This window comes from Arachis hypogaea, chromosome 9 (assembly GCF_003086295.3).
Source record: "Arachis hypogaea cultivar Tifrunner chromosome 9, arahy.Tifrunner.gnm2.J5K5, whole genome shotgun sequence".
Lineage (NCBI taxonomy): Eukaryota > Viridiplantae > Streptophyta > Magnoliopsida > Fabales > Fabaceae > Arachis > Arachis hypogaea.
In genome coordinates, this window is record NC_092044.1 from 108,476,100 (window position 1) to 108,618,533 (window position 142,434).

At 34.5% G+C, this 142,434-nt stretch overlaps 12 protein-coding genes and 2 long non-coding RNA genes across 42 annotated transcripts; 7 read left to right on the forward strand and 7 right to left on the reverse strand.

Annotated features, from left to right (window-relative positions):
* Positions 1–3,979: 3,979 nt before the first annotated feature.
* Positions 3,980–14,226, reverse strand: LOC112711588 (uncharacterized). The gene is made up of 24 exons (XM_025764265.3): positions 13,998–14,226; positions 13,747–13,899; positions 13,430–13,589; positions 13,006–13,324; positions 12,689–12,826; positions 12,424–12,613; positions 12,174–12,304; positions 11,429–11,641; positions 10,850–11,016; positions 10,328–10,406; positions 9,457–9,984; positions 9,003–9,373; positions 8,805–8,828; positions 8,616–8,720; positions 8,169–8,336; positions 7,943–8,011; positions 7,617–7,844; positions 7,246–7,356; positions 6,850–6,960; positions 6,454–6,564; positions 6,058–6,168; positions 5,738–5,848; positions 5,045–5,161; positions 3,980–4,433 (listed from the first exon to the last, which is right to left on the reverse strand). Exons 1-24 carry the CDS (start codon positions 14,098–14,100, stop codon positions 4,271–4,273), a joined length of 3,981 nt encoding a protein of 1,326 aa, XP_025620050.1. The 5' UTR covers positions 14,101–14,226; the 3' UTR covers positions 3,980–4,270.
* A 4,307-nt stretch (positions 14,227–18,533) lies between these two features.
* On the forward strand, positions 18,534–19,512 carry LOC112709479 (serine/threonine-protein phosphatase 7 long form homolog). The gene is made up of 3 exons (XM_025761362.1): positions 18,534–19,120; positions 19,214–19,304; positions 19,402–19,512. Exons 1-3 carry the CDS (start codon positions 18,534–18,536, stop codon positions 19,510–19,512), a joined length of 789 nt encoding a protein of 262 aa, XP_025617147.1.
* Positions 19,513–25,712: 6,200 nt separating this feature from the next.
* LOC112711589 (uncharacterized) lies at positions 25,713–34,825 on the reverse strand. 6 transcript variants are annotated; one of them, XR_003157541.3, is made up of 17 exons: positions 34,239–34,825; positions 34,040–34,162; positions 33,795–33,936; positions 33,452–33,720; positions 33,089–33,147; positions 32,848–32,942; positions 32,429–32,531; positions 32,235–32,329; positions 32,095–32,157; positions 31,732–31,807; positions 31,554–31,662; positions 31,182–31,294; positions 31,037–31,095; positions 30,465–30,576; positions 28,595–28,740; positions 27,939–28,226; positions 25,713–27,815 (listed from the first exon to the last, which is right to left on the reverse strand). XR_003157541.3 is itself a non-coding variant. In XM_025764269.3 (16 exons), exons 1-15 carry the CDS (start codon positions 34,627–34,629, stop codon positions 28,606–28,608), a joined length of 1,944 nt encoding a protein of 647 aa, XP_025620054.1. In that variant the 5' UTR covers positions 34,630–34,825; the 3' UTR covers positions 27,845–28,226; positions 28,595–28,605. The 6 variants fall into 6 exon arrangements, 2 of the variants coding, with proteins under 2 accessions (XP_025620054.1, XP_025620053.1); XR_011866042.1 differs by lacking the exon at positions 31,554–31,662 and having other exon boundaries at positions 31,182–31,300; XM_025764269.3 differs by lacking the exon at positions 25,713–27,815 and having other exon boundaries at positions 27,845–28,226.
* A 10,759-nt stretch (positions 34,826–45,584) lies between these two features.
* Positions 45,585–46,731, forward strand: LOC112711592 (hevamine-A). The gene has a single exon (XM_025764272.3). It carries the CDS (start codon positions 45,585–45,587, stop codon positions 46,488–46,490), a length of 906 nt encoding a protein of 301 aa, XP_025620057.1. The 3' UTR covers positions 46,491–46,731.
* LOC112711591 (G-type lectin S-receptor-like serine/threonine-protein kinase At5g24080) lies at positions 46,661–50,517 on the reverse strand. The gene is made up of 5 exons (XM_025764271.3): positions 50,118–50,517; positions 48,142–49,502; positions 47,891–48,071; positions 47,322–47,775; positions 46,661–47,079 (listed from the first exon to the last, which is right to left on the reverse strand). Exons 1-5 carry the CDS (start codon positions 50,462–50,464, stop codon positions 46,741–46,743), a joined length of 2,682 nt encoding a protein of 893 aa, XP_025620056.3. The 5' UTR covers positions 50,465–50,517; the 3' UTR covers positions 46,661–46,740.
* A 1,114-nt stretch (positions 50,518–51,631) lies between these two features.
* Positions 51,632–58,251, forward strand: LOC112711593 (uncharacterized). The gene is made up of 4 exons (XM_025764273.3): positions 51,632–52,006; positions 52,265–52,414; positions 57,164–57,229; positions 57,563–58,251. The coding sequence occupies exons 1-4, from the start codon at positions 51,875–51,877 to the stop codon at positions 58,229–58,231; spliced, it is 1,017 nt and encodes a 338-aa protein (XP_025620058.1). The 5' UTR covers positions 51,632–51,874; the 3' UTR covers positions 58,232–58,251.
* A 6,351-nt stretch (positions 58,252–64,602) lies between these two features.
* On the forward strand, positions 64,603–69,664 carry LOC112711594 (uncharacterized). 2 transcript variants are annotated; one of them, XM_025764275.3, is made up of 14 exons: positions 64,603–65,268; positions 65,771–65,892; positions 65,994–66,082; positions 66,166–66,201; positions 66,323–66,440; positions 66,552–66,698; positions 66,958–67,022; positions 67,102–67,595; positions 67,678–67,753; positions 67,840–67,977; positions 68,052–68,756; positions 68,837–68,905; positions 68,991–69,119; positions 69,210–69,664. In XM_025764275.3, exons 1-14 carry the CDS (start codon positions 65,057–65,059, stop codon positions 69,321–69,323), a joined length of 2,514 nt encoding a protein of 837 aa, XP_025620060.1. In that variant the 5' UTR covers positions 64,603–65,056; the 3' UTR covers positions 69,324–69,664. The 2 variants fall into 2 exon arrangements, with proteins under 2 accessions (XP_025620060.1, XP_025620061.1); XM_025764276.3 differs by having other exon boundaries at positions 64,834–65,268; positions 66,323–66,416.
* Positions 69,665–70,084: 420 nt separating this feature from the next.
* Positions 70,085–73,910, forward strand: LOC112711595 (F-box protein At5g52880). 3 transcript variants are annotated; one of them, XR_011866043.1, is made up of 7 exons: positions 70,101–70,586; positions 71,024–71,181; positions 71,274–71,361; positions 71,566–71,750; positions 72,158–72,303; positions 72,497–72,869; positions 73,298–73,910. XR_011866043.1 is itself a non-coding variant. In XM_025764278.3 (6 exons), exons 1-6 carry the CDS (start codon positions 70,396–70,398, stop codon positions 72,605–72,607), a joined length of 879 nt encoding a protein of 292 aa, XP_025620063.1. In that variant the 5' UTR covers positions 70,085–70,395; the 3' UTR covers positions 72,608–73,085. The 3 variants fall into 3 exon arrangements, 2 of the variants coding, with proteins under 2 accessions (XP_025620063.1, XP_025620062.1); XM_025764278.3 differs by lacking the exon at positions 73,298–73,910 and having other exon boundaries at positions 70,085–70,586; positions 72,497–73,085; XM_025764277.3 differs by lacking the exon at positions 73,298–73,910 and having other exon boundaries at positions 72,143–72,303; positions 72,497–73,085.
* A 2,202-nt stretch (positions 73,911–76,112) lies between these two features.
* LOC112711597 (reticulon-like protein B1) lies at positions 76,113–77,640 on the reverse strand. Its single transcript, XM_025764280.3, has 5 exons — positions 77,335–77,640; positions 77,075–77,255; positions 76,851–76,992; positions 76,696–76,765; positions 76,113–76,608 (listed from the first exon to the last, which is right to left on the reverse strand). The coding sequence occupies exons 1-5, from the start codon at positions 77,543–77,545 to the stop codon at positions 76,448–76,450; spliced, it is 765 nt and encodes a 254-aa protein (XP_025620065.1). The 5' UTR covers positions 77,546–77,640; the 3' UTR covers positions 76,113–76,447.
* A 16,952-nt stretch (positions 77,641–94,592) lies between these two features.
* Positions 94,593–96,350, reverse strand: LOC112709480 (uncharacterized). The gene is made up of 3 exons (XR_011866046.1): positions 95,923–96,350; positions 95,288–95,829; positions 94,593–94,971 (listed from the first exon to the last, which is right to left on the reverse strand). It is a non-coding gene; the product is annotated as an uncharacterized lncRNA (long non-coding RNA).
* Positions 96,351–103,350: 7,000 nt separating this feature from the next.
* On the reverse strand, positions 103,351–108,354 carry LOC112711598 (uncharacterized). 2 transcript variants are annotated; one of them, XR_011866045.1, is made up of 3 exons: positions 107,452–108,354; positions 107,226–107,315; positions 103,351–106,700 (listed from the first exon to the last, which is right to left on the reverse strand). It is a non-coding gene; the product is annotated as an uncharacterized lncRNA (long non-coding RNA). The 2 variants fall into 2 exon arrangements; XR_011866044.1 differs by lacking the exon at positions 103,351–106,700 and having other exon boundaries at positions 107,160–107,315; positions 107,452–108,346.
* Positions 108,355–114,276: 5,922 nt separating this feature from the next.
* On the forward strand, positions 114,277–116,092 carry LOC112711600 (membrane-associated kinase regulator 5). The gene is made up of 2 exons (XM_025764284.3): positions 114,277–115,705; positions 115,793–116,092. The coding sequence occupies exons 1-2, from the start codon at positions 114,895–114,897 to the stop codon at positions 115,870–115,872; spliced, it is 891 nt and encodes a 296-aa protein (XP_025620069.1). The 5' UTR covers positions 114,277–114,894; the 3' UTR covers positions 115,873–116,092.
* A 1,082-nt stretch (positions 116,093–117,174) lies between these two features.
* On the forward strand, positions 117,175–122,633 carry LOC112711599 (protein FAR1-RELATED SEQUENCE 5-like). Of its 3 annotated transcripts, none has more exons than XM_072203425.1 (5): positions 117,244–117,577; positions 118,183–118,268; positions 119,711–119,863; positions 120,006–122,220; positions 122,317–122,633. In XM_072203425.1, the coding sequence occupies exons 3-4, from the start codon at positions 119,765–119,767 to the stop codon at positions 121,317–121,319; spliced, it is 1,413 nt and encodes a 470-aa protein (XP_072059526.1). In that variant the 5' UTR covers positions 117,244–117,577; positions 118,183–118,268; positions 119,711–119,764; the 3' UTR covers positions 121,320–122,220; positions 122,317–122,633. The 3 variants fall into 3 exon arrangements, with proteins under 3 accessions (XP_072059525.1, XP_072059526.1, XP_072059527.1); XM_072203426.1 differs by having other exon boundaries at positions 117,256–117,577; positions 118,191–118,268; XM_072203424.1 differs by lacking the exon at positions 118,183–118,268 and having other exon boundaries at positions 117,175–117,577.
* Positions 122,634–124,128: 1,495 nt separating this feature from the next.
* On the reverse strand, positions 124,129–128,622 carry LOC112711602 (uncharacterized). 18 transcript variants are annotated; one of them, XR_011866053.1, is made up of 10 exons: positions 128,436–128,574; positions 128,016–128,307; positions 127,559–127,855; positions 127,357–127,454; positions 127,178–127,266; positions 126,921–127,094; positions 126,656–126,793; positions 126,428–126,521; positions 124,726–124,800; positions 124,129–124,592 (listed from the first exon to the last, which is right to left on the reverse strand). XR_011866053.1 is itself a non-coding variant. In XM_072203427.1 (6 exons), exons 2-6 carry the CDS (start codon positions 128,178–128,180, stop codon positions 127,091–127,093), a joined length of 711 nt encoding a protein of 236 aa, XP_072059528.1. In that variant the 5' UTR covers positions 128,181–128,307; positions 128,436–128,574; the 3' UTR covers positions 126,960–127,090. The 18 variants fall into 18 exon arrangements, 1 of the variants encoding a protein (XP_072059528.1); XR_011866049.1 differs by having other exon boundaries at positions 127,959–128,307; XR_011866058.1 differs by having other exon boundaries at positions 127,357–127,462; positions 127,959–128,307.
* Between the last annotated feature and the right edge of the window lie 13,812 nt (positions 128,623–142,434).

Below are 142,434 nucleotides of genomic sequence, written 5' to 3' on the forward strand. Positions count from 1 at the left end.
CCGCATCACTTATTCGTATGAGGCCAACGAGTTAACATCAATTCTCTCCTATGCAATTAGCATTTGGCCAGTAGCCAAATGTTTCTTATTTAAGAATATTCGGGTGTACGATATATGTTTCCATTGCACCACCTCGTCGCACCAAAATGGGACCCCAAAGGAAATTGAGAATATATGTTGGATATGATTCTCCCTCTATAGTGAGGTATCTTGAGATACAAACTAGAGATGTATTTAAAGCCCGGTTTGCGGATTGTCATTTTGATGAATCAAAATTTCCAACATTAGGGGGAGAGAATAAGTTTCCTAAAAAGGAACTTAATTGGAATGCATCATCCTTGATGCATTTAGATCCTCAGTCAAGATAATGTGAACTAAAAATTCAAAAGATTATACATTTGCAAAGAATAGCAAATGAATTGCCTGATGCATTTTTCGATACAGAGAGGATAACCAAGTCATATATACTAGCAGAAAATGACCCAATTCGAATTGATGTCTCATTTGGACAAATTGCCACTGAAGCAAATACACGCCAGAAGCGTGGCAGGCCTGTCGGTTCTAAAGACAAAATCCTCAAAAGAGAAAAGAGGTAAATATTATTCCTGTTGAAAAAGACATAGTAGAGACACCTACAGTTGTCCAAAATTCTGATATAGTTTTAACGCCAGAAGACGTTCAGGTACCTGAAAATTGTGAAAATGACGAGATCTCGATAAATTATGTCTTTACAGGAGAGAAATGGGACCGAAATAAGACAATTGTCAATGAAATATTTGCATATAACATGTCACTAAATATCATGCATGGAAGTAAGGATCTTGAGCCAAGATCAATCGAAGAATGTCGACAAAGGAATGATTGGCCAAAATGGAAAAAAGTCATGAAGGCTAAGTTAGACTCACTTGCAAAATGTGAAGTCTTTGGACCTGTAGTCCGTACACCAGAAGATGTAAAACCTGTTGGATACCGATAGGTATTTGTGAGAAAACGAAATGAGAAAAATGAAGTTGTACGCTACAAAGCTCGACTTGTAGCACAAGGTTTTTCACAGATGCTTGGTATAAATTATGAAGAAACGTATTCCCCTGTAGTGGATGCGATAATATTACGTTATTTGGTCAATTTATCTGCATATCATAAACTGCATATGCATTTAATGGATGTAGTAACAACCTATTTATACGGCTCATTAGATCGGGATATTTATATGAAAGTCCCTGAAGGACTAAAGATATCCAAACCATCCAATGAATATTTGCAAGGGTTATACTCAATTAAATTGCAAAGATCTTTATATGGTCTAAAGCAATCTGGACGAATGTGGTATAATCGTCTTACTGAGTATCTGGCCAAAAATAGATTCAAGAATGATGATATCTGTCCATGTGTTTTCATAAAGAAATCTGCATCTAGGTTCATTATAATTGCTGTGTACGTTGATGATTTAAATATCATTGGGACTCCTGAAGAGATTCCAACAATTATAAAAACTCTAAAAGAGGAGTTTAAGATGAAAGATCTTGGAAGGACTAAATTTTGTCTCGACCTGCAGATCGAGCATATAAAAAATGGGATCTTTATTTATCAAACAACATACACAGAAAAGATCTTGAAAAGATTATATATGCATAAGTCACATCCCTTGAGTACCCCAATGATCATAAGATCTTTGGATGTGGAGAAGGATCAATTCCGTCCTAAAGAAGAAAATGAAGATATCCTTAGTCCAGAAGTACCATATCTTAGTGCCATTGGAGCCCTAATGTATCTTGCTAATAATACACGACCCGATATATCATTTGTTGTAAACTTACTAGCAAGCTATAGTTCCTCTCCAACCAGAAAACATTGGAGCGGAATCAAGCAAATCTTTCGATATTTTAATGGAACGGTTGATATGAGATTGTTTTATCCCTATGAATCCAAGTCACAACTAGTTGGCTATGCAGATGCTGGCTACTTGTCTGAATTATTGTTATTAAGCTAATTATATTAATACTAGAGTCTTCTATTTATACATTTTTATTTTATATTTAGTATATCTTTATTTATTTCACAACAATTAAGCTAATATGGTTCCATGTGTTCGGCACTCCAACTCCTACCTATTACATGCTTAGCCTTCAAAACTTGTTTGGGTGACTTTCTTAAAAAAGATATTTTTTAAGTTATTTTTTAAAAAAAATTATAAAAAATAAAAATAATTTTGTTTATATATTTTATATAAATTTTTTTATTTATCAATTCTATTTAAATATAATCATATAAAAAAATTATTTATTTATTACGTAAAAAATATTTTTTATTTTAAAAAAATATTTAAAAAAAGATGTAAATCATAAATTATCAAAAATATATTTTATTTTTTTAGTATTTTTATTTTTATTAATAGAAATTTATTAAACACCTTAAAAAATAAAAAAAATCATTAAAAAAAATCCTTTTTTATTAACTTAATAACGCCCAAACAAACACTTAGTTTGATAAAATTTATTTTTCGAAGATAGCTTACGAAAGTTATCTTTTAAAAATTAGCTTTTTAAAAATTGCAGGAACTGCCTTTGGTAAAAACAAATTACAAATGAATTTTGATAAACATAAACACCATAATTGTGTTTGGTAAAATAGTTTTTAAAAGTGAAAAAAGATCATAATATATATATATATATATATATATATATATATATATAATTACTTTTTTTAGTGCTAATAATTAATAAGAATAGTTTTAGACATTTATTATTAGGGTTAAGTACGATTTTAGTCCCTATGGTTTAGTCTGAAAATTTTTTTCATTCCCAACCTTTTTTTGCATACAAAATTGTCCCTAAAGTTTCAACATAATTTTAAAATCGTCCTTCGAACAATTATATCCTCACTTCAATATCATTATCTCCATCAGACCATCACAAAGAGAGAGAAGCAGAAAGTTAGAGAGAGAAGCAAAAACTCAAAGGGAGAGGAGAGAAGCGGATAGAAGGAAGCCTCGCCGTCGCCCTCGCCGTTGTCGTCACCTTGCCGCCGCCCTCGCCCTCGCAGCACTGCGACTTGCGCCATAGCCTCGCCGCGACGCGGGCCCTCGCCCAACAAGGGTTTCCAGAGGGATCAGAACCTTCAGCTCTATCGAAGGGGGTCACAAACAATTCATCTGATTCATCTGAGTTATGTTGACTGTTCTTAGTAATTAGATTTATGAAATTTTGGTTCTTGTAATTGAAGATGAATTTGGGAATTTTTGATTATTGTAATTGCATCTGAATTTTGTTCATGAAAGAGAGAGAATTTTAGTTCTGAGTTTTGTTAATAGTTCTGAGTTTTGTTAATGGTTTTGAGGTCTGGGTTCTTATTTTTCTGAGTTCTGAGTTTCAGGTTCTGAATTTTGATGATGATGATGATGATATTTTCTGAATACTGAGTGGAGTGATGTAGATGGTGATGGGATAAGAGTGGGTGGAGAGTGGTGGTGGTGGATTCTGAATTTTGATGACGATAATAATTTTGAGTTATGGGTGGAGTGATCCAGATGGTGATAAAGTAGTAGTGGGTGGGGATGGTGGTGGTGAATTCTGATTTTTTATGATGATTTTCTCAGTTCTGAGTTCTGGGTGGGGTGATTCAGATGGTGATGGAGTGGTAGTGGGTAGGGGGGAGGGGTGGTGGTGAGAAGAGAAGAGTATTTCTGTCATTTAAAAAATTAATTTGTTTAAAATGATTTTAAAATTACGTTGAACCATAGGAATGATTTTGTATAAAAAAAGAGTTAGAGATGAAAAAAATTTTCAACCTAAACCATAGAGACCAAAATCGTAAGCACAAGTCATAAGCACATGAGCTACAAACATAAGCACATGAGCTTTTAATTTACCAAACATAAAATGAGATGCTTGTTTTCTCCTCTTCAAAAAACTTTACAAAACTAAGCTTTAGTGTTTAAAATTAAAATTGTTTCTGGGTGAGTGGGAGCCAACAATACAAATTGTCAAATTGATTAGGTTGAATGTAAACTAAAGCAAAGCACATAATGGCATGCAGCAAGTCTCAGTTTCCCAATACATATTTCAGTTAAGAAAGATTGCCTGATCTACCGTATATTCTACTGTACTAATGTACTTTACCACAAATAAAACAAACTGCTTTCCTAAGAACTTCAAGATGCTTTCCCCTGCTCGAGCTAATCACGCATGTCTAAATACATATGAGCAATAAAATGGCCTTTCATTAATATTATTATATACATTAATTAACCTGCAAGAAGCAGCGATTGTCCTTAGTCGTCATCCTCATGATCAATCACCATTCTCAGCATCCTTCTGGATACAGTATTATCAGGAGGTGCACCAACAACAACTTCATCCTCCGAATCCACCAATTCAGGATCCACTTGATGATATTCTACTTTGTCCGAGTTTATTAAATCTACCCGCTCTCCACTGCCAATTCCATTCAATTCAACCACTAAATCAGTTTAACCTATAAAATTTCTCACAAACTGCATATGCATAATGTTAATTTCACATTTGCTATAGATAATGTAGAATGATTAGGATTTATCTAATTTGTGTTCTAAAGGCACAAATTAAGACTACTATTAGCATAAATTTTTAAACTTTTACTTTAATAAATAAATAATAAATGCATTGCAAATTTAAATTTTATATTTTTTTAATATAAATTTTCCTAATTGATAACCTTAACTTGTACCCTTAGTACATCTTAGCTAAACTCGATATAGAATTATGTCATCTGTGAATATAATGAATGAATATATCACATCAGCCTTTTTCATCTTCAATTCGAACTCAACCTACCTTATCCCATTACAATTAAACACAAAACCAGTAATACTAATGCTACTGTAGCAGCCAGGCAAACTGATGAATAGGAAATAAGTTTTGTTTCAGTAAAAGCGAACAAGTTGTGCTAAGTAGACAAAATATCTATGAACCTTTACTAATAAACTCATGGTCAGTCTAAATAATCAAAACTGATAACAGTATGCAATTGCTAAATTGACAAATAATATTGCACTTAGATGACATACCTTTCCGAAAGATCTTTACAGCCGCCATGAGAAGAATCGCTGTCCATTGTTCTCTCCTCAATTTGGATAGATTCAAGGTCATCGTGCTTTGATGCAAGCAGGGATCTTCTAGTTTTCCTACATCAGAAATTTAACAAATGTAAAAGAAGAAATTACAAGGAAAAACAAATCCGAAATGCAAGTTGAAATACATGGTTCTATTCACTCATGAAACCCAAATCAAATCACAAGTGATTAGAGTCATTGAATATGCATTTTTCGATCTTAGAAGGAAATCCTACCATGGATGTCAACCCAAAAAACGATCGTGTCCATTGAACACAAGTTCAGAAAGGCTTTGCCACTTTTTAAGAGATACTATTTACATCAAAGCTACAGTTTGAGATTGATATATAACAGTAAGGAATATATGTATACTATCAATTAAAGATGATGATTCAAACATGGCAGGTGCACCAATCAACCATGGTGCAACTCCAGAAAGCTAAATGTATCAGATGCATCTATCATCCATATAAACATTGAAAAAAAAGGTAAATTCTGAGCAATATTATTATGGCCCAATGAAGAAAAGAGGGAACATAGGCAGCAGCACATGATTACTTTAATTCCCTATTCCCATGTTTTTTTTGGAGAGAGAGAGAGAGAGAGAGAGAGAGAGAGAGAGAGAGAGAGAGAGAGAGAGAGAGATACTTGAGAACATTGCTGAGCATCTCATTATCAAGATCGTCTCTTGACAATGTATCTTCACTGGTATTTTCTTGAAACTCAACATTTGATTCCTGGCCAATCTTCATTTTTTTCCTAAACAAAAAGTCATTAATTCAGAACAGAATAAGCTTTAGACATGCAAGACAAGCTAATCCTATTTTCAAGTCAGAGCACATAGAGGCATGTCCCAGAAGAATGAACAGCTAAAACTAGATATATGATACAAACATGTATGCTTCTATCATTTATCAATGATCAGTAAACTCCCGTCCAAATAAAAGTTAAGCAAAAAAGACATTTACTTTCGAACAGAGCTGAGCATTTCATCATCGGAATCATCTTTTGACAAACTATCCTTGCTAGTCTGTTCATGTAGTTGCTCAATTGATACTTTGACATTCTTCATTTTTTTCCTGGAATTAAATAAATAGTTAGAAATTGAAGATAGAAGAGACTCATTCAGCAGGGCAGCACAACAAAGTTGTATTTGACAAAGTGGTGTAGTTGAGCTTAAGCATATATTTAATATTACGCACAAACAAGCCAATCCTATTTTCAAGTCAGAGCACATAGAGGCATGTCCCAGAAGAATGAACAGCTAAAACTAGATATCTGATACAAACATGTATGCTTCTATCATTTATCAATGATCAGTAAACTCCCCGTCCAAATAAAAGTTAAGCAAAAAAGACATTTACTTTCGAACAGAGCTGAGCATTTCATCATCGGAATCATCTTTTGACAAACTATCCTTGCTAGTCTGTTCATGTAGTTGTTCAATTGATACTTTGACATTCTTCATTTTTTTCCTGGAATTAAATAAATAGTTAGAAATTGAAGATAGAAGAGACTCATTCAGCAGGACAGCACAACAAAGTTGTATTTGACAAAGTGCTGTAGTTGAGCTTAAGCATATATTTAATATTACGCACAAACAAGCCAATCCTATTTTCAAGTCAGAGCACATAGAGGCATGTCCTAGAAGAATGAACAGCTAAAACTAGATATCTGATACAAACATGTATGCTTCTATCATTTATCAATGATCAGTAAACTCCCCGTCCAAATAAAAGTTAAGCAAAAAAGACATTTACTTTCGAACAGAGCTGAGCATTTCATCATCGGAATCATCTTTTGACAAACTATCCTTGCTAGTCTGTTCATGTAGTTGCTCAATTGATACTTTGACATTCTTCATTTTTTTCCTGGAATTAAATAAATAGTTAGAAATTGAAGATAGAAGAGACTCATTCAGCAGGGCAGCACAACAAAGTTGTATTTGACAAAGTTCTGTAGTTGAGCTTAAGCATATATTTAATATTACGCTCAAACAAGCCAATCCTATTTTCAAGTCAGAGCACATAGAGGCATGTCCCAGAAGAATGAACAGCTAAAACTAGATATCTGATACAAACATGTATGCTTCTATCATTTATCAATGATCAGTAAACTCCCCATCCAAATAAAAGTTAAGCAAAAAAGACATTTACTTTCGAACAGAGCTGAGCATTTCATCATCGGAATTATCTTTTGACAAACTATCCTTGCTAGTCTGTTCATGTAGTTGCTCAATTGATACTTTGACATTCTTCATTTTTTTCCTGGAATTAAATAAATAGTTAGAAATTGAAGATAGAAGAGACTCATTCAGCAGGGTAGCACAACAAAGTTGTATTTGACAAAGTGCTGTAGTTGAGCTTAAGCATATATTTAATATTACGCACAAACCTTGAGAAAATTTTGAGCTAAAACTATATATACAGAATGCTTGGATGTTTCGCATGACAGTTGGTGAATACAATATTGCAACTATATAGCATTATTATACCAACGATGTAGAGAAAGAAGATCAGCACATTACCTTGGGATCAATGATATCAATTTCTCATCATCAGATTCCTCCATTCTATCTTTTGAACCATCCACAAGATCTGCACCATTTTCAAGCATTTCTCCTCCAGAGCTCTTCTTCTGAGGAAAAGACAAGCCAAGCTGTTTAAGTTTTCGAGAGACTTGAGCAGGTGTGAATTTACCAGCCAAATCCAGTGAATTGGCTATCATGAAACTACATCTTCTGTGATCTTTAAATCTGCAACAATAAGAAAGTCCAAATCCCATGAGCAAAATCAAAAGCAGAGATAGGATAGTTCAAATGTAATCTTCCAACAAGCAACCAAGTGCACTCACTGTTCATATAAAACTCTGATTTGAGCTTCTTGATCTTCACTAAAAACATGGACCCTTTTTCTTTTCTGGCTGTAAAATATAGAGTTGAAAACAAATTCAAAAGAAAAAAAGTTGAAAATAAAAATATTTCTTGAACTAGGAATGGATGAGAAAAATATTTTTCCATATCCAGCTAACATGAATTTCAAGGGAAAAATCCAAAGCAGGAGTTAAAAAATACACTCACACATTAGGCCTGGTTGAAGAGGGTTCATCAGAATTGCGCATCTTTTTCTTAGGCCTAACTTTTAGTCCTAATTTTTTCAACTTATTGAAAATTTGAGCCGCTGAGATTTTTCCATGTTGATCTAGCGCTTCGGCAATACGACAACTGCATTGTGGATCATCTTTAAATCTAAAATATCAGTAGCAAGTTAAAGTCAGCAATGGCAATGAAGACCATCATTATAGGCAAGAGAAACAAATTTTTGAAAGCTATGAAAACAATTTATCATGCTAACTCCTTGAAGTATGTTTGAGGCAGTGGTGACATATGAAAAAGGCTAAATTGCCTATAGTCAAGGCATGATTTGAAGCACGCTTCAAAGTTTAGACAATAGAATTTGATAGGTTTAAACCTAATTCTGAAATGCTTCAAAGTTTAGACAATAGAATTTGATAGGTTTAAACCTACTTCTGAAAGAGCTCTTTGATTTGTTCTTCCAATTCACCATCAAGAATAAGTTTTTTCTTTCTCCTTGGAGCTATTTGAGATTCATCTTCCAACATTTTCCCCTCACTGTTTTGGCCCAATAAACAAAGTATTAGAAACAAGGAAATCTCATAATCACAGATCAACTATGATGATGAGTTGTAAATGCACCTATTATCATCCTTGCCATCCTTACTGCCAAGAAAAAAGAAGAAAAGGAGCAGATTATGAAATAAATAAAACAAATTGAAAATTAAAGAAACTTATCTTCAGTGAAATCTAAGTCAATAATAATTGGTACATTCTAAAATTGGTTATCTCAATCTAACTAAAGCTTGTCAAAAGCAGAGCTTGGGAATTTTATCCTACTTTTGATATCCGAACTCATGAGTGATCAGAACATCAGCTTCATCGTCACCAAGTGCATCAGCTATACTTCTACGAGTCCATACTTTTGCAGCAGATGAACCAACTTCTCCATCTCCTTGAGTACTACCCCAGTTTCTACTTTCTTTCCTCAAATGACCAAGCTCATCCAGTAAGTATTCAGCGTTGATGTAGTGGCATTCCCGTCGGGTCTTCCAAAAAAGGATTTCAACAAACAGTAGTGGTTGCTTTTTCATTTTCTTTAGCATTTTTCTCACCAAACTATTCAGGAAATCAACTATATCTGCATATTCATTGCAGGGGCATGATTTTTGTTCAACCAGGATGTCATAAAAAGTTGTGAGCAGCGACAACTGCAATAGTATATTAACAAACGTTATTCACATTCATAAACAACTAAATATCATTGAAGCTGGAATGCCTTTTGGACTTAAACCTGGTAGAACATTGCATGGAGTTCAAGGTCATCGCTAATTCTTCGCAACATGCTTATTATGTAATGATTTGTCGCAAGAGAATTGCTCTTATAAAACTTCAGCAGCCAGCATAATTTCTGAATAATATTGTGATTTGCAAAAGTAGCGACCAGTGTTGAGACCTTGAAATCGACTTCACAAATTGTATTTAATTGCTCTTCGTCAGAAGAATCAACGTTTTCATCCAACTCGTCCTCATTAGCATGCTTGGGATTCTTGTTTTCTGTTGGCTCCAGACTATCAAAGTTCCCAAACTCCTCAACAACATTTTCATGTTCACTATCATCAGGGACAACAATGCCTTCTTCACCAGGGAGATTTGCATTTGATGGGTTGTCCTTTTGCAGTGGCTGACTTTCAGCTGATTCATTACCAATACAGATGCCATCCTCCTTTTGCATGCTAGAATGCTCTTCAATTTGTTTGTCTGCTGATTCTATTACTTCAGGAAGTTTCTTCTTTCTTATTTTCTTTGATTTTTTAGACACCTTGAATTAGTAACGTACAAAATAAAGAAAAGGATTAAGAGTTGCAAAATTAGCAGATAATAAGCAAGATAAAAACACAAATGATAGTGGAGAATTTGACTTGTACGGTATTTGACTTTATGGTCCATTTTAATATCACTTTTCATTCAGTAAATTAAAGTACCCATTTTTAGAGTAATCTATATGATTGTTAAATTTTGGCCTGATTAATTATGTACACATTTCAATTTTTAAATGTTTGTAATGATTTAAATTTTTGGTTGCTAGCTTGAAAGCACACTTAAGTCAGATTTTAATCAACACTCAACAGTTCGAAACACATATATAAATAATCTCAGCTTACCCTCAATGCTCCCCGAGATTGGAGATTATCCATTAGCTTTACAACCTTGTGAATGATTTCCACCAGATCTGCAAGATCACTGACAAGAAACAACAATAGTAAGAACTGCAACAACAAAAAATGATACACAAACATAGATACAAAATATGCATTAAAATCACTATTATCATTAGTCATGACCATAGTTGGATACCTTTGGTTGTACACATAACAGATTGAAATTGAACAGTATCAATTAGTTGAGTTGACTAAAAAAGGAGAAAATGTTTGGATTATAAATAAACACCCTTCTGATTGCAATCATACTACAGGCTAGCAGCATAGAGCATTGCCCCATAACTTCTACAAATAGATATATAGAATATTAACTAGTACACATTGTAAAGGATCAAGAAATGTACTTCGGATAGATAATTATTCTACACCTGAATGCTGCCAAAGTATGAATTTAACACATAAAAAATTGCAATCCCATTTGTATGTTAGACGTGAGTTTTCCCTTTTTAGATTAAGAGGTTAAACCTTTTGGGTTGTTTGTGGTTGTCAAAAGTTTTGATCAAATTCAAGAGGAACTGAGTCATCCCTTCCTCAGTCTGATCATAAAATAACTTGTAAAGAAGGATGCGAGCTGTTTGTGGCTCCTTGGAATCTTCTGGAAATAATTTAAGTACCAAATCAAGCATGCGAATCTGCAAAATCAAGAAATGATAATTAGGCAGCCTATAGTGAGATTATGAGCAAAGGTGAAGTTCTTGCTACTATTCCCTAATTGACAGGGTTTTCCTAAATATGTATCCTTAGTATAAGAGTAAGACAATGATTATGGACTTGAGAAAAGGACAAGATTTTGACTGAAATGAGGAATGTGAAGAAAACGGAGTTGAAATGAGATGGTAATTTCCACGCAACAGTGTTCGCAAAAGTGAAGAATCTGAGGTATATTTATCATAACCTAGGCATCATAATTTAAAATAAGAGTACAGATGTAAAAGAAGGAAATGCCAAAAGTTGTCAATTTCCACATCACTGTGTAAGGGTACATACATCTTTGAAATCAAAAGCAAATAGCTTAAAATATTAGAATTTTGCAGCGAACATTACCATGTTTTTCAAAAGCGAACCAGCTGCAGATAGGAACTTGTAGTCATTTGTTTCCTTCAAACCTTCATAGGCTTGGCGCCACTTTGAGATCACTAATTGAAACATTGCCTCATTCAAGGATGCTGCAATTGGACCACATATTTGACCGTTGAAATCTGAGGAATAAACATCTTTGTCGCCCAATGTCTCAAATGTATCCCCTCCCTCCTTACTCTATTAAAGAAGAGATAACATGTATGAAAAAATATTAAAATATTTCAAAGAACCAACCCAAAATAGATATCAAAGTAATAAGGGCCTATTATTTAAACCCAAAGTTTGTGATCATATCCTTTCACAAAGGAAAGGTAGTACTATTATAAATCAAGGCAGAAGTGATCTTCATAGGCTCACACCGCATAAGCACAAATGATGTTGCAATTTACTTTATAATTGTAATGGTATTTTATTAGTTTCCAATCATTCAGCCAAAATTCTTCTGTCATAAATTTATCATTCATCAGGTGAATAAAGAGTTATTTCTATATTTAGCTAAATGAAACCAATACAGTTGCATACTTGAGTAAAAATGTCAGGAACTTATGTGTGGAGAATCTACATCAAGTTCCAAAGTTCAGATGAATCAGAAATCATTCCTGGTTAGAACCATGAATATCATGAAAATATGGATTTAACATCTCTAGCATTAATAGAGGAAGGGAGAAAATGTGCCAAGAGATATGAGATCTCAACTAACTATTCTCACCTTAGAAGCTGAATACTTGTGAAACTGAAATGAAGTGACAAATTCAGCCACTTGAAAGAAAACAACAACGTCACTTTTTTGAATTGCAGGATGCTCCTTTTCAATATCCTCACGAATAGACCGCATCAAAACTGGCACGGGTTAAACTTACAATGCGATTACTTTCTTACTTTCTGGTTTGCAATTGAAAAAACTATAGAATAATATACTTGTAACTAAAAATAAAAATAAGAAATCGTAAAAGTTATACCATTGTATCCCCCAGAAAGGAACTGACTAATAAATGCTTGAAGCAACTCCAATATCTTATCCTTTGTTGGAGGAAACCTTGGATGGTCCCATGCAATTTTTTTGGCATGTGCTCGCGTGATGTTTTTTGATTTAAGCATTACATTATGAGAAGAATTAGGATTTCCTTTAAGTACTGCCTTAGAACCATCCTACCGAAAAGAGCAAACTGGTATCATTGAAGTTTACTATAATGAAAGCTAAACAGAAGAGAAAAAATGTAATACCATGGTAAGCCTTGAAAATGTCCCACTAAATTGAGAATGCCTACTAAAATTGTTGAGACTACAGATATTTTTTTTCTTCTTTTCCTCCTCCATAATGGACTGGAGACTGTTAAGAGAAGCTTGGGAGTTTTCCTCCACCTGAGAAACAAGACAAAACATAACACTTAAAGATAAGAAACAAAACCGCTAGAGGGGTAGCAGATACCAAGATGAAATTATTACGTATCCAAAGAAACTAGTTCATTGTATTGTTGAAATACATTCTAGAAAGAATAATGTAAATTAGTAACTTGATGCGCTAAGTTGAGAGGGAAAACCTTTGCTCCATGTAAATGTGTCTTAACAATCAACACTGGATCCTGACCGAAGAATATGTAATGGAAAATTTCCAGTAGAAGCAAGTTATCCTGCTGGAGATAAACGCTGGAGCCACCGACATATTGAGATATAACCAATAGTATATCCATTACATTTTCACGGAACAACAGTTCCAGAAACTTATCTCTCACTGATAAGAACTCAGTAGCAAATCCCGCTGAACTCTGTTGCAATGGGATTTCCTGTACAGCCAGGATATTTCTAAATAATGTTAGCAGTAGCTGTACCAATTTCCAATCATCCTCAGTGAATGCATCACTGTAAAACAGAACAAATAAATAAGAGATATGCCAACACAAGCTACAGGTTCCCAATTCCTTCCCTTCTAATGATTTTCAACAATAGTTACAATATAAAGCTTACTGCTCCAAATTCTCGAGTGGTCTTTCTAGGAATGACACTACCACAGCAACTACATCACTACTCGTCAGTGCAGACTTCAATCCCCACAGATACTCAAGCTGCTGCTGAATATCCGTGGAACCTGGTTCTATTGGCATTGTAAGGAACACCAAAACCTTCACTGAAATAAATAAACAAATATATATATATATATATATATATATATATATATATATATATATATATAGAAAAGGCCATCAACAACCAAAAATCAATCAAACCCACACAACAATCAGCATCATTCATGCAAATTCAAATAAGTAAAAACAAAGCTAAACCTGCATTCAAAAGCAAATTTCGATCCTCCTGGTAGTACTCAATGATCGGAATCAAATCCTTGGAAACCTTGTTCCATTTGCACACCTGCTTGAATGCGTCACGGGTTTGTGGGTCGTCGCGCCGCAGAAACCTCAGCAAGTCTTTCAGGTTATCTGGAAAGTCGGTACCGATAATTGACCCATTAGGAACCGAGAAACCTTCACCGAATTGAATTTAGAGAACAAAAATGGCAAATGGGTGAAATTAATACCGAGGCAGTATTCTCCCTTGACGTAGCCTATACGGTTGCCTTGGTCATCCTCCTCGACGGTGCCTAGGGAGGCGCAGATTAGGGATAATCCTTCCATGTCCATGGTGTTTGCTGATGTTGCTCAGGACTAGGGTATTGTTGGAATCAGAATAAGATTCTGCGGAATTTTTAGGTTGGAGGTTGCAGAGTAGGTTATTTGGGGATCTGAGTGTGCGTGAGCTGAATTGAAGAGGCGGAAAGTTTTCCCGCGCTTTTGAGGGCGCGCACTAGAAACGACACCGTTTAACCTTTGTTGATTTGTCAAAAATAAATATATTCATAAAATAATAGGCAACCACTAAAATTTATTATTTTTAGTTAGTAGTTAATAAGTTTAAAAGTGTGAACTATAATAATTAAAAATAATAATAATAAATAATAAATTTTAATAATCCTTAAATATTTCTTTTTATAATATAATTTGAGAGTAAATTTTTTAATTAATATTTTCGAACATCTTTTAAAATATTTTTAAAAATTTAATTTTTATACTATATTAATATAAAAAAATTTTCACAAAAATTAATCATGTATTGTCAAATCATAAAAAATAATTAATTTTTAAATTTACCAGTTAAAAAATTATATAAACACATAATTCAGTCAAATCTGACTGAATGATTACGTAAAATTCTATACGTTATCAAAATTGAATTTTATTTTAAAGGTTAAGGCATACTATTTTTAAGAAAAAGGTTGATTATGTTGTAAAACAACTAAATAAATAAGAAAGATGTAAATATACGATAGGAAAATATAAATATAAAACTCTAGTGTTAATGTTCACTAATATAATTATTTTGATATAATAAAAGTAATTTATATATTACTAATACAAGTAGTCTCGTATGTAAAGAAAGAGAGAGAGAATATTGTATTGATTGTTGTTGTATTATTGCCTGAGACTTAAGCCTCTATTTATACATGAGTGAAGCTTTGAATTTTCAAACTTCATTAATGCTCAATTTAACTTGGGAGCTTCACTTTTTCATAGGAAAAATCAGCCACCCAAGTATTGAATGGCCATTCACGTTATCATGTTTATCACAACACTCTCCTTTGGATGACCATTTAGGATTATTGTCTCGTTAAAACGTTACTAAAAAAATCCAGTGGGAAAAAACCTTAGTGAAGGAAAAAGAGTACAATATCCTTTGTGATTGGGACTGCCTCATTAAAAACCTTGTCAAGAAAAACCAATGGAAAAAAACTTGACCAAGGAAAAAAGAGTACAGTCTCTCCCTCTTGTCGACATCATTTAATGTCTCGAAATTGGCGCATCTCAATCTCATGTACCAATCTTTCAAATGAGGATTTTGGGAGTGACTTTGTGAATAAATCTGCCAAATTGTCACTTGAGCGGATCTGTTGGATATCAATTGTCCCTTGATTTTGAAGATCATGAGTGAAGAAGAATTTGGGAGAAATATGCTTTGTTCTATCACCTTTGATATATCCGCCTTTAAGTTGAGCAATACATGCTGTATTATCTTCAAACAAGACAGTTGGAGCTATCTTCTGATCAATCAGTCCACATGATGACAGAATATATTGGATCAAACTTCTGAGCCAAAAACATTTGCGACTTGCTTCATGAATCGCTAGTATTTCAGCATGATTAGAAGATGTTGCCGCAATCGTCTGTTTTGTGGACCTCTATGATATAGTTGTACCACCATATGTGAATATGTATCCTGTTTGAGATCTCCCTTTATATGGATCAGACAAGTATTCAGCATCTGCATAACCAACTAATTGTGACTTGGATCCATAGGGATAAAACAACCCCAAATCAATCGTTCCATGAAGATATCGAAAGATCTGTTTGATTCCACTCCAATGTCTTCTGGTTGGAGAGGAACTATATCTTGCTAGTAAATTCACCGCGAATGATATGTCAGGTCGCGTATTATTGGCAAGATATATTAGTGCTCCAATGGCACTAAGACATGGTACTTCGGGACCAAGGATATCTTCATTCTCTTTTTTAGGATGGAATTGATCCATTTCCATATCCAAAGATCTTACGATCATTGGGGTACTCAAAGGATGTGACTTATCCATATAAAATCTTTTTAAGATCTTTTCTATGTATGTCACTTGATGAATAAAGATCTCATTTTTTGTATGCTCGATCTGCAGGCTGAGACAAAATTTAGTCCTTCCAAGATCTTTCATCTCAAACTCTTCTTTCAGAGTTTTTATAATTGTTGGAATCTCTTCAGGAGTCCCAATGATATTTAAATCATCAACGTACACAGCAATTATAATGAACCTAGATGCAGATTTCTTTAGGAAAACACATGGGCAGATATCATCATTCTTGAATCCGTTTTTGGCCAGATACTCAGTAAGACAATTATACCACATTCGTCCAGATTGCTTTAGACCATATAAAGATCTTTGCAATTTGACTGAGTATAACCCTTGCGAATATTCATTGGATGGTTTGGATATCTTTAGTCCTTCAGGGACTTTCATATAAATTGTTGTTGTATGTAAAGAAAGAGAGAAAGAATATTGTATTAATTGTTGTTGTATTATTGCCTAAGGCTTGAGTGAAGCTTTGAATTTTCAAACTTCATTAATGCTCAATTTAACTTGGGAGCTTCACTTTTTCATAGAAAAAATCAACCACCCAAGTATTAAATGGTCATCCACGTTATCATGTTTATCACAACAGATTAATTGTTCATTGTCAAAATTTAAAATTGATAGTAGAATTGAACTTTATAGAAAGAAAATTATTAGAAAAAAAACGTTACGAATATTTGTAAAATTTTTTGAAAATATTAAAGACAAGAAATAAACTTTACTCTTTTATAATTTTATGAAAAGCGATTTTATTTACACATATAGTTAAAGATGAAAAATGGATATCTAAGTGTATATTGCTAAATTAATGTTTAGAAAAATATATAATGTTATCATATTTCTTTAATGTTTTTATCATTGTTTACCCATTGCTCACATGCTAATTTTAGACGTGTTATATTATACATACGCATTTCTTTTTCTTTCGTTTGGAAAATATATAATGTTATCATATTTCTTTAATGTTTTTATCATTATTTACCCATTGCTCACATGCTAATTTTAGACGTGTTATATTATACAGAGATTTTTAATTTTGATATGGATGGGTTGATAGAGTATAGCAGCGATATGGAGGTTAATGGTATTTCACGAATTTGTGATGGTTGGGTAGAAGAAATCGGTGGCACCGAGTTGGAGGAAGGAAATCGGAGGCACCGATTTCAGGACGCGGATGGTGCACAAATCGGTGGGTCCGATTGGTGCACCCTGTTCACACGTCACGCATGCAATTGCCTCCCTTGGTTGGCCCGTGACTCCCTCATCTAAAAGACCAATGTTTTCCCCCTCTCAGCAGTATTCCTTTCACTCTCGTCTCCCTCTCTTCAACACACTCAACCCCACCATTTTTTTCCTTCATCACCATTGTTGGACCACAACAAACCTTCAACAAAATTCAAAGAAAATGTCAAGAAGACCAAAAATTAAAGAAATAAATCAATCAGAGCTTCATATTGTTAATTATCTTAGACATCTAAATTATGTAAGTTTTTATTTTTTAATAATTTGATTTAATAATAATAATAGTGATAATATTAAATTTGATTAGCAATATATATTGTAATGGCACTAAGTAGAGATTAATCATGTATGTGTGTATGATTTTATTATTAGGTGGTTAGAAATAGAAATTAAAATAGGAATTAATCATGTATGTATGTATGATATGGTATGGTAAGCTCTACGGAATAATTGAGTTTTTTTTTATAGTTAATGAATGACTGAAAGAAGAAGGAGAATGAGATGAGATCTATACATATTAGATTAAAGTAGATTAATATTGTTGTTGTTGTAATTACTAGCAGTAGTAATTGAGTTTAATAATTATTATGATTAATAATAAAAATTTAATAAATTATTTTATTTATGATCATTAATAATTGAATTTTAATTCAGTAAACTTTAGACAATAAATTAGTAATAACTAAACTTAGATTAGGAAATTATGTTGTCTTATGAACAACAGCAACAATAATAATAATAAAATTAGTATACTATTTTATGAATAATAATAACAATAATAAAATTAGTATGCTGGTTTACAAATAAATAGTTTATCAGTCGTGAAATTATTCTGGTTAGTTAATTAAGGTTAAATAATTTTTGTTATAAGGTAATGAATATGATTGAAGGATTTTTGTATAACAGATTTACTGTGTATATTTGAAATGCAATTATGCCCGAACTAGTTATAATGGACATGTAAGGATAATTGTGTTTTTGAGAATATAGTTATATTATACTGGTACTTATAGCGAAAATGTAATATTGTAGGGTTCACGGATGTTGATGTGTGATCATTTAAAGCCGCCGGATCCATACAACCAAATTGTTGAGTCACACTTACGCGAGACTGGATTTTATTATGTTTTTTAAATTGGAGTTATCCAATGTTAGTCAGCAATGATTAATGCTCTAATTGAGAGATGGCGGCCTGAGATTCACACGTTTCATTTTCCGGTTGGTGAGTGTGCCGTGACCTTAGAGGATGTGGCGATAATTCTCGGTTTGCCGACAAATGGTCTTCCAGTTACAGGACCGACCATGAGTAGTTTTGAGGCATTGGAAGCCGAGTGCTTGCACCAATTTGGAGTTGCACCGAGGAAGACGAACTGTAGAGGGAGCTTTATAAAATTAACATGGTTTAGGAGTTTGAAAGATCGTATAGTGTTGAATGATGATGTGCACATTCAGATGTATGTAAAGTGTCACATAATGTTGATATTTGGGACAATTCTGTTTGGAGATAAGTCGAGTGCAGCTGTGCATTGGAAATTTTTACCTTTACTCCGTAACTTTGGTCAGATCATACAGTTTAGTTGGGGTTCGGCATGCCTGACACATTTGTATAGATCATTGTGTAGGGCAACTCGCGTCGACTGCAAGGAGATGGACGGTCCATTGACACTGTTACTCACTTGGGCTTGGATCTGGCTGCCATTTCTAGCGCCGATTCCCGGCAATCCCCGAGTGTTTCCAATTGCAAACAGGTAAGTTTTATTAAAGTATGCATTGAAAGAAATGATAGAAATTGTATTTTGTTTTCCACAAGATAAGTTAACTAATGGATTGTCCGACGACAGGTGGTGTAACTGGGACCGTGAAAACTATGCGTACCGATATAATTCGCTTGCGCACTATAAGAGGTTGTTGGATGATCTACAAGAAGGACAGGTATGTTGTAAAATACAAGTACCGTATGTAACTTGTTAAGTGAATTAATTGTTGTGTAATCATCTGACTGGTTCGATGTGTCCAGTTTGTTTGGCAGGCTTATGGCATTGGAAACATCGACCCAAACGTGATTCCTTTAGACATACGTCATAATTCGGTTATCTGGAGTGTCACAGTGCCACTTGTATCTTTTGAATGCATCGAGTGACATGCATTTGATAGAGTCAGGAGGCAATTTGGATTAAGACAGGGTGTTCCTAATCAAGAGCGGGATTTAGGTGCATCACAAGGCGAAGTTCTAACTGGACCTAAGAATCAAGATTGGGCCAATAGCCACTCTTTTTAGGTGATGCAGTGGACCAATCAGTATAGTCACACTCTCTCTGATGACTTGGTGCATTTACATTATCCATTGAAAATTTACATGCATTGGTACCGAGAAGCATTTGGTGACCACTTGCAATTGTCGAACCTTGTATTCGAAGAGAATCTAGAAGGTCCTCCACCACCACTGGCATCGGAACCGGAACCGGCACCGATACCTCCACCACCACCGCCACAGGAACCGCCGTAACAGGGGGTTGAGTATTTTGCACCATATGTTCCTGACACCACCACAACAGTACTTCTTCTACATTTTCGTAACCTTGATCAACCAGCCACAACAATTACCATATTCTATACATTTGGCATAAAATGTCATCGGTTCCGACTTATATACCCGATAGTCTACACCTCTCCGGATGGTATAATCTTTCATTGCCTTGATTACTGCCTCCCTTAGCTTGAACTGAATTCCATCCCCACTGTGAACTCACCATCCGCCACAACAGGAAGCACTGCATACATCAAAAATAATAAATCCTTTATTGTGTACTCAGCAATAAATCATTTATTACAACTCAATTAATAAACACACTTTACCATGTAAGATCATAATAGTCTTTTTTGTCGCTATTTCTATCTACGTAAAGAACAACTAAATATAATTCATAACAAAGAACTATTAATAAATAAAAAAAATCAAATACTATGGTCACAAATGACTATCCACATATCACATATATTACTTATCTGACTTATTGATCTGCTACTTAAGAGTTTCATATATCTATCTAGCTTTATGCACCTGGATTCATATATTGCGGAAACTCCGGCGTGTGTATAGCCTCCAAATCCATTGATCGCATGAAAGAAGGCTTCTGAAACGGATGCGGGTTTGCTAGTGCATTTGCAACTTCCGCCACATCTGCGTTCATGGCGCCGCCAGCTTCATCTTCATCTTCACCTGGACCAACTATCTCATAGTTACTTTCAAATTCATACTCGCTTTCACTATTATAATCTTCCAATTCAATGTTACGGTCCGCTTCAGATTACTCAAACTCAACATACAACTCGATGCACGACATTCGGTGGCGATTTTCCATATACATTGAAAACATTTCATGCATACTAGCTTCATCCATCACGTACTTGGTCTAAAATTAAACGAACCCACCAAACACAGATAAAGGATACCTGTACAAAATACACGATACTCTCCTAGATCTTTGAGAATCTATCTTCTCACAAATCACACCTTTCAATTCCTCAAATGACAATGTGAATGGAATAACATCTAATGAATTTTCACACACAAATTGAACTCCTTCATATGTTTGCAACAAAATCTGCCCGTAATAATAAATTTTCAACACAACTCTATCATCCATATCAGTATACGTAGTTGCCTATTCTCACACTCACTAAAATTTATTCTACAAGAATGAAGGAGAAGAATGAGAGAAGAGGAAGAACATCAGCTGAGACCGGCGATGAAGAAATGAGGCTTCTGTGATTTTTTTTCATTTTATGTATGCAGTTACAGGCAAATCGGACGAACCGACCGCGTGCCACACAAATCGCTCGGTCCGATTGGTGCACTCCCGGATTAAAAAAATTTTTTGGCCACCCGAAATCGGTGGGTCCGATTACTGCACTCTTCATTTTATAAAATTGGACTCCCACAAATCGGTGGGTCCGATTTGTAGTCCTTCCTCTCTGCTTGAAATCGGACCCACCGATTTCTTCCCCCCCCCCAAATTTCTAAAAGCAACGTCATCATAACAGTGTAATTCCCCCCTAATAATCATAACGCAACATAGCTCACACCACTAAATCATATAAAAAAATCAGCCTATTATACATACGCATTTCTTTTTCTTTCATTTGGAAAATTTCAAATTTTTTTTAGCTTTTGATTTATAAAAAGTAATAATATTAATATCTGGTATAATTTTTAATATCAAATTATAGCTTTTTAAAAAGCTATTTAAGTGTTTATAGAAAAGTTAAAAAAATAAATTTTCTCATAGTAAAATTTTTTTATTATATTTATTTTAAGGGTTAAGTACTGAAATCGTCCCTAAGGTCTGGGGTGAAAATCAAAATCGTTCCCGACCTTTTTTTGTTATTAAAATCATTCTCAACATTACAAAACGTTATAAAATCATCTTTTTCCACTTCAATTTTATTTTTTTACCATATTACCCTTCATTATTAATAAAAAATCCTAACTTATAAAAAAAAAGAAAAAGCGTAAAGGGGAAAGGGGGGCAGGGAACGCGAAGGGAGAAGAGGGGGGAGGGGGTTTCGGGAAGAAGAGGGGGAGGGGGAAGGGGAAGGGTCTTCGCCGCCGCCACCGATCTTCACTGCCGCCGTCGCTCTTCGCTGCTGCCGCCGCTCTGCTCCTCGGGGAAAGGGGGAAGGGAGCGCGAAGGGAGAAGAGGGGGGAGGGGGGTTCGGGAAGAAGAGGGGGAAGGGGAAGGGTCCTCGCCGCCGCCACCGGTCTTCACTGCCGCCGTCGCTCTTCGCTACTGCCGCCACTCTGCTCCTCGGGGAAAGGAGGAAAGGAACGCGAAGGGAGAAGAGGGGGAAGGGGAAGGGTCCTCGCCGCTGCCACCGGTCTTCACTGCCGCCGTCGCTCTTCGCTGCCGCCACCACCGCTGTTCCTCGTCGTCTCCGCTGGATCTCCGCCGTTTCTGCTCCTCCTCCTCGCTCGGCCGCCGGTGTCGCTACTCACCGGTTTTTGGTTTCTAGTTTCTTATGGTTTCTTTTAGTTCCGTTGCTTCTGCATGCTTCTGATTATCAATCTGCTTTCTATGTTGTTGTTCTTCTTCAGTGATTGACTGCCTCTGCTTCTCCTTCTGCTTCTGCTTGAACTTTTTTCACTGGTGAAGAAAATGAAGATTTATTTGTTGAACTGAAATTGATGATTGTTGAACTGTTGTCAAATTTAAATTTGTTAGTGATTTATTTTGCTGAATTTGTTATTGTTCAATTTGCTGGATTTGTTGTTGTTGCTGATGAAGAAGAGAAAAAGAATTGTTGTTGTTGTAGATTTGTTGTTGTTGCCAGTGAGTGTTGCTGGTGGCGGAGGAGTAGAGGAGAGAGAGCGCGAGGGGAGGGCGGAGGAGGGTGGCGGTGTTGAAGTTGAACAAGAAGAGGAAGAAGCTGGGTTTTCTCACTGGGAAGAGACATCGGAGGTGGAGGTGGGGGTGGGGGTGGGGGAGGAGTTTTTGTTTTTCTTTTTGTTTTTATTTTTTATTTTTTTATTAATAGTTAAGGGTAATTTGGTCAAAAAATAAAATTGAGATAAAAAAATGACAATTTTATAACGTTTGTAATGTTGGGGATGATTTTAATAACAAAAAAGGTCGGGGACGATTTTGATTTTCACCCCAGACCTTAGGGATGATTTCAGTACTTAACCCTTTCTTTTAAAATAAATACTTTTAGAACTAAAAAACTAAAAACAAAATTAATTCCTATGACTCCTTTTTCTACTGCTTTCTTCTTCTTACTCTATTTAAAAATTTGCACATTTTAAAATAAGTTTTTTATATTTCTAAATTAAAATTTTTGTACTTTTTAATGAAACTCTTATTTTTTTAAGAAAAAGAGTACATACTCATTTTTGTTCTCAAAAATTTTAGACCGGACACTTTAGTCCCTAACTAAAATTAATTACTCAATTAGTCTCTAACAATTAACTCCGTCAGACACTTAGGTCTTTTGCTCCGTCAACTCTAACGGAGGACAAAATGATCCTTGATAACTCTAATAGAGGACAAAGTTATCCTTGACAACTATAATAGAGGACAAAATAATCTCTAAACCCCTCCGTTCAGAAATGACACCGTTCTACCCCAATTTCCATCATATCTCGTATAGCCTTAACATTCATACTCTCCTTCTTCACCTTCACAGTCTTTTTCTTCATTTTCTCCTTCCTCCTCTTCAACTCCAAGATCAAACTATGGTGTAACTACACGCGTGTCACACCTACATCAACATGTCATGGACCACACACTTTCTAAATATCTGGGACTAGTATACCCACATCCTCCCCACTTCGCCCACCAAAAGCATACACCTCCACATCCTCGATAACTGCATCATTTCCAACCCCGACAACATCTACCACATCCTCAAGATTAAGTTCTACAACTACCTTAAGGGTACGACTTTCTCCACTATTTGCCAAGTAATATAGGGGTGTGTTTGGCAAACACGTTGGAGATGATAAAAGTGCATTTAAGTGCTTTGAACGCTGTTCTTTGATGTTTGGCAACTTTTTTTTCTCTAAACGCAGACGTAATTTTGCATCTCAAAAGTCCGTTCACTTGAAGCAAGAAATTATAGTTTCTGCGTTCACTCAACGTACGTTTAAATTTGTTGCTAGTCATTATTGGTTTTCTCCATAATTTTTTTCTAAATAAAAGAATAAGTTATTAACAAATCGGACTTGCTGTCTAGATTCATGGGATCTATCGAAGACGATAAGTACTTGGGAGATATAGTCATTAGTTTCCTGACTATGATTTGGTTGAAAATAAGTTGAGGATTTTTCTTTTTGTGAACATTGAAGTTGCAGAATGTGCACATGTAGTTTGAAGTTGCAATGTTAGACTGTTAGGGTTATGCGAGATATGATGAAAATTGAGAGAGAACAGTGTTGTTTCTACACAGAGGTTGCCAGGAACCATTTTGTCTTCTGTTAGAAACTTAGAGTTGTCAAGCCGTCAAGGATAATTTTGTCCTCCATTAGAGTTGACGGAGCAAATGACCTAAGTGACTGATGGAGTTAATTGTTAGGGACCAATCGAGTAATTAATTTTAGTCGAAGACTAAAGTGTCTGGTCCAAAATTCTGTGAGGACCAAAATTGATATATGCTCTTAAAAATAATATAAAATTTTAACTAAATTAAGACTAAATGTTAGAGAAAAAATAATTTTTAATTTCAAATCACTATTTATAACATGATTCTATAAATGTTCATATGTCATCTTGTAAGACTCAAAATAAAATTAAAATTAAAACCAGCATTAAAGATGAACATTGTAATGTTAAATTGAAATATCAAATCAATTTTTATAATATATGATTCAACAAATACTTATATAACATTGTGTGAAATTCAAAATAAAATTAAACTAAAATTAATATTGAAAATGTTCTTTTATTGTTTAACTAAAAAAATACACACAATTCAAAACAATCTATGTGTTATTTATTTTAAAGTTATTGAATTTATGTGTTTCTCAACTAAAACTTATATCTTATTCTTGTGTCATTCAATTAAAACATCTTTCCCAATTCAAATAATTTGTGTTATGCAATCAAAATTTATGTGTTTTACTTTTACAACTAAAAGTGTGATATTTTTACTTTTACTATTCAACAAAAAATTTGCAAACTAAAAAAAAGTTACGTGTTTCTCAACAAAATTTTCTCATTGAATACTTGAACCATAGTAAATACGTTCAAGTTTCTTTAACGTTTCAATCTAAAAATTTTAACTTATGCGTTGCGTTAGCTCCTTAGACTATTAGTTGAGAAAATTTTATTTCTTTTTTATGAATTCTATCCTTTATTCTCTTTTCTTTTTTATAAGTAATACAAAATTATAATACTAAACAATATCAATTAAAAGAATAATGAGAGTACTATAAAAAAAATTACGATTTTTTTTGTTTTGCTTTGTAATATTATTGTAATTTTTATAAAATCTAGTCATTTGATCACTTCTATATGAACCCAATCAAATGACGCCATAAATTTCAAAAAACTTCCATATTCTTTTTGTTAAGATTCCATAGCATAAGGATGAAGAGATCTTGAGTTGGGCGTATAATTTTATAATTGATGTCCTTGTATATTATGTCCATTGTTGTTATTTTTTATAATATGAATTGTTGTTTTTATTAAGTAGAGCAAATTAAACAAAAAATTAACCATAAATAATAATAGTGAAGAATTATAGAATACTAGAAAAGAGTATTAAGAATATTAAAAAAATACTATATAAAAAATATACTAGAAAAAATATCAAAAAGTTTAAACATGTTTAAAAAGATAATACTATAATTTAATGTCATGTCCTTTTTAATAATTATCTATTTAAAAGTGATTTTAACTAACATTATCCAAACAATATTCATTCTATCAAAATCAATTTTGTATATAGTTATTGCTTGGTAGTTTGTTGGATCAGTGGAGGTGAGAATTAGAACCCGAACGCGAGAATTGAGGTGAGGTGTGTTGTCAGTAGTTGTCGTTGGGTCGGCGGATGGGGTCACCTGCAAAGACACTCCTATGCCAAAGTAAGCGTCCGTACGATAAGGCGCCTAGATTAGGGTTATGGTGATGTACCCGAAGAGAGGGGTAGGTCCTTCTCCTTTATCTCTATTCGTCGGATGGGCTTTCTTATTTGGGCACAGCCCCTTAGAAGCTTCTGCCAGCTGTCTAGATCCTCCCTCAGGTGGTTGTGTCACGTGATGAACATATCGTCGTACGGCCGAATTGTGGGTCCGCTTGATGGACCTCCGATACTTATTGGGTTAGGCCAGAACAGTGTCTCCAATGCGTCAAGTCGTGAGGCTCGTGACTGACACATTCAACTACCCGTGTCCTCGTGAGAGGTGGTTTTTGCCTAACATGGCTTTGTCGGCAAGAGCTTAGGCCTCTGGTGCTTTCCTCGCATGTGGGGGTTGCCACCAACCACTATTCAAGGACATCACTTCGATTATCGTGACTAGGGCATTAAATGCGTTTAAATGTGATTTGAAAGCACGTGGAAAGGTTTATTCTATCCCTGGCCTTTCGTGCTTCTTCTTCAGTTACGTTTTCCACCCTCGTTTCTTATCATCATTTTCATTCTCTCTTCTTTTTTCATAACTGCTTACCAGTACTCACCCATTTTTCCTCCCTTCTGCAACTGCCATTACCCTCCTTGCTTGTTGATTTCTTGCTACTGTCACGAGAGTCATGCAATTTCCAACTTTCAGCACCTTTCTACGTCGCAATTGTTGGTAAGTGACCATTTATCTGTGCCATTTTGCTTACTCTCCGCCATTGTTGTCTTAGTTTCCTTTTTGTTGTTGCTTTTTAGATCGAATTGGTGCTTGCTAGATAGCTTTTAGGGAGGTGCCATAGGTGTCTTTTCATGGTTTAGGCTAGAACAGTGTAGTATAGAATAACAATTGCTTGTCGTAGAGCAACTTAGTTTTGGCTTAGAAGCTGTTTCCGACCTCACGATTTAACTTAAATGGTGTTCCCACTGTAGGTATGGCGCAACGACCTCCTGTGAATCGCTACGTATGGTGCACTACCGACGTCACGAGCACATCCTCTAGGGTAACCACGGAGGAATTACAATAGCTCTGTAATTCAGGAGCATTGTGTGGTGGTGGCGCCAAGGAGGCGAATTACAAGCTCCTAGTGCCAGGCCCCCGAAAACGCGTTTGCCAACTTAATCTTAACGCTCCTCGTGTCCTGGACTAGATGTGGGTGTATAAACACATGTTCACCACCTTAGGTGTTCGGCTTCCCTTCTCATCCTTTATCATGGCCCTTTTGAACAGATGTGAGGTTGCACCTTCGCAACTCAACCCGAACAGTTGGGCCGCCATCCACTATTTTGAGATGAATTGCTCGTGGGAGCGGCCATTGTCAGAAAGGGTGGTCGGCGACTCCGAGAGGTTCCCGTGCTCATCCTACTCATGAGGCGACGCCTTTGGCGGTCCCCCGCCCCCTTTCTTCTAGCTCGTCCACTGGGCGAAAAGCCTCCATCATCAACTCGCGTCAGGTCCCCATAAACAGCGCCATTGTTCGGTAGTTCGTTGGATCGGTGGAGGTGAGGATAAAAACCCGAGCACGAGAATTGAGGTGAGGTATGTTGCCAGTAGTCGTCGGTGAGCCACTTGCAAGGACACTCCGATGTCAAAATAAGCGTTCGTACGATAAGGCGGCAAGATTGGGGTTATAGTGACGTATCAGAGGATTCTTTATCCCCATTCATCGGGTGGACCCTCTCACTTAGGCCCATCCCCTTAGAAACTTCTGCCAGTTGTCTAGATCCTCGCACAGGAGATCGTGTCATGTGATGGGCGTCTCATCATACGGTCGGGTCGTGGGTCCACTTGGTGAACCTCCGATACTTATTGGACCGGGCCAAAACAATTACCTAACAAAATCATGTTGACACAAATTTACTTTTATCCAAAATCAATTCTATAAAACTAAGTTCATTCAAACTCCATAAATACTAGCAGTTTCCTTACTTAGCTTGCAATATAAATACTAGTACCTTAAATGTACACAACAAACAATACACATTGCATATTGCAAATTGCGCTTCTTTCAGTTTTCTTTAGCTCTCTTCTTTTTCACTTTCCTTAGCCAAATCAGTCCATGTAATCAACAATCAACCACCATCGCTCAAGCAGTTACAACCAGCATCATCAATAACACCAAACCTCTTTCAATTCCTTTGTCAGAGAAGCGAGAAGGGTTCATCCAACCTTTTTTGTCCACTTCATGATTTTATCACGAAACTAAAAAGAGTTTTCAGTCCTCTAACATCTCTGTAAGATGGCTACAATAGTTTAAGAGGTATTTATACCTCTTGCATTAGGTTAAAGATAAAAATCCTAAACAGTAAACACACTAATATAAAGCTCAATTTACTAAATAAATAAAATAAAATAAAAAGATGTGAAATTAAACTGAAGATTCTAATACTTGAAAGTTAAAATATAATACATACACATGGTATAAAGTAAAAAGGATGGAGAAAAAAACAGAAGTATAAATATACACAAAAGTAAATTGCATACAAATGCCAACAAATCATCTTTAATTCATTAAATGGAAAAATATAAAATAACAGACAGATTACAACATAAGAATCCAATAATTCCAACTTAAATGTTGTCCAGAAAAAGATGAAAAAAATCGACTTACAACGTGTGACGCTATGATAAAGATGTCACTCGGACAGAGTTATCAGCTGATCCAGTCAGGAAAATGGGCGAGGTAGGATGCCAATCCACAGCAGTAATAGGAGCACCATGAGGAAGTGTTCTCCAACCATTTAAATGACCTTGAACCTGACATGAGAGGATGAGACATTAAGTGTGTGTTTGGATTACAGTTTGTAAACGGGAGTTTGCTTAAAATTAATTTTGCAAAATTGATTTTAATAAAAGTAAGTTTGTGTTAATGTAATTTATGTTTGACAATCTTTATATCAAAATTGACTATAATAAAATAAATGTTGTTTGGATTATACTACTCAAAATCACTTTTAGATGAAAAAGTATCAAAAGAGACACCAATTTAAATAATTTTTTTTATATACAAGCAAAATCATAACACTAACAAAAATAATATAAAAAATATTTATCATATAAATAAAATAAATGCAATAAAAAATAAAAATATGAAAAAGAGTACTATAAATTTTATAATATCAAACAAAAAGAAAATATTCTATAATTCTTTTAGTATTGTCAGTACTCTTTAATTTATTATTATTTTGGACTATAATCCATTCTCTTTGTTGTATCAACTATTTTTCATTATCTATGACTCTATTGTTAAAGTTTTTTATTTATTTTATCTTTTTTTTATAGGATCATAATTTATATTATAAAATTTTGATAAGAAATGTAGTATATAATAATTACAATTATAAATTTTACAAAGTCAGAATAAAAAATAAAAAAAAATTAATACAAAACAAAAATAGAGTACATTAAAGAATTAAAAAAAAATGATACCGATAAGAAATAATAAAAATTTCATAAAACCAACAACATATATCATATGAACAAAAAAAATACAATAAAAGGTAAATAACATTCATAGGAATAAAATCAAATAAAAAAAATAAAAAGATTTCATCACAACATAAATACAATGCAGTAGAGGATAAAAAAAGAATTCATATGAACAAAAAATAATAAGAATATCTTAAAAATTAATAAATATCTAAAAATCAGAGCACTATAAAAAAACAACATTTATCATATGAATAAAAAAATATAATAAAATAAATAAAAAATCATATGAACAAAGCCAAACAAAAATAGCCAATGAATTATAGCTCAAATGGCATAGTCTCTCCATACTCAATTAAGAGGTTGCGGGTTCGAGTCTCCTATCTTTGGTATAAAAAAAAAGCCAAACAAAAATAAAAAAAGATTTCATAAAAAATATACATATAAAAATAAGTATAGTAAATGATAAAAAAAATTCATATAAAACATAACATGAGAAATTAGATCGCTACACAAATAATATAAAAATATTTATCCTATAAATATAAAATACAATAAAAAAATATAAAAATTAAAATACGAAAATGAGTACTAAAAATAATAAAAAAAATTAAAATATTCACTTTGCTAGTGATTGAAACAAATTTGAACCATTTTGATGAAAAAAAAATTAGAATTAAGAACCATGAAAAAGTAGGAAGAACTACAAAAAAAACCTACTGTGAAGGTAATAGTTACTAGTATCTTTTTTATAAAAGAAAATGAAGAATAGTATTAGTAAAAAAGAAATAAATTTTTCACAAATTTTAGCGTATCCCGAACGTGTGTTCGAAGGCGGAATCACTTCTGTGTTCAGAAGGATAAAAGTTGTCAAACATAAAAGTGAAACTTTCAAGAGACTCAAACGTGTTTCTTTCCTCCTCAACGCATTTGCCAAATACACCCTAACATGTTAGATAACTAAGATAATCAGAAATATGAGGCCACAAGTAAATAGTAGTCCCTTCAAACTTAATCTCTAATCAGAGTATAAGAATTCGGGAAACATAAACCTGGTATATGGGGGCTCTAACTGAACTAGACGTTACCAAGAGTCTTCTCCCACTTGCATCTAATGCCATCTCATGTCTGCAATATTGTGGACCTTTCAGAGGGTAAGAGAACCTGTTAAATAAAAACATAAAATGCTGCAAATCAATTCTTTGAACATATCCATATGCGAAGACAGAAGCAATGGAGATACAAGAAAATCCCTCACATGGCATGGCATAAATGAACTAAAATATCCAAAATAGAAAAAGGAAGTAACAAAACTACAGCAGTGCCACAACACACCCCTCAAAATTTGGATTGAGCTACAGATAATTTCATACTATTAACCTAGGCAAAATGTTTTTACATTGATACTATTACTCCATAAAGTCAGCTTTAGGTAATGGGTAATAGTTCTTACAAATTCCTTTAAGAACAACACTTGAAATTACCTCAAAAAAAAAAAAAATACTAACGATAACTCTGATAAACTGTATATTTGATTTCATAAGCTATAAACAGCAACCAAGTGCACTTGACAGTGGGATTTCACACCTGCAGCCAAGCATCAGGTGTGAAAAAAGAAACATACCTACTGCAGTCTCTTGACCATAGAATTTGACCTTGATTTTGCAAACTCCACTCAAAAATCTGAAAACAAAGCACCAATTAGTACGAAGTGTAAAATCCATGTCAGAGGCTGCATACATGGCAAAATTTTACATTATAGTACTTGCCTTCCTGTCAGAGCCCAGGCTAAAAATGCTAGTCTCATCCGGTCCAAAAAGAATAGAACTGATAGAAGAATCATGTGCAGGCCAGCCAGTAATTTGTAGGCCAGCAGACATGTCTTTGGCTAATTAAGGATGAAGTGGCACCCATGGGACCCCAGTTAATACATAAAGTATAACTCTCACCTTTTAAAAAAGGACAAATATTGGCAGCATTTCTTTTTACCAGACAAATGAACTTTACTGTATTGGCAACTCTATCAAGGATAAATATAATAACTTTCTAGATGCAACGAATACAAAAATATTTCATTTCGTATACAAAGCACAAAAATACATCAACGCTGCAAAGTAGCCAGATGACTAAATAAAGGATACCAAACATGTGGATCATTCCATCAACAGCAGAAGCAGCTAAAATTTTTCCATTGTGATTAAAGCATAGAGAAGTAATAGCTGGTGGATCTTCTCCAAGAGGAAGGACTGTCTTTATGAGATCCAAAATTAATCATTGCCAAAAAATTTACACAAATATTCTACACAGAGAAGCACATACCATGGGTTTCCACGTCTTCATGTTCCACACAGTGAGAGAAGCAAAACCCAGGTTGTCAAAATAATTGGAACCAGCACTACACAGACAATATGATACTCAAACTCCCATGCTAAAAAGTATGCAACATTGTAATAATAAGAAAAAATAAACTACATAAAAGATGGGCATTGAAAATATGATGAAAGGCAGGATAGCTCACCCAATGGTATATAACTATACTTTCATCCTTATGTCCAAAAATCAGAAAGTAAATGTACATATCGAAACTAAATTGGAGTAAAATGCAGTTAAAACAGAAAATCAAATGACCAAACAAAAAAATCAATGTATCAACAAAAAAATGATATAAAATTTGATAAATACCCTCCAGATGTTGCTGCAGATACAAAAATAGGTTCCACGGGACTGCACTTTATGTCCAAGACACTGCAAAACCACATATGTGTCAGAGAGAGCATAAAAGCAATGCACGGAGACCATAAAATTTTATTTTCAATAAATACCTTGGAAATGCTTGAGTTGTATTGAGATCACAAACAACTCTCTTTGCATCTACATTCCATGCCTTAATACACCCATCTGATGTACCTATTAACAGCTTTTTTCAAGAGAAACAACTTAATTATTTTGATTTGAAATCTCATATGATCAATACAATTGAATAATTTCCATCACAATGAGAAGTCAATTCACATACCAAGCGATCAGATTTACATTCCCAGTCAAGAGACAAAATTTCTGTGCCACAATATATGGTTGCATTTCTAGACACCGGAGTTGATGAATCATATGTCCATATTCTTTATTAAAACATGTGAAACAAACAAAGGGCAAGTTGCTTGAGAGAGTTATCATAAATATTGAGTAGCAGATATGGTTAAGAAAAAATATTGGTGAAGGAAAACATAATAAAGTGCTATTTGGAAACAAAAATCTATTGCGGGTGGGTCATATCATGGCATTGTTTCTTTTTGCTATATTTGATATTGGTGATGCTACTGTTTAAAATACACAATGGCAAATGGATACAATCAAAACTGAAAATTACATTAAGACTGCTTCATTTTTCCAAGTAATAATCTTGATATGTTTGTCTTCATCACTAGTCAAGCTTACCTAACAGTTCCATCTAGAGAAGCACTAGCGATATTGTTCCCGGAAGCAGAGAAGCAACATCGGCTGATTGGACTAGTATGCCCCAAGAACGTCTCCTAAAAACACCGCAGCAATTAAATATTTACAATGATAATGGAATTGAAATTGCATATGCGAAATGGATAAAAGAGGAGGAGCAGGAAAGGGGAGGGGGGCGGGGGGAGGGGAGAAGACATAAATAGAGAATTATTCGCAAATTTACCTGGTGCTCTACTTTGACATCAGGAAAATCTTCTTCACCACAAACTTCTCCACTAATTTCTGCCACAGAAGTAACTGTTAATTTTTTTATTCTTTATTATTTTTAATTTGAAATAAACAATCAATGGTTACTCAATCATTTAATAATTGCTATCTTAGCCTAAAGACCAAGTGCTTTTTTATTTCTTCTCTTTTCTGTTTGGCTAGTTTCTTAGCCTGATAATTGCTATTTTAGTCTCAGTATCATGTTAATTCAAAAAAAGTGTATCAGTAGAAATTAGTAATCAACTAAATTAAAGAGCTTAGATCAAGTGAATAATCAACATCACTTAACAATATGGAAGCAGTCTTGAAGAGCATATACCTATACTTGGACTTTCATGAACTGTTTGCATGGTATCGCCTGATCCATCATTTCCAACACGATCATTCAATGCCCCAGTTGAATTATCACCTGACTTGGAATTGACATACTCAGACTGAATATTTGCAGCTCCATTCACAACTGAATCTTGGTTAATTTCTGTTTGAACTGCTCGTGGAACAGCAGTTGGGGAAACCTCTGGAAAACCTCTTGACATCTGAGAACTTTCCTCCCGCAAATTGCTCAATGAACTAATGCTTCCTTCCATACTTCAATCACAACTAATTAGAAAAACCAAATATTTATATCTCATTAGAGTCTCGAGAGAATTGAACATGCTTACCTCCTATAGTGTGATAACTTCGCTTCTTTCTCATCAAGCAAAGCCTGAAGCTCTGCCAATTTAATATTCAGATTTAGGATATCTCTTTTGAGTACGTTGGTGGCATTCATCTCTGAACTGATCTTCAGCAGTGCAGGTAGCCGTGATTTTTATTAAGGATAACTATTAACTACATTAAAAATTACATCGAAAACATAAAAATAAGAGTTATTTATAATACTTAGAGGAGTAATTGTGAAGGATATGAGTTCCATTGAATATCTCGCTAAAGAAGTTTCTGACAGAAAGATGCAAGGCCTCATACCACTCCTTGGAGAAATAAACCCGAAATTCAGGATCCTGGTTCGGATTCTTAACATAAGGAATCGCTGCATCATTGCAATTCAAAATCACAATTACACTCACAACTGATTAGAGAAAAACAACGTCGACAGCAAAACGCACCGAACCAGCGAGTCCAATCCTGTGAGCGTTGCAAGAGGTCACTGCCATGGACAGCGAAGAAGTCGATGACTCTGTCCCTGCGATTGGCTTGCAAGGCGTGAACGACGTAGAAGCGGAGAAGAGAAGTTTGGATTTTGGAGAGCGTAGAAAGGAGTGCGGTTTCGGAAGAAGAGGAGAGGTAGTGCTTAAAGAAGGAGAGGAGGGCAACGAGCCTATCGGCTTGGAATTTGGGAACGTAGAGGGAGAAGATGAGGTCGAGGATCTTATCGACGTGGAAGCCCTTTCCAAGATCGGTTCGGAGCTCAGAGTCGTAGGATTGGAGAGTGTTGGTGAAGCCTCGGAAGACGAGGAACTCCCGAACCAGCTCCTCCGCGTACTGCATGTTCTCCATTAGCAGAGAGAGCGTGGCTTGGGGACTGGCAGAATGCGGCGCTCTTTTGGAGCGTTTGTTGGCTGTTTCCCACTTTACTGATTTTCGGCTTCGCGGTGGTCGCTACTCCCTCGCCGGGGATATGTCGCGAGTCGGATTCAAATAAAAGTTAGATGACCATTCCATTGAAAATAATCAAAATATCAAAACGGAGAATGCTGGAAAATCTTCCCAATTTATTATTTTTTGTTATTAAATTAATTATTAATGTTTAAAAATATAAAATAAAATATATTATTAAATTATTAAATTAAAAAATTAAACTAAAAAATAAAAGTGATAATTAAATAATAATAAAAAATAATAAATTATAATTAACATTTCTATATTAAAGTGACACTCTTATAAATAATTTTTGTCATTATAAATATTTTTTTTCTTCTACTTAAAATTATGTATATTCTTGCTTCTAATTCTAAAAATATATATACATTTTCTTTGTCAATCTTAAATAACATTTTTAATAGGACACCAAAAAAATAACATTTTAGTTGAACACTTTTGAATTATTCTTCTTTGGCAAAATTTAGAACTAAAGTGCATAAAAGAGATTGGACAACAGCAATAATTACAGTTGGCTTAAATTTTTATTTAGTTACTTTAACAATCCAAATTATTTCATCTATTTTTTTGTTCCAAATTTTAATTGTGACATTTGATTCAAAGTAGAGATACACAACTTCTTTTTTTTTAATATTATCCGAATGGTGCATGTAGAAGAAATGTAGCTTCAATAAGTTAGAATGGAAGTATAAAGATGAAAAGTTGATTTTGCTTTTTGGCCTCAAGTCTTGATTTTTTTCTCTCTTTCTTGATCGTTGTCAAGATTTGCTTGAACCCTAATTTGAACACCCTTTTTTGCTTATGAAAGTTCTTTTTCTTTCTTAACTTAGGGATTAATTATATGGGTTGCAATAAAAAAAAAAAGAAGAAGAAAAGTAACTGTTTGGTAGGAGTGTTGTGGGTTTGAGAAGTGAATGAGTTGGATGTTGCCGTTGGGCCTATTTTAAACATTTTTTTAATACAAAATATACATATCACAAAGATTTTTGAAATTTCAACCTAAGATTATAATATTAGTCATCATCAAATTTATTGTTTTTTTCTCAAACTCAACCATTTTCCCTTTGATAACAAATTTTATGCAATAAAATGAATTGGAATTAAAGAAGTAAGAAAAGTTTTTTGATACTTCCCTTTTTTTAGTGATAGTGGGGTCAAAGACTCCAAAAACAAAGACAAAAAACTAAATGTCTCTAACTAAGGAATAGAAGCTATATCAGAAGCTAGAATGTGAGAAATCTCACAAGGGATTGAATCAAAAGTATGGAGACCAAGCGGTAAATGTTGCCCTTTCTTTACTAGTTGATCCGCAGCAGAGTTAACTTCGCGAGGCACAGTATTCCAGTAGACATAAGGGATGCAGCTTGCGTGGAGCTTGATTTCCTCAATAAGGGAGTAACAAGAATGAGTAGCTGGACAGTTTTGGGTGATGAACTTTAACGCTGAAGTCGAGTCTGATTCCAAAACTACACAAGAAAGATTTAGAGAAGTAGCAATCCGAAGACCATGGACAATCCCTCATAGTTCCGCATGCATGATGGAGCAGCTCTCAAGGTTGCAAGAGAAGCCTTTGATGAACCCTCCAAGATAGTTCCTAAGGATCTCACCACAAGCAGCATTATTGATTATAGCCATCATAGTTATCAGAACCAAACCGGTAATTAACCCGGTCATATAACTGGGTCACTGGATTACTGGTTTAACCAGTGGGTCACTCATTTACCCGGTTGACCCGGTCATAATTAAATAAAATAATAAAATTATAAAAATAAATTAAAATCAAAGTTAAAATTTAAAATATATATCTTCACAAGTATATTAATAACGTTACATCAATAAAAATAATTATCTTATATATTAATTACATAAATAGTTATTTAAAATAAGGAATATAATAGAATAACTGTGTAAAATATTTTATAATATTAATATATTAAAATTAAATTATAAAAACAAATAAATTATTATTGAAGAATAAAAATAATGTTTTACAATATAATTGTTTTAATATGATATTATTAGTTTTTTAAGGATCATAAGTGTTTGGTAAATAAAGGTATTTCTTTTTAGTATATATATAATTATTACCATAATATTTAATAAAGGAAACACTAGCCTAGTAGATTACTTGCGTTTTAACTTGGGGAAAGCCTCAAGTCTGACGCACCGTGGAGGCGTGGATACATTGACCCGGTCGAGTTAACTTGACTGGTTCAATTCGGGTTTGACCGGTTCAACTCGGATCAGACCGGTTCTTCACGGGCCAATAGCAAAAACGGTTAGATACTTAATCTAGATCGGTTAAGAATTTGGTTCACTGGTTTTTCAGTTGAACTGGTCGGTCCGGTCCGAATTTGATAACTATGATAGCCATATAGGAGTAATCTACATTCAACTTAACAACATCCTCACTAGGAGGCTTCCAGCTTATTAATCGATCATGATTGGCATAAGAAGCATTCAGGTGCACTTTAGATCTTGATGAATGATTGAACTCATCAAATCTTATTCTAATTTGAGCTATAGCCGAGGCCACTGTGGTGGAGTTTTTTTCAAAAATCAGCTTATTTCGAAAAAACCAAAGAAAGGATGTCACTACCCCAAAAAGACATTGCCAATTTCTTGAAGTAGCGAGGTTGGAGCTCAACCAGTCTTGAAGGTTTGAGCTGAAGAAACTTTGATTCCATGCCAAAGGCAGCAAGTTATCCCAGACCGTTGATGCAAATGCAGTCTCAAAGGACATGGAGGGTCGTTTCGCTGTGAATGTTATATCTTGGACATGATGACGTGGTTGAGAGGTGACATCGTTGTCTTTCCGCATTGGTTAGGATTGCATTATTGGCAACTAACCAAAGAAAAGATCGAAACAAGTTCGGGACCACACCAACGCCAAACCAGATTGAACGTTCCATTATACGGAGGAGGAGTGTTGCAAAGTGCTTGATAGAATTGTTTGAGATCGAAGGAGCCATTCGATGACAAGTTCCATGCCACATGATCCGGTATCTTCCATGGAGATGGTGGAAAGATGGCAACAATCTTCTTCACCATATCTTTTGGCAGCCACCTATTGAGTTTGTTCAAATTCCAATTACCTGAAACATCAAGGAAGTCCATCAATGAACTAGAATAATCTACATAATTAGTTCTTACCTGCAGCACATGCTGATCAAGACTACCCAAATTGAGAACCCAATTATGTTGCCAAAACTTAATCACAGAGCCATCCCCAATACGCCAGATATGGTTTTGTTTCACATCTGGCCATGACTTGCATATTCCCTTCCACATGTTAGAGCTATTAGGCTTTCACTCAACATTAGGAATGATATCCTTTCCAGCTTTATATTTGGATCATAGCACAGTGGCCCATAAAGAATCTCTTTTCTCAACTAGTCCCCATCCAGCTTTCATCATGAAAGTATGGTTCATTTTTCTTGCATGTCTAATGCCAAGACCTCCCACTTTCTTGGGTTGACAAATTTTATCCCAATTCATGAGATGAATCATCTTTGATTGATCAGTATCGCCCCAAAAAAAAACTCCTACATTTACGATCAATAACATTACAAGTAGAGACAAGTAATAAAGCAATTTGCATAGTATAAAGAGGAATAGAAGAGAGGACAGATTTCACCAGGGTAGTTTTGCTTGCAAACAAAAGAGATGAGGCTTTTCAAGAATTTAGTCTGGAGTTAAGCTTGTTGATGATGTCATTGAAGGTATGCTTGGATACTTTGGAATGTAGAAGAGGAACACCCAAATACTTTCCAAGGTTATCTGTTCTAGCAAATTCGAGAGCTTCACTGATCTCAATTCTAACTTGATTTTCCACGTTCTTGGAGAAGTACACCCGAGTTTTTTCTTTGCTAATTTTCTGGCCAAAACTGTCACAGAAGGCTTTGGGCATTTCTTGATAATATCCACTTGTTAGAGATTAGCTTCCGCGAAAAGAATTAAATCGTCGGCAAAGCATAAGTGGGAGAGATTAGGACCATCCCTGTTCAATTTGATAGGCTTCCAGAAACTATGATCAACAGCAGCATTAACCAGTTGAGAGAGGCATTCAATACACAGTACAAAAATATACGGTGAAAGGGGGTCACCTTGGCGAATACCTCTGGATGGAGAAAATTCATCTAATTCCTCACCATTCCAAAGAACTTCGCATCTTTGCTATGGAAATGCATGACATAATGAGCTTGATGATATGGTTTGGGAAACCAACATCCAAAAGAGTATCTCTAACAAAGCTCCATTTAATTCTATCATAAGCTTTTTCCAAGTCAATCTTGATAGCCATCCACCCTTTTGGACCTTTCTTGCTTCTCATCGTATGAAAGACTTCCTGAGCAATGATGATATTATCTGAGCTATGTCTTCCAGGAACAAAACTGCACTGTGTGGGTTTGACTAACTTCTCCATGAGGCTTCTAATACGGTAAGCAAGGACTTTAGTGACAACTTTGTAGGAGACATTGCATAAACTGATTGGTCTCATTTGTTTGAGGGTAGTGACAGGTTTCACCTTAGGAATAAGAGTAATAAAAGATTCATTTATCTCTTGAACTTTCTCAGGCTCATGGAAAATACGATGTATAAGGGTACAAAGGTCAGACCCTACTTTATCCCATTGGCTTTGATAAAAGACAGCTTGTAACCCATCTCTTCCTGGTGCTTTAAAGCTGCCCATAGCAAAAACCACCTCTTTAATCTCCATATTAGAAATATCTCCTCCCACTCTGTTTCGATCCTCCTCACAAAAAGTAGGAAAACCATTAGTGAGAACAAAGGGGCACTCAGGGAGGGAATCCATATACAAGTTAGAGTAAAAAGAAAAGGTCATATTCTCCAAAGTATTCTTGTCAGTAATTAAATTACCACCATCATCTAAAAGAGAATGAACTTTATTCTTCCTCCGCCTAACCATAGTTGAGCCATCAAAGAATTTTGTATTTCTATCTCCAAATTCTATCCACTTGCATCTAGATTTCTGGCACTAAAGGAGCTCTTCATGGGCTAGAACTTCCTCGTAATCCTTCCAAAGTTGCACTTAAAGTTCTTTAAGGAAAGAATTACTATTGTAACTTAGGCTATTAGTGATGCCCTGAAGTCTTCGCAGGATCTTGCTTTTCCTTTTTCAAATGTCCCCAAAAACATTGGAATTCCATTTTTTAAGAGAATTTTTGAAATTAAGAAGTCCTTCTGTCCAAGAGTTTTCCACATGCCAAGATTGATGAACTAACTCATTAAAATTAGGATGGGATAACCAAGCAGCAAGAAATCTGAAAGGCCTCCTTCCTCTGTTGGGAGAAGGATCAGCAGCAATCTTCAAACATATGGGAGAGTGGTCTGATTTGAGAAGGAGAAGGTGCTTCAGATAAGCCTCAGGAAATTTAAGCTGCCAATTAAGATTGCTCAAGCCTCTATCAAGTCTGTCTACAAGATTACCTATCTTCCATGTAAAAGGCCAACCAATGAATGCTAAATCAATTAGACTACTATCCGACACACAATTCTGAAACTCATTGCAAGCACCCGAAAAGCCTTTGGAAGAACCGCCCTGCCTTTCATGATCATGTAAAATAGCATTAAAATCACCTAGAAGACACCAAGGTAAACTGGTATTATCATCCAAAGAATGAATATTACTCCACAAAGATCTCCTGGTAGCTCGTTGAGGACTCCCGTAACAAGCTGAGAGAAACCAAGAATCTGAATTGTTGCAAGAGACTTGAAAATGAACTAGTTGATTACTATAATCCAGAACAACAACATCCCAAATACCTGCATCCCATAAACACCAAATACCCCCAGAATGGCCCATCAAAGCCCATCTTATCTCTGATTTTCTTTCCTTTCATACCACTCACATGAGTTTCAAGCAAGATAATAAAATTAGCATCATATTCGTTTTGCATATCTCTAATAAGAGAATGAAAAGACTTATCTTCAGCACCCCGACAATTCCAACAAATAATATTCATCATAACAAAAAGGTGGAGAGGGTCATCGAGGACCGAAATTAATTTTTGGGTTGAGTCCCAAGTACCAAAATAGCGCTTCCATGGGAAGACTTTCCATCCTTCAACTGATTCTTGCTAGGATTTTCCAAGGTTAGACTTGTTTGCTTATTGGAATTTAAAGTCACGCCACTCCTTGGGTCCGGCGGTCTCATTGAGGAAGAGGAATTCTGGGTTTGAATTAAAAAATTATTTCTTACCACATGAGCTTCAAGAGGTGATTGCATCCGTTTGGAGATTTCAAAAGCTTCTCTTTGATCATCTTAGAGGCGCTGCATATGTTCCAATATCGCCAACTCCATAGCTTCCATTTCCGAATTTTTCTTGTTATGAAACACTAAGGAAGCTTCGCTGATATGCTCTTTAGCTTTTTTTTTTTTTTTGGTTTCCCACGGTATCCCCCAGCCCGGCAGGCCAAGGACTAATCCGCCGCGGTACTGAGCTCCATTTAAGGGTTTGCCGCTGGCCAATGGGTTGCTGCATGCACAAGGCGGGATTCGATTTGACTTTCAATTTGTTACTTTTTTCATAGGGCTTAAGCCCAATTAGCCCATGATTTGGTTTTTTAATTCCTTGAGGGTTTCTTCCAGCACCTTGTTTAAGGACCTTCTTGTATATAGGTTGGATTTTTTCAACATTGTTATGGGCCTTGGCAGCTTGAAGCCCATCTTGTGTATTAGTTGATTGTTCCCTATCAACATGCATAGCATGCACTTCCTTAGTTCCTTATTCTGCGGATTTTCCTCATAGGATATTATAGTGTGATCCTCTTCCTTCTTCTATATTTTCAACAATATTTTCAGGTACTGGTTTTTTGCCTCTATTAATTTCATGAATCTTCCCTCCTTTTCCGTTAGGACTAGTTGCCTTTTTCTTTTTATTTTGTCTTTTCACCATCATCCAAGGGCCAAAATTTGGAGGATTTTGATTAGCCCGAATATCATGCTGAATCCCAAAATCCGTGGAACTTCCATTTTGGTTATCATCAATTGCTTGATTGTCCCCTGAATCTGCCTTCTGGTTGGCGTTTTTCACCTTCTATGTCTCCACCTGTTCCACCATCGTCTCACTACATTGGTCCATAAGATGTCCATATCTGGCGCAATTAAAACAAATCTAATAGAGGCCTTCATACTCAATGCTTAACTCACTACCCAACACAGAAAAAAATGGTACAAGGTTTTTTGCCAGATCAATCTCAACACAGATGCGAGCAAATCGTCCTCTAGAGTGGATGGAAGTAGTACGATCGATTTTGAGCATTTGACCAATAGCCGAACCCACACGCCACAGGAATCAGGGATTATAAAGTTCGATTGGAAGATTAGGAATACGAACCTATGCTACGATTTTTTTTAACTTGATTCTCAGAATTCAGAAAGAATGGCCTCCATCGTTGCACAATGAGGTAGTGCCCGGGAATCATCCATGGCCCCTCTAACAGCGCGTGCGAGTAATCCGCCTCATCTGAAAAATGAACAAGAAAATAATCACGATACATATCAATCACATTTATATTACCTTTCTTGGCCCAATCCCTTCGGAGACGTTGTTCAATGAATCCCAATCCCACACATTTGCCTAGGACTTTGACGATGAGCGCATTGCGCCAAGGCTTGCATCATTCATCAAACTCTTCTTTCGACACTAGAATCGTAGGGCAAGGATCAATGGTTTTTTGCCAAGATCTTCCTTTTCAGCATCAATGTACCATTGATCCTCCGGGTTAGGAGCATTCTCATCAATGCCATCCATGTCCATAGTGTCACCTCCCGGACTAAGGCCAGGAAATGTTAGAAGAGACTCCTTATACGAGATTTTTGACAACCTCTCATCGTCGTGTTCTTGCCCAACAATGTCCATGCACTCACTAGGTTGACTTAGATCAACATCATCACGAGTATTGACTTTCTTAGTGCTATGCTTTTTCACATCTTTTTCTTTGATACTTCCCTTTGATGTTTCAATTTCAAGTTGATTTCTTCCCTTTTTTCGTTTAATTGGCTCTCCTTAAATGTGTGCTTTTCTCAATAAAATGTGCAAAAACTGTAATCAATAGTTATCATTAACTTCAATCAAACCACTTTCTCAAAACATTGAACCAGTATTTTAAAAATTATCAAGCCTCAAAGTCTATAATGCAGCATCAAACAATCAACAAAATTGTTAAACAACCAACAGCATCAAACAGATAGCCTACAACCTAATTAATTCAATTCATTTTCGTATTCATCCCTGTTATTATCAAGAAGGTAAAATATACCCTGCACACAATTTTGTTAGGTAAAAATGGTCATCAGTTCAAAGTTTTAAATCCTATTAATCAGATTACATTCATCCAGATAAAGAAAAGAATATAAAAAAAATCACAACATAAATATAGAAATAGTTTTTAAGCAGCAGTAATAAAGACAATGGAATAGATATGAGATCCCTCATATTCGGTTTTCAAGATTTCTTCATCTTCTTGATCAGATTGGATCGGTTCATCTTCTAAAAAATCAATGTACTTAAGAAGCACTTCAGCTCGGTTCTAAGACTTTCTCAACGAATTTTTATTCTGAATTGTCAATTTTCTTGTTTGTTTATTCTAGTTGATCTGATGTTTGGTCGGATTCATAAATTCTTGTAGAACATCTTTCACTACGCCATTGACCAAATACTTGTTGGAAGAGAATGTACTGATAGCCGAGGGTGGATGAAGGCTTTCATCTCCTTCTTCTTTCATGACAATGTTCTTTCCAGTTCTAGTCCCTTTTTTTTTTAGATTGTTTTACTGCATCACCGCCTTTTAGATAAGAAATTCTATTTTTTTTGTCATCAGTTAGATCAACACCAAAATATTAAAAAAACTAGGTTAAAAACATGTCATATGGTAAGGAAACATTTGTGTCACTACGGATGCAATCATACATGTGACGCATCATCAAGTATGCAAAAAGGATTTCAGCAGTGAGAATGGCAAAGAAGCCCAATAAAGAAATGGGATAGCAGTAGTGATTTGAGTTGGCTTGAATCCGTACCTAGTTGCTCCTTTTTCTTCCTTTTTCTTCTGACTTTAATAATATGAATCATTGATCCATTCTTTGACCCCAAATTTTAATCGTGACTTTGATTTATAGTAGAGATACACAATCTCTATTTTCTTCATATTACCCAAATGATATATGTATGACTCAGTAGGGCTGGAAGTGAGTCAAGCCAGCTCGAGCTCGGCTTGTTAATAGCTCGATAAGCTAAGCCCATGAGCTTGTGAGCCAAGCTTGAGTCTGGAATTGAGTTCATAAATTAAATGAGTCGAGCTTGAGCTTGGATAAGCTCAGCTTATTAGCTCGTGAGCTCGCTCGATTATATATATACATATGAAATAGTAATATATAATTATATATATTAATGATCTTAATTATTTAAAATTTTATATTTATTTATTACATATAATTTGGTGTAGGACATAAATAAAAAATTTATATTTATTGATAGATAAACAATATATAAAATTGTTCTTTTTAAATATTTTTTAAAATATATAAGTTATAATTTATTGATATAAAATTATAAATTTTGTATTTATGTTTCTATTATTTGAGCCAGCTCGTAAGCTTTCGGTGAGTCAAGCTTGAGCTTAAGAAATAAGCTCGATTGTTAATGAGTCGAGCCGTGAGCCAAACTTAATTTTGGTGAGCCGAGCTTGAGCTCGGTCTAGCTTGGCTCAGCTCGGCTCACTTCCAGCCCTATGCAGGAGGAAGATAGTTTCAACAAGTTAGAACGAAAGCACAAGGATAAAAATTTGGCTTCTCTAATTTGTCTCTAAATCAAATCAGATTTGATTTTGCTTATTGGCTTTAAATATTAATTTTTTTCCTCTCTTTCCTTTTCAGTGTCAAGATTTATAATTTACTTTTTCTCGAATGCTTGAACCCTATTCTGAACACCCCATTTTGCTTGTGAAAATTCTCTTTCTTTTTTAACTTTGAGATTAATCACACGAGTTACAATTAGAAGAAAAAAATGAGTGTTTGGCTGGAGTGTTGGTCTCATTGGATATGGGTTTTAAGAAGTGAATGAATTAGATGTTATAATTTGGCCTATTTTAAATATTTTATTTTTATGTACAAAGTATACATATGATAAATATTTTTGGATTTTTAATCCAAGATTATAATGTTAGTTATTATCAAATTATTATGGTTGTTTTTCACAAACTCAACATTTAGGGTCTGGTGTATGTTAAGTTGGAATTTGGGTTTCCTAAATATGTGGATAGAAATAAACTCTTTTACTTTAATGATTATCATTTCATTCATTTGTTAACGTAGCAATGAAACACGCAACCATACCAAGTGACTAGATTCCTGGATTTTGCTTATAGACATAAAGAAACTAGCAAAAAAGGCACCATAATCTGATTTAGTTAAGATCAAACATTGTCATTATTGCAAAATCCAGTTCTAATGTAGGAGATAATATATATGCATTTAGCAAATACTTTGGAATATAATCTGACCGAATCCTTGTAATATTTTTGTGACTACAGGACAAAGATGCGTCGAAGCACGGCCTTTCAAAAATCAGAGAGTACAACATTACGGCTTAAAATTTGATTTCGCGGATACAATCAACATGAAGAAACATGATACTTCTTAATCATTCCTCAACTTATGATTATTTCAATGCAGGTCACTATTTGGTATACACTATTTTCTAAGACTTTATAAGGAGTGCCATGTTTAAAATGAACAACTTCAATTGGAAAGGCTACACTGTTAGACTACACAAGTGATTATTAGCGACTAGTGAGCAACTCATTTATCAAAGTTTCAAGCAACTTTGATGGCTTCAAATTTGATCATTGTAATTGCACTCCTATCATTCTTTCTGCCAACTATTATAGCAATAAGCTCAAATAATGCAGGTGGAATTGCCATCTACTGGGGTCAACGTGGAGATGAGGGAACCTTGGAAGAAACTTGTGCGTCTGGGAACTATGCATTTGTGAACATAGCTTTCCTATCTGCATTTGGGAACGGCACAAATCCAGTTTTGAATCTTGCTGGCCATTGTGACGCCCACACCGGTCAATGCACTGTTTTGAGTTCTGATATCAAGTCATGTCAAGCCAAGAACATCAAGGTCATGCTTTCCATTGGAGGAGCTACCTTCCAAAACTACACACTCACTTCAAGCGTGGATGCAGGCCAGGTAGCAGCATACTTGTGGAACAACTTCTTGGGTGGACAATCTTCTTTGCGGCCGCTAGGGGATGCTGTCCTGGATGGAATTGACTTCGTTATTGAGGGTGGGCAATACCATTACTGGGACGATCTTGCCAAAAACCTCTCCAGTTACAACAACCAAAGCAAGAAAGTGTACCTAACTGCTGCACCACAATGTCCTTTCCCTGATACTTGTCTTGGAACTGCTCTCAGCACTGGCCTATTTGACTATGTTTGGGTTCAATTCTATAACAACCATCAATGTGAGTACAATAAAGGAAATATAACCGGTCTTCAAGATTATTGGGGAATTTGGACTTCAAATATCCATGCAGATATGATTTTCTTAGGGCTACCTGCTGCAATTAATGCTTCTATTACCGGCTTTATCCCTCCGGCAAATCTAACTTCAGAAGTTCTTCCAATAGTCAAGAATTCAACTAAATATGGAGGAGTTATGCTGTGGTCCAGATATTGGGATAAACTCACAAACTACAGCTCTTTCATCAAAAGTTATGTTTGATGTGTGAGCTCTGTGTGAACATGTTCAATTTCACAGATATGATTAATACTTTTTACCTGCATAGATCAAGCAGTATAGTTCTTTGTGTGATTTGATCTTTTCCAATAATAGTTGTCCCCCTATCTACGGTGAACTGATGACTTACTGAATTATGTTTTCATGTATATCTATCTAATTAAAACTTGTATGTTTATTATATATTTGTATTGGTGAGAGCACAATCGTTTCTTTTCTTCTTTAAGTTGAAACATTATCTTGGTGACATTGTGGAATTGCTACATGTGGCTCGAGATGTCAGATGGCTTGTAATGGTTGATGAGCTGGAAGGGTTATACTCTCTTTTCATTGCTTTATATACATGTTCTAAGCCTTCCTCAATTAACTCTAGAACTGTCTGAGGCATTGGAGGCATGTTAATGTTGGTTGATCCTTCTAGCATCCTCACCACTTCCCCCATTGTTGGTCTCAAGAAAACCTCATCTTGGATGCACCAAAATGCAACTTTCAGAGTTCTCATTAGCTCTTCTTTTTCAACCACCCCATTTAGTCTTCTATCTGCCACTTTGATTGTAGATCCATTAGTCATCTCCTACAGTAACCAAACATGACATGAACATTATTTATCTAGTTAACACTTGTTGGTTTTATTTAAACAGTATCATCCTTAATTAGAATTCGATGGGCTTATCATCCCAGCCTATGGTCTTATAATGAGTGTAGCCTTTTATGTTCATTCTGATTCGGAAAAACAAGAAAATAAAGTTGCACGGTTCATTCAACAACAATTAATTAAGGATAGAAGAACACTGAACACTAATATATGAAACATACCTTGTAAGCCCAACCAGGATAGAAGAAATCCTCTGCATCAAAGGACATATCAAGATTTCTCCTGCCACCAATTATCTCTAAGAGAAGCATCCCATAGCTGTAAACATCGGCTTTTACGGTTATAGGGCGATTACTAACCCATTCTGGTGCCAAATAACCTCTTGTCCCTCTTACCATTGTCACCACATGAGAGTGCTCCCTTCCCATCAATTTGGCTAATCCAAAATCAGACACTTTAGGACAAAAGTTTTCATCCAACAATATGTTTTCAGGTTTGATGTCACAATGTATTATCCGGTTCCTGCACTGCTCATGAAAGTAAGCTATCCCTTGTGCAGTAGCTACAGCTATATAAAACCGTGTTGGCCAATCTAGTACTCTATCTCTTGCTTCATATGAAGGGAAGATCCACTTATCCAAGGAACCATTCTTCATGAACTCATAAACTAACAGCCTGCCAAATAAGCAATTGTTTTAACAACAAAAACTTCTGCTTTGATAGCCAACTCAGATTTTTTAGATGTTTAGAAGAAAATTTAATAACTTGATTGTCAAGTAACAATGCATACCGATGCAATCCCTCGGAGCAGTAGCCGCATAGGCGAACTAAATTCATATGATGCATTGAGCCAATGGTGTTCACTTCAGTAATAAATTCTCTCTCTCCATGTGGCAGAACTCTGTCAAGTTTCTTAACTGCAATTAGTGTCCCATCTCCCAAGCTTCCTTTGTACACACTCCCAAATCCACCTGCAAAATATGTACAGTTAGCAAGTATTTAAACTCAATCAAAACACTCAATATAGGATACACTAACTACCTGTTCCTAGCAGCTGCGAAAAGTTGCTAGTCCTGATTTGCATATCGCGATAACTGAAATTCATGGGAGCACCTGATAAGATCATGGAACTTTCCATTTCTCTTTTCAACATTCTTTTTCTGTGAACACTGTAATACAGCAATAAGCATAGCAGCACAATGAGAACCAACATGATCAAAACAGTTGGAATAATCACAGCCTTCTCTTTCGCACTCCCCATCCCATCCGAAGAGCTATTAGACCCTCCAGCGTTGCGATATGGTGTCATTGAGCTGTTTGCACTGACCTTCACAAACAATGTTGAGCTAGTATCCTCAAAACCACCAAAATTCAAGCTCCTTAACACCCAGCAGTATGGTCTCTCCTCATCTAGCCCATAAACAGATGCAACGCAGTCGCAGTCTGATAAGCAAGCATCCCCACATTTTGATACTGAAGCAAAATCACTGTAGTTAGCTATCACTGAAAATTCAGAATAGTAATAATTTGTTTGCTGCACTGTTGAAATCCTAAACTGCGATGTCTGGCTTTTGCGCCTTGAATTGCATTTTCCAACAAGAGATGAATTCTCATAGCACTGGCCTTCCTTGCCAACGTTAGAAGTTCCTGGCAAGCAAGTGCAAGAGGCATTTGTCTTGGTTCTGTCCAAATGACAAACTCCATTGCCACAAATTCCAGCAATATCACATGGATTTGAAACTGCAGCCCATTCTGGCACCCATTGTCTCGACCCATTTACATCATCGTCCCATCGATACAAACGCAAGTTGCCATTCTTTTCCAGGGTTAATCTTCGAAGAACGGTCAATTGTGTAGATTGGTGAACTGCAGCAGACATACCTGCATCGTCGTTGTCATTCTTATAAACATAAACTGCTCCATCAGAGGCATCTCCGTAAACAATTCTAAAGCTTCCGGCTTGGTCTAAAACTGCTATAACTTTTCCGGTCACATTCGAGATATCAGGACCCTGCCAATAGGAATAGTTGGTGTATGATCCCTCCGAAGCCTTGGAAGTTTCAGGTAGATTGTAAGTCAAGGCAAGGCTTAAAGAAATAGGCTGTTGAAGCATTTTGAGAGCATAGTAGCCTTCATGAGAGGAAGACTTTGATGAGGTTAACTCTGAAGAAACTGTTAAGGGCTGGTTTGGAAGGAGTGTGTCAGATGGTTGCAAAAAACTCTGCCACATAAGCTTTTTTCTACTGTCATGGAGAATGAAGTTACCAGATTCTTCCATGGTTGCTGCTTCTACACCAGCACCTGAGGTGTTTGAAGCCCAAACGGTGGTGTCTCCGTCCATGAGGACAAGGTTGCCGGTTGTGTCCAGCTCCAGCATTGCATCTTTGGATACAGGAGAGTCTCTATTTGGATTCAAAAGGAAAATGAAAGATGTTGCAACTTGGCATATTTAGAGATGATGATAACTTGCAAAAGCTGTTGTAAAGACTAAAAGACTAGATGGAGATATGATTTATGACTTTCTCTTTTGTTTAAGTGAAAAATCAGAACTAGCCATCTAATCTGCAATATCTAATTTCATAAACTAATCATATTAATAGTCAATTAAGACTCTTAGGTATGTGTTGGGATGTCACTTAATCATATTAGCAAATTTTGACACAATCAATAAACAAAGTAACGAAAAGACTAACATGACTAATTTAAAAGACTAATTTGGAAAATAAATGATCTTTCAGGAACTAATTTGACCATTTACTTGTAAAGATAAATATGAGATTAGTTTAAATATATATGTTTTTTATGTTGTATATGATAAAAGGTATTTTAGAAAGAAAATTTATGCACCAAAATTTTTCAATCCTTATAATATATGTAATAGATAACAGATAAAAAATAATAGATTATTGGTGTGAGATTTGACTCATTATACTTACAAGAACGATTTCACTGCATATCATTTTTGTTGAATGATATCATACTAAAACTAATGGGAATGAGATTGGTAGGAGAAGTACCTGTTAGGTGACCAAACCAGTGTTGGATCTCCTGGAAGCTCATTAAACCAAATGCCCAGCTGAAATAATCGATTATCATTCTCTGATTTTGTGAACCCAAAAGCAAATGTATTATTATCAGAAACCCATGTTTGTCCCTTACTAGCCAATAACCTCGAGCCCAAACCAATCTGATTAGAAGAAAGGCAGCTACTGATGAAACACCCCAAGACCATAACAAGAACTCTAGCCCCATAGCAATGAAATGAATAAGCAGCACTTTTCATATTTAACATGCAACCCTTTAGTTTGTAGATATAGTAACATGTTAGTGAAAAAAGAACCAAGATTTCATGATAGTTTGTCATGGTGTTATATATTGAAGAAAATACAGTGTTCTATTTGGAGAAGAAAAGCACAAATAATAAATACTGTTAGTGGTGGTTGAGCTACGAAGTACAAAGTTTGAAAAAGGTTAGTTTCATGCGTTGTGGTCGGCCAAGAGGATATGATTAGTTATATTATATGGCTTCCCCTTTTCCATTGCTTTGGTGTCTTCAAGTTCAAATCATCAAATGTGAATTCAGGTCTGTGAGACTGTGACTCAACAAAAAGAACAACGGCCTTACATGGCTGACACGTATATGATGGTTCCTAATAACTCAATTTGATTTTTAAATTTCAATTGACACAAAATAATACTAAAGTTTAACTCAGCGATTAACGTGGTTCCTCAATTTCCAATTTATTCTACTTGCGTTCTCAAATTTTAAGTAGTAAGTAGCAACTCAATTTGTTTTTTCAATGTTTCATTAACGTCTATCAAATAAGAGCAATGCTAGGGGCCAGCAATTTTTGTGATTGTTAGCCATCAACTAGCCATCAATGATGATTTGATGGTGTGAGATTGGTGTGAGATTTCATCCAATGGCTCACATTCCTCTGCTGGTTACATGCTGGCCAAAATTCAATAAAACTGCTGGTCTCCTAGACTTTTCCATCAAATAAAATCCAAAACTACAGCGTTCAATAGTAATTCAAATAACAAATTAAATTTTTTTTTATAATATACAATGTTAAATCTAAAATTAAGTGAGCTAAGAGTTAATAGACCATATTGAATTAATTTTAAAAATTATTTTGGATATTAAAATTTGAAAGGTCCAATTGAATTGGTCTAAAATTTAGGATCAAATACCAGTTCACACTTACGAAAATGGAGGGTTGGCATAGTGTTTCTAGCTGGTACCGACGGTGAAAAGGAAAGAATGGTGTCTTCTTTGAGCTCAGCTAGCTCTACTTAGTACTTATTAATAGTTTTATTTGTAATTATGTAAAAGATGACTAATTTTATTTTAGAGACTAAGAAAAATTGGATGTTATTTTTCTTTTAATATTTGAGAGAAATAGGCTTTTAACAGTAGCATTAGGGCATTACGTGGCGAAATTCCCGCCGTAAACCATATGAGATTTGGTTAATAATTATCTATAATCGATTATGAAGTATTTAAATCCAAATAAAAAGCTTTAGTTACATAGTCTTAAGACACTAGACAGTGACATCAACAGCAGAGCAATAAGCCGCAAGTCATAAACAGTTAAACACAGAAACAGTGTCTAGCAGCCACCCACTTTGGGCTGGTTGGGTTGGGTTGGGTTGGGTGCGGGTCCTTCATTCCCCTTTCATTCGTGAAAACTGAAAGCTCCAATTCCAATGTCGATCATGGCGGTGCCCATTGTTCTGTGATAACATTAATTCATCAGTTTTAATTGGAGTTATGCCCTCCGCCTCCGCCTTATTTTCCCTTCCCTTCTCTCTTTCCCTCCGCCTCCACAATTCTCGGGCTACGCTTCTTTGTCCAACAACCCCATCTCCCCTTTCATTCAATTTATCCCCCCCTCCTAAAAAGGTAACCCCTCCTCTCTCTCTCTCTCTCTCTCTCTGTAGATAACTCTATGTCCATTTCTTTTTCCCCTTTGTTCTTTAAAATTTTGTCTCGTAGCTCAATTGAATTGTGCGTTTGTTTTTTCAAAATGAAAAAATATTCAGATATTTAATTTGATGACTGAATTATGTGAAGTACTGAAATGGTTAGTTAGTTTTTCTTTTTAAGGTTCTTTGCTGGTAAGTTTTGTTCTGATCCGAATAATTCATTTCTCCGTTGTAGAAGTGGAGACTGCTGTGTCTTAGGCATGAAAACGCTCCATTGGAAAATAATGGCTCCGAGTTCACAGATAAATTGGCAGGAGATTTGGTGAAGCCTAAAGGTGACAAGTCCAAGGAGTTAAATAAAGATTGGCTTGCAACTCTCCATAAGGTATTGATTTCATTTGTTTAGTCATGTTTCATGAAGATCATTTTCAGAATGTTTAAGGAATTTACTCATCTGCCTATCTCTTATATCTTATAACCTATTTTGGCTTAAAAATTTGAAGTCCTGTGCTTAGGCTTGGTTTGGTAGAAAGCACACAGCTACTCCTTTTGGGTTTGATAAATAAAAAAAAAAAAACAAAAATGCCATTTGTACACCAAACTAATGTATTTGTATTTCAACATATATTTTATTATGGTGTCTGTTTTTAGTGGCTGATTTTAGTGTATACGTAGCATAGTCCATAAAAAAATCATGCAATTTTTAAAAAATATGAGTGTTTTTAAAAGCATTTAAAGTGAAGCTTTTGAAAGATAACTTGTACTTGACAAAATTAAAAATATAAATATCTATTTCGGTCCAGATAATTGCTTAAAGGACTACGAGACTCCCAATAAAATTTTTTTTCCAAGGATTATGAGGCTTCCAATAAAAAAATATCTTTTTCATTCTTTGATATTTAATTTCGTGAGACTGATTAGTCCTTTTGTCAATGATCTCTTTTCAAAATATATTTATGTGACACGTTAATTACTAATATATCTTTTAAATAAAAATAATTTAAAAATCACTAATATCTTTTAGTTTTACACAAAAAAATAGTCAATATATTTAAAAAAGATAATAAAAAAAACTAAAGCCTTGACAATTACCTCTAAAGACGAGACTCCCAACAAAAAAGAATTTGTTACTCCTAGTTGGCTCTTAACGGATAAATCAACAGGTTAACATGTCATGTAAACTTATTCCATTAATACAAAAGGAAAATATTAACAAAGAGGCTAATTAGTCTCATAAAAATAAATATCAAGAGCCGAAAATAATATTTTTTTATTAAGGGTCTCATTGTTTTTCGAAGTAATTATCAAAGACCGTTTAGAATTTTTTCTCAAATTAAAAAGTCTAATATAACTTTAAATTTAATTAATATTCAAATTTAATTCTTACATTAATATTTTTAAATTTTAAAAGTTATTTTACCAAACATATTTGTTGCTTGTGTTTATAAAAGTCATTTTTAATTTAATTTATCAAATATGAATGTTATAATTAAAAAAAACTATCTTTTAAAAGTTTGTTTTTATAAACTATTTTTGAAAAATAAAAATTTTACCAAATCAAATCTTAATAAGCACCAATTTAATAGATTATATGTCATGGTCATTTATATGGACCTTGTTCATATTGTTTTTAATTTGCACATCAGCACAACCAATTAGGGTACTGTATTGGCCTAAAATGAATTTTATGACTTCCGTTTGGTTTCCTTCATGTTGGTGAAATACTGCTAAATTTATTGTTGAGTCTGTCCCTTCATAAACTCTCTGACATGCTAACCTTGTTTAAAGTTGGTTTCTCATGCATTTCCAATGCTTGTGATCACTGAATAACCGACCTACTCCTCAATTTTTTTTGACAAACTTGACATAATTTCTGATTTAATTCCATGGACCTGAAAATTTAGAGTTGTCTTTGTGATCACTTCCCATTCTTGATTATCACATTCCAAATGGGGTGTGTACATATATATATATATATATATATATATATATATATATATATATATATATATATATATATATATATAAGGAAAAATAAAAAACATTATGTGTTATTTATATATTCTTATTGAGCGATACAACAACAATAACAATAATAGAGTCTTATCCTACTAGGTGGGGTCGACTACATACATCAAACAATTCTATTGCGGCTTATCATGTATTATGTTCACAGTGAGACTGTTTACACATAAATTTTCATTGACCACCTCATGTATGATTTTATTTTTGGTCTTTCTCTACTATTCGCTCCGTGTTTACCTTTCATCTCATCCATCCACTTGATTGGATGTTCTACAATAGACGTTATTCTAACTTTCTCTGTTATATCTTCATTTCTTATTTTATCCATACATGTGTGGCCGATCATGCGTAGCGTCCTCATTTTTGCCACACTAAACTTATGTCCATGCTCACCTTTTACTATCCAATACTCTGTTCCATACAACATAGTCAGTCTAATGGCAGTGCGATAAAATTTCCTTTTAAGTTTTAAAGGTACTTTTTTGTCGCATGTAAAACCAGACGCACTCTGCTACTTTGACCAGCTTGCGTGTATCGTATGTTTTTCATATTTCTCAATCTCTCTCCATTATTCTTAATTATGCATCCAAGATACTTAAAAACACTTTACTTGTGGTAAGATAGTTTCTCCAATGTTCGCTTTTGTATTATTGTTTCTCATTCGCCTACTAAACTTACATCTCATATATTTCGTCTCGCATATCCTTACTTATACGAATATATGCAATCCTTACACACTTCTTCTCTAAAACCTTCTATAGAACCTCTCTTGGTACCTTGTCATATGCTTTTCCAAATCAATAAACAACATGTGTAGATCTTTTTCGTTACTCTGGTATCTCTCCATCATTCTCCTTAACAAGTATATAGATCTAATGGTGGATTTATTCGGCGTAAAGCCAAATTAGTTCTCCGAGACCTGTATCTCATGTATCAACCTCCGTTCTATTATCCTCTCCCACAATTTCATGTATGACTCATGAGTTTGATCCCTATGTAGTTTTCATAATTTTGTACATCCCTCTTATTTTTGTAAATAGAGATCAAAGTGTTTTAACTCCACTCATCCGACATCCTCTTACTTCAAAATCTCGAATCATTCTATAATAGTTGAAGTTTTGTTTTACTTTTCTCGTATATAACCAACCAAAGCATGGAAAAGTCTCTTATTATTTATTAAATAACTCATACAAGTAGCCCCTCCATCTTTTATTAATACTCTCATCTTGGACCAAATCCTTACTGTTTTTGCTTTTGATGCATCTAACTTGATCCAAATCTCTTGTTCTTCTTTTTTGACTCTGCGATTTTATATATATCTTTTTGCCTTTCCTTCGTACCCAAATAATGATAAAAATCCTCATATGTTATTGTTCTTGTTCTTACTTTACTTACTACCACTTTAGTCTCCTTCTTAGCAATCTTATAATTTTTTTCTCAACTTTTAACATTGCAGCTTAAAGACCATTTTTTAAAACATTTCCTCTTTACCTTTTTCTTCTCTTGAATATATGTGTTCCACCACCATGACACCTTGCAGCTTTTTCTTCTACCCATCTTTGTAGCTTCTTTGCTTTTCACCTTTCGCTCAATGCGAAAATCTATGACTAGCACCCTATATTGTGTTGTCAACTTCTTTTCCGGAATAATTTTACAATTGGTGCAAAATTTCCGGTCAACTCTCCTTAGCAAAAGGAAATCGATTTGAGAGCTTATTACACCACTCTTATAGGTTATAAGGTGTTCGTCTCTCTTCTTAAAATAAGTATTTGCGATGAGGAGATCAAAAGTTGAGGAAAAGTCCAAGATAATTTTGCTCTTCGTATTGGCAGCCTCGAAACCATGGCCCCCAGTATTCTCTCATATCCATCTACATCGTTTCCAACATGACCGTTTAAATTTCTTCCTAAAAAATTCTTATCTCCCAAAGGTATGTCTTGAATTAAACTTTCTAACTCCTCCTAGAACTTCTTCTTGTGTTGTTCTTCTAAACCTACTTTTGGTGCATATGCGCTAATCACATAAAAAATATCCCCTTCTACCGCAAATTTTATAGCGATAATCCGATCCCCTACCCTTTTGACCTCTATCACATCCTTTTTCCGTTGCTTAAATACAATAATGCCTACTCCATTTCTATTCGTCACCTTTCCTGCGTACCAAAGCTTAAACCCTAAAGTCTCTAACTCTCTTGTCTTCATCCCTGCTCATTTCATTTTTTGTAGGTACATTATGTTAATCTTTCTTCTTGTGATGGTGTCCACTACCTCTATAGATTTTCCTATAAGTGTGCCTATGTTCTATATCCCAAACTGTAGTGTTCTATTACCTATGTCTTTACTTTCACTCTTCCTTGGTTAACTAACTTATTTATCCTCGTCTGTTCACAAAAACCAAACGGGAAAACCCTTGCTCATTTTGCACTACACCTAGGTTTCGATGCAGCGGCTCTTGCTCATTTGACACTATACTCGAGCCATACAGTGTGTTGCTTCGAGTCAACAACCTAACTTTAGCGCAATAATGTCTCTGGTCTATGTCATGAAGATTCAAATAAGTTTTTATGCTGGCTGTCGAGGGTCAAACACAATCCTCTTCCTTTATCTGGGCTTGGAACCAACTATGTAACATGGGCGGAGTTATTATATAAAATAGGTCTAGATTGATTGGATAGTCTAACCAAATAATCTAATTATACTGATTGCTAATTATGGGACTACATTAATCAGATTTATATTATTCAGCCACTGATTATATACCCTTCTCTCTCCAACATGGTTTTAGAACCTTTCCGGAGGGAAAAAAAATTGTTTGTAAGAACCTGCGCTGAATTTGAATGTGTTTTAGATTATTGAATGAGAGCCAAATTAATAACCCAATTCGGTGTTAAAGTTCTATGGAATTTATACCTTGATGCATCACTTTTAGCAAAATTAAGCAGCTTTTATTATGGTTTGCCCTAAAAAGTATAGCATGATGAATTAAAAACAACTTAACTTCAACCCTAAACCCTAAATCTTATTTATGTTATGTTAAACAATGCAAGCATCAATGGTGAAGTTTTTTCTTTTCCTTGATGAAAAAGTGAAAGTGATGTTGTTGCATTCAGATCATTAGTTCCATCGTTGATGGGGAACCTTGGGCAGTTCCTTGGACGGCAAAGACTATTGTTCAGGTAAAAGCATTTCTTATCTTTTATCTTTTAGATACCATTATCAATAATGTATTTTCTCAGAATATGTTTGGTATGATAAATTGAGGTTCTGTTCTCCTGCTTCATTTGATTGGAATGACCATGTGGAAAATGCATGCAATGATCATTCCATCATAGGCCCTGATTCGACAAGACCAGAAAGATGTATTTCTCCCTCTTTTGGGAGGAATGAGGAGTTTCTGGCTGGTGCTTGAGAATGAGTGTATATATAATAATATAGATGTGTGTGATTGTGATTGTAAAGGTGTATGTTATAATTCCTTTTAGTTAAGAACTCTTAGATGGATTCTGCAGGTTATGCTTCTTTGGATCGCTTCATTTTGGTTTGTAGGATCTTGGATAGTTCCATTTTTGGCTTCCATGGCAGGGTTTAGAAAGGAGTCTCTCACATACAGGGGACAAGCATTGTACAGCCTATTAACTGATATTGCTGAAGGTGTGGTTGGCATAGTGATACTTCATCGTTGCCTTGCAAAGTTTAAACCACTCACATCCGACTGGTTTAAATTTGAATTCAAAGGCAATTGGCTTTTTGATGTCAGTTTAGGCTGCCTCATGTTCCCTGTTATCAATCACCTGTCCCAGGTGAACCTAAATTTGTTACCTGTGCTTCAATCTAGTCCTGTGACAGTCTCAAGCGTAGAGCAATCAATTGTGGCACGAGACCCAGTGGCAATGGCCCTCTATGCAATGGTTGTCTCAGTTTGCGCCCCAATATGGGAGGAGATCGTCTTCCGAGGTTTCCTTCTCCCGTCTTTAACCAAGTACATGCCACTATGGTCTGCCATATTAGTTAGCTCAGTAGCATTTGCCTTGGCACATTTTAACATTCAGAGGATGCTGCCACTTGTATTTCTAGGCATAGTGATGGGTACTGTCTTTGTAAGATCTAAGAACCTCTTTCCATCAATGTTGTTGCATAGTTTGTGGAATGCTTTTGTATTTCTGGATCTAATGAAGTAATATAGTTCTTAATAGTATCATGTTTCTGGCGCCTCCCTACTCACTGTCACCCAAATCTCCAAGATTTATTTAGTATATAAAATTATACTTCTCAATAATGCGCATGGAGGATTAATAGATGAGGTTGCGGTAGTGATTGTTGTGTTTGTGAACTTGTGCTGCATCTGACGATTGCCGGTTCTTTCTATAACGAGTTCCTCGTATGATAAGCATTATTGCCAATTGTAATAAATTTTTGCAGTGACAGTGCAACGAGATGAAAGGTTTCAGTAGTAATATCGTGTGAATTATGAGCAATAAAGGTCAACTGTGAAATGAGAAAACATAATTTGATTTATTTCTGTTTTCTTTTTCGGCATTCTAATTAAGCCACTAGCATCAATTTTTTTTTTTTTTAATTGAACAACTTCCGATCCTAACTATTATATTTATGCACCACACACCCATATAGCACACTAACACAAGTTACATGGGTATACACTATATAAAGGGGCATAAGTCTTTCATGGAAATTTTTAATAAGTTTTTTATTTTCAAACTTGAACTTGAATCATTTGTTTTTTTTTTTTTTTTGGTGGACATTATACTTGAATCATTTATTTAAGGAATTGCCATATTTATCACCTTAACTGATTTTTCCTCGATAAAAAGTTGGTTTATTTCATTGCAACTAGGTATTCTTTAAGTACTGTTCTTTATTCAATTTTTAGAGGAGAGAGAATAAAAAATTAAATAATTCTTTTAATTTTTTGAACAATTAATACATAAAAGTAAATATTTAAATTAATTAAATAATAATAAATCCTTAAAAAAAGTTGAATAAAGACGAAAAGTTAAAAATCAACTAGTATATCTCTTATTTTAAACGGTACAAAATTACTAATATCATTTGTCCTCCTATCATTCTTACATGTTGATCTCTCCAGAATGTGACATATAGACAAATAGTCGAAAAATAAGTGTATATGGTTTGTTAAAAAAGTTTAATTTTGATGTATTGACAGTATATTGTGTAATTATATCTATTCTTTTGGATATTTAATATTATATAATTAATTTTTATTATTTATAATTTGACCACTAATTATGTAAAAAATAAATTTAAATAAAAAATTAAAGTTAAAAAGAAAAAAATTGTGTCATAATATTTAAAAAATAAATTGACATTACCGTTGGATTTACCTAATAATGCGAAAAAAGGATATTGTAGCGCTAACATTATCGTCGGAAAAATTCACCAGTAATCACATGGTTTTTGGACAAATAATCCGTCGAACGAAAAAATCCGACAGTAACTAGCTATCGACAAGGTTTACACCGTCGAATTCCTTCCACCGGTAAATAATTTATCCTTAGATTTTATTCATTTTTTTAACAATAATTTTGATGGTACTTAACATTTTTCTTGTGATACCTACCATTTTTAAAAGTGAATCAAGTAATCTTTATACAAATCTCTCTTATTTTTTCCTTCAATATAATATTTAACTTTTAATATTTCTAACCTTAAAAATTTTGATCTCATTTATTATACCTTAACAAACAAAATTTGTTTCACATAAAATAATAAAAAATAATAAATTATTAATTTTATATATTTATGTCTCCAACAATCATTGACATAAATTAAAATTATTCAATAATTAATTATTAGATTTAATAGATTACAACTAACATAAGTTTGATTTTACCTTATTAACAGATGATCTAAATTTAAACTAAGATAAATTTTATAATTCAAAGAAAAAAGTTTGAATGAGTGAATGATTAAAAATTTAAAATAATTGTTCAGTGTCAGAATCAACAAAATTAATTTTTTTTAAGAAAATAATTCATAGTTATTTGATAAAAAATTTAAATAAAAAAATTTTCACTTAAAAGACAAAAATTTAAAAATATTAAAATCTAAAAATTTGGATGAGAAAATAATTTTTTAATACTTTAATTATTAATTACTTTGATGAATAATTATATATTTTTTGTGTTGTCACGCGGTATAAATTGCTGACCACTCTTCAAGTTGATTAATAATTATAGTTTATATTCATAGTTATTGGAGACATAAAAAGTATATATAATTAATAATATATTATTTTTCTATTATTCTTTGTTAAGAAAATCTTACTTGCTATGGTGTAATAAATAAGATTAAGGGTTAAATACTTTTTTCGTTCCTAAGATTTGAGGTCAAAATCAAAATCATTCTCAACCTTTTTATGATATTAAAATCATCCTCAACGTTACAAAACGTTATGAAATCATCATTTTTTACTTTAATTTTACTTTTTTTTACTAAATTATCTTTATTAAATAATAAAAATAATTAAAAAATTAAAACAAAATCTAAACCCCCCTTCCCAACTCCACCCCTTACCCCACTCCCTTACTCCCTCACCCCCTTACCGTAACCCCCATCTCCTCACCCCACTCCCTCACTCTCCCACCGTAATCTCCCACCCTCTCACTCCCTCATTGTAACCCCCCACTCCTGTAACCCCCCGTCCCCTTCCTCATGCCCCTCTCTTTAAAATCCCAACCCCAATTCCAACCTTAATTTTTCTTTTTTCAGTTTTCGTCGTCCTACTTATTCGTTTCTAGGGTTCGCCGTCGTCATCGGGAGGGGGACCCGCCGGCGCTATTTCTTTTTCTGTGACTGTCTTTGCTTCTTCTGCCTCTTCTTTTTCTTTTTCTTTTGCTTGAACTTTTGCTTCTGCTTGAGTTTATGCTTCTGCTTGTGATTTTTTAATTTTTTTAATTTTTATTGGTTTGCTGCTTTTTTATCTGAAAACTGAAATTGTAGTTGATGATTATTGAATTATTGTTTAATCTGAATTTTTTGTTGATTTATTTTGTGAATGTTGTTGTTAATTTATTTGGGACTATTGTTGTTGGTGGAAAAAAAAAAGTATTGTGAGTAATGAATGGCTATAGTGACAGTGGTGATGATGGTGAGGAAAAAGAGAGTGAGGAGATGCGAAGGAAAAGAGGTGATGGCTATGTTGCTGTTAATTTATATGTTGCTGTTAATTTAATTTATTGCTTCTGCCTTTTGTTATGTTCTGTTTGTCTGGTAAAATGAAGAAGAGTGAGAAGCTGGAAGGGGATTGGGGAAGAGTGAGAAGAGGAAAGGGAGGAGGGGTGGGTGTCCTCGGGTAGTGGTAATTGTCGCGACGAAGGTAAGAAGAAGAGGGTAATGGTGAAGAGTAAAAGGAAGCGGATTGGGGGAGGGTGGGGAAAGAGGCCGAAAAGATGTTGGGAGTGGGTGGGGTGGGATTTTGCTATTTTTTTTAATATTATTTTTATCAATAATGAAGGATAATTTGATAAAAAAATATAATTGAAGTAGAAAATGACGATTTTATAACGTTTTGTAATGTTGGGGATGATTTTAATAAAAAAAAGTCGGGAACGATTTTGATTTTGACTTCAAATCTTAAAGACAAAAAAGTACTTATCCTTAAGATTAACGTTAATAGAATTAAAAAATATTTAAAAAAATAAAAAAATTATCTAAGAAATAACTTGATTTACTTTTTTAAATTTTATGAACAAAATGACTCACACATATATTTTTAATAACTTACTTGATTTTACATAAATTTATGATATATCAAATAATATGTAATATGTTATGTACTAGCAATATGATACTAGTTAATTATTTTGTAACATGTAGTATTAACCAGACATTAGAACTAAAACTTTGTTTAGAGGAAGCCAACATAAAAGACATAATTAAATAAAAAGCTAAAAAATAAAATTAAATTAAAAGAGACTAAATAAACCATAAAAATAAAGAATTTTATATGTAGAATTATTATTTTAAAAGAGATCATTACTTTCTTTAAACTACACTAAATTCTGTCTCTAGTTATTAACATATCATATCATCATACTTATATAGTATTTAACGTGATATGTTAATATTGAATTAATAAAAAAATTAAATTAATTAATTTAAAATTATATTTTTTATAAATTAATTTAAATAATATAATATTTTAAAAATTAAATAATCTATATTTCAAGAATTAATTTAACTATTAAGTTCATATTTTAGATTCCAAAGAGAGAAATAAAATAAAAAAATACACGAAAGTGTACGTTAAGTGTTAATTGTAAAATATTTGAGCTTGACTTCAGAAAGACCAATCTCGTTGACCTGAGGTTTGCCCTTTGACGTGTGCCTCAATGCATCGATGATTGTACAAACTAGAAAACTCAAGTAATTTGCAAGTAAATTACTGGGAAAATCACTAGTAGACTCTTAAAGAAAACGACATGCGAGAAAATATAAGTATATGAATAATTAATAATACAATCGCATCCCGCGTGGAAATATAATGAGCAAGCAAATGGGAATAGACTGAGGAATACTTGACGCAGCTATAGTTAAATTCCTATGCAGTTTCTGAGTTTCGTGTTCTGCATATCACATTGTAGTATTAAAATAATTAATTAATGCATTAACTTTACTTAGCCGACCCCACTTAGTGGGACAAGACTTTGTTGTTTTTGTAATGCATTAACTTTACTATATTTTTAAAATTCTTTTCATATATAAAATGCATTAATTATTAGCTTTACTTGATCAGTGCCTTATCTATCCAGTTATATATCCTTATGTGTTCATTATCATAGTTTACAGTAACTATATTGGGACAAAATGATTTTGTGTGGGTTAGTTATCGAAAAAAAAAAAAAAAACACTTGTCAACCATACTAAATTTCACTCCATGACATATTTTTAAAGGGCAAAAAAAGCCAAAATGATTTTGTGCCAAACAAAAGGTAAAAATCATAATAAAATAATACCAAACTTGAGAAAATATTACAAAATCCGTAAATGTATACCATAATCCTAAATGCTTAGGATAATATCATGAGGGTGGAAATTTTGGTATGGTAGATATAAAGGTTAGAATGATGATATGTAAAATCATAAATAAATTACACCTTTTAATTTCTATTATTATTTTTTTGACATTACATCATGTGAGGTTCGATTGTTCGAACTTAAATATTTTTACTTGGAAAGAGAAAACAAATGTCATATTAGTTAGGGTTCATTAGCTATGGCACCTCTTAGACGGAGCTAGATGAAATATTAGAGGAGGGCAAAAAATATTTACACAATAAAATAAAATTAAAATAAAATTTTAAAGAAAATTAAACTGAAATTTACATATAATTTACATATAAAAATTAAAACTTGGGGCCGTTGCCCCCTTTCTCTCCATGTAGCTCTGTCCATGCCTCCTAGTTAACACAATAAAAGAGTTACCCACCATATATAAAATAAATAAATTTTTAATAAAAATAACATTTTGGTAAAAATATTTGTAAATAATAATAAATTAAATTGATATCAGATGTTAGTATGTTACGCCCAAGCTATGACAAAAATAGACATTATGGGTGGATAAAACTGCCAAGCATACACCCGTTTACTGTGCCCCCTAATGTAACTCCATTATAATGTGATAACTACTCTATTAAAAAGTTTATATAAATATTGAAAATAATTCATCCTAGTACAATTCTTGATTTTTTTGGCTTTTTGCTAAAGGAAAGAAAAGAAAAAAAATTCTTAAAATAATGAAAATAAATCATCAATCCCGCTACAAGTTAATGTTATATGCGGTATCACATTAATTACGTATCATTCGTGCTAGTTGTATAAAAAAAATTAGTCACTAAATTAATCTAATTAATATTTAATTTAGTATCTAAATTTATATGTAAAAATTTAATTTAATTTTTAAATTTTAATGACATCTATTTAATTCTTAAATTTTATAAGCGCGACTCAAATTAATTTTTAAAATATAAATATTAATAAAAATGTGACATAAACAATCAAATATTATATTAGAATTTTTAAATTAAAACTGTTTTAGTTTTGACAATCAAATAGTAAAAAAAAACGTCTTAACACTTGTTTTTAGAAAAAAAAATTAATAAACACTACTTGCAATATTATTTTTGATTCCATTATGTCTGGGAATCGAAAATCATTCTAAAGACTAAAATAAGTCACGTTACTAAAATTTAAAAACTAAACAATACAATTAAAACTTTATAATTAAATTGAGGTCCATCGCAAATTCAGGATAAAATTGAGTATTATCTCAAACATTCATATAAAATATATATTAAGATACAAAATATATAATTAAAATAAATTAAATAACATATATATTTATACAAAAATATACTATAATATTTTTATTATGTATTTAATGATTCTGTAAATGCTAATCAATGTTCTCAATAAAATAAAAGATGGTATTAGCAGTAGGAGAAAAGATACTGTACCTAACAATGTAACTAATAACTATAGAAACTCGTCCAATTTTGGTGGTACCAACACGCCTGTGCGCAGTGATCAGCACTTTATTAGTTTATTGTGAGACCTAAAAATCAGTAAACAGGAATTTAGGAAAGTAGCAAGAATTGATCCTTCCATTTTTTTTTCCTTTATTATTATTATTATTTAGTTACTTTTAAAGACATTGTGGTATTTGGTTCCCGGCAACGTATAATTTAACGGTGATAGCATTGGAAGCTATATATAGCACGAGCCACAAATCCCTCACACCAACGTTCTCCTCGGACATATCTATCTATTATCTTCTTCCCCTTACATGCATGCATACATACTTTTCTTGTCCCCAACATTTCCTCCAATATCCAAATATGCCTTCATCAATATATGAACTTGATCAATAATTCTGATACCCTTTGGTGAGAAACAATTGGAAGGGTCCTAAAGAATCAAACTTTTTCTCTGTCTTTGGTTGTGTTTATTTGTTTGTTGTTGTGATGGAACAGAAGCACGTGCTGTTGTCTGCATTGACTGTTGGGGTTGGGTTGGGTGTTGGGTTGGGATTGAGCTCAGGGCAGAAATGGGTTGGAGGAGGGAGCCATGACTCTGATGAGCTTCCTGGGGAACAGATTGTTCAGGAGCTCAAGAAGCAGATCATTGATGGAAAGAACAGCAAGGTCACTTTTGACGAGTTCCCTTATTACTTGAGGTAATTTATTCATTCACTCTCTGCATCTCTCTCTTTCAAATTTGGCTTCTTGCACATTTTGTCCTTGAAGAATGGCACGTCACTTTTATATACGTATTTCATGGTAATTTTCTTTGAATACTCGGGTATTTATAAATTTAGCTTTTTGCATGACGGGTTCTTCTCATATATCTTTGAGATTTATCTCAAGGTTTTCACCATCAAGTTCACCAGCCCTACCTCACAAACTATCATGAATGTTCTGTTGGCACAAGCTCGATCCGGCTTTTCAATGTGTTGTTCTTTTGGTTGCTTTTTCGAATATCTATTGCGTTAAAACAACAGATGAGAACTGAAAGAAATTTGTTGTCACTTTCATGATATTATTTGAACAAATATTCGCTTACCCAATTTTTGAGTTGTTGCATGTCATGAGTTGCGCTAGCTGATATTCAAAGCCATATATTGAGGTTAACATTATTTTCCTGATTGGGCCAAATGTTAATGATGCCTGCAATGACAGTGAGAAAACTCGAGTTTTGTTGACAAGTGCTGGATATGTTCATTTAAAACAACAACACTTCTCCAAACACATGAGGAACCTTTCACCAGTAAGCAGAGCTATTTTGCTCTCCGGACCTGCAGGTATATTATGTTCAACTTCTATCTTGTCAATCATTCAAAAGCTTTCTGGTTCTTAAGTTGATTTGACATGGCTAACACAAGTTGCATTTAAACTTTTCAAGAAATTTACCAGCAAATGCTTGTCAAAGCTTTAGCACACTTTTTTGATTCCAAGTTGCTGCTGCTAGATATTACTGAATTCTCTTTGAAGGTGATTATTTTTACAGATTCTCACTTTTTTCGCTTTGAATTATGAAATGCATATCATCTACCTTTTGTTTTTCCGTTATACAGATGCAGAGCAAATATGGATGCTCTAGAAGAGAATCAGTAAGTTTTGCATGCACTACATTATTTATTTATGTATTGTGTATATTGTGCTCTGCATTAAGAACTGTTTCTGTGTATCTATATGGTGAGACTTTGCTAACACATTTGCTTGTGTTCATAGTGTTTGAAAAGGTCCCTATCCGAGGTAACTATGGAGCGAATGACTGGTTTATTTAGTAACTTTTCACTCCTCCCGTCAGCAAGCGAAAGTAGAGGTACTGAAGGAAGAAGTTCTCAAGGTTTCTAAAATTTTTTCTCTCTTATTTCGTTCTTGAACTTTACTTAGATGCTGCTAGCTTTATATTTGTAACTCCTACTTCACTGTATCTTGATTGATATTTGCAATGCAGGTAGTCATCGTCGACATCGTAGTAGCGGACAAGAAAATAGACAAAGTAGCGGTGGAAATGAAAATTTTAACAATGCTTCAAAGCTCCGAAGGACTTCCTCTTCTTCATCTGATATAACTACCTCCCTGTTTGGTCCAAATGATTCAGGTTATACTTGAAAGAGAAAATGTTCTTTTAGCCTTTATTTCCTATATTTTAGTCATACTCCTCCTTCTCAAACATTCATTTTTTATTTTTACTTGTAATGCCATACATCAATATTCATAATACTGCAACTAAAACAATGCCTTAGCCTTAAACTTGTAATTCAGCTAATTAAATGGTGCTCTGTTTCGTTGCTAACTCATCAAGTTACAATGTTGTTCTGATTCTTACTGCTCATTTTTTTTTTTTTTTGGGTTTACAGGTTCTTTGCAGCGAACAAACCATGTTTCTTTTGATGAAAAGCTATTTGTGAAGTCACTTTACAAGGTCATTTCATCACTGAAAACTTACTTATAAAGCTGAGGTTATATTGTGTTAAATACTTATGTTAATGTAATTTTTGCAGGTCTTGGTTTCTGTCTCAGAAACTAGTGCCATTGTTCTATATATCAGGGATGTTGATAAGCTATTCCTTCGATTGCCGACGATGTATAGTATGTTGCAAAGGCTAATGAAGAAACTGACAGGGTCAGTGTTGATACTTGGTTCCCAAGTGGTGGATTCAGATTGCTGTAAAGAAGTTGATGAACGGCTAGGTATATTATTTCCTTACAACATTGAGATCAAACCCCCTGAAGATGAGACTCAATCTGGCAACTGGAAAGCCCAACTGGAAGAGGACATGAAAGTATTTCAGTTTCAAGATAACAGAAACCACATTGCTGAAGTTCTATCAACAAGTGGCATCGATTGTGATGACTTGCATTCAATCTGCCACTCTGACACTATGCTACTCAGTAACTACATTGAGGAAGTCGTGGCATCTGCAGTTTCCTATCATTTGATGAATACCAAGGATCCACAATACCGGAACGGAAAGCTAGTTGTATCGGCTAAGAGGTAAGTATGCTATTACTGATCAATGGTTCTTTGAAAGGAAAGAAAGCTCTTCCTTCTCATCACTGATATTGGATCCGCGCAGTCTCTGTCAGGCGCTGAATCTGTTCCAGGAAGGCAAAGTCAGTGGAAAGGATAATACAAAAACTAATGAGACCAAGGTTCGTTCACATCTATATTCATAGATAGTGGTTCAAAGAATAATCCAGGATTATTGGTTACATACTTGTATTCATTGATTTGGTAGGATGATGCCGGAGAAGATGGTACTGGTGCAAAGAATGATACAAAGAGCGATGCCCAAGCACCTGAAAAAAGCGAGGGAGAGAAATCTAACCCAGTAACAAAGAAGGATGGAGAGAATAGCACTCCTGCAAAAGCAGCTGTATGATCAAATATCTTAATAGCTAGCTACTTGGAAACTAGTTGTTTTTTTCTCAATGAATTGCATGCTTACAGGAACCTCCTCCGGACAATGAGTTCGAGAAGCGAATAAGACCAGAGGTGATACCTGCAAATGAGATAGGGGTTACATTTGGAGACATTGGTGCATTGGATGAGATTAAAGAATCACTACAAGAGGCGGTGATGCTTCCCCTTAGAAGACCAGATCTCTTCAAAGGTGGCCTTCTAAAGCCTTGTAGAGGTATATTGCTTTTCGGGCCTCCTGGTACAGGAAAAACAATGCTTGCAAAGGCGATTGCAAATGAAGCAGGTGCAAGTTTCATTAATGTGTCAATGTCCACCATAACTTCAAAGTGGTTTGGGGAAGATGAGAAGAATGTTCGAGCTTTGTTCACGCTTGCAGCAAAGGTTGCTCCAACTATTATTTTTGTTGACGAGGTTGATAGCATGCTTGGGCAGCGTAACAGAGCCGGAGAGCACGAGGCAATGAGGAAGATTAAAAATGAATTCATGACTCATTGGGACGGACTATTGACAAAGCCTAGTGAGCAGATTCTGGTTCTTGCTGCAACCAACAGGCCATTTGATCTCGATGAGGCTATTATAAGACGGTTCGAGCGCAGGATTATGGTTGGTCTTCCATCTGCTGAAAACCGGGAAGGCATCTTGAAAACTCTTCTAAGCAAGGAAAAACATGAAAATATAGACTTCAAAGAGGTTGCAGCTATGACGGAAGGATATAGCGGGAGTGATCTTAAGGTTTGTCTTCTTGTTAGTTGGTGACTCTAATTTGTTTGATTTTAGGACAATCTATTGACCTTAATCATTTCTGGGAACAGAATTTGTGCATGACAGCGGCTTATCGGCCTGTTAGGGAGCTACTCAAGCAGGAGACCATGAAGGAAGTGGTAGCTGCCAACTCACTTCTCAATAAGTATTTTCTGTGTGCTGTGCTTAGCTGATAAGTAATAACCCCATTGCACCTTATTTCAGGAACGGAAGAAGAAAGCGGCACAAGGCCAAATCTCAGAAGATATGTCCAATGCTACAGAGGATAAAAAAGGTCAATCAGTTACCCTGAGGCCTTTGACCATGGAAGACATTAGAAAGGCAAAGAATCAGGTATGGCATACTGATCATTTTTCACTCACTTTCTTGGCATCACATAGGTTAGAAATTGTCTGATAGATGTAACTGCAACTGCAAATGCAGGTGGCTGCAAGTTTTGCTGCAGAAGGATCAATAATGAGCGAGCTGAAGCAGTGGAATGATTTGTATGGAGAAGGAGGTTCAAGGAAGAAAGAGCAACTCACTTATTTCCTATAGATAGTGGTAAAGCCAGTGAGTGCATAACTTGGAACAGGGGAATACAAATAACTCTTCAGCATGAGAAATTCAACTCAAAGATGCTCAACTGTAGCATCAAATCAAGGAGCTATTGGAGAATATATATGCATCAAATTTGGTAGAGGGTTCTCGGTTTGTGTGTGGGTTCTCTGCAAACCAGGGATCATTCACCACATGTACTCTCTAGGGATCTATATTCTGTGTCAAATGCGATGCCGTTTTTAAGTGTAGGAGCACGATGTGCATTTTGTATGTATTAACAATGAAGAACAACGTAATATAGTAGTATTTTGTACATCAATAAATGCATTTCAACCAAATCCTATCATGTTAAATAGAAATGTCTGAATTATTATTTCTTCGTATAATAAATTAGTAATGAAAAAATATAGATAGAGAATGAAAATATTAAACAATGTGAATAATAGATATATCGGATGTTTAATTCAATAGATGTGCGGATGATTATTCTAATATTAAGATTTAGGTGAGTAATTTAGAGTGTATAATGTTTTACTTAAATTGAGCTAATTTTAAAGTTTATTGTTCATGTTGTTCAAGAAAGTTATTAGTTACCTAGTATAATCCGTTAGTAATATTAGTTTTCTTAAATAAATATTAAATAAACACGCTCAACGATGAAAGTAAATAAATAACAACATAGCTGTTGAGATCCATCCTTTAAAAATGAGTAGTTCTCCAAGCTTTAAAAATGAATAGTGCTCAAACTTTCAGCACTTGGTTCCACAAGTATTCCATTTTAGCTTGGGTGCCATTAAGGAAGACAATAATGCAATGCTGTAAGTTAATTCCCCATCCTTATCCTTAAGCCACGCTGAAAAAGGAAAGAAAAATATTTATATTTAGTTATTTACCCCTTTAAAAAAAAAAAAAAATCTTCCAATTTTGAGTTTAGTAAAATCATAGCCGTTCATGGAAACGTAGAAAAGGCGGTAGATTTCGATTGCGAAACGGAACCCTAAGAAGGTTGTCCCCGAATTCAGCAGAACCATAGAAGATTGTGTCTGATTCTTGCAATTGATGAGAGAACATGAACATGAGAAGCCAAATAGAGAGGTACGAGAAATTGGGGCTGAGAGAGTCTCTCCCAAAAATCTACAGATACCCGATTGCGTGCAGAGAAATTGGGTTCATTCTAAGGGAGGCTTACATTCAATTCCCAAAGAATTTGCAATCCATCATCTTCCATGACACTCTCGCCGCCTTTCGCCTCCTTCCTCAGTATGTCAACACCATTAATTCTGTTCATTTTCTTCTGCTTTTCATTCAAGTTGAAACTTTGGTACTTGTTGAGATTGAATGGAATTCAGGATATATGATTTTCAATAGTATTCTTGTATCAACTTGATAGACAAGTTCAAGCTGATAATTCTTGAAATTTATATTTTTATTTTTCGTTAAAATATGGAGAAATTCGTATGTGCTTTTGTAATGAAAAAAGGTTGTTTATTGTTATAATTTCCTAGGTGATTATTGTTATGCTTTCAAGAATAACATTTTTTATGTCATTGCCAAGATATTGAGAACTATTATTGAATGTTACCGAGTAATACTGTTGGGAATTTAAGTTGTATTAGTAGAGAGGCATTCTCACATCTCTTTTCTTCTTATTATTATTATTATTATCATAATTTTTTTTATTGCTCTTCTAATTCTAGAATACAGACTCAGAGTGCCGTTTCTGCAGTCCATTTCCTTCTTCAGAGTGTAGAAGCTGCACTGCCAAAGCAAAAAAGGAATATGGCTGTAAAAGAATTTAAGCTCGCCATGGTTGCTCATAAGAGGCGCAGCAAACCTCAGCATCAGGAAGAAAAAGGTCAGATTACATTGCAAAACAGCTTTGTTTATTCCATTGAAGAATGAAAACAAATCATGTCTTTATGAAGCTTTCCCCATCCTGTAATTCAGATTCGTTCCAACTGCCGCATGATGTTCTGGTGCACATTTTCAGTTTTCTCGATATGCAATCTTTGGTCTCGGTGGGGTTAGTCTGCGGGTAATACTTTTTTTCTCCTACCTTCATGACATATATTGCATCAACTCGTCATGTATCATTCATCTTGGTGATTGAGCATGTCATTCCTGAAACAATAACTACCAATGATATTGATATCTTTTTGTTTGCTTAGTCTGGAAATTAAATTTATCATCAATATTGCTTCACTGTTAACTCATGGATACATGATATTGCAATTTTCAGGTCATGGAACTTAGCTGCAAATGATAATCATCTGTGGGAGTTGCAGTATGTTGTGCTATATGGCAATGCTGCTAAACAGCAGCTTATAAATAGGGTTGAAGATCGTAATAAGAGGCATCTGCAGGAACTCACAGATACAAAAAGCATTACTGACTGGAAAGAGGCAGTCAATAGAGCATACACGGGTAAACCAATTAACCCAGTGTTTATTTATTTCCCACTATGCGATGTAATTTTACTCGAATTGTCAAATGTTTTTAGAGAAATGCTAGGGGATCATAAGAATTTATTGTTTTTAGTCATCAAGTTAATTTCTTTAATTTAGTAATCCAACAACATACTTTATCCCATACTTTTAAACATTGATTGCCAAGTGATGAACAAAAACTATAAATTTTGATGGCCCTCTAGCATTCTTCATGTTTTTATCCTTTACCTTCAGATATTGTCAGGAGTAATGAGTTTCATTTCATTACTTTTCCGCAGTCATGTTTTGTCACACTATGAAGAAGCTACCCTTTCTCTTCTCTCATTAAGATAAACACAAATCCTCATATTTTCTTCTTATGTTAATCAGTCTACTCCGATGCAGGAGCATTGGCAAAGAAATTAACAACCAATCGCGGATACTGTGTAAACTGCAGAACAGTAGTTTGGCTAAATAACTCAAAATGCCCTAATGTACATAGCGGAATGATCTCCGAAGTTCAGGAAATCAAGCCTGTAACACCATTCCAGGTTTGTACTGCATTGTTTAGCCATAATCTCATTGGCATTATTGTAAGACCAAACTTTTTGTGCTTCTAAGTTTTAACTTTAAAAAGCTAAAGATGTTTCTGAAAGTACCAATTATTTTTAAAGTTGGCTGGTATTTTGCAAAGTTGATATATATAACCTTATATATTAACGAATGTAGACCTATTAATTGCAGGTTGTGGAATATGTTCTTGATGATTCTCTATCCTTGACATCTTCCTCAGACAGTGATAGTGATTCAGAAGGAGGACCAGTTTCTAGGTTATGGGCATTACCAAAGATGTAAGAAAATACAAGGTCATAGACTTGGCCATTGGAGGGTGCCTTTAGATCATTGAGAGAGAGATATTAGCGGGAAGATTTTTGGCATGAAACATCGTCAGCCTTGGTCTATGAGGTTCAATCAATTTGATCCAAAGAAGTGCCAATGGGGTTGCAGATGCCCTTGCCACAGGAGGTGAAGAGTCGAATTATGGCAACTTGGCAAGTGATGGCTCCAGATGATGAATTCTGTCAGCTAATAGTTAACGAATAATGAGAAGTTAAAAGTTGAGAATAGTTAGCTATTTTGACTTTTTAATTAAATAATTATTTAAAAAATTTTAATTATCAACAATGAAAAGACAACTAAAAATGTAATTTTTTTATCTATTAAAAGATCTAAAATATCCAAAATACAAAGAGTATTTTCAAAAAATTTTAGAAAATTTTTATGTAATTTTTTTAAATATATTTGAAAAAGGGTGATCTTTTTATATTTTAAATTTGATGAATTTATGTTGAGTGTATTATATTTTTTACGAAGATGAATAAATGAATGTTCAAAAAATAAAATCTTTATATTTATATATTTTATAATAAATATTGATTTGATATTAGTATTTTTTTTAATAATTAAAATGTATTCTTTTTGTTTTGTTAATTAAAAAATAATTTTACTACACAATTAATAAATAATAACTGTATTTTTATATAGGTGTTACGTTGGGTAACCGGAGATAATGGACTTGACTCGTTAGGTTGGCCCAAATGCTTGTGGAGGGAAACCTTCGAAGAGAATGGCGCTCCTAGGCTTCCGCCCGACTTGTGAGTACGAGTGAATGGGGGTGGTACCTGCAAAGACACTCCGATGCCTAAGTCAGCAAGGGTGTAAGTAGGTCTAGAGAGTATTGGAGCTTAGAGATACCTGAGGGGTTAGTGTATTTATAGTGGTGAACCAATAACCACCGTTGGAGTAGTTCCACTTTTCAGGGTATATAACCGTCCATTTATCTTAGGGAGGTTACGATATAGCCTCTGGAAGTGGGTAGAGAGATTTTAGGGGCAGTTACTCATTTGAATGAGTGTTTATCTGTTAGCCAATCTTCGTCCCCGACTTCTTTGGGATAAGTCGTGGTGAGAACCGACTTCGTCAGGAGTAGGTCGGTATAGTGTAAGGCTCAATCCTTTGGATTGGGCCTTTCGTTAGGTCCTGGACCTTATCATTGGATCAGGGTATGAACAATAGGTATCAAGAATATTCGGTGTATGAATATTTTTTTTCCCAAAAAACAAAAACCTAGATCTAATATCAAATTTTTATTTAATAACTACACATGAATTCATGCGTACAAATAGTTTGCGACTAATACAGTAGTATATTAAGAACAATCATAGACTAATACACACAAACAAATCAAACAGGGATCAATATTATATTAATGTTCTAATTTATTGGTCATATAGCATTATTATACGTTTGTGAAATGGGGTGTGCGATCTCGACACTGGGACATGGTTGCAACTAATTGTTGGCCAGATAACTAGAGCCGCGAGAGGAGAACGTTCGTATTTGGCAAAGTATTTCAACATTAACATGCTATTTACATATTTACACGGGCACCCTATATATTGCAAAATTAATCTTTGAGCCTACTCTTGCACAAATTTTTTCATGGTCTATATTTGTATATAGGAAATTCGATATCGTAACTTTCACAACTTGATATAAAAAATTGTATCACTCGCATTCTTTTTAAACAAAAATACTCACTTTTATCTTTTATAAATAAACTTATACATAACCTTCAATTGTGAAAATAATATAGAATTATAGATAACCTCAATTGACTTTATTTTACTCTCTTATGCCGTTCTTCTCCACTACGATATCCTCCACAGTCCACACTCTCCGCCTCTCAGCTCTTCTATTGACTTCCTTCATTGTCATCTAATCTTCAATAGCAAAAATAAGAGTAAACTACCATTTTTACCCATAAAAATTAAACACACTGACAGATCTATTTATAAAAAAATAAAATTATTATTTGTACCCATAAAACATGAGTTTCATATAATAAAATTATCCAAACACTAAAAAATTACATAAAATTTTCAAATTACCCTTATCATCATTCGCATTATCCACCCCTCCTTCTTTCCTTTCCTGACTCGTCCTCGCCTGAGCCAAACTCTAAATTCAAAGGCACCACCACCTCATTTCCTTCATCACTACCATCACCACCACCACCACCACTATACCTCCATCATCATCTTTTTCACATAAAGCAGCAATAACAACAGCAATAGAAAAAGTAAAGAGAAAAAACAGTTCTTCCTCCCTCACTGAAAAGCGTCGATGACGATGGTGGCAGTGACACCCACCGGCGCCGTCGCCCTCTCCTCCTTCTCCGATCTCTTGCATGCTCTCTTATTTCCAGACCAGCAACAACGACAGGGACGGACTTGATCAATGGCGGCGATAGACGCGACGGAACCTGCAACAGCAAGACGCGACGGCGGCGACAGCTGCCCCTTCTTTGGTTCTAGCTCGCATCTCCTCTTCGGGCTCCCTCAACAACGGTGACGATGATGCGATAGTGGCGGCGAGTCCCCACGTTGCCAGTGCGGTCTCCCTCCCCTCCTCTTCTCTTCTTCTTCTTCGGGTGGGGTGTGTGTAATGTCTCCGTGTGTAAATTTTGGAGGAAAAAGGGGTGGTGGCTGGGTGAAGAGGGTTAGGGTTAGAAAGGTGGTTAGGTGAAGGGGATGGTGGTGGGATTTGAGATTAGAAAAGTGGTGGTGAAGATAAGGGTAATTTAGGGATTTTAGGTAATTTTTTAGTCTTTGGATAATTCTGTTGTGCGGAACCCATATTTCATGGCTACAAATAGTATTTTTTTTCTATAGGTAGATATGTCAGCGTCTTCAACTTTCATGGGTAGAAATGGTAGTTTACTCGCAAAAATAATATAGATAATTGTTTCAGATTCGATCTTCGGGTCATTTTTCAAAATGGTCACCGAACTCGATATTTGTAAAATTGGGTCATTTTTACAGTCCAAAGACGAATAGATAACTTTCCTAATCCAATATTTAAATTCAAATTCATCTCTTATCTTAGCTAAACAAAGATAAGATAATTACCACAAATTATATAAAGAGAGCAAGATATACTCACTTATTTCACACACTTTATACCTCTTAAATTCATTCTGACTTGGACGTTGAAATATCTTTGCAAGTACCACCCTACTGTTCCAAGACAATCCGACAAGTGTCTTGTTTTGTAAGTCTCCGATTTATCTCACAACCCATTAGTACCAAAGACTTCTAGTAGAATAACCTTCCCACTATTGTCATTTTCATGTTATATATAAGAATGAAATAGATAAAATCAATTTTTAAGAAGAGAGCTACTTTAGAGTGGCTGGTATCATGTGAGTTATTAAGAAAACGGAGGAAATGATAACGCCATCTATCTCAAACATACAACATGCATGGCAAGATAAAATATATTATAGAGCACCAGCACCTAGTATTAATTTTTTTTTAATTTTATTTTTATTCCTCTCCCTTTAGACAAACAAAAACAATAGGAATTTCGTTATCCTGGACCTGGATATATAATGACATGCTCTTGCATTACCTACATGGGCAAAGGCTATTAGCTATTAGCTAGCTAGGTGGTTAATTGTACCGTTGCCATGCCATATAATTAACCTTCACATTTAATTTATATAAGATAACTAATACAGAATGAATCCAAGACAATCCTCCGAAAATAAATCCTGAAAAAAAATTTGGGATCTGAAGACAGTATGAAGTGAGAGAAACTTAGAAGAAATATATATGTTATTATTGTAATGAATTAATCCTTTTTGAACCCGGCCACTGGTATCTGGCTCAAGACCTTAGCATCTAGCACCGCATATTGCTTCTTGATCTCAATCATTGCCTTCTCTGCTAGTGCATCAATCTGGTCTTCATTTTTCTCATACACCAGTGGCAATGTGAACAGTAATAGAAAGCCTGTGTATCATACACTCAGAATATTAATTACGATATATATGTAGGAGCAAATAATGCGTGAAAAGAGTGTCTCGATAATTAACGTACATAAGTAAAACAAGGTGAGGAAGTTGAAGCAGCTCCCAACAAGTGAGATGAGCCACAATATACCAACAACCTGGATGGGATATGACATGCATAGAGAAAGCTTGAATAGAAGAATGCATTAATTAATCTGAATGAGAAATGAATAAATTACGTACGGTAAGGAATTTTTTGATATCTCGGCCAGTTCCAATTTCTCGGAGAAGAAGGAAGGCTCTGTTAATTTCAAATCTCAGAGCTTTGACTATGTGAATAAGGCAATCCTCGGGGATTGCAACTTGTGGAACTTGCACGGGAGCCCTACTTAATTATTTGAAGAAATTAAAATAGAGTTCATTATAAGAAAGAAAGAGAAAGAATTGGCATATATATATATACATACTTGTGTATAAAGACAGAAGCATTGGACCACAAGAAAAGAGCTGCGAGAGATACAATGAGGAAATGGCAAATGAAAGTGATGAGATGGTACTCCATTCTCTCGAAGAAGAACCACAACATGGTGCCGGCACCAAGTACCATCCCTGAGCTTCTCTTGTTCCTCCATAGAAATATATCAGCCGCTGCACCACGTACAACAAATTTGTTTAACAGCTAATCCATCAAAATATTAGGATCGGATCTGAGTTAGTCATCAGTTACCCTTTCCAGCTCCCAAGACCTTGTGGACGGGCTGTTCGCGGCCGAAGAGGCGGTTAACCTCCGCCTTGTAATGGATCGCCTTCTCCTTCGCCTTTGCCTTCACAGTGGCGGCTTGGCGTGCCAACGCCGGCCTCTTCTCATCCTCTGAGCTAGACGACGACGATGCCGACGAAGAGTCATGGATCTTGTGCATCAACGATGATTCCCCCATCGATATGGATTATTATTACTATTATTATTATGATTGGAGAATTATGAGATGCACAAACCGAAAGGTGATCAAAGTGAAACTGAAAAGAGCGAAACAGAAGGAAGCTAGAAAAGGATAGCGACTTTGGAGCCTCAGGTTCCGACTTTAATTATGGTTAAGAATGAATAACGTAACCGATCCTTCAATGCAATATAATTCAATTTCATTTTTCTTTCCGAATGAATGGTGAAAATCTTATATAGTGCATGTTTGTTCATTATCACTCAGATGTCTTTCCTTGTTTTAATTTAACCTGTTAATTGTATCGTCCACGTTTATCTAATGTGTACTCTATTTTATCAATTGAATCTATTAGTTATACATTTAATTATTTTTATTAACTAAGTTTAAAATTAAACCAACAAAAATTGCTCATAGATATGCACACGATACACACATTTTTTCTTTCGCATGAAAAATAACCGTTAAAATTTTTTTACCATGACGCAAATATTTATAATTTTAAAATAAAATTTTTTAATTTTGACACTAAAATTTTTTAAAGTTCTTAACTTGATATTACAGTTTATTTTGTTCTTTTTTATTCCTTTTTCTATTTTATTTGTGTAGAATTTTTATATTTTTATTTATAAAGTGACGTATTTTTTATTTTATGTTTATTGTCAAATAAATAAATAAAAAATAAAATAAAAAGTTATATAAACTTTTTTATTATTTTTTTATTTTTTTAAAAAGTAAAACAATAAAAATTATGAGAGTGTCAAACAAAAAAACCTATGAAAAAAAAAAGAGAAAGATGATGATGATGGTAATAATGATAATGAAAAAGGAAGAGAAAAAAAAGACAGAAAATAGAAAAAGAGGAGATGATAATAAAAAAAAGGAGAAAGAAAATAAAAAAATGCTCATATTATAAATTTTGACTTGGTTAGACTTAATAAAAAAAATGATTGTTTAACATTTTTTATTGTCTAATTTATATCTATGTATATCTTTCTCCTCCTTTTTATTTTTCATGTCATGAACATGTAATATTTTTCAATTTATTTGCACCAATAATTTTAATTTTAAGTGAGAAATACTAAAAGGTTAATATTTTGGATTAACACTTTATTTTATATTTTTTTGTAAAAATATCCAAGGTATATCTCATATACTAAGAATAGAAGATTGTTACGTCACTATAAGAAAACGAAAGATTTATAACAAAAATTTTGCATAAAATTTTACAAAAAAAAATAATTTTTTATAATAATAATTGATAATTGTTACAAAAGAATAATGTTTTGTTATAAAACATGATAATATTTTGTAATAACGTGATTTTTTTGTTATAAATTACGTTAGTTTTTGTTTGTAACGAGATGGTGTTTTGTTACAAAATATTATAATATTTTGTAACAAAAAAAAGAAGTTGCAAAAATTCGAAATATTTTGTAACAAAAAATTAATTTATCACAAAATTCAATATTGTTTATAATAAGTTAATTGTTTGTCACAAAATATAAGTGTATTTTATAACAATTTTTTTTTAAATATTAAACACTTTAAGAATAAAAAAAATTGTGTATGTATTTTTTTAAAATAATTTTATTTTGTTTCAAAAAATAAAATGTTTTACATATTGTTTGTTTTCATTAATTTTTTAAAATGGTAAATATTATTTTATATTCTTTTAAAAAATAATACATAATTTTTATTAATAATCAAAATTTTAAGATTAACAAAATAGATTTGAATTTTTAAAATTTTGAATTTTATTTTAGACATTATTTATTTCATAGATAGAAATAAAAGAGAATATATCTAAAAAATTTATTTAAAAATGAGAGATCACACTTTTATAAATACTTTAAGTTTAAGGCAATTAATAGTTATATACAATTTTTATTATAATTAATTATTTTATACAAATTAAAATTAAAGTTTTGGTAATAGAAAAATAATAAAAGGTCATATAATTTAATATAGGCAATAGTTATTTTAGATTTAACCTGTGTTTCATAAAATGATTAGAATATTCATTTTATGATTTAAATTAGAAATAATTATTTGAACTCATTGATAAATTAATAAAATTATGTGTTCCGAAATTAATTTTTATAGTATTATATTTGAACCCTAAATTATCATTCTATTTCAAATATTTTATACAATTATTATATTACTTGTATATATTTTACCTTAACTCTAGAATTACCAAATAAAACTCTAATTTTACTAAATTCCTAAATCTATTACCCTAAATCTCTAAACCTATGTTCAGAAAGGGGAAAGAAAGGAAACGAAAAACAGGAAAAAGATAGAAAAGGAGAGAATCAGAGTAGAAGAGGAAGGAGAAGAGAGGGAAAGGGTTGCCGCCGTTGTCGTCATGTGGGTGAGAGGGAGAGCTCGCGAACGGAGTTGCTGCCCAAAGTTTTCGTTACCATTGGAGCTGCACGAAGCCATCTTCATCGTCGTCGCCTAAGACTGTCGCCGTCGTGCTTCATTGCTGTCGTCGCTAGGGCTTGTCACCATCGTTGTAGCCATCGCCGTCGCACGAAGAGGGGAGAGAGAACGGAAGATCTGCGACTAGCCAAGAGAGAGGGGGGAGTCGAAGGACGCGTTGGTGGGTGTTCTCCTCGCCACCGCCATGGGAGCTCGCCACCACTGTGAAGATGAACCGAGGCAAGCATTCTTGCTCTTGGTTTCAATTCATGCATCGGTTCGAGTTATAAAGGACCGGGTTGGCCGACCTCTTAGAATGTTGGTCCATTACCGACCTCTTCTCAAAGAGCTCGGCCAAATCACCAGGAGAGCCCAAAAAGAGCCCAAACAGAGAAACACGACCTAAGTCCAAAGGTAGCCCAAGCCTAGAAAGATAAGGGCGGTTCCCTTAAAGATAAGATGATTTCACTCAAAGATAAGATAAGATAAGATAACTATTTTATCTCCAGAAAGGTCACTCTACACCATTATAAATACACTGGAGCATCCAAGTATAACTCATACTCTGATTCTACAAAAAACCTGTTTAATACCCTTGCTAACTTAAGCATCGTAGTCCCTAGCAGGTACCACCACCCTCCCGTGACGAGGGATCAGCACCACTACCAAGTCCAACAAGTCGGACACGGCGGCTCCGACAATCATCATCAAATCAGACATAACAGTTCCGACCAGTACAGAAGATCTCGTCCGAGATCGACTTACAGTTTTAGGTAACCCACGGAACATTGGCGCCGTTGCCGGGGAACCTGGAAGTCATCCCATCATCATGGCGGACAACCTTGACAATGACCACGACTCTGATCTAGAAAACAGGACGCTGTATAAGAACGCGAAAACTATACCAAACGATACTTCTCAACCATGCAAAGGCGAGAATTCGCCAAGTATAGAAATCATGGAGGCGCTTCAAGCTCAACAAGATCGCCTAAAACAGCTCGAAAAAGAGGCCGAACATCAATGGGAAGCCGAGAGGGACCTTCGGAGGGAAACTAGGCGACGCCGGGAATTGGAGGACAAGCTCCTAAAGCTCGAAGCCGACTTTAAAACAAAAACCATCCAGCCTGATCCCGAAGACAGCTCCCACAAAGATCATGAAAACTAAAGTCCCAAAGGACTTCAAAGCTCCCAACATGACTCCATACGACGGTACATCGGATCCAAGCCATCATCTCAGCAATTTCAGAAGCAGAAAGTATCTCACTGACGCCTCGTACGCCATTCGATGCAAAGCCTTCCCGACTACCCTAAGAAAAACAGCAATAAAGTGGTTCGACAGTTTGCCTCCTAGATCCATCACAAGTTTTGACGACTTAGCCAAAAAATTTCTTGCCAGATTCTCCATCCAAAAGGACAAAACACTCCCCGAGCTTACTAGGAATTAAGCAAGGAGATCGGGAAAGCCTTCGTAGCTACATGAAAAGATTCAACAAAGCATGCCATAACATACAAAGTCTTCCAACAGAAGCGGCCATCATGGGACTCGTCAATGGCCTAAGAGAAGGACCTTTCAGCCACTCAATATCCAAGAAGCACCCAACATCTCTAAATGAGGTTCAAGAAAGGGCGGAAAAATATATCAATATGGAGGAGAACTCCCGATTGGGAGACAGCTCAAAAATCAGATTCTCCTAACCCACCACGGGATAAGGATAAAGAATCCAGGAAGAAAGAAGACCAACCCATGGAGAAACTTATCTCTTATGAATACCTACCAAGAGATATGCAACACTGAGAAGATCTTGCCTCCTCGCCCGATTAAACACAAAAGAAAAGGAAGTCGGTCAGAGTATTGCGAATACCACCGAATCTACGGACATTCTACCAACGAGTGCTTCGACCTAAAGAATGTCATAGAAAGATTAGCACGAGAAGGGAGACTAGATCGGTTCTTTTCCAATAAAGTGGACGAACCGAGAAAGAGAAGAAGGGATGAAGAGGTCGGACAAGTTGAACATCCACCTCACACCAAAGAGGTCGGACGAGTTGAAGGTCCACCTCACACCAAAGAGGTCGGACGAGTTGAACGTCCACCTCACATCGAAGAGGTCGGACGAGATGAACCAAAGAAGTCGGACGAGTTGAAGGTCCACCTCACACCGAAGAGGTCAGACGAGTTGAAGGTCCACCTTACACCAAAGAGGTCGGACGAGTTGAACGTCCACCTCACACCAAAGAGCTCGGACAAGTTGAAGGTCCACCTCACACCAAAGAGTCTGGACGAGTTGAACGTCCACCTCACACGTAAGAGGTCGGACGAGTTGAACATCCACCTCATATCGAAGAGGTCGGACGAGTAGAACATCCACCCCACACCAAAGAGGTCAGACGAGTTGAACATCCGCCTCACACCCCTGAGAGACATGTTCATATGATAAATGGAGGATTCGCAGAAGGAGGGATCTCTATATCATCTCGCAAAAGATACCTCAAAGAGGTATATTAAGGAAGGGAGAGAGATTTGAATAGGACAACGGGGTGCAAACAAGCCTTCCGAGATTTCAAAAATTCTTGGGGCAACAACCCATTCTTACCCGACCAAGGGAAAGTGAAGAACTCATATTATACCTCGTAGTGGGAAGTCGGGCAATAGCCTCATCACTAGTTAGACAAGACGAAAGTGGGCAATAACTCGTCTACTTCACCATCAAGGCTCTACAAGGGGCCGAACTAAACTATCAAAAGATAGAAAAAAGTTTGCCTACGCCCTCATACTCACTTCTCGACAACTCCACCCATATTTTCAAGCTCACACTATCAGAGTTCGGACCAACCAGCCCATAAAAGCATCCTACAAAAAACAGACTTAGCTGGAAGAATCCTATAGTGGGCAGTTGAGTTATCCGAATTCGATCTTCGATATGAAGTTCGGACAGCCATCAAATCACAGTGTTTGGCCGACTTCATTGCAGAGTATACTGACACCCCAGGAACTCCCACAAAATAGAATCTCTACATGGACGACTCTTCAAACAAAATCGGGAGTGGCGCAGATGTAATTATAGAAAGCGAGCAGGGAACCCAAATCAAGCTAAATAAACCAAGCTGAATACGAGGCACTACTGACTGGTTTAAGGCTGGCTAAGGAGGTAGGAGTTCAAAAGCTTACCGTGTTCAGTAATTCACAAGTAGTCACCTCACAAATAGAAGGGAGCTACCAAGCTAAGGATCCCACCATGAAAAAATACCTGGACAAAACCAGAGAACATGATGGACAATTCGGGGGATATAAGGTCCGACATGTACCTCGAAAACAAAATGCCTGAGCTGATACACTTTCAAAACTAAGTTAGCACCAATAGCTCGGACAATTCGGGGGATATAAGGTCCGACATGTACCTCAGAAACAAAATGCCCGAGCTGATGCATTTTCAAAACTAAGTCAACACCGACAGCTTGGAGAATTCGGGGGATATGAGGTCCGACATATACTTCGGAAACAAAATGCCCGAGCTGATGCACTATTCAAAACTAGCCGACACCAAACCAGGAGAAATAATAGAAGCCTCATAAAAAAACGCTACAAAATCCATCAATCTCGGAGGAAGCAAAGGTCCTAACCATATCAGGTTAGGGTCGTTCCCCCGGAGTCAAGGAAGGAAAACAAACCCTCTCCTTAGGTCCGGCGACACCAACTCATAATTCTTCCCCTCATCCCTATCCCTTCAAATTCTATGGAACCTCCTAAAGTCGCACACAGTACTCAAGGTCAGCCACAGTAACACACATTAAAACTATGGAATCCAGCCAGTCAGACATGCCATCCGGGATCTTAGTAGACATCTCAGCAATGTTTTTGCAAGAAGACATAGGTCAACTATTCCTGCAGTAAGAAAAAGAAAAATGGGGTTACTACCAAACAACTCGGGCAAATAAGCAAACAACTCGGGCAATAATAGCAAAACATCAAGTGTCAGATACAGCAGTAAAAGGAAAACCCCATGACTCACACGAAAGTCCAAGGGCACCCTTTAGAGGCATAACAGGGCAAGAACACAAAGAAGAGAAGTCGACAATCTATACCCAAACAGTTTGAACACCTCTCAAACAAAAGGTCAAAACAAAAGAAAGAGAAAGAATGACTAACCTACAAAAAAGAAGATGAGAAGCGGCTCAAATCAAGAACAACGAAGATACCAAACTCCCAAACTTAAAGGGAAGAGCTCGACCTACTTCCAGAACTCCGAAAAAGAGTTCGAATTAGAGAGGAAGCACTAAAGCGTCGAATGGACCTAAGATCAGTCAGGAGAAGGGAAGCTAGCAGCCAACTGGAAAGGACCAAACTAAGTTGTTCAGAGGTACTGGGGAAAGGTCACCACAAAGTGTCCGACGTCGAGAGATGAGAGCTACCAAGGTCATGGCATGCCTGCAATCTAAGAAGGGCGCCAGGCCGGGATCTAAAAGATTGCCCGACCTGGAAGGGTAAGCACTAACATGTACACACTCTTATTCATATCTTCATTTTATTGTTTAAAAGTTTGTAGAATCCCTAAAAGGTTTCCTACCAAGACGCCTGATTACGATAGTTTGGCAAAGGTGAAAGCCAAATTCACCGCCCGATCACGACAGGTCGGCAAGGTGAAAACCAAATTCACCGCCCAATCACGATAAAGCGACAGGTCGGCAGGATGATAGCCAAATTCACCGCCCGATCACGACAAAGCTACAGGTCGGCAAGGTGAAACCAAATTCACCACCCGATCACGACAAAGCTACAGGTCGGCAAAATGAAAACCAAATTCATCGTCTGATTACAACAAGGTCGGCAAGGTGAAAGCCAAATTCACCGCCCGATCAACGCTACAAAAGTTATAAAAAGTAATCCATAGCTAAGGCCTGGCCAGCCCTGACTAAAAATGGATTACTAGAAATAACATAGAACAGACTGACATGAAGAAGTCGGACAAATCGACCAAAGCAACAAAAAGTTATAAAAAGTAATCCATAGAAAGAGGCCTGACGAAGTCTGAGAAAAAATAGATTGCTAAAAAATAACTTAGGATGGACCGACATGAAGAAGTCGGACCAACCAGCCAAAGCGACAAAAAGTTATAAAAAGTAATCCATAGCAAGAGGCCTGGCCAGCCCTGACTAAAAATGGATTACTAGAAATAACTTAGAAGGGACCAACATGAAGAAGTCGGCCCAAGCCGATCAAAAGCTACAAATTTATAAAAAGTAATCCATAGCTGAGGCCTGGCCAGCTCTGACTAAAATTGGATCACTAAAAATAACTCAAGAAGGATCGACAAGAGAAGTCGGACCAACGAAGGGTGTGCGCTAAAAAGGACACAACTTTGCCCAAAAAGATACGACTCCACGACAAGGCTATCAAAATTGTTCAGACTGACTAAAAAGTGTTCTACGAGAACACTAAAAAGTCGTCGGACAAGTTAGCCCCAAGGACCACCTGGACCAAGCAGAAAGTGGACAAAACCAGAAGTGATCAAAAGAGGTCGGAAAACAAAGTACTAACACTCTACAAAGATCCATAAAAAAGGACAAAGACATCTCACAAATGGCCAGAGAAAGGCCAGGAATGCTTTTCTGAAAGGTACGAAGTCTTGAAAAAAAGACACTACTTAAAAGGCAAAATCACAAGTCAAAATGGCGCTAAAAAGTCATCCAAATAAACTATAAAAAGGTTCCCCATTGGAACACTACCTAAAAAAGTTGTTGGATTATGACTAAAAAGCTCGAGCAGTGAAGACAAACAAGTCGGAAGAAGGCTGAAAAGTCCTCTCAACAAACTAAAAAGGGCAATACCAGACTCGCATAAGGAGAAAGTACTCAAAGTCAGGATGCTTGAGCACGACTTCCCCAAAGAGAACAAAGCTCTGAAAGCACGATCTCACGAAAAGGTCTGAACTCAAGCAGGGGCATTGTTCATGCATTGGTTCGAGCTATAAAGGACCTGGTTGGTCGACCTCTTAGAAGGTTGGCCAATGACCGACCTCTTAGAAGGTTGGCCCATTACCGACCTCTTCTCAAAGAGCTCGGCCAAATCACTAGGAGAGCCCAAAAAGGGTCCAAACAGAGGAACACGACCCAAGTCCAAAGGTAGCCTATGCCTGGAAAGATAAGGGTGGTTCTCTTAAAGATAAGATGACTTCACTCAAAATAAGATAAGATAACTATCTTATCTCCAAAAAGGTCACTCTACACCATTATAAATACACTGGAGCACCCAAGTATAACTCATACTCTGATTCTACAAAAAACCTGCTTAATACCCTTGCTAAGTTAAGCATCGGAATCCCTTGCAGGTACCACCACCTTCCGGTGACGAGGGATCAGCACCATCACCAAGTCCAACAAGTTGGACACGGCAGCTCCGGCCATCATCATCAAATCAGACATAACAGCTCCAGCCAATACAGAAGATCTCGTCCGAGATCGACCTACAGTTTTAGGTAATCCACGGAACAGATTCTGTTTTGTTTTGCTTTTTGTTTTTGTTCTGTTCTTGCTTCTAGTTTTCATTCTGATTATTAGGGTTTGTGATTCCATCCCCCTTTGAAGCTACTGCCGTTGTCGATTGCCACTAGAGAATGTGCCACCGACCTTCTACTACCGAGAGCCAATGCTGGAGCTGCTGTGATGAGTCTGAGACTGCTACTTTGATTCTGGGTTGTAATTACTCTTAATTTCCATTCAATCTAAATCCTCTGTTTTGCTACAATCCTGGTCACTACTGTGAAGACTATACCTCTGCCGTTCCGGTTGCGTGGGAGTCGCCATTGCTGCCATGAAACTAAAAGGGAAGGGAGTTGTTATGTTAAATTATGCAATTACAACACCAAGGTACGGGCTTTAACTTAAATTATTTTAATTTTAGAATGCCCATAAAGTTTATTGAATAACTACAAATAGGTTTAATTATCATGAGTAATTAATTGATTATATGAATGTTGAATTATGACCGTGAAATGTGATTGAAATTGTTGATTCAGTGTTATTGATTAATTATGTGGATTGTGAATTGTTTGACAAATAATTATTGTGAATGCTAGATTTGATGGATTATATTGGTTGATTACTGTTGAGTTGGTTATTAAATATATTGTAATGGTGGTGTTATTAGTTGGTGATTATTTTGAGATTTAATTTTGAGAGATACTGAAAGTTGAAACTTGGAATGCTAAACTTTTTGTTGAGAATCTGGTTTTTGAGATAAACGGCAATTTTGAAAAGCAGACCAGCAATTTGATAGTGATTGAAATAATATGAGATTAAAATTTAAGTGAATTATAATGAGTATGGTTTCTAAGATTCATATTTAAAAGGTTTCATATTAACTAGAGAATTAATTATGATTTTTCAAGTTAAATTATGAAATCTTATTTTCTGCATTTCTTTTAAATGAAGTTAGAAACTTTGAAAAGTTATAACTAATTTTGTGATGATCGAAATTGTATGGGACTAAGTCTGGATTAAACTTGGGAATATAGAAAACTGGACTGGAAATTTTGAGGCAATTTCGTTAAATGTACAATTTATGGCAAATTTTTAAAGTTTGTTCGATAAATCTGTCCTCGAGCAAAAAAGTTCAAACAGAGCAGCAACTTGTTTGTCTTCTTGCGACTCCTTCGAGCTGAGTTTTGGAGTGAAACTAATTTTGTTTTAAAATTTAATTAACTTGATTTATTACTCTAAAATTTCATAATTTTAGAAGTTAAAGATTGGGAGTTGTGAATTTTTGAAAATTGGTGATCAAAGCTGGAAAGAATTAGTTTTCAGCAAAGTTTGCATCAACTTTCAAAGCTTGCAACTCTTGAAATTGAATAGCGATTGAGTTGCAACCAAGACACACTTGTTACTAAAGAAGTTAGGAGTCTCCAAATTAAAATTTAGTTTAATTGAAGTTTTGTAATAAAAGTTATGGAAATTGAAAGATACTAAGCTTAGTAATTTCTAAAACAGATTTTGATGTGCTTTTCTTTGTGTAATTGTGTATTAAATGATGTAGATATTTTATTATTTCATTTTTTTAATGTTATCTTTGCTAGTTTTATTGTAGATTGCGTAACATAATGGCCTTATGAAGGTTGACAAGTGCTACCGCATCTAGTTCTACAACATCAGCCCTTGCTCTAGCCCCAGCTGCCCCTGCTCCAGCCCCGACAGCCCCAGCCCCAGGCCCGGCATCCCCTAGTTCGAGTGAAAGCTCAATTGGAAGCTCAACAAGCTGTTGTAAACTTTTTCATAACGTGGTTTGACAACGAAAGAAACTAGACAATTAAAGGTACTCCTAAAATTGCTTAAGGTTTAAATACATATTCCTAGATGATTCATATATTATTAGTATAGTTTTAATTTGTATATGGATCAATTTATCACATTTTACTTGTGTTATGGTTGAGAAATGACAAATGTCTTATTATTTGGTTTGATAAATTTGGTTGTGTATTGCGAAAAAATAAGTAGTGAATTGGTTGTTTTTGTTAGAATTGTAGACGGTGGAAATATCCAAATTTTAGGGGAGATTCAGCCAAATTTTTTTTAAAAATTTTGGATAAAAGTTAATGGAAAAAATTATAATTAGTGTTATATATTGTTTCTAATTTTTTGTTTCGGTCTTTCTTATGTACAGGAGTGCTAAAATGGTGACAATATGCTACCTTGAGGGCTCAAGAATATTTTGATTCACAGAGACACTAATCTATGTTAGACTTTTAACTTTTTGTTGAACTTGTGCAAGAAATATAACTTGTAGAACTAATCAATGTACTCACTAATGTTATTTTATTTTAAAACAATTTTAGTTAAATGAAACATGTTTGAATTATGTATATTTTTACATATTATATGAATGTTGACTTGCTCAGTAAAATAGTTAATATATCAGTTAATTAAAAAATAATTTGATAAATTATGCATGTAATTTGTATTAAAAAAATTATTATAAAATAATTATTTTACTTTTGTAACTAAAAAAAATATTACAAAATCAAGTTATATTTTGTAACAAAATTTTATAATAGAAAAAAATATATTATCACCAAAAATATTTTAAACATCAAAATTTGTTATCACTTTTATAATAATTTTTGATTTTTTGTATCAAAAAAATTTATTATAAAATATTTTTTTAAATTACAACAGTTATATTTTTTATTATAAAATTTTTTTGTAATAAAACATACTATAATAGCTTTTTTTTATTACAAAATTTTTTTATTTTAAAATTCTAATTTTTTGTAACAATTTTTTTTATTACAAATATTACTTTTTCTTCTAATGTGTCTCTTAATATTTGTCAATCTTTTAAATATACAGACCGCGCATAATACTTGTAAAAAAAATTCCGATGTTTAACTCAAATAACTTTGCACATGTATAACTTAGGTGTATATAGAGTAGTATCTCCATGCAGTTGATACTTCTTTTTCTTTTTTCTTTTTTCTTTTGAATATATAAATTTAGTTTTGAATTAGTGTGTTTGGTTATTGAATTATTGGTAGATATGAAAAAGAGTATCAATTAGTTACAAATAAAGTTTGTTATTTACTATATATTTAACAGTTTCACTTATAAGAATAAAAATCATATAATATTAAGATTTATGATAAAAAGTTTGTAAATACGGTTGTTGGTCAAATATTAATTCTTTATTAGTTATATAGCATTATTTATTTTAATTATCAATATTTCTAAAGGTAAAACTAATCTTAAAGTCATATACAGGCTTTCATTTTAAGAATTCAACCAAACAAATAAACTATTCAATTTACTCTTTGCGAGAACCAGGTGATTATTAGTTTTTATAAATAGAATCTTAATTACTAATATTTTGATGAAAAATAGTAAATTAGTTAGTGTTAACTTAAATATAAGTTTTTAAATGTGAACATTTTTAATTAAAAAAAATATTCTACTAATTTATTATGTTAATAAAGTATTAGATAAATTTAATTAAATTTAATTATTAAAATAACTTAATTATGTAACGTTTTCTTTTTGTAAATATCGCGCAAAAAACTATCAATAAACCAATTGAATAACTATCAGTCAGGTACTAAAACATTGAGATTTGGTTTGATAGAATTTTTTAAATAGATGTTTGTATTTTTTAAAAGTATAAGTTTTTGATTTTGTGTTTGGTAAATAAAAAAGATTATGTATTTGTCTTTGTAGTTTTTAAAAGATCGGAGTACTTTTGAAAGCAACTTGTAAGACCCAAAATTTTTAAAAAATATTATTAGGAGTTAATTTTAATTTATTTATTCATTAAAAACTTTATTTTAAAAATTATTTTATTAAAAATAATTAAATTAAGCTTTGATAATTAAATTAAAGATTTTACTTAATCTTACAATTATTAAATAATTTTCTATATTAAAATTATACAACTTAACAGTTATAAAAAAATAAAAATTTTATATGACTTAATTTAAATAATTGAAATTTTAGGATTTAATACTTTAATTTTTATAAATAAAGAAAATTAATTATATTATCTCTAATTTTAAATTACAATATTTGATTAAAAGACAATTTACAAATTGGTAATTAAATAATATTTTTAAAGTGATTTTGAAGGATTAAATTTATACAATATAACCTAATTTGATTTAGGATTTACTAAATCCGAATTTACCAAAATATTCTTAATTTCAAATTGCCTCCAAATCAAATCCTAATCTTAAGAATTAACACAAAACCCTAATTCCCTCGTACGCAACTCTAGCTGCCATTAACATTTTCCTTATCACACATACAACAGTAAAAAGAAGGAAATAAGAGAAAAGGAAGAACGAAGAGAAAAACATGGAAACAGAGAAGAAAGAAAGAAAAAAAGAAAAGGGGGAGAGGGAGAGAGACGGGGATCGGGGAAGTGAGGGAATGGAGGAGAGCCGAAGAGAACAGGAGACGCTGCGTTTTGTTCCATCGACATCTTCGCGGAAGTCCTTGCCGGCGTTGTCTTCGTCACAAGTGTGTCACTACCAACTGCCACCGCGCCATTGTTGCGTCGTGTCGCCGCCGCAGAGCCCATCATCATTGTCGGTCCTCGTGCCATCAACGTGTCCAGCTTGCCACCAGTCGCTGCCATTGCACACCAGAAGAGGAGAGTGAGTGAGTTCGAGTAGAGAGAGACACAAAGTGGGAGAAAGCGCACGCGGTGGAGGATGGCATTGCTATTGCCGCCGTTAGAGTTGCCGCAAAGAAGAGGTGGAAGGGGTGCTGCTTCATGCGTCACCGTCGAGTTTGGAGAGGGGGAGCGGTGGCCTGCGCCACTGTCGTTCAAGGATTTGTGCTCCGACGCCATCTTGCCACCGTTGAACCGCCCTGCCGCTACTTGGTTCAGCTTCTTCTTAGTTGCGGTAAGCTTTCCATTTTGAAAAGTCCTTTTTGTCACTGTTCTGTTATCTTAGCTGAAGTTTTAGCGGTGTAAATTGTTATAAGATTGAGTTTCGGTTATTACATATGGCGATTAGAGTTGCTGTGAAAGTGGTTTGAAGTTGAGGTTGTGGCTGTCGCTGTTGCGAGCCGAGAGAAAACAGAGTTTTGTCGCATAATTGAGTCGCAAACGAGGTAGGGGTTTTTCAAAGAACTCAATTTTATAATTTGGAATTGTTATAAATGGATATTAATGTGATAAATGTACTTTCAGTGATTGTATAAGTCTTATGTATTGTCGGCTGTTTTAAGATGAATATGATTGTTGTTTGATTGGATTGTGGGTTGATTTTGTTAAATGGATGGTTGCTGCATTATTTCTTTAAAGTTTTGGAAACAAGTTTGGTCCAGTGAAATAAATTGATTTTGAGGTTTTTTTTTTTTGAAATATGAGAATGATATGAATTTTCGGAATTAGTCTAATTTTAAACTGATTTGGTTTTGAACCCGCGAAAGGGGTTGCGGAATGGTTTGGTTGGAATCCGAAAAAGGTGGCAAGTCCAAGTTTTAGAGGAAATGCTACTGAATTTTTATGAAATTAAGATTTTGTTTTAAAATGTGATTTGGAAAAGGATTAGATTTGAGAGGTTTTATTATTTGATTCTTGATTTATTAAGAAATGGGTGTTTCGAGTTTAATCTGTTTAAGGAAAGTTTATATTTTAAGATTGATTTAAATATGAAAGGACCTATATTTTGAAGCAGGGACGGATCCACTCATGTGAGAGTGGGGGCAAGCGCCCCTACTACAATTTGAAATTTTATTGAGTAGTATATAATAATAATATTTATTTGCTCCCACTAAATTATTAAATTTGATCCCACAATAATTTTTTATTCAACTTTCGACACTTGATAGCCAATTTGAGAATTTCATATTAGATATTTATTATAATGATCAATTTTCAAATTTAAATAAGATTGGTGTTCTTTCTTAGAAATCGACTCGAAAGAAGATTATTTATCCATTTGTGTTTCTTCTTTTAAAATTAGCTTTAGTTTTCTTCATAATAACTACGCTAATTGAATGAACTTTTTCAACTATGAATATTATCAAGAGCTAATTTGTATAAAAGTTGAGTTTTAAATGATTGTTTAACGACATATAAAAAAAGACTTATATTATCAAGATTTCAAAAGATGAAATATAAAAAATTAAACTTTAAATTATATGTTATTACTTAAATTACTATTTTAATATTTTAATTTGTAATAATAATTATGCTACGTATACATAAAATAATCACTTGTACAGAATAAATTTTAAAATATAAATTTGAAATACAAAATACATATTAAAAATAAGTTAAATAATATATGTATTTATACACAAATTTATAATAGATAATTTGATAGCTAATGTTTTATGTAAACATAATATTTTTATTATAAAAATTATTAGAATGTTATATATATTTCGCCCCCACTATTAAAATTTTCTGGATCCGTCACTATTTTAAAGTTTGGTTAAAGAAGTACCTTTAGAAGGGTTTTAGCGGATTTTAAAAGATATTAAACTTTGATTAATTAAATTTGTATTACCTTTGAAGTATTCTTTAAAATGTTGACTAAATGATTCCGAGCCTTTGGGAAGGTTTCCGATTTAAGAATGAAATGAAATTGATTTTTGGGCTTAAATAATTTTGGTTTTGAAATTGTTTTAGAACTTTTGGCTTACATGCCTTGGTTTTGATTTTAAATCTCCATTTCAATTGATTTCAATTTAAGTAACTATGATTTCGAAGATTTTTAAAGAATTTAAGAAATGAGGTAGGTTATTCTTTCCTAAAGTCATGAGACCTTGCTATGGATTTTAATTAATAACTTTTGATTTTAAAGTGATGGAGTGAATGGTTTAAAAATGAATGATTTTGAGTCTTTCAAAAGAGATTTTAAATTTGGCTTGGTTTTGAAGTTGCTTGGAAGTTTTGAAAAGAAAATTTACTTGGGAAATGTGGTTCTTGGCAAGATGTAAACTTACGTTTGTAATTTGAAAGTAAGTGAGTCAAGAATGATTATTGAAATAAGATTTTGAGTTTGATTGATTGTGATATTACTGAGAATATGATGAGGGTTTTTGGCCTGGTAAGGATAGTGGTATAATCCCGCTTGCTCAGTGCGTAAACCGTTATGTAAGGATGGTGGTTTTATCCCGCCTACAGTGAGAATGGTGGTTTTATCCCGCTCACACATTGATAAATTGTTTGGCAAAGATGGTGGTTTAATCCCGCTTGCGTGTTCCGAACAAGGATGGTGGTTTAATTCTGCTTGTTTATGGAACCTACGGATAAGGATGGTGGTTTAATCCTGCATATCCGAGTCGAGTCTGGCAACCTAACCAACGTGTGAGCTCATGGTCAGTAGGACAGGCATGCATCATATGCATTTATATGACATTGTTTGGGTCTGCATATTGTATTTGGTTTGCTTATATGAATAATTATGTTTAAGTACTAATTGCTCTATTTGATATAACTGCTTGATTGTGTTTGAACCTTCTTACTTGTGTTTGTGACTGAAAATTAGTTGGATTGTGGTGAATTAGTTGTTGATTGAGTTACTTGGGCTTAAGAACGTGGTTGATTATGAGATGGGCCGAAGGCCATGTTTGGTTTGTGTTTTTGGTTTAGAAAAGTATGACAAACTAATCTGTTTCAGCATAGACTTACACTTTGTTTGGATGAAAGATAGAAAATGAGAAGAAAGAAAATGAAAGGAAAGAAAATGGAAGGAAAGAAAATGAAAGGAAAAGTTGATTTTCTTTTATGTTGTTTGGATGAAGAGAAAATGGATGGAAAGAAAATAGAAGGAAATTTTTCTTGTGCTTGGATGAAAGAAAAAGTAAGAAGAAAGAAAATCATAACCAAGTGAAATTACATTAATACCCTTCTTTATATTATATATAAATTATAATATACTAATGTATTTAAATTAATTTTGTAATAAAAAAATTATCCAAATTATATTTCAAAATTTTAACGTGTTTTCTTCATTAAAAATAATATTTTTTGAATTTATTTTTATGAACTTATTTTTTTATATTATCTTTTAATGTCATAAAAAATATATATTATTTTTTTTAAAAATATATAAATAAATAATGTCGTAAAAGAATAATAAAAACTACTCACACTTTACATCATTAATCTCCTTAAGCATATTTAAAAAAAAGTTTCACTAAATTGTATTTACAAAATAAAATATTATCAAAAGTAGGTAGCATTTCTTTCTAAGTACGTGCGACCAAAAATCATATACAATTTTTATAAACATATAACAAAACGCCAAAAAAGTAATAACCAAAAGAACTCCTAGAGAGTACTATTTTATCATCAGACAACACTTTTCAAAAGGGTCATTCTTCATGGTCAGCGACATTGCTTACTTCCAAAAAATCAATTCTACATAGCTTGAGCTATCTGTACCCATCTACTTCAAAAAAATAAAGTTTCTCCGAGTCAAAAATATTAACACATGATCGATTTTTACTTGTACTAAGCAGTGTACTTCTTGTTCCCAAACATTTTCAAGTTATGATTCCTGCACGAGCATATACAACAAAGACAAATTAATTCAAAGATCAGAGTTGATCATGATAATTTATTTTATCGATGTCATTCTATTTAAACAACTAATCAATCTCAAAGTATATATATATATATATATATATATATATATATATATATATATGTAAAGTGATTTCCAACCATAGTTAACATAAATAAAACAGAAAATGATATCTTCTTTAAACACATGAAGATATACCCATAGTATATGACACTCAGAAACCCATAATCAATTAATGAAAGCAATAACTTCAAATTAATCAGAAACTAAGTGCGTATAAAAGTTATACCTGTAATGGTTAATGTTTTATGAAAGTACCATATCTCCTAAGCGAACACCAGCAGCTGTCATGAAATGAAAAAGAGCATCCAATCGCATTTCAGGTGGGATCCCAAAAATTTGGCGTTTTTTCTGCTCATTTTCACATAAAAACTGATAACACTGCATCCGAGCTGAACCTATCAGACCCAATTCAATCAACATATCCCATACATCTGATTCGCTATAAAGGCGAGGCCTATTTTGTTGCATAATAGCCAACCCTATTTCAGCAATTGCAACTTATCTTTCAATTAACGAGACTTGCTTTTCGACAACCGAAACTTGCCTCTCAGCCACAGAAGCTTGTCTCTCAGCTGATTCAACCTGCCTCTGAGCTACCTCATGTAGCTTGCTAGACAGATAACGAGCCATCGTGCCTATTACCTTTCGATGCTTCCTCTGCTAATGCATTTAGCAAAACTTCATCCATATCATCAGACCATCTTAAATTGTCTTTCGAAGGTTGATTGGCTTCTGCTGTTTTATTTCCTTTATTCGGCATTATGTAACCTATAACAATTCAAAAAAAAACCAATCAAACAATTCTGAGTGGAAACTATACATACATATATATACATATTCACATATAAGAAACATAATCACCTATAATGATTGATACACATTCCACATTTCGAATGCAATGTTATCTCTTAACAACGATGCATGCCTATATTCCTCATCACGTGGTTGATTTGATTGTGATATATCTATGCTTTGTTCTTGTAGCAATTCTCGATCAACCGCATCAATTATAGACTGATCAACATCGACAGCCATTAAAAAGTTATGCAGTATGCAACATGCCAAAAAAATGTCTCGCATAGTTTCAAATGAATAATAAGGTTCTGTGTCACCGGCTATAATTGGGAATATTTTCTTTAGAACTCCAAAACATCTTTCGATGACATTTCTTAATGAAGAATGTCGGTGGTTGAATAATTCTTTGGGATTTTGTGGCTCACGTACTGAATACTCTTTCAAGTGATACCGAACACCCCTATATGGTGTCAGTATCCCAGGCTTTAGCATAAATCCAGCATCGCCTAGATAATATTTTCCTACACCAGTTACACACACAAATTAAACTATTGTATACTGTGACTATGAATTTAATTTTATATAGATGACTTCATAAATAACACTATCAAACCTTCGGGTATTCGAAGTGGATGTTCCCTACTTAAAGCATCTTTCAAAATTCTAGAGTCAGAGGCAATTCCTTCCCAACCAGCCAAGACATATGTGAATTTCATATCAAATCCACAGGCAGCTAAAATATTTTGTGTTGGATGATCTTTTCTTCCCCGAAAACGAGGGGCTTCCACCCTTGATACCTTCACACAACTATGAGTTCCATCTATGGCTCCAATGCAGTCCTTGTTTCAAAAGTATATTGACATATTCACATAACAGTTTTGTAATTATTTCATATACAATTTCATAAATGACACTAACTAAATTAAAAGAGTTAGTACCTTAAAAAACGGATAGAATCGACTACTATTATGTATTTCATAAGGAACATCTTCACCAGATGGTTGCTTGAAGAACTCTCCCTCTAACGACAGAATAGTATGTAGGACATTGGGAAAGTGACGACTAATTGTCTCCCCTGAGCAGTGGAAGAAGAAAGACATAGTTCTAGTTTACACATTATGCCCTATAATATGTAGGAACTTAGCGACTTGCTCCTCAACGGTAGAGCGAATTGAATCCTTTACTCTACCAGTTCCTCTTAACTTTTGACATAACTGCCTAAACGCTTCAGGGCCCATACGTATGACATCGCAGCATTTTTCAGACGTCAGTAACTGTGTCATTAACTGCGTACGCCTAATTTCTCTTTCTAAGTTTTCGTAACTGATTTGCCTAGGCCTATATTGTGATAAAAATTCTAAAGAATACAATGTATGCACCGTAACACATGAAAAAGATGTGACACAAATATGTTGTCTCTTTTCTAACTCTTCCCTTACATGAGTTAAGATTTGTATTGGTTCAGGATGATACAGGTTAGTAGAAGTGACTTGATTTACTTGAAATCCTAAGTCAGGTATGACGTTCGTTTTGTCTTCTACATTCGCATCCTCAATATTCTCACCATCCATCTATGAAAATATAATGTTTAAAGTAAACATATCAAACATAAACGTAACTAGAAAGTAACATATGTGGTCACGTTTTAGCAATTCATTTGTTGTGGAACAAAAAACTAAAACTAAAGCTTTATATAAAATTATGGTGTCCCGTTACACAGTATAAAAATACCTTGTTATATGGTACTTATCGCAAACTTGTAAATGCTAAACTCGATTCCAAAGCTCACTATCATAAATGATAAACGAAAATTGTAAATCACATGATATATTGCTCAATGCATTGGATTAGCACCAAAATTCAATGGACTTGGCTACTAAAAGCACTTAATAATTTAGATGGCCAAAAAGTAATTTAACCAACGCAGCATTTTGTATATTATGTAAAATAATAGTTGAAAATGTGTTGCACAAATGCTTTCTTGTGCAGATAAAAAAGGAAATAAAAGAAGGATATAATTAAGAAATGAAATCAATACAAAAAAAGGAAACAAATAAAAAAGAAAGTTAAGAAATCAAACATGTATAAATGATTGTCATAACTGAGCAACATGTGTACATATTCTATGAACATTAAAATTTAAATTTGAAACTCCCAGCTCCTTAAAACTGTTTATTAATAATTATACTATACTAATATCAGTATGTAACACAAAAATTAATCTCTACTTTTAGACAATAAGAATATAATTAGAATTTATCAACGGTAATTATCACTACATACATATAGATTGAAATTTAACAAAATTAAATATAAAGTATGCAATTAAAATTTCTTAGACTTTTCAAGGAGGAAACACACTTTACCCATGAGCAATTGAGAACAAATAGAAACATGTGTACTGTATATAGCAGCCGGGAAACGAAACCAATTCAAAGGCCATCAAAAGCTCATAGATGTATGGCAGAGTAGTCCCACAACCAGGCTTGCAGCAGCAAAGTCTTCCCTAACAAAGAATGTTCTAAAACATGTTTTCCTTACTCAAGTAGGCCCCTGTCTTTAATTTGATGGCTGCACCATACTAACTTGTCCCTCTTTTTAAATAGTATTTGTTTATTGACTGAGTAACCTTAAGTTAGAAACAAGTATACTATAGTATTAAATTGCTAACATGGATTTTTTTTTTAGCAATTCAAGTTCTTTTCAGTAGCCTTGTTATTTTATCTAAGTGTATATTATAGTATTAAATTGCTAGTACTACAAAAGGGCTAAATAACCCTTCAAAATATCTAAGATTTACATCACACTGCTAAAGTATTTGATTCAAAATATTGTTGCATTGAATACTCCAAATTAACAGTTATTTAGTCCCTTCTTTGTCAAATTCAAATAATTAAGTTTTAATTTTTGAATGACCTCATTTCCTAAGAAAGGTTCTGAAATGAATTTATAATGAACTTGAAATCTCAATTTATTTATTTCATACTGTGTTTTGCTATTTGTATCTTTTAATTATTGTGGGTATCTACATAACTATTTTAGAAAAGTCAAAATTGAAGTTTGAAATGAGATCACACCAAGACACAGTAGAGAGCAAGATAAAGCATATAAATAATGATAGTCGATTGCTTGGATATTTTAAGGATAACATAGCTAAAGAACAATTGAAATCAAAAGTTCTTGAACAGTCTTTATCTAGAATGACTGGAAAATTACGCATCACAATGGAAGAAAACTGTGTTATGAGGGAGCGTGTTAAAGAACATCACCTTCGTCTGCCCTTTACACGAATGAAGACGCGGTGGAGCTCTCACGATGCCAACGAAGCTGCTAGTGATGTTGAGGACGGTGGGAACTTGCAGTGGCTCTGTTGAGGACGCCGGCAAAATAGGAGAATAGTACATCAATTTTTCAGAGAGTGTGGGTTAGGGATTTTGCTTTTTGTTTTTCATTCATTTTCCTCTCTGATCCAAACAATGGAAAATGGGCTTTTCCTTCCATTTTCTACTCTTTCATTTTCTTTCCTTTCAAAATCTCTTATTCCAAACAATGTGTTAATGAACCTATATTTGGAACAGCTTGGTCATTCATGCTGTCTAGGAAAAAAACTTTTTAAAAGGTTTAGGGTTTTTGAAGAATTAACATTTTTCTCTTTTAAAATGGATTTCATATTTTTGAATATAAATCTTTGGTTTTAAAAAGATACATAAGGAGGCTATCGATCACTGTACCCTGAAAACAATTCCTATTTTACATATTTTATTATAGCAATTCTGTAACCTTATAGTGAGAACCCTTTCGAGGACAATGTTCTCACTCCCCTACAGGTGTTTCCTTTTCAGGATATGGGCGAAGAAGTCACGAAGAGTTTATTTCGTTTTTATTTATATGATGTATTGTATTATTTTAGATATTATGTGTTTCCCTCGCCTTTATCTTTACACATTTGTAAGAGGGATAGGATTTTGTTTTATGTAAAGCTTGAAAGTTAATACTATGTATATGGTTGTATATGGTTGTAAGTATGGATTTATGTTTTGTTTTAAACGGTCTTTTGAAAAATTCGGTTTAAGTTTTAAACAGGCTCATATTTCAATATTAAATATTTTAAGAGTCGTCGTAATACTCAAGCTATCAGAGTGGGGCAGTTGGAAGCGTGACATTTTGATAGTTAGGGTGTTACACACCTAAGGTGAAAATTTTCAAAGTTAGCTTGTGCTTTTCAAAATTTAAAAGTTTAATATATTCTCGTATATTAACTAATTTTTGAATTTAATGCTTAAATTTATGTCTCTTATATTATTTTTTAATTTTAAAAGTTATTTTGTCAAACGTAATTGTTATTACTTGTGTTTATTAAAAGTAATTTTTAATTTAATTTATTAAACATAAATGCTATACTTTTTAAAAAAGTAATCTTTTAAAAATTAACTTTTATAAACTTTGGATTCAAGATATGGAGCTTTTGGACCTTGCACTTGCTGATTGAATGTTCACATGGTTTAGGGATCAGTCGTGTAGCCGCATTGATAGAGTTCTGGTTAGTTTGGAGTGGTTGAAAGAGTTTCTTGAAACAATGCTTAGAGGAGGTCCAAGAGGTTTATCAAACCACTGTGATGAATATTCCTCCTCTCTCCAGCCTATTGTTTTCAGAGCAGATAGAATACTAGAATAAGGGTATGGGATAGATCCTATTCCCGGAATTAGCCATCTCCCCTTGTCTTGAATCGCCTGGTGTTTTTTGTTTCTTTGCCTGGGTCCCATTGATTGTGGATATCACAAGATTGGGAGGGGGGCTGAGACCTTTTCGGAGTCTAGATGCTTGGCTTACTCATGAGGGTTTCTTGCGGATGGTGAAGGAGGAGTGGAGGAATTTGGGCGACAAACAATTCATTGACAATCTGAAGGCTTTGAAGGTCCGCTGGGTAAATGGCATAAGGAGAATTTTAAGGACATGGATATGAAAATTATGAAAATTGAATAAGAGATAAAGAAGGTAGATGATATGGTTAGCAATGGAGTTGTTGATGGAGCTGTGGAAGCAAGAAAGAGGGCGCTGGTGAGCTCTTATAAGAAATGGTATATCATAGAAGAGTTACATTGCAAGCAGATATCGCGATCCAGGCATGCCAAGGGATGGATAAGAACACCCACTATTTTCACAATCTAGCCTCAGCTCGAAGGAGAAACAATGGGATTGAGTCCTTACTTATTCATGGGAGGATAGTGAAAAATCAAGTAAGGATTAATGTTACTATCAGAGACTTTTATAAGAATTTATATCATCAGGAGACCTCACCGGTGATAAGGTTCCATGATAATGGAGGAGGAGGCAGCAGAGTTGGAATGGATGTCATCTAATGGGAAAATTAAGGATGCGGTTTGGGATTGTGAGTCAACTAAGGCAGCAAGCAGTGATGGATATAATATGAATTTCACTAAGAAGCGTTGGGAGGATGTTAGTGGGGAGTTTACTGCAGCCGTGATGGGATTCTTTCAGTCAACGGTTTTACCTAGGATGTGAATGTTACTTGGGTGGCTTTGGCGCCAAAGTTTGTCAAAGCTAAAGAAATCAAGGACCTTAGGCCAATTAGTATGGTGGGTTGTGTTTATAAGGTTATATCAAAGATCCTGGTTCGAAGGATGCAGAAGATAACGCCAGGGTTGGTAGGAGGAACACAGGGTGCGTTTGTGCAAGGTAGGAAGATACATGATAGGGCTTTGATTGCATGTGAAATAGTGCAGTGGCTGAAGTTGAGGAAAAAGAGCTCGGCAATTATTAAACTAGACTTCCAAAAGGCTTATGATCGAGTCAAGTGGAGTTTTGTGGATATTGTTTTGCAGAAGATGAGGTTTGGCCGTAGATGGAGGGAGTGGACAAAGAAGTGTATGTGTTCTGCGTCTATATCGGTCCTAATAAATGGCTCTCCCTCTAAGCCCTTCAAAATGGAAAGGGGTCTACGACAAGGGTATCCTCTTTCTCCCTTTCTATTTGTGCTTGTTGTGGATGTTATACACATGATGATTAGAGAGGCGGTGCGGAATGGACGTATTACTCTGTTGTTGGTTGGAAGGGATAACATTGAGTTGTCACATTTACAGTTTGCGGATGATACTATACTTTTTTGCCCTTCTGAAGATGAGATGATAAGAAATTATAAGCGGTTGCTGCGCTGCTTTGAGACGGTGTCAGGGCTGAGTATTAATTTTGACAAATTTAGCTTGATCCCGGTTAATTGTGAGCAAAGATGGACACGACAGATGTGTCGAATTTCGGAGTCTAAAGAGGCGTATTTACCTGTCAAATATCTTGGCATTTCTTTGGGGGCGAATCCGAGGCTGGACAAGACATGGAAACCAGTGATTGATAATCTATGGAAAGTAAAGTCTCTGAATAAAGCGGATAAGCTGGTTCTCATTAAATCTGTTCTTAATAGCCTGCCTATTTACTATCTCAGCTTGTACAAAATCCCGAAGGCAGTAGCAGACAAAATAATATCCTTACAGAGACGCTTTTTGTGGAGTAAGGAGAACGGGAGGGACGGGATGCCTCTAGTGAAATGGGAATTTGTACAGGCTCCCAAAAGGCAGGAGGTTTGGGAGTTTGTGATGCGGTAATTCGGAATACAGCGCTCCTGTTCAGGTGGTGGTGGAGATTTTTTAAAGAGGATTGTCCACTTTGGAAGAAAATTGTATGTTCCTGTAATAACATGAATCTTTCTGATATGATTTGTCAGCTTGTACCTACAATAGGGGGTCCTTGGAAGGATATTTGTCAACTACAAATCAAGGAGCCACAAGTGAGAGAGAATATGATCAAAGGCTTGGCTATGGAACTAGGGGATGGCAGGATAATCCGCTTCCGAGAGGATAGCTGGTTACCTTGTGGTGTTCTGAAAGTTACTTTTTCAAGACTTTTCTCGGTCTCAAATCTTCAAGGGTCTGTCATAGGAGATTATGGGTTCTGGGATGGGTTAGAGTGGATTTAGAATTTTCAGTGGCGACGAGAGTTATTTCAATGGGAGCTAGAACTAGTAAACTAACTTCATGCGGTTCTGCAATTAGTGAAACTGACAACTGAGAGAGGGGACAGAGTGATATAGAAATTTGATAAAAAAAAAAAGGTGTTTATTCCACTAATTCCTTTGTGCAGGTATTGCAGACAGAGGTACTTTCCACGGATATCACAAGCTATAGCTTCACTAGTACTATTTGGAGAGAATTCGCCCCACCAAGGGTTGAGTTGTTTACTTGGTACTGGTTGGTAGGGTGAATACAAGGAAAAGACTGTGTAGATTAGGTGTTTTTGGCCAGAATTGTAACAACCTAACTTCCAGTACGTCATGATCATACCAAAAGTAAGGCGTTACTAACCTACTTTCCTTATTTACTATTTGATACTGAGCCTTTAGTTCGATGTCGCATTTCAATTTTTAAGAAAATGCCGAAAAATTTTGTTTTCTACTAATCAAAATCATATCCAAGACCACCAAGTAATAATGATCACATAATTACTACTAATAATAAATACTATACAAACAAATTTAATATAAAACTCGAGTACAATACATATCCCTCTGGATAAAATAAAACCTTAAACAACAAAGGCAAGGAAATTCTATGAAAGCAACTCAACTCATAAACTTAATTTGTAAATAAGTCTAATAACCGCCCACAGCTTCAAACTGAGTTTTCGAACCTGTGTCACTAAAAGGGTGGAAGATTTTGGGGTGAGAACAGACCACATATTCTTAGTAGGGAAAGAAAATTCCGTAAAAGTAAAGATTAAAATGCAAATAATTCATTTACTCAAGAAAACTATATTTTTACCAACCCTAGAAAATACTTTTAAATTTTACTTTAGATAACTAAACACTTTCTTTAAATTTCTGAGTTTAAAACAAAATCTCGTTCATAAAACTTGTCATCATAGCTATTTCTCAGCCACATAATTAATTCTCAACAATCACAACAATTCTTAAACACCTCAAAACATTCGCAAACTAATAGTGCAAGTAGAGATCCAAATCAACATACAAACAAGTCAAACAGCACAATCACAGAGAAGTAATACAAGCAAACACAATCAAATGCAAACGTGCAAACAACATGATGCATGTCTATCTCTAACGCAGGTCATGAGCTCATGCGTCGGTTGTCTACCTGCAACCCAACGTTACTCGCGGTGAACCCCAAATATGGAATCTTTACGGTGTCAGTCAGGCATAATTATCATCATGGGCGAACCCATGTCAATTAGGATATCTTGGCATCATGGTAAGAAACAGTGCTATCAATTAGGCGAACATTCCCACATTAGCAATCTCAGGCTATCAGTTAGGCAAGCACTTTCGCATTAGCAATTTGGCACAAGACCCATTCAACATACAATTCTCAACTTTTGTTTCATTCATTGTTTATCATTTTCTTTTATTTTCATTATACCTCCACATCACCAATTACATACTCATACCTCTACATCACCATATTAGTAAATGTACCTCCGCATCACCGCTTAACTATATATACCTCCACATCACCATATTATTCAATCACCTATCATAACCTCAAAATGTTTAGTTTCTAAGCAGCTAAACTTCTTTAACGTTTAATAAAAATTCCTTTCCTTAATAAACCAAACTCAAATTATTACTTAAAACAAACTCTCTTCTCAAAAGATAGAATTTAAAACATTATACCATTCTTAATAAATTGAAGTCAAAATAGAATAAATCTTTTCCCAACATAATAAGGCTCAAATAATTTAACTTTCCAAAACCAAGTCATAGCATTTCAAAAAGTCTCAAATTTTATAAAAATTTTGGCAGCACTTTGTCTAAACTCGAGCTTAGCCACCCTTACAGGTTTCCACTTTTTGAACAATTATCAAACAGACGTTTCTCAATCAATCTGACATTCACAATTTAACAAATCAATCATACTCCAATCTCATCAATTCATAATTACTTTTCGCATATCATATAATCCTTTCCAAAATTCAACTCAATCAACTAGTAATTCCAGAAATCAACCTTCCATAGTTCTAGTTATTTTAAAATCATTTAATCTTTAGCAAAGTTACTATTTTGCTTTAAAAGTTAGTTTTCAAGAAAATATTTCAATAATTAAACTTCAATCTTTTAATAGTTCTCAGACTTAATCTTAATTATCCATGAATAAACATTAACAATCATTAAAACCAAAACCAACCAGTTGCAAGTCAGATTCGCAGCTACTCTGATACATCAAATAACTACAATCAACCGCAAACACTTATTCTCAATAATCAGAATACAGCCACAACCAACCAATTCAGCATAAGCATATCAATAAAAATTTTAAACAATTATACCAAAATCAGAAAACAACTTCAGTCACAGCCATAATTCAACCAGTCGTAATTCAATTTCGTCAATTAACCACTCACAACATCAAAACTAGTCACACGAGACATTTAAAAATTATTTTCACTTATTCACTAAACTTCAATAGTATTCATAAATTAAAAAAATTAATTTTAAAATAAAATCTCCTACCATAAATTGACTCAGCTACACTGTAACACCCTAACTATCAAAATATCACATTTTCAGCTGTGCCACTCTGATAGCTCGGGTATTATGACAACTCTTATACCATTTAATACTAAAATATGAGCCTGTTTAAAATTTAAATTGTATTACCGCTAAAAAGACTTTTTAATAGATGACATACATCCATACAGATATCAATACTTTCAAAGAATACCTATATATATATATATATATTAATAATTTTACAAGCATTATCTAATACAATTCCTATCCTTCTTATAGAATGTATAAAGATAAAGGCGAGGAAAAACATAATATCTAAAACAATACAATACATCATAATAACAGAAAACATAATAAACTTTTCGTGACTTCCTCATCCATATCCTGAAAAGGGAACACCTGTAGTGGAGTGAGAACATCGTCCTCGAAAGGATTCTCACTATAGGGTTGTAGAATTATTATAATAGGATACGTGAAAATAAAACCGTTACAGTGATTAATAACTGCCTTATGCATCTTTTCAAAACCAAAGATTTACTATTAAAAACTTGAAATCCTTTCTGAAAGAGGAAATTGCTATTTCTTCAAAAATTTTAAAAGCCTTTCAAAAGGTCAGAAACACAAACCAAACACAGCCTTCAACCCATCTCATAATCAACCACGGTCCTAGACCCAAACAACTCAATCAATAACCAATTCATTACAATCCAACCAATTTACAGTCATAAACACAAGTAAGAAAGTTCAAACACAATCAAGCATTTATATCAAGTAGAGCAATTAGCAATTAAAAATAACTATTCACATAGGCAAACCAATTACAATATGCACACCCAAATAATGTCATATAAATGCATATGATGCATGCCTGTCCTATTGGCCATGAGCTCACGCGTCGGTTATGTTGCCAGACACGACTCGAATAAGCGGGATTAAACCACCATCCTTATCTATAGGTTCCACAAACAAGCGGGATTAAACCACCATCTTTGCCCGGAACACATAAGCGGAATTAAAAAAACCGTCTTTGCAAAACAATTTATCAATATATGAGCGGGATAAAATCACCATCCTCACTGCAGGCGGGATTAAACCACCATCTCTGCACAACGACGGAGCAGAACGCAGCGTCTCCTCCTCTTCTCCCCGACTCTCCTCCGTTCCCTCACTTCCCCGATCCCCATCTCTCTTCCTCTGCTTTCTCTCTTTCTCCCACTTTTCTTTCTTTCTTTCTTCCTTGATTTCCCTGCCCCACTCCGTTCTTCCCTTTCTTTTGTTTCTTTCTTCTTTTTTTCCTACCGTGTGTGTCTGTGATAAGGAAAATGTTAGTGGCGGCTAGGATTGGGTACAAGGAAATTAGAGTTTTGTGTTTAGTTTTTAGGATTAGAGTTTGATTTGGGGGAATAATTGAAATTAGGGATATTTTGGCAAATTCTAAATCAAATTAGGTTATATTGTATAAATTTTAAAATCTAAATTTAATCCTTCAAAATCACTTTGAAAATATTATTTAATTATCATTTTGCAAATCGGCATTTAATCAAATATTGTAATTTAAAATTAGAGATAATATAATTAATTTTTTTTTGTAAAAATTAAAGTATTAAATTCTAAAATCTCAATTATTTAAACTAAGTCATAAAATTCTTATTCTTTTATAACTACTAAGCTTTATAGTTTAAATATAGAAAATTAAGTAAAATTTCTATTTTAATTATTAGAACTTGGTTTAATTACTTTTAATAAAGTATTTTATGAAAATAAAAATTTTTAATGAATAAATAAATTAAAATTAGGTCATAATAAGATTTTTTCGAAATTTCCAGGTCTTACACACACGATTTGAACCAACAGCGATAACCCGTTTGTAACAACAACGATAGCAGCATTCATTTCTTATTGCCACATCAATGACCACAACACCTGGAGGAAATATTGGATTCAAATTGAATGAAAACAATAAGAAATAGTACTGAAGAAACCAAGGTAAAGCAGAGGCTCAATAAAATCAGAATGGTAGAATAAGGAAGTGAAGCAGATTCAAGGAAAAAGAGCGTACCAGAATAGTACCGAGTTAGTGCCATCGGTGGTTCTAGTAGTGCTTCTTCGGTGAGGAAAAAGCCAGGACATGGCTAAGCAACAGAGTTAGAGTGGCTACCCCAAACAGCTTCAGCAACAAGGACGATAGTTTGGTTCACCGCCATCAGCGACGCACAGCTCAATAGCAGACTCCACCTGCGGCAATGGCAGTAGAGCAACAACAAGGATGCGGCGATGACGACATAAGATCTGACCGGAATGGAACCCTTGGCGGCGGCAGAACCTGACAGAGCCGAACCCTAGCAGTGGCGATGGCGGTTCGACGGTGTGAAGGCATGGCGGTGCTACCCTTCACATATGAGCCTCCCTCTCCTCGCGTTCGTCTTCTCCTTTGCGAACGCTGCTCCTCTCTCCTCTGGCTCTGGCGACAGCGATGGCGATGATGTGCGGCTCGTGATGATGACGACGATGGCTCCACGGTGACGGAACAGCGACAGAAATGGGTGACTCGACGGCAGCAAGGAGGCACGGCGGCTAGGTGACAGCGCTGCCTCCTCTTCTCCCTTGAATCTCTATCTCTCTTTCGATCTTCCTCTCTCGCGCATGGCTCCTCCGTGAAGGTGACGGCGGCATCAAGACACGGCCGCGGTGCGTGGTCGACGACAGCGACGGGAAGCAGCTCCTCCCTCTGCATCTTCCTCTCGCGGCTACCTCACTCTCTCGGATCTCTCTCTCTCTCTCCCTCTATGTATTTGTCTGTATGCATGCTTGTTTATTTGATGTGTGTGGTGTGTGGTGTGTGAGTGGCGGTGAGGAAAGGTGAACGTGTCTCATGGAAGAATGAGCAGGTGGTGGGGTTACGTGTGTGTGGGTTGGGTAGAAGGAGTTTTAATTTGGAGATTAGGATTTTGTGTATGAAATCGGGAATTTTGAGTAATTTTGTAATTTTAATAAAATTAAAAGATAATATAATAATTGAAAATTAATTTTGAATTCAATAATAATATCTATGAAATTATCATTTAAGCATCAATTTACAAATTATATTCAACTTAATACTCTAATTCAATATTTGGAGATAATCAAATTAATTTTTTTAAATTATAAAATAAAGCTAAAAATTTAAGTATTTAAATTAAAACATATAAAATTCTTATTATCATTCGATTACTAAAGTTTTGAATTATATATAAGAAATTGTTTAATGAATGTGTAAAATCTCTTAAAAATATAATCTCAATTAAATATAATAAATTATAAATAAATTTTGTATTTAACTTTTTTTTTAAAATCCGGGGTCTTACAAGAATGATAATATGTGTGTTTTATGTCATTACTTTTCATTTGTTTATTAGTTGTGAGCTCACTTGACAGGTGTGGTGTGTTTGGTTGTTCGCTCTTGTAAGAATATGGACTATTTCAGATACGCTCAAACAACAGTATAAAAGTTGGACAGATATATCAACGAGAAAGATGGAACGGAAGCGGTGGTTGGTTGATTTTTTTGCTTTACCAGCTAAATAATATTCTGCTTTTCAAACATTATGAAAAGAAAAGAAATAAAAGAGAGAGAGCTTGGTTAAGATGTATGTCGTAGCTTGTTTGATGTGAATGCTGTGTGTGTGAAGAAACTGGTAATACTCTGTTGGTGATTTTCCATTGTCATCGATTGATCGGAAAGAAAAAAGATTTAACAAGGAATACAAGATGGATAACGACCACACAATAGCAATATTCCACTACAATGCATAATATCAGCATTTTCCCGAGTTACATACTGCTGCAGCTTTTACTCTATTTATCTGTAGGTCACTAGGTTATTCACTTCAGGTTCACATCCAGAAAAAAATTTAGTTCTTTTCTTTTAAATAACTTTTTTCCATTTGATATGTGAACTTTAATGTTTGGAAATTCGATCGCATCGGATTAGACCGATCAGACCGAGAATCGTCTAACAATACAATTCGATTCGCATCGGATTTGAAGAGACTAAAATTTTTTAATTCTTAATCAATTTAGTTTGAATTTAAAAATTATAAAATGCCAAAATATATTAATCAAGTGACTATATATAGTTATAACATAATAGAAATATAATTTAACATTCTAATTAATATAATAATGAGAATATAATTCAATTATTAGTATTTATAATTTTTGTGTATTTATTTATTATTTTATATATTTTTTTATAATTCGATTATTCTACTTAAATTACGATTGAACTAATTAGAAAATTGAACTAGTGAATCAGTTTCTAAAATGATTCAATTATTGGTTCGATTTTCAGAATTTGATCAAAATATTACTTCTTGATTCTTTGCATATGATTATTCCTTTTTTCTCCTTTTACTTTCTTAGATTAAGGAAAGAAAACATCTCATTACTTTTTATAATAATAAAATTAAGTAATTAAATTTTTTTAGTCAATATCAGTTAATTTTTTAAAATAATTGTATTTATCTTAAATCTAAATTTTAAATAATAAACTCTTAACTTTATATTCTGAATTATAAACTTAAATTTTAGAATTGACTAATGTTCGCAAACTACAAATTATTTCCTATATTTCTCTAATAATAATTATGAGAGAATTTTTAGAGGTCTTCATTTTTTTTTCTTTTTTTTCTTTTTCTATTTGTATCTGCTGATTCTAATTATTCTATTGAACTGTTATTCACAGCTAATAACACCTTCCAAACCTATGTAATTCCTGAAAACTACTCGAATACTGGACTATTAGTATAGTAGACTACAATAGTAAGAAGTTATGCAAGCTATGGTAATATTGCATGGCATAAAAGGGTTTATAGTAGGCCTCGGAATGTTGCTTTCATTAGCTGGGATGTGCAAATTGTTTAAGAAATGTGCTAGAAATAGGAGGTGTGGTTAACTTAAAGGGACATCAAATTGTGTTGCATTCAGTAAAATCAGCAAGGGAGTTTTACTTTCTTACGCACAATATTGTTGAATTGACCGACTTCAATGAGCAGAATTCATTGATTTGGACGCGAAAATAAACTAATTTAGTCAAAGTATTCATATGGTTTAATTATGCCAGAATCCCAATGATACTGGCTAATTACTTAGATTTTCTGGTCGTGCATTAATTAATACCCTATTTTAGTAAGGTCTACATTAAATCATGGGGTAATGCTACCGTGCTGAAAATAAATATTTTCAGCATGTGAAGAAGTAATGTATTATAATTGAAGTGACACGTATGAATACTGTAGATATACACACACAGTCACACAATTAAAAAAGTGTACGAAAGTGATTAAGTAAAATAGATTAATGTTATCATAATATTTGTGATTATATTTATTGGACTTTTTAATGGGCTAGCCAAATTATTTTTATGTGTGGGCTAAATTTTTAATGTTAATTTATAAAATAAAAACTTATTCGATTTATATTTTTATGATAATATAAAAACTAATTGCGTAAAAAATAAATAACTGTATTTGTAATATATTATGTAATGATACAAGAAGCTTTTATATTACAAATAAAAAAACGTATGATTAATTTGTTACCGAATAATTCATTATTTATAAAGCGACGATATTTTTTTTCCAAAGAAAATCATGATAAAGAATTTAAATAGGTATTTAAAATAAGTTTTTAAATATATTTTATTTTAGTCAGAATTTTGAGTTTAAATTTAGTCTAAATATTTTATTGGTCCATGAAATAATTAAAAGTAGGTTTGGTCCAATAATAATAATAATATAAATAAAATCAAAGGTTTACTGTATCCACCCACTTTAATATTTTAGAGAGTTTCGATAAAAAAATAGTATTAACCTCTCAATTATTTTAATAATTGCCCAACTTTTTTCTTTCTCAAATTTTCGTCTAATTTAAATTTAAATCTCACTTTTCTTTTCTATATCTCTTTTTTTACATTTTAATTTTCAAATTTTATATAAATTTACGTGAAAATATATTAGATCTTTGGAGATACATTGACAATATTTTACACTATTATGTAATAATGTTTATTTTTTTTATGACTATTCATCACATAATCAATATAAAATATAGTTATTTTTTGGGGTAAGTATGGTTTTGGTCTCTAATATTGAGGGTGAAAATCGAAACCGTCCTTCATCTAATTTTCAATTTAGAATCGTCCTTAACTTTTTTTTTCGTATTAAAATCGTCCTTTTAATTTTTTTCGGACAAAAATATCCTCACCACTATCAGCACAATTACCTCCACCACCACCACCACCAACACTAACACCACTACCACAACCACAACCACATCCAGCACCAACACCAATACCACCACCAACACCACCACCAACACCAACACCAACATCACCACCAACACCACCACCACCACCACCATGGATAATGGAATCATAAGCTCAGAACCAAAACCTACCACCACCACCCCCACCCACTGCTACTCCATCACCATCTGCATCACACCAACCAAAACTCAGAAAATCAACATCATCATCGTCATCCTCACCAGAACCCAGAACTCAGATCCAGAACTCAAATTTAGAAAAAGAACCCAGAACTCAAACTCAAAAAAACAAGAACTCAACTCAGAAAATCATCATCATAATCAGAACCCATAAATCAGAATCCAGAATTCAAACTCAGAAAAACAAACCCAAAATTCAAACTCATAAAAATAAACCCAAAACTCAAACTCAAGCAAACCCAGAAGAAGCAGAAGACAAAGCAGAAACAGAGATTGAAACAAGAAGCAGAAGCGGCGAGGCGACGAGGAGCAGTGGCGAGGCGGCGAGGAGCAGCAGCGACGGTGACGCTGGCTTCCCTCAGCAGCGAGGCGGCAAGAAGCAGCAGCGCGAGTCCTTCTCCCTCTTCGCGTCTCTCTCTGTTCGATCTCTCTCCTTTGTCATGGGTGGCTGGCGCGACGGCAAGTTGGGCAGCGGTTTGGGTGGCGATGTGACGAGGCACGCAGCACGGGCTGGGCGCGGCGGTGAGGTTTCCTGCGTCTTCTTCCCGTTCAGCTCTCTCAAATCTCCCTCTCTTCTCCTGTCAACAGCAGCGGCGACGGCAGCAATGACACCTACCGCGCCGCCTCCCTCTTTCCCCTTCCTTTCTTCTTCCCGCGGCCGTCCCCTCCCCCCTTCCCTTCCCCTTCCCCTCCCCCTCTTCCTTTCCCCTTTCCCCTTTCCCCTTTCCCTCCCCCTTCGTATGCCCTTTTCCTTCCCCCCTTCCCCGACGCGTTTTCTCCCCCTTCCCCCCTCCCACACGGATTTTTTTATTTTTTTAATTTTATAAATTTTTTATTAAAATAGGGGTAATTTAGGAATAATATAAAAAAATTTATTAAAAAGAATGATTTTAATACGAAAACAAACGTTAACGACGATTCTAAATCGAAAATTAGATGAGGGACGGTTTTGATTTTCACCCTCAACGTTGGGGACCAAAACCATACTTACCCCTTATTTTTACTATATGATCTTACGTAATTAGATGTACGTATAAAATTATTTTACACTGACAGTATATCAAATTAAATTATAAAAATATTCGTAAAAAACTTTTGATTAATTAAATATCATATTTTGAAACTTATTTCTCTATCATTTATGAATTAAACATTGTAAAAATTTTCTTTACCTAGTCAGTAAAATTAATTTTAAATACCTGTTTAAATTTCTTATAATGATGACTTACTTTAAAAATATATTTTTTGTTGTCGTAAATAATAAGTAAAAAATAATAAAATAAAATAAAATACATTTAAAAACTTATTTTAAATACCTATTTAAATTCTTTATCATAATTTTCTTTGAAAAAATATATATATCCTTGTTTTATAAATAATAAATTATTCGACAACAAATTAATGTTACGTTTTTTTGTTTATAATATAAAAGCTTATATAATTGTACATTATTTATATGTTATAAAGACAAGGTTATTTTTCAATCGAATAAGTTTTTTTTCATAAACTCAACTTAGCCTACATTTAAAAAAATAATTTGGCTAGTCCATAAAAAGTTCAATAAACATAATCACAAGTATCAAGATAACATTAATATATTCTACCTAATCACTCTTTTACATCTTTCTGACTGTGTAACAGAAATTATCCGTGAGTGTAACCACAGTACTCATACGTGTCATCCATCCAATGACGACACATCAATTCGTCACATGCTGAAAAAATTTGCCTTCACATGCGAGTAATAGAAATTACATTTTCACTAATAGCTATAACTTGTTATCTTATTGTAAACATTTGATTCAACAGTGAAAAAGAATACCTTGGATTGGATTCCAACAAGAATAGACTGAAAATTCTTATTCATGGACTCACATTTTCCCTCAAATTTTATACTCACACAGAGTCACACTTTATGGAAGCAGTTTTGTAATGCATAAAATAAAAGTGATAAGGAAGAGTGCAAGACTATCCAAACCAAGATAACAAGTCAAACCTTTTGTAGCAAAAGGACTTTGGACCATCGTGCTCATTCAAACCACAAAACAAAGACTTGGACCTCTTCAAAACTTAGGAGTTAGGAGGGTGGGGTGTAAGACTATTAAGATTGGGGTCCTAAAAGCAACAGGACATGCGTGACCCCAACTTTGAACCTTTTTTACCTTTGCCTTTTTTCCTTGTAAAGAAAGAAGTTTAAGGACCGTTCCATTTGTGTTTTTGTTTTCCATGTTTGTTTTTAAGATTTGGTAAACGTAGAAATAAAAATCACATTTTTTTATAAAATTGGTCTAATTTTCTGACTCATATTTCAGCTTCTTTTTTAATTTCTAAATAACCAATAGGTCTCTCTGGAAAGAAAGAAAAAAAGGAAAGGTTAAAAAGCAGCAGAGAGACCTTTGCGCTCTTTTTTATGATTCTTCTCTTTTCATTAACCCGTCTTTTCTCTTCTTTTTTTTTCTTTTATCTTTTCCTTTTGTTACTACAATACTACTTACTACCACCTCTCTACCCTTTTTGGAAGTTTCCCGTCAGCATCCTTGCATCATCTTCTACAAATGTAGTGTAAGACGCACTACTTTTTCATTTTTCTCCTTTTTCACTCTTTTTACATGTGTTACCAACTACTATTGAAAGGACAGTTAAATGTAGTTACCTGAAATTTATAGTTATTTTTCTTCTATTACTAATAAAGCACTTGAATAAACATGATTTAATGACTAAATAGTATAAAAATATAAGGAAAAAAAAAGCGAGAGTGTTAGCGTACAGTGTGAGAGTGAGGCATTAAGGCAAGAGTTAAAACTTAAAAATAATAAAAAGAAAAAGAGGCAGCGTGTGATGAGTGTCTAAAAAGCAAAAGGGAGACTGGTCTCTCTGATTCCCCAAGCAGGCAGCACATTCAATGCTCTCTAGTCTCTCTGATTCACCCATCACCCAACATCCCTCCCTATAAAACCCACCCTAAGCTCGATACAGTTGAGTACTCTCTCTCTCTCTCTCTCTTTCTCTCTGTTCTTCCATGGACTCTCTGAACTTCCTCAAGTTCTGGAGGAACAACCCCAGTCCAATGACCACAACAACAGCACAACCTCATCTTGTGGTTGAAACCGACATTGAATCCGACGACGACGAAGAAGACTCCTTCTTCGACTTGGAGCTCACCCTCCATGACATGCAAACACCAAAACAGACCAAACACGACACCGATGATGTTCCCTCCATCTCCAAGCGAAAGGTGCTCCCAATCGAGCCTATTTCAAAGCCCCAATCCCCCATTGCTCTCCTTAAATCCGCTCCCAGCTTCAGAATCTTCACCTTCAGGAAACGCACCAACACAATGCAAAAAACAGAGGACAATCCACCACACTCTAGCGGAAGGCTCCACAGTACTAGTAAGGTTTTCGCGCTCAAGCTCCATGTACAAGACTTCCATAGCTGTTCTTCTACTCCAACACTCAGCAGAGTCAACAGCACAAGAAGCTTCGGAGCCAAACTTGGAACCGAGCAACCCAAAACACACAGATTTTCAAAGGAATCGTTGCAGAAATACTTGAAGCTCATAAGGCCTTTCTATGTCAGAGTTTCCAGGAACTATGGTGACACCACGGCGTCGCCTACGGTGGCCTCTGTTTCTTCAGGAAATGCAAGACACAGTAGTTTTCCGGCGGGGATGAGAGGTGTTTCTAGGCATCTAGGGAAGAGCAGGTCATCGCCGGCGGCGTTGGTCGGAGTCGGTTCTCTGGCCAGCAGGAGTGATGATACGCTGCTGCTGCAGCATGATGGGATCCAAGGCGCCATCCTTCATTGCAAGAGGTCCTTTAACTCCCGAGGTACTTAATTGGACTTTAATTTCCTTAATTAATTAATGATTGGTTTACTTAAGCTAATTATGGTTTTTTACTGGCTTTGTTTTTCAGAATCTTCAAACGCTGATTGTGTTGAAGAAAGGTCGGTGCCTTGGATGAGGAACTCCTTTGAAGACAAACACGCTCTTTAAATTTTGAAAATTGTGATCTGCCAGGAAAAGAGAACCCTACAAGATTGTAGTTAATGGTAAGAAAGAAAAAGAAAAAGTAGCAGCTACTTAGAAACCAAAGATGGTGGTTTTGTAAAGAAAGAATGAGATTAAGGTTTAGTGTAATATTAGGGTCTTTCTTTCTGTTGGTCAGTGTACACATTGATGGGCCATGATAAAAAGAATCTAGTTTTATCTCTCATGTCAGATTCTCACTTTGTGCCATGCTTGATGTTGCTACTCCGTCATGGAGATCTTTGGATTACATAGCTATCAGATTCAAAATATTCAAAGCAACCTAAATTCCATTGATTTGAGTTTATTAAATATAAAATCATGGAGGAGAACAACACTGCTGTTTGCGTATAAATACTTATTGTGTCAGTTTTTGGGTCCCTAAGTGAGTCGCAACTCCCAATAATGAATGCGTATGGCATTTGTATTCAAATAATGGACTGATAGCAGGTTGTGGAAGTTACTGTTAAATTAATGATGAGATTTTAGAGAAATTATAGAGGGTAGGCATGGCATGGGTGTGAGTTGGTTGGTGCATCGGATGTATATAATCCAAGTGACCTCATATATTGGCAGAGTGGCTTCTGAAAAACTTTAATTTGATCAGATGAGAACAGAGAGGAGAGGGGTATGCAGTATCTAGAAATAGTAGCCCTTGCTGTTGTAATGGAAAATTAAAGTAGTTACTAGTTAGCGCGAGAGACTGAGGTGGTAATAAAATAGTATATAGAAGCAGCATTGCATTTGTCTTCTCCTGCTTTGGGCTTGCATCATGCAACTGCAAAGGGATTGGATTCATCAATGCTTCTGAATATTACCAGCACCCATTGCGTGGTGTGGTTGGTTAGGTGATTTTGTTTTCCATGTATGACGAAATAGCAGAACCACGACTAGCTAACTACTCCCCAGCATTTGCAAACAACGTACCTAACTACTCAAGTCCAGTCAGTACTCTTCATATTCCTTTAAAATGAACTCCATTATCTACTTACTTATAATTAACAAAAGTTGAATTGCGAATAATAATCAATAAAGTTCTCCAGAAGAAAAGGAATGCTTATCACTTACGACAAGTCAGCGCGCGCACATGTTTAAACGAGAGACAATGCAAATTCCAAAGCTAGGTTCTTTGCACCAACTTATATTATGATATTGGAAATTATCCGGTGTTCCTGCGTACGGAATCGGAATTTTGATGTTCTTGGTACGAACAAGCTTTCCACTTAAGTTTTGTTGTTTTGTAAGGTTGGAATTGACGAGAATGACCCCAAGTTGGGAATTTTTTTGTCGAAAATGACCAGCTTAGATAGGTAGTGGATGAAGCTTGCGGTGAGATCCGTTCTTGGAATCAGTCGGCTTTGACATCCACTGGAGGTATTTTAAATCGAAATACTAGTGAAAGAACTCACGCAGAGGAGACCTGTTGTTTCGGTGGTGGCGGAGAATGTGAAGCTGAAGGGGAAGACGCATTGTTCGATTGTGGGTCTTTAGGAGAAACAATGGTGTGGGTGAAGCTCGCTGGTGTGCGCATCAGTGGTGGTTAGAAATGAATAGAAGCGGATAATAGTTAAGGAGACACCGTCTGTGGATGTGGATTTAGGGTTTGATTCTTTGCGGGGTTGATGCCGGTGATGAAAGCTTTTCAGGATCTAAATCCCTCCCGTTCTTTTTGGTAAGTTTTGTTGTTTTCGTTATGGAGAGTAGGTTGGGGCTTTGATTTGATTTTGCTTGAATGAAAGATTGTGGAATGCCTGTTGTGGATTTTGTAGTTGTTAGTTTATGGGTATGCAGTTGCTGTGGGTGCGGTGCGTGGATTCAATGTAGGTATAGATTTAAGATTGTTCAGGTTCGTTTAATCGTTGGTGAAGTATTTAGAGAAGTAGGATCCCTGTATTATGGTGTAGTAATGAAACTTCTGAAGAAGGGATAGAATGAATGCTGGTGTCGTTAATATTAGCAGCCGTTTTAAAGTTAGTGAAGTGCAAGGTACTTGGTTAGAGCAGCTATGACGAGGTTGTTGGGCAATAGTTTAGTGACTCAGGAAATGTGAGTATCGAAAGCCTGATCAAAATGAATGCTAATGGTGAAGTGAGTTAAGTTTGAGTGTTAACAATTGAGATAATTTGATGCTTGAATTGCTTTGAAGAGTAATAGAGATTTGTATTTCATGACCTTGGATGGAAGTGTGGGATGAATCACACCTCTATCTGGTTGTTACTATTCTATTGTAGCTTCTGTGATAGTAGTTATTCTACTTTGTTAATCACTCGTGATTAGTTTGTTAGGTGATAGATGCAAGTGCAAAAGGGAAGTTGAGGTGTTTCGGTTATCATGGTTGTGATCGTAGTTGTCAAACAGAATAGGTCAGTATACATGCGTATTTGGTGTTGCTGTTTTGTTTTATTATTTTAAATATTGCTGCATATTTGAACTGCTTCTTCTGTTGGTGGTATTTACTTGGAGCTAATTTATATATGTTACCATTTATATTTGTTGGAAATATGAATGTTGCACGCATATGAGTATATATATTTATGTTAAAGCGGTGCACTTATCTTCTAAGATTAATTATTGATGTATGGTTTTTGATGTGGTAGCCTGAAACGGCATTATTTGTATATTAATGTTTAGAGCAGAAAGTGTATGAATTTGTTCTTATTTCACATTATTTGTGGAGTGGCCATTTGTGATCCCTTTGCTGAACAGGGGTTGGTTGAATGGAAAAACTTGTGTTGGAGTCTTTGCATTGAGGGATATTAAGGAGAAGGGGTTTCCAACATTTACTTATTCCTTTTATGTGTTGATATTCCTTTCTTTATTTTACTTGGACCTGTATCTTTGTGTTATGCACTTCTATGGCATTACTCATTAGTGGACAGCTAGCTTTCCTACCTCTATTTTGGGTCCCCTTAATTTTGTGAAAAAGATTTAATTTGTGCCGTAAGTATTATGAACTCATGAGCTAAAAAGTAATAAAATTGTTGAATAATTGTTTAGTAGAATAATATATTTTTACACCTACATGTATGAAGAGAGATTTTAATATTGGATTTGAGTATTTGTCTGTGTGCCATTTATTTTTTGTCTATCCTAGACAATTATAAAGATGGTTAAATTACTCTGTTGGTTCCTATAGTTTCACAAAATTTATAATTAGGCTTCTATACTTTTATTTCTTTTAATTGGGTGTTTGCACCAAATTTTTTTCAATTAGGTCTTTGTTAGTAGTAATTAGCTTAATTGTATAGGGACCCAAATAATTAATAAACAATTGGTGAATAGGACTCGAATAAAAAGAATAAAAAAATGAGGGGACTCAAATTTAAAAAAATTGGTGTAAGGACACAATTAAAAGATAAACAAGTATGGTGACGTAATTAAAAAAATCGCAAAACTATAGAGAGTAATAGAGTAATTAAACCTATAAAAAATAATTGAATTTATTCCGTTTAAGTTATACTTGTGATAGATTATTCAATTAGTGAGTAATAATGAATTTTTGTATCATATTATACCTTGTATTAGTAATAAGGTTAGTAAGCAACATGACCAAAATGTGAAATGTGAAGAGAGCACCTTTAAAATAACGCAGTTAAAAACAACGTACTTTTACATGTTAATTAAAAAAAGATGCTTGTCTAGTACGGTCTGGGTTTTAGAAATATAAATATATTAATATTAATTTTTTAGTTTTTGCCGGTATTAATTTTGCTCCGACTGTTGAAAGTTGCTGGGCCTGTGAGTGTGTGTATGTATTTGGTTGTTGATGAAAAATTCCAATAGTTATCTTCCTGATCGGTTACAGTTGAGGGGAGAACGGACGCGGTTCCGTAGAGAGGCAAGAAGGAGCGGTTGGGAGATGGCATCATGTAGCAGGGTGGTTAATAAAATGGGAAGCGGTAGTAGTGAGGACCCGAATTCGGACGGTGAAATGCCCAGAATGGTAGGCGACGACGAGGTACGAATTTTGTCGAGTTGAACAGCACAGTGTTGGGTATGAATGTGGTGGAAAAAATTTTCCAAGAGTTTCTTTTGAGTTGGTGCACATTTTTTAGTTTATGTGAAAGGTATTTAACATGTCAACTTGTGAATTCATGCAGGAAAAAATGGTTGACATAGGAATGGAGGAGGATGAGTTTGAGGGTTTTAGATATAACCAGAGTGAAGGCATTGCCAACACGAAATTTGATGCAGTACCGGTTACCGCGTCGGATGTACGTAAGATGGAATTCAATAGTCCAGTGGAAGCCACTATTTTCTATGAAGAGTATAGTAGGGCAAAGGGTTTTGTGATGCGACAAGGAAAGAAGTTGAAAATTAAGAATGGTGATTTTGTTCGTTACACATATCTATGTAACAGACAAGGGTTCAGAGACAAGAAGTGGCTAGAGAAGGTGGATTGCAAAAGGGAGCACAAGGTGGTGACTCGTTGTGGATGTCCTGCGGAGATGCGTATTAAGCCTAAAGGGGACAGTGGGAGGTGGTATGTGTCTCGTTTTGTGGAGGAACATAACCACAAGCTCCTGCCTATGAAGTATGTGGACTATCTACCTGCTCACCGTAAGATCTCCGATGTTGATATTGCACACATGGAGAGCATGAGGCAAGTTGGGATATCAATTCCAAAGATCTATGAGTCTATTGCTGCACAGGCGGGTGGTTTTAATTTTGTTCCATTTACTAAGCGAGATATGTACAACGAGGTTAGGCGGCAAAGGGCGATGCAGAATGGTGACGTGAATGCTGCGTTGAGGGTTTTGGAGGGTGCGGCCCGGACAGAAGAGAAATTGTATTGGAGGTACGAGGTTGGTGAGGGGCAGCACATGTGCGATCTATTTTGGAGTGATGGGCGAAGCCAGCAGGATTATCAGGTATTTGGAGATGTACTAGCATTCGATGCAACTTATGGGCGGAACAAGTACAATCTCCCAGTTATTGTTTTTTCTGGGGTTAATCATCACAACCAGACCTGTGTGTTTGCAACTGCGATGGTATCATGCGAATCAATAGCATCGTATGTATGGGTTTTAAGAAAGTTACTGGAATGCATGGGGGGTAAAGCACCGACAGCGGTGATAACTGATGGCGATCGATCAATGCGTGTAGCTATTCAGGAAGTATTTCCTAATGCTCACCACCGCTTATGCGGTTGGCACCTCCTGAAGAATGCGACGGTTAATGTGTGTAAACCCCGGTTCACATCGTTGTTTAGACATTGCATGCTTGCCGATATTGAGGTTGCGGAGTTTGAACTGCTTTGGGATGCCATGCTGGAGGAGTGTGGGGTTAGGGAGTTAGAGTGGGTTAAGGACATGTACGAGAAGAAGTCTTCCTGGCAACTGCTTATATACGGGGTCGGTTTTATGCTGGGCTCCGCACAACATCTCGGTGTGAGTCATTGCACTCAAAATTAGGGAGGTTTGTGGAAAGGCGGTACGGCATACTTGAGTTTGTAACCAATTTTCAACGATGTGTGGACTTCCTGAGGGACAATGAAGAAGAGCTAGACTTCCGATCATCGTACGGGACGCCAGTCCTTCAAACGCAGTTTCCGGAGTTAGAAAAGTCAGGGGCAGTAAACTTCACAAGGAAAATTTTCTCAAGATATCGTGAGTCGCTTAAAAGGTGTGTTTGGGTCACTATATTAGAGTGCATTCAAGGTGTAGATAGGTGTGTGTATGTGACACAAAAGTATAGAAGACCTGATTCACGGTGGAATGTGGTACATATGAGAAGGAAAGAGGAGTTTGTTTGCAGTTGCCTGAGGATGGAGTCATTCGGTTTGCCATGTGTTCACATACTAGCAGTTTTGGTAAGGTTAGATTTTGTTTCCCTACCTAAGAATCTGGTGTTGCCGCGGTGGTCCAAGGCGGCGAAGGAGGATCTTTGTTATGAACGGTTAAGTGGCCAATATAGTGATGCCGGTGTTTTGTATCGGAGTAGAGTGGGCGCATTCTTGCAGCACTGCAAGCGGTTAGCAAAAGTTGCATGTATTAGGGAAGAGGACTTCAAGGAATATTTAGCCAAGGTTGTGGAGGATACTTGTTTGCTTGAAAAAAAAATGGATTAGGTGGTGTGGTTACTGGGACCACAATTGGCAACATTGGAGGAGGGGTTAGGGATCCTGTTAGTGTCAGGACTAAAGGCACAGGATGTGGCAATGAACCTCTTGGGTCTAGGGGTATCAAGCGGCGTAAGTGCAGCACCTGCGGGTGTCTCGGCCATCGAAGGACCCGCTGTCCCAATGCTCCACCACCATCAGCAGTGCCAACCCAGGAGTAGGGTGCGAAAACATTATCACCAAATGTTAACATGGTAAGCAGGACATCCATGCTTCACTTTCGAAATATGTTTCTCTAGTGTTGATGTATGCTGGTATGAAAGTCACAACATGAGCATTATGGTTTGCAGGGTCCCTGATTCTAAGAACAAGGGAGCATTGTTTGGTGCTGATTGTTGGAGCAGTTTGGATCCATGCATATGTGGTTATTCACTAGTGGTCATTTAGTTTGGGTCGCCAATGGTGCAAAGATGTGATATTACTTATTAGTCATGATGAAGTCGTTGGATGTATGGTGATTCAGTTGTGTTTAGTATGTATTGTTACTAAAATTTTAATTAGACTTGTTACCTTATTAGTGATAGCGGTTTCTGTAGTTGACTTGATCGCATGATATGGTAAACTTAATTCCACTATGAAAGGTTTATACAGTAATTTTAATTCATTATATGTTGCAGTTGTTTGTTCTATTATGTTATTTATTCCCCATGCTATGTTTGTGTGAGTACTACCTGTCCAGTAGGCAGCGAGAAATTCAGGTTATAGAGACACCCTTCCCTATCCACTTCACTAAGGATACTAGTGAGATGGAATAGGCCAAGGCTCTTGATAGGACATTCAGGTTAAACATGCTTTTCTGAATGTAGCATTATTTTTAAGGAATATATATATATATATATATATATATATATATATATATATATATATATTCTTTCAGCTGATATGCTTCCTTGTTTGACATTCATCTATAAAAATTAAAAAATGAACTTCATGAGTGTGAAAGATATGGCATTTTCGCCCTTCCCCACTCTTTTCTTTTTAGTGGTTTTATTTCCCTATAAGTAGGAGTAACTATTGTATCATACTGCAGATTGGACAAGGAAGTTATAGTAGTGTTTATAGAGCTCGTGATGTTGAAACAAATAAAATTGTTGCATTAAAGAAGGTTCGATTTGCTACTATGGATCCAGAGAGTGTCAGCTTTATGGCAAGGGAAATGCTTTTGCTGTGAAGGGTTGATCATCCAAATGTCATGAAGCTAGAAATGATGATTACTTACAGGGTTTCTGGTAGCTTGTACCTTATTTTTGACTATATGGAACATGATCTTGCAGGGCTTGCAACAATACCTGGCATCAATTTTTCTGAAGCATAGGTACTTGATTTGATCATGTGCCCATTTTTGTCATATTCAACTGCAGTTTATCTTTGAAGTACCTAAAGTTTAGTTCATAGTTTTCTTTTTGTAAAAACAGTTTCTCATATGTCAAATTTGATGAGCCAAGAATACCATGAGTATTTTACTTTGAATGACAAATTTAACATTTTATGAATTTTGCACCATCTTGCAACAATCCTCTGTCACTGTGAAGACTCAGCAGATGTTTGTAACTAATTACCTTGGATGCTGCACAATGTACATAGGATCAAGCCTGTGGTTAACTTATTATTTAATTTGAAACAAATCTGTTTAAAGCAAAAGGGAAAGAAAACATAGCTCCTTTTGAAAAAATAAAAACAAGAAAAAGCTGTTGTCATCACTGTTTTAGAGTCCTGAAGTTCATGTCGCATAGGTGGAGCAACTTCATAAAATATTCAAACTTTGTCGGTCTCCTTCTGAAGAATACTGGAAGAATTCAAAGCTGCGAAATCTAACAACTTTCAAACCTCAACAACCATATAAATGGGTTGTTTCTAAGACATTCAAGAATTTTCATGGGGATCCTTGCTGTGTCCTTTGTTTCTTTTTTGTGTGTTTGTTTTCTAAGTATCAAACCATGATCATGTTAAAGAGCATCTCCTTTCATTAATATTTGGTGCTCGAAAATGTGTAATGTAGTTTGGTTGGTCTTAGAGGAGTTGTATAATTCCTTTGTGTAGAATGGTGGGGACCATTTCACACGCTGTACACTTCGCAATGTTTGGCAAAAAAATTTCACCTCTTTGGAAAAAACTGGACTAGCTATAGAGTAGTATGGTAAATTATGCCATGTTCACATACAATTTACATCCATACATGCGAAGTCTGCGGCTTTGTGCCAAACGTTAGTATGCGCTTACATAAACTGCCTGCAGTAATCCTAAATCCAAAATAGAGGCAACCTAGTTACTGACATGACAATGACTAAGTACGTAGGCCTAATGTCGCGGACAACATAAGCATATGCCTGAGTGGGAGAGTGGAATGTTTACGACATCTATGCTCAAAATACATCCAAAAGGCAAAAAACACAAGTCATATGCTTATCAAAACAGAGAGTGATCAAGTGGAATAGCTTCAGTCGATGCGATCAAGGAGATCACGCCAAAGCAGCTCCGATTTAACATCTATGAAGCATGCATATTCATTTGCATCACAGCTAGCAATGCTAGTGGCAGTCCTCATCCTGACAGCTTCCGAGTAGATCTGTGCAATGATATTTGCACAGCGTTATGGACATTAGCAGTAATATAATCACAAAGGAATGAGACCGGGATACAATTATTAGTTGCAGTTACTAGAAGCTACGGTTTAATCAACGGCATGCTAAGAAACTCACCATGGGAGCGAAAATCCGAGTAGAAAATCCTCCTTCCTGCTGAGCCAGTACAGTAGCCACGTAGATGACTCCTTGCTGCAGCGGTCAACCGTGCAGCATTGGGTTAACACGTTAGCGTGACGAAAATTATCAAAAAAACGCATGTGGGGAGAAAATAACTGACCCACCAAATGCACAAACTTATCCGTGAAATAAATTTGGCTCCATATTTTGTGTCATGCCATGAAATAAATAAATTTTTGAAAAAAAAAATAACAACACATATATATAAGTAATGTAACTGGTCAACATTTTTTTTTTCAGTCAAAGGTTTTGAAAAGCATTTTCATTTCGACGTTAATTTAATAACAATTATTTTAGATGTTAATATTATTAGAGGAAAGTAATTGAATATGGGGATGAAGTCATACTGGTAAAGTAAAATAAATTTTCAATAACGACAAAATTAAGTACAATTAACGTAGAAATTCATCCTATGGACCAAAAAAAAAAATTCAACTTACCAATTTCACAATAGTGTTATCGTTTTTCATATATATATATACATATATATATATATATGTATATAACGTTTGTTTTATAGATATTCGCAAACAATTATTAGAGATATATTATTTATTACATAAACCTGTTTTAGTCATTATCAAAAAGATATAATCTATAATAAAATATTATGTATAATTAGTAAAATCAACTTGTTACAATATACAATAACATTATTGCAGATAGAATAACATAAAATTGGAGAATTTTTTTCCTATTTATAAAAATTTTGTACCCATGAATTAAATTAAGAATATTACTAAGAAATATAGTTTGAATAACAGAATAGATATATCAAATTTCAGAAACTGATGACATATTTAACAGAATAAATGTATAGCAAATTTAACAAACTTAAAAAACCAAAAGAATTAAAAGGAAGGTAATAAGAGAATATAGTTTGAACGTATTACTTCAAATAAAGCCAGCACTTAATTGCAAAGTATAAATTAAAATAATAAAATAATAATAAATAACAAGACATATAAAGAAAATAAAGTACTAACAGAGTATACTTTCGAGTACTACTTATATGTATAGTCAAATTTAAATTTAACGTCCTTTTCGTACAATTGTATTATTTTTATCCTGCATCTACAATAATTATTCTAAAATGTGTTTGCAGTAAAATCGAATTAACACAAATAAATAAATTGGTGAATAATTAATTTACTATATTTTCTAAATGAAGATTGAATGGAATTTTTTTGTATATTATATAAATATGTACTCTAGTTATACTTAATCTCCTTCCTACAAATAAGTTGTTTACTCTTATCGGTAATGGTTACTTAACATATTTAACTACTTCTATATAATAATATTAAATAACATGTAAATTAACTGTTTTTAAATGTACATAAAAATCAAAAAATTTTCAAGTATTCTATATTGCAGGTAGGAATGTTGACCCGTTCTATCAGGTATTCTTACATAATTCGAATAACTCTAAACTGGGCCACTAATTAAGCAACAAACATTTCTATCGAACTGTCCTGCTACATGAATGTGTACTATTTTTATTTGGCGAAATACATAATTTTATATCTACTTCAAGGGTTAATATGGTAATCCCAAAACTGACTAAAAAACAAAAATTTTGCTGGACACTTGATATTACACACTGATTATGCTAGCAAGTTAAAGTAAGTTGAGTTACCTATCGACCGCGTTTGGGATGGCTTCAGGATACTGGAAGGAGCCCCAATTAGTAGGGTCCGGATTTGTGTGTCTGAAGTTAGCAATATTCCTGTCTGTGGAGAAGATTTTACCAAGGACACGGCACTCGCAGGGTAAAAATTAGTTACATTTGCGGCAGGCAGGCAAGAGCATTCACCAACTAGGTAAAGTAACAGAGTATGTAGGTAATCGTGAAGGAATTACTTACTATGCGCCGCATGTTAGCCTCTCGACGGACAATACTCTTAGGACTTCTGCTTACGTCTAGGACGTACAATGTTGCACCCTTGACATCCAAGAACAACATATAGCATGTATCAACGGCCTCCCAAATAGGCACAAACACCTACATTACACAAGGTGAAAATATCTTTCTGATTAACTATAGTATTTCATTTGCGGGATAAGTAACTACACGAACTGGCGTTAATGGAATGAAATCCCTAACAGGATTGGAAGGATAGATATCGTACGTGTTCCAGTTGGTTTGTCTCATGCATCCACTTGGGCTGGTAATGTTGGGCTAGCTCACTTAATGGGGTGTCCAACAGAACATCTGTTGCAAAGTTAGTTGGCATATACCAGAAACGCGGAGTCCTGCTCTTCCGTGTCCGAACCGACGCCATCAGACATGCCGGGTTAATTATCTGCAACCACGCAAAAGGTTGATTAGCTATAAACACGGTGGTTGGAGCTACAAAGTTTGTAGTAAGTTAGAAGCTTGGGTAACTTATATCAAGACAGGGGGTTCCTGGGGGAGCTAGTGACATGAATAGTGCCTGAGGCAAGTTGAAGTATGAATACTTAAACAAGATCTCCCTGGAATATCAGCCGAACTAGTTAGTAAAAATTAAATTTGACGAACTGGCACACTAGTACAAAATAGAATACTTGGGTGAGGTGACTAACTCAAGTGGAAGTTCCTTGCCGAAAATGTATGCTGCTAACTTGCACTCCTGCAACGAGAGTCCCATATTGTGAAATGGCCTGAAGACCATTTCGAATGTCTGCGAGACTTTGAGGGTTAGAGTTACATAGGGTATAGATGGCATTCAGAATAGGTAACATAATTCGATAATAGAGTATTTGTTCCACAAAGCAAGTCACCTACCTTTGGAATTTTGGGTTCGGCGGGATCAACAGCGTTATTGTTGCGACGGCCACGCCCACGGCCTCGCACGGCCTGCCTAAGGACATTCCTCTTCTGACGACTTTGGGTAACGGAATCCTGCATCAGCACCTGCATGTCGCGAGTCATTGAGGACGCTGGGCGGCCTATACATGTCATCTCAATGCGCTCCAGTTTCGGCAACTTAAGTGGTTTGGGCATATCCGGAGTCGACGTGAATAGGCCACAGAGTTCAGTCGTGCTGTCAAAGTCGGACCATGATAGGAGGCTCCCGATGTCCTGTTATATTCAAACATCTTTAGACTCATGCGAACACATGAAATCGCCGTCATAGCACATCCCGTATTGTAGGATGCCCATGATGTTATTCAGAAACAAGAACCTTGTCATAAGGCGAGGCAGGAATTTGAGATCTCCTGCCGGACCCCTGCCCAGGTACCTTTGACACCCCAACAGCCCAGTGTGGTTGGGTATTCATCTGTTGACTGAGGAGAGTCGCCCCTGTGATATCTCTTGGTGTTGATCTCGTTTCGTCAATGAGGAGGTCGTCGTCGTCATACGGCGAGTCAGGGACGAAAAATGTCAAATTGGGCACCCTCTGCATAAGGGCCTTGCTGTATGCCTTTGCCCTTCTCCGACGGTGGCCTCAGATGAGTGAAGGAGGTCTATAATAAACAAGTAAGAGTGATAGCCAATCTAGACTCAATGCCGGCAAGCTTCTCATTGCAACCCTACATTGACAAAGCACACAACAAGAATTAAAAACATTTCATTATAATAAACAAGTAAGAGTGATAGACTCATGACAACTGAATCATGGTTTGACATTGCCAACTAACAAATGTGTCTTGTATCTTGCCTCGGTGGTGACACAGCTTGCGGAAGAGAGTAGGGGTGATGGTCTAGGGTTTCCTGGGTCTGGGAGTGAATCTCTGCCCAGATAAGCAGGTGAGGCACAACTGAGGCAATTTGGGTTCGTAAATGAAAACCCAGCAAGAGGAGTTTCTAACTCTCACCGATTTTTATGCCTTTGGCTCAACCATAAATGTGTTTGGACGTATGCTCCAACAAATGTACTTTAATAGTGGGTCTGTGTTATTTTTTCCTGGTTGACATGTGTGTGTAGTTTTACTTAGCAGAACGTAATAAGCAGTGTTTTTAGGGGATAAGGCCCGCATATAGGTCCATTGCTTATGTCCCCTCTTGAGTCTATTTTACCGTGCCATGTAGGAAACAACTAGGCCCATTCTAATTTTCCATTTGTACTCAGGCCTAATTAGCCTGATGGTTATATCGGACCAAAAAAAAGTTATGCAAAAGTTATAGAATAGCACGCGAGCCTTATTTCATTTGCTGAAAAAAAGTAAATTACATTAAAAAAACTGAATGCATTTAATTTTACCATTTGTTCGGTACTCTGAAAACGTATTTACAATATACATATGAAGAAAACAATGAAAAAATGGGATTCAGCCTAGCTAGTATTTTTTTAGCATGTTGTCAATCACGGTTAAATATACATAAGTGATTGCTTGTAAATCAAAACTTCCAACCCAAGAAACACATTTTGGTTGCTCGTTTACAGAAACTTGGCCAAATTAATATTCCTCTATAAAACTTTCTTAATAACATGTATAGTTATTTAAAATTTTGTCTCCAGACTGAGATATTCTTAAATATTAGGTAGGATTCCTGTGTGCAAAATGTTAACAACTGTCATGTATCTCATGAATCATAATCTATAAATACCAACATAATTTCCATGAAATCTGTTTACCGATAAAAAAAAAATTTTTAATCTGTTAAGTTGAATTTAAATAATTTTCTCGTATTTTTGACATCCAACACTGAGATCTTACTTCGGGCCCCATTAAGCTATACATAAAAGAATATCATAAAACAATGAAAACACAGACTAGAAAAGCATATAGGTACTCAATATGTTGAAGATCGGTGCAATAACTGGAGATCGGACTTTCACACACTCGAATGCCGGCTACCACATTAGATACCACACACAGTTTACACGGAAATCATTCACAATATACCTTCTCATGAAGGAAAATGCGCGCCACAACGTCCATCTCAGCTGCATCATGTTCACTCGTCGCATTTCGCTGTTTCACCTGTTCCGGATGGGGCTGTTACATGGAACATATACAGTTTACCAGATGCAACAAAATATTCAATACTAACAACGGCATAAACAAGACATGCTATAGCAAAAAAATTCATGTTGAATATTCTTAATGTCTTATTGTTATCTTCCTTAGCCAACCAGTAACCATGTACGTGAACTGCATTATTCTACTCACCACATCCATGGTTAGCTCAAGGTTCATGTCAGGATCGACGTCGTTTATGGGTGGGTAACGCTCTTGTACTGTGTTGTCGCCAGGGTCCACCTACACCAATACAGCAACCAGGTCAACGCCACCCCGTATGAAAGACAACAAGTATTTTACCGAACGAATATTAACACATGTGCTGTGTACCCATAACTTACTCTGTCAAAGGAACATTTGCGAATCTTGGAGAAAGGAATCAGAGGCTTCCATTTTCTTCGTGTTTACACTATCTACTTTGGGAGGTGGCAACCAGGTCGTTCCTGTTGTAAGAGAGGAGTTTTCCTATGCAGAATAACTCAGGGTTGTGGTAATTCAGCAATACATAAAATGAACTTGTCTCTCGTATGTGGGCAAGACTGATATACACATTCACAATGATATAGGCTTAGCTATGACAGATGCCTATGTCGTGTTAGGTAGTACAAACTTTTTATTTACAAGGCTATGTAATCATTACATCTAAGCACACTTCGATTGGGATTAATGTTTGGAAATTTCCAGTTATAACCCTGTGAAAAGTGGCATGTATTTGACTGTAGCAAAACTGGCACAGTTAGCACGATATGGGTATAACTGTAATTAACCCCAAAGAACGCTACATGGATTACCATGTCACCATGAAGCATTCAGGGACATCGACGCGGGTAGAAAGCGCTATTCCTTCTCACTGAATGCATGCATGATCCGCATGAATGCTTCACATGGAGATAAACTCATGCACATATCACATATCACATATATTTTCGATCCTATACCACCAACAACGTTAATTTTATGGAAGTATAATTATCCTCCTTTATACATCCCACCAATGTCTTCCATTCTGCCACGCGTCTACTATTTCGTTGTTGTACAACTTGTGATTTAAACGGGTACATTTACAGGTCGTGACATATTCAAAAAATTTACAACATCAAAATTTTTAACTAGGTCGAACCAAAATACAGATGAAATCCTCTCCTCATGGTACTAAATAATATCTTAACAAAATATACTTCAGTACAAACTAAGCTTAAACATTTGGCTACGCTCCACCCAAGCGTTCATGTCCTTTAAGTAAATGTTAAAAAATAATAACTTAACATGTTACTCTCTTCACGCCTCTGTCATCCAAACTTTACTGCCACAATTTTACGGATTCACAGGATATATCAAGATTCGGAATCCACTGCCACTTTCACAGTGCCCTCCCCCCTTCAAAACCAAACCAAACATTCCAACTATTGAATTTCCGTTTTGACCACAATTACACTAACAACTTCATGCCTATAAAAGCCCCTTCTCATTCCCTCAGACTGCACCTTCCACAAGCAACAATAGTCATGGGTACTAGAGACACTCCTGACTACTACTGTGTCTTCGATGGATGGGTTCCCGGGATATACACTTCCCTATCCGAACTTCACGAGCAGATAAATGAGTACGAAGATTGTTGCTGGGAAAAATACACCACGTTGCCTGAAGCCGAGCAAGCCTGGCTTTCATACTTCGGTGCTGGAGATGTAGATGAAGGCAAAAGACGCATCATAATCGGTGAAGCATCGGACGCTGTTGAGACGGACGACTACCGGGAGAAGCAAAAGATTGCCCTCAGAGCCTTGCATGCAAGGTTTCACCAACTTCAGCGCATTTTGCCAAACAAATCGTAGCGTAAGTACTCATCCTACAACCACCTACCTTACTGGATCCTCTATTTTCCTTGTTACTGTGTCCTAACAAAGTTCACTGTCCGTAGGCCATCAGCTAGTCCCAGCCACACCGCCAACGCCTCCATTGCTTAACCCAAGCATGACGGCTTATCTGGACCAAGCCTGCGACAACCTGCACATTCCAGGTCCCATTTATAGGATCCTCGTCCAAAGGGTCCCTGATGGTCGGACTTGCTATCGCCACCTTGTCTCCGTGACGCCACCGTCATCGTCTGAAGCCTTAGTGGTTGTCGGCCGTATAGCCTTCGATCATACTCTTTCTCTCGAGGACGCGGCACGGCTATGCATCCGGGAGCTATGTAAGACAAACGACACCTACATCCACGATTACAACTACGACGTGGCAGAGAGGTGGAAACAGAAATACATGGAGCTCTGCCAAGAAACTTACACCCTCGAGGCCCGACTCAAGGATGTCACGGAGTCCAATAATGCCTTGCAAGAGAGGCTCTTCACCTTGGACATGCTTTGCCATGCCAGGCATGGGGCAGAAACTTCAGACGGCGGCGTTGGAGGAACAACCACCTAATCGACTCAGAACCCTGCATGGCTACCGTCTTGTGCCACGGTCAGCTGAGAAGTTGCTACGTACCAACCATCATGACTCAACTATCCATCTTCTGTCTTTCTTCCTTATTTTGATGCTAGCATCATCTGTTAATGTAGACATCTCTCTGCAATCCAACCCTTCTTTACAACCTTATGCTTGTACTCTCTAAATACTTGCTTCATGGGAACTTATTAGTATGCATGCTTTCCATCCTTACTTGCTGAACGTGTTCTTTAATGTTCTTATTCTCTTTTATAAAGTCATTCCACCTCATAAGAACCACTACCGCAACTCCCTTTTAACCCCACCTGAATCACATTAGGCACACCACGTATAGTTCAATAGGTACCACATTAAACAATACAGACTCACCTCCAACTTTCCGCTTTTATGATGGCCCAACCATACCAACCAACCCAATCAACTGATCTGTATTAAATATTTATTACATCAACTACACACACAATGCAATAAATAAATTATCAGTAGACCTCCAGTATCAAAAACATTAACTAACATGTGCCAACACCTCCACTTGCTACACCTTTAGTTTGTGATTCTGTTGTTCACAAAATTAACTCTTTAGAGATTGCAACAGTAATATTCTCAAAAACCTTTATTCAAATCGATTTTTTCTTTCTCCTGCAAATTGTTAAAAATATAATAAACATTTAAGATAGGTCAATTTTTTTCCCTGGATGTGGACAAGTAACTCAATCAGTGCAACATTAACAACCTTTTAGCACGTTCTCAGCGACCTTAGCTTGAAACTAACGGACAGAAAATTAAATTTGATAAATTCATTAATTATATCTTCTTCAAATTTTTATTCCTTGTTTTACATAAAAAAAATTATTTTTGCTATGATTCTGGTAAAGTTTATTAGCGTAACTCTTGTATATTAGTTTATTATTGTCATTTTTTGATAATATAAATTTATTAATTTCCTTAAAAATAACAAAGTAAATAACAATTAAAAAATAACTAACAATAAAATTATAAATAATTATAATTTTTAGTTTATAATACTATCAAATACAAGAATTTCGAGAGTACTAAAAAAATTTTGATTAACATAAACTATTAAACTATGCTTTGCTATATTTTTCATAGCTTTTTGTTTTTCGTATGAACTATATTTTATGATTTTATATACATTATTCTTAATTTATACATTTATAAAATTTACTTAAATATTCATCTTGAACTAATCAATTAACGTAAAATATTTATTAAAACTCATGTCCTTTGACTCAATTTTTACTTAAAAAATATTTTGAAAAATAACAACTAAACCACATTTATTTTATTATGATTTATCTTCATATAAAGTTGTCAACCATAAATCACATTAATATCAATGTACTTATAACCAAAATCAATTTTACAAAATAAAATTTAATACAAATTTTACTATAAACAAACACTACGTTGCTAGCACAATAGATAACTAGAACACGTTATCGATAAACTACACTAAATCGACTAAATTTCTATTTTAGGGCCTTAGCTTACACAACGACCAATATTCACAATGAAATTTTTTTCCTCACATATTTTTCAAATTATTTTTTTATTTAAATCTTTTACTCAGTTACTTACATAATTTAAACAAAAACTTTGCTCCGTATTATCAACTAATAATCGTTAAATTTATTCACCAATTTTACGCCTGTAAGTGTTCAACCATTCTCATTCTTACCTTCTGCCTAACTTTTGTATTTTTTGGGAATCCTTACCTTCCTTCCAAACCAACAGATAGTAAACACCACTTCTAACCGGATGAAAAAATTTAACGGATTTCCACCGGTAAAACCCAACTCATTAGATGTCTTTAGTCCATTAGTGATACCCATCGAATGACAAACCAATCCTTCGCACTCAAACCTTAAATGGACCACACATATCTTCATGCAGCTCACAACCGTTTCGACTCGGATAAAGTGCTATTGCACTTCTGGCTCCACATACGTAGCCTTCTTTAAAATTGGACAAAACCGACAATTACTCTCAACATGCACGGCATAACTTCCACACCAGTTGCTATCCCACCCAACACTCTATTTATGGGATTTCCACACAAGAAAGTGTCCCATCAATCCCTGCCTTTCTAATATTTTACATTATATCTTTACGGACATATCAATAGGAACATTGCTGTTCTGCAAAAATACATGGGCACACGTGAACACCTTTTTCCTATGATATTTAACCTAGTGTTAGTTATCTATCATAAGCTATTATTAGAGGATACGACTAACATAAGGTGTAGGTTCTCTTAAATATTGAGGATCAGAAAATCTAGGTGCTATGCAATGCAATGCGGATTTTTTATTTAAATAAATAAAATAAATGTAATAATTATCGAAATAAATAATTTAAAAATATTTATCATTTTGTATTTTTAAGTTATATCTCGTTTATACTGTAAACGAGATATGACATGTCAGTTGCAACGTATCTACTGTAAATGAGATAGACCCCTTATCGCGTTTATACTGTAAACGAGATAAGGCCTATCCACGCCTATAAATAGAAGTCGTTTACAGTGGTAGTTTGGGCCCCATTTTGATTGAGTCAACCTCTTTCTCTCCCCTTTTGTCCCTTTCTTACCCTATTTTAGACCGATACGGTGATGGCGCGCCAGGCAGGAAACGACGGAGACATCAATAGGCTGAACGACACATCGCATTACGCCGGGGCGGCCGACTTCGACATTAGTTGCGTTCTGTTTGTTTAATCTAAGTATGTGACCGTTGTTATGGTAGTCTTGAATTGACAACAACGTAGTTAAATAGTTTAGTGAGAGGTCTTTAGAAGGAATTTAGAACTCTATTTACTTGTATAAGGTTGTTATGACTTAATTATTGATTCGGAACTTTATTTTTCTTGTACTAGGTTGTTAGTATGTATAACGTTCTAATTATGAAAGCTATCCTGCCACATGTAATTTAGAGACATGTGTAGGTTAGAAACATGGAAGTATGTTCTTAATTAGAAGTAACTGTAAGTTAGATAGAAATATTTGCTGTGTATCACATATTAAACTGATCTAAACACAAAAAAAAAAGAGTAAGAATTCAAGTATGTGCATAAATTTATGATCATCTCTTTATAAGGCTGAATTTTTATTTTATTGTTCAGAGGACTCGCCTTCTACTGCCCTGACAAGTAAGCCATACTCTTCTTCCATCGGATGCCATCGTCCCGTATCTGGATGAGGCTGGATTCGGCGACACGGTGCCACTCCGTGACTTTATTTTTGACAATTTCCTGATTTCGGTATTCGTGGAGCGATGATGTTCGGAGATGCACACGTTTCATCTCCCGTGGAGTGAGGTCACTATCACTCTGCAGGACGTGGCGTACCACCTAGGCCTACGCGTACACGGCAACCCCGTTGGGGTGCCTCCGTGACTTTGGTAGGTGGTACGACATGGAGACGTTGGCTATGGTGGAGCAGCTGTTTGGTTCTAGGCCTCCAGTGGCGGCACAGCAGGCTGCGCAGAGGAAGGAGTCTTTCACACTGAAGATGGTGTGGTTGCGGGATCGTGTTCGGTAGATGCCCCCAACCGACGACCCGGAGACCCTCCGACGGTATGCTAGGTGCTATATTATGTTACTGATCGGAGGGTATCTGATGACAGATAAATCTAACAACCTGGGGCGCATAAGTTGGCTACCGTTTCTCCGGGACTTCGCGAAGTGTAGGGCGTTATCTTGAGGCTCGACTGTGTTGGCCTGGACGTACCAATCACTCTGTTTGGCGCATAGCGGGGCGTCACGGACATCAGTCGAACATGCTCATCCCCTTGAAGTCGGAATAGTCGAAACCGGAAGACTCCATTACTCATGGGTGCCAGCAACCTATACGCCACCCTTCCAATTTCCCTCACTTGTATACCACCGAGCTTGCTCAATATCAAACTCTTCAAATCTGACGTCTCCACACGTTGAGTGTGAAACAATATCGGATCCTCATACTCAAATGTCACCTTGTTGTCGCCATTTCTCATACGACAATTGGGATAAATAAGTAACTATGTATGGACTATTACTGGCCATTAATGCCTTGTATTCGTGAGAATTATGAGACACAAAAGATAGAAAAAATTTGTGAAAAATACCAAGAGTTAAACATCTTTTTATAGCTATTGCAATTATCTTCTATATATCTCGTTACACGGTAAACGAGATAGACACATTACAGCTGACGTGTTATATCTCGTTTACAATGTAAATGAAATACGTGAATTGTCATCTCGTTTATATTGTAAACGAGATATGATTTAAAAATCCAAAACGATAAATATTTTTTAAATTATTTATTTCGATAATTATTATATATTTATATTTATTTTATTTATTTAAATAAAAAATCAATGCAATGCATCCATTGAACACTGTATGTATCATAAACATCGATCCAACACAATTTTTGTCTTCCAAGACCTTTAGATTTTCTGTGTTTCCGATCCTCGTCACTTATTCTTATTATAATTGGATTGATTTAATTATTTAATTTTTATTATTAGATGAGATATAAAATTTAAGAAATGACAAGTGTAGGATCCAAAATTAATTTAACCACATTTCATCTATGTATTATTAGTACGTAACTAGAATTAGTTACCTTGATGTTGAAGAATAGATATATAGAAAAAGGAAATTTTTATTATTTTTTTATCCTGATAAAACTATTTGCTAGCATTCAATTATTATTATTATTAGATTAATCCAATTCGATCAAACAAAAAATTATGAATAAGATAGGATATCTTCAGCAGCAGTAACTTTTTATTTCCCTGTTCTGTGAATTCAAATCTAAAATCATTATATTGATTAAGAAAAAAAGAAAAATACACAAATAACCTGTTATTTATATCAACGCACTATTATGGATACACGGGGAGACTCATGTGAAACCGTTTTTCCGTATTTGCTTTCTACTTGTTTTTGGATAATCACATTCTCGTCAGGGGGGACAATATGATTGGGAATTGAATATAATGCTTATAGTTTTGTGTTCATTGCATTTGCTTGCATACCTTATTATGGCTTCATTATTAGAGGGATTTTCTTAAGCTACATAAATATAATATAATATAACATAGATAAGAGAAACTATTCCACATGTCACGATTTGCATCTATCTTGCTTGCTTTGTTTCGAGACTAGGGAAACATATCGTGGATTTAGTATGTTCTTGCTCTTAATAACTAGCACTAGCGTGAGAAATTATTCATACGGCTTAGTTATTTTGTGTCTTTAAAGAGTATATATTAATTATAAGGGTTTGTTTATCTTGTATTCTAAAAATACACGTTTAGTTTATAAATTAAAAAAAATTATAAAAAATAATTTTTTTTTTAATTTTTAATGTATTTATTTTATTTTTATTAAAGAATAATATTATAAATTTAAGTTTTTTTGTTAATTAAGTCTAATAAAATTAGTGTAATATCAATAAAAATAAATTATAGATAAAATTACTCTAAATCTTATATATTGTATAATTTGTTTAGATTTGTTCATAAAAAAATTTTAATGTGTAATATTATTTTTTATTAAATAAAAATATTTAAAATTTTTTATTAATAATAAATTTATCACGTGTCTTAAAAATACATGTTAGTTAAATCTTAATTACAATTTAAATTTTTTTATTACAAATATAAAAGATTTTTATAAAAAAATTTAAACTTTTAATATATTATTTTATATTTATTAAAAACAAAATCTAAAATTTGTATTATAATAATAATCTTATCGTATGCTCTAAGAATGCACCTGATATAAATTATTATTCATATTAGGGATATTGTTAATAGAATAATCTTTAATTCATCTACATCTCGATTGAGATGAATAATTAATCCAGGTGAACGCAAGAATCCATAAGTAAATTAAAAGGAATATGAATTTTCGGATGGAATCCTGGTTTATAAAGAAACCCACATGCTTAATAATGTTGGTTACTTTATAGTGATCATCTAATAATTAAATGAGGACTAGAGATGCTATATGTGTCTAAACTTCTTCTTGGCAGGCAAAGTTTCAATAAATAAATAAATAGGTTCTTGAATTTTTGTCACGTAAATATTTAAGTTGTTGAATATTAAAAAATATATTAATATATATCTTTGATCTTTTTAAAATTATGATATTTAGATCTTTTCATTTAATTGAGCGTGTGAAACGTAACGAAAATAACTTATGTCGATTTTATTCTACTGACATGACTGTTACAAAATGTCATGTGAATGTGTAGAAAGATTTAAAAACAAAAAAATTTCCCATCTAAAAAAGGTCGTTCGATTCTTACTCTTAATCTTATAAAAAGGTGAACGAAAAAAAATTTCCCACTCCATCTCATGACATTATAATTATGTTTGTATGTATCTTGTAGGGTCAGGATACTCATAATAATTATGTTCACAATCTAACTTTTCAGCAAAAAATTTCTACGTAATAAAGAATTATTTTGTCAATATTTTTTTGATATGTAAAAAATTCATGCATGACTTGTGCTTGTCTCTGTGAGTCGAATTATTTTATTTTATCAACAGCTCCAGAATGTAGTAGTTTCAAGTGACCTAAACTCGACACTAAATTCAACAACAACAAAGATAATATTTCTATTTTTGTAGTAACACCATCAGGACCAACACCAATTTTATTTACAGCAGAAGCCCCTACTTTAAATACTTTATTTAGGCCTCTAGCCAAAATTTTATTTGTGGTTCAAAAAAGAGTTCAGTTAAATCTATCTAAGTTCAAAAAACAGAAAGTCTTCAGACCTCCTGCTCCACTGGGCCAAGTTTCATTCCTATCCAACTCTCAGACTGCAGCACAAATTTAGATTCTCCCATCAACACTAAGTGCATGAGCATCTAAGGGGACATTGGTAGCTTCAACTTCTGCTATAACAAAGTTGTTCAAGTTCATTCTCAATTCTTCCTCCAGTAATGCAAAGTGAAGAGTTGTGTCTTTGTATTTGTTTAGGGTTAATGTGTGTTGTGTTATGGTTTATATGCAAATTTAAAAGGGAAAGTATCTGGTGGCTAAAATGATAGTAGCTAAAAGTGATTTATTGTTGACCAACAAATATTTTGTTGACATCTAGTGATGTTAGGTAATACAAGAGAAGTGTTAGGGTTAAGGACAAAAAAATAAATACATGTTCAAAAACTGTTTTTTGTTCGTGTGGGTCATTAATTCATTATTGAATCATGACGCTTGTTTTGATTAATTTTATTTATTTCTTTAAAATTGTATAATAATATGTAATTCACATTCATCTAAAAATAATACAAAAAACTATTTGAAATTATATTTAAATTAAGGTTTAATCATTTTGTTAGTCTTTATAATTTTGCAAAATTTTTAATTAGGTTTTTGTACTTTTATTTCTTTTAATTGAGTTCTTGTACAAAACTTTTTTTAATTGGATTTTTATACTTTTTTCTTTTATTTGGGTTCTTACACCAATTTTTTTTAGTTGAGTCCCTATAAAATTAAGTCAATTACTGTAAAAAAAGACCTAATTAAAAAAAATTGGTACAGAGACCTAATTAAAAAAAATATATAGAAACTTAATTAAAAATTTTGCAAAATTATAGAACCAACTGAATAATTAAATGTTAAATTAAATATTATTTTAAATTTTAAACTTATTTTAAATATAATCAATTAGATGTAGTTTGAATATATATAGTTTAAATTTTAACATTTGTATTTAGAATTATATTTATTAATTTAAATTAAATAGTGTATAATTTAAATTATAAATTAGTATATGTAAATTATATTAATTAGTTTACTATTAATTTTAAGGGTAACTAATTAAAATTAAACTCTGAAAAAATTATTTCTATTAAGCATGAAAATTCTACCATTAATTTTTTTATAAAATATTCAAAATATAACCTAAACCATAGTAAGTTTTTTTTTAATATTTTCTATATGATTAAACTAAAAAATAAAAAAAGTTTATTTTTAAAAGTTCATTAAATTAATAGATTAAAATTTTATATTTAATAATATATAATAGATTTAAACTATTTTAATAATATATTTAAACTGTTCTAATAATATATTAAAAATATTTTAATTTATTTATTATTTATGTAATACATGATTAATATCAGTTATCTATTAATTTATTTAAATTATAACTATATTAGAATAAAATATTTTTTAAGTAAATAAAAATTTGATATTCACCTTCTTTTAAGATTTTGTCAACAAAAATTTAAATTAATTATTTTTCTATTGGTGCCATAAAATAAAAGTATAAAAAAATTAGTAATATTTATTAAAAAAAATCGATAGAGTGATAAGTTTTTAATTTTTATTTGTCTAAAAAATTTTTTATAATATTTTTAACTTATTTTTTAAGATATAATATTTTATTTATAGTTATTTTTTATTATTTTTATTTTTATCTCATTTGACATCGAACTTAGCTTGTTATAAAATTAAAATATTTAATCTATTATATATTATTAAATATAAACTTTTAATCTATTAATTTAATGAACTTTTAAAAATAAACTTTTTTTTGGTTTTTTAGTTTAATCATATAGAAAATATTAAAAAAAAACCTACTATGGTTTAGGTTACATTTTGAATATTTCATAAAAAATTATGGTAGAATTTTCATGTTTAATAGAAATAATTTTTCAGAGTTTAATTTTAATTAGTTATCCTTAAAATTAATAATAAACTAATTAATATAATTTACATATACTAACTTATAATTTAAAATTATACACTATTTAATTTAAATTAATAAATATAATTCTAAATATAAATGTTAAAATTTAAATTATATATCTTCAAACTCATCTAACTGATTATATTTAAAATAAATTTTAAATTTTAAAATAATATTTAATTTAAGATTTATTTACTCTGTTAGTCTCTATAATTTTACAAAATTTTTAATTAGGTCTTTATATTTTTTTCCTTTTAATTAAGTCCCTGCACCAATTTTTTTTTAATTAGATCTCTCTTGACAGTAATTGACTTAATTTTATAAGATCCAACTAAAAAAATTGGTGCAAAGACCCAAATAAAAGAAAAAAAAGTGTAGGGATCCAATTAAAAATAAGTTTTGATACAAGGACTCAATTAAAAGAAAAAAAGTACAGGAACCTAATTAAAAATTTCGTAAAACTATAAAAACCAATAAAGTAATTAAACCTTAATTTAAATATAATTTCAAATAGTTTTTTATATTATTTTTAAATAAACGTAAATTACATATTATTATACAATTTTAAAAAAATAAACAAAATTATTCAAAACAAGAGACATGATTCAATAATGAATTAATGACCCACATAAACAAAAAACAGTTTTTGAGCATGCATTTATTCTTTTGTCAAATGTCAACAAAGTATTTATTAATTAACAAAAAGTCACATTTAACCATTACAATTTTAGTCACCAGAACGAGAGACTTTCCCAATTTAAAAATTGTCTTTTATGTTACTTATTTTGTGTTGTTTGATTTTAGTCAAAATAAACTTGTTAGATGGTACCATGTCATTTAGTCATATACATTATTGGCAAACTTGTTTTTTCTTTTAAAGTTTTAGATTTAAATGTTTAATTTGACAACTATAATATTAGTTCCAGAATAATTCAAAATCTTGTGTGTTTAGAAATTTTATTGCATTTTTCACGTACACTACAAAAGACAGATGTTATGAATATTTTAAATGGCATTAATCATTACATCACATATTAGCCAAAAAAATTATTTTTTTTGTCATTTTTTATTTTAAATATTATTTAATTATTACACTTTATAACAATATCACAGCGCAATTATAACAACATAAATGTACCATCTAATTGGTTTTTTTTTATCTCTAAAGCAACAAAAAGTAGTGATTTTATTTTCCAGCTCATGTGTCATGTGATGCTCTTTAACATTTTTAGTATCCTTTTCTTTCAGCATCCTTGTATCAGAGCTTCTGAGTCTTGTAATGTAATCATCAAGTCAGACAAAAAACTTGTAATACGATTCTTTTACCTACACAACATATCACACAGCTTGAAAATTATATAGTATTTTAGGTGAATCCTAGCTAATTCAAATCCAACAAAATTCTTTACTTACCTTATAAAATGGACACTCAAAAAAAGCTCTGTTAGGGTTCTTGTTAGTATTCGACATGAACATGATTATACAAACTCCACAAAAAGCACTTCGAGAAGATGTCGCCATCATTTTCATCT

Bases quoted from the DNA above. Each gene is read 5' to 3' on its own strand.
- LOC112711588 (XM_025764265.3), bottom strand. From the start codon at position 14,100: ATGGACATGGAAGGATTATCCCTAATCTGCGCCTCCCTAGGCACCGTC. The intron at 11,642-12,173 runs GTGAGAATAGTT...CTTCTTTAATAG, and splicing joins ACAAGTATTCAGCTTCTAAG to AGTAAGGAGGGAGGGGATAC. The intron at 6,565-6,849 runs GTAAATGTCTTT...ATTTAATTCCAG, and splicing joins ATGCTCAGCTCTGTTCGAAA to GAAAAAAATGAAGAATGTCA.
- LOC112709479 (XM_025761362.1), top strand. From the start codon at position 18,534: ATGATTAATGCTCTAATTGAGAGATGGCGGCCTGAGATTCACACGTTT. The intron at 19,121-19,213 runs GTAAGTTTTATT...GTCCGACGACAG, and splicing joins GTGTTTCCAATTGCAAACAG to GTGGTGTAACTGGGACCGTG. The intron at 19,305-19,401 runs GTATGTTGTAAA...TTTGTTTGGCAG, and splicing joins ATGATCTACAAGAAGGACAG to GCTTATGGCATTGGAAACAT.
- LOC112711589 (XM_025764269.3), bottom strand. From the start codon at position 34,629: ATGGAGAACATGCAGTACGCGGAGGAGCTGGTTCGGGAGTTCCTCGTC. The intron at 33,148-33,451 runs GTATATGCTCTT...CTTCTGTGGCAG, and splicing joins TCATGAAAGTCCAAGTATAG to AAATTAGTGGAGAAGTTTGT. The intron at 32,330-32,428 runs GTATGTGAATTG...TCTTGAAAAAAG, and splicing joins AATGTAAATCTGATCGCTTG to CTGTTAATAGGTACATCAGA.
- LOC112711592 (XM_025764272.3), top strand. From the start codon at position 45,585: ATGGCTTCAAATTTGATCATTGTAATTGCACTCCTATCATTCTTTCTG.
- LOC112711591 (XM_025764271.3), bottom strand. From the start codon at position 50,464: ATGACAAACTATCATGAAATCTTGGTTCTTTTTTCACTAACATGTTAC. The intron at 48,072-48,141 runs GTAGTTAGTGTA...CATATTTTGCAG, and splicing joins TTCGCAGCTGCTAGGAACAG to GTGGATTTGGGAGTGTGTAC. The intron at 47,776-47,890 runs GTATGCATTGTT...CTTATTTGGCAG, and splicing joins TGCTCCGAGGGATTGCATCG to GCTGTTAGTTTATGAGTTCA.
- LOC112711593 (XM_025764273.3), top strand. From the start codon at position 51,875: ATGCCCTCCGCCTCCGCCTTATTTTCCCTTCCCTTCTCTCTTTCCCTC. The intron at 52,415-57,163 runs GTATTGATTTCA...TGTTGCATTCAG, and splicing joins GGCTTGCAACTCTCCATAAG to ATCATTAGTTCCATCGTTGA. The intron at 57,230-57,562 runs GTAAAAGCATTT...TGGATTCTGCAG, and splicing joins CGGCAAAGACTATTGTTCAG to GTTATGCTTCTTTGGATCGC.
- LOC112711594 (XM_025764275.3), top strand. From the start codon at position 65,057: ATGGAACAGAAGCACGTGCTGTTGTCTGCATTGACTGTTGGGGTTGGG. The intron at 67,596-67,677 runs GTAAGTATGCTA...GGATCCGCGCAG, and splicing joins CTAGTTGTATCGGCTAAGAG to TCTCTGTCAGGCGCTGAATC. The intron at 69,120-69,209 runs GTATGGCATACT...CTGCAAATGCAG, and splicing joins TTAGAAAGGCAAAGAATCAG to GTGGCTGCAAGTTTTGCTGC.
- LOC112711595 (XM_025764277.3), top strand. From the start codon at position 70,396: ATGAACATGAGAAGCCAAATAGAGAGGTACGAGAAATTGGGGCTGAGA. The intron at 71,182-71,273 runs GTCAGATTACAT...CCTGTAATTCAG, and splicing joins TCAGCATCAGGAAGAAAAAG to ATTCGTTCCAACTGCCGCAT. The intron at 72,304-72,496 runs GTTTGTACTGCA...TATTAATTGCAG, and splicing joins AGCCTGTAACACCATTCCAG to GTTGTGGAATATGTTCTTGA.
- LOC112711597 (XM_025764280.3), bottom strand. From the start codon at position 77,545: ATGGGGGAATCATCGTTGATGCACAAGATCCATGACTCTTCGTCGGCA. The intron at 77,256-77,334 runs GTAACTGATGAC...TACGTGGTGCAG, and splicing joins GGTCTTGGGAGCTGGAAAGG to CGGCTGATATATTTCTATGG. The intron at 76,766-76,850 runs GTACGTAATTTA...TATCCCATCCAG, and splicing joins ATATCAAAAAATTCCTTACC to GTTGTTGGTATATTGTGGCT.
- LOC112711600 (XM_025764284.3), top strand. From the start codon at position 114,895: ATGGACTCTCTGAACTTCCTCAAGTTCTGGAGGAACAACCCCAGTCCA. The intron at 115,706-115,792 runs GTACTTAATTGG...TTTGTTTTTCAG, and splicing joins GAGGTCCTTTAACTCCCGAG to AATCTTCAAACGCTGATTGT.
- LOC112711599 (XM_072203424.1), top strand. From the start codon at position 119,765: ATGGCATCATGTAGCAGGGTGGTTAATAAAATGGGAAGCGGTAGTAGT. The intron at 119,864-120,005 runs GTACGAATTTTG...GAATTCATGCAG, and splicing joins GAATGGTAGGCGACGACGAG to GAAAAAATGGTTGACATAGG.
- LOC112711602 (XM_072203427.1), bottom strand. From the start codon at position 128,180: ATGCAGAGGGTGCCCAATTTGACATTTTTCGTCCCTGACTCGCCGTAT. The intron at 127,856-127,958 runs GTTCTTGTTTCT...TGAATATAACAG, and splicing joins CTGCCTCGCCTTATGACAAG to GACATCGGGAGCCTCCTATC. The intron at 127,455-127,558 runs GTAGGTGACTTG...AAAGTCTCGCAG, and splicing joins CCGAACCCAAAATTCCAAAG to ACATTCGAAATGGTCTTCAG.